The 121896-nt window shown below is 45.2% G+C and overlaps 1 protein-coding gene across 1 annotated transcript; it reads left to right on the plus strand.

The window, feature by feature from the left end:
* Nucleotides 1-41375: 41375 nt before the first annotated feature.
* Nucleotides 41376-119945, plus strand: ASPSCR1 (ASPSCR1 tether for SLC2A4, UBX domain containing). Its single transcript, XM_044295902.1, has 16 exons — nt 41376-41527; nt 48994-49049; nt 51846-51960; nt 66299-66402; nt 68309-68369; nt 72288-72361; nt 72453-72945; nt 74710-74849; nt 75392-75473; nt 90358-90424; nt 90507-90569; nt 92141-92193; nt 116811-116862; nt 119324-119393; nt 119472-119644; nt 119718-119945. Exons 1-16 carry the CDS (start codon nt 41438-41440, stop codon nt 119726-119728), a joined length of 1704 nt encoding a protein of 567 aa, XP_044151837.1. The 5' UTR covers nt 41376-41437; the 3' UTR covers nt 119729-119945.
* Nucleotides 119946-121896: the final 1951 nt, after the last annotated feature.

The raw sequence follows: 121896 nt of genomic DNA on the forward strand, positions 1-121896 counted from the left end.
ACTAGACTATTATGCCCCTCAAAATGCCCAGGCACCGCATACAGATAATACTTATGCCTAGTGGGGGCGTGCAGCCAATAGCAGGCTGCGTCGGAAATGAGCCTCCCTAGCGTCACCCGTGATGCTAGGGAGGCTTGTTCCCATCGTGGACTGCTATTGGCTGCCCCCCCCACCCCCCGCCATGTCACTGGATGGTTTTAATCTGCGTGACGCGAGGGAGGCAGTGGCGGCAGTGCGGTCATTAGGAGCAATGTGGGTGCCGGGGAATGAGGTAAGTACGGTGCCCTGGCATTTTGGGGGCATTATAGGGGTTAGATAGCACTTTGTGCATGTAGCCACGAATCATATTCCCCCCCCCCCCCCTGCAAGGTGACTGATGTTCTGGGGAGGGGGGCCCTGTAGGCTCATAGAGGACTCAGGAGGACAGTGTGCTCCCCCCGGATGAAGGGGGAGAATTAGGAGGAAACCACACTGTCCTCCTGAGTCCTCTATGATCCTACAAGACCTTCCTTAATAAAAAAAAAAAAAAACACTGCTTGCTGCTGCCCTCCCCCCATCAAGAATACCCATCCAACCATACATGAACTTTTAAGTTTGACTGCTGTCTTCATACTGTGGCAGGCACACTATGGAGCAATCCTTCAGTCTAGGCCAGGGCCGGGGGGGGGGGGGGGGGGGGGGCTGCACTCACTGGCTGATGGGCAAATGGCAGGAACTACGAATGCACTCTGTGTGTGATTGCGCTGCTAAATGCTGATTGGCCAGTGTGAAATGCAGCAGACGCGGTGCCGGGAGCCTGCAGCTGGCACCTGTAGCCAGGTCAGATAGGGAGCGGGCGGGTGAACCAAGGGAAGGGGGGAGGGCGGCAATAACACAAGTGGGCGGGCCACGGCCGCCTGAGCGCCTCAATTAACTATGAATAAAAATTGTCTTGTGCAGAGTAGACTTAGGGGTGGGGCCTTCCATGCCCCCCGGTGCCGCGGACCCCATAGCAACGGCGTGGTCTGCCTATATTGGCAGCACTCCACTGGCGTGTTTATAACCGGGGGAGCAATTCCTGCACATGTGATCCGTTGCTAACGGCAATCCCCAGCAAAAATGCATACAATGGAGGATGTCAGCAGCGGACCACATGCACCACTAGTTGTAGTCTAGTGGTTGTAACCCAGATGGGGAGCTAGGCTGGAATAATCCATTCCAGCCTAGATACACTAAACTGGGACTTGTAATTTGCCAATGTGATGCCACACTGAGATACATTGACGGTGGTGCACAGGGGCTCCGATGTGTTCCTGACAGGAATACATTGGCTAAAGTCTCAGTTCTTAACATCAGCTTGAGGGATTAGCCGGTGTTGTCAGTTGCATATCATTGTGGTGCACCCTTCGCAGTGATCTATGTTTTTTTTTTTATATTCACATCCACACATTATCCCATCTTGTGTAGGATGCTTTTGTGGTGCATGTGGTCCACTGCCGACATCCTCCATTGTATGCATTTTTGCTGGGGATTGCAATGTATCACATGTGGAGGAATTGCTCCCCCGGTTATAAGCACGCTACAGTGTTTGGTGTTTTTGAGCATTTCCTCCCATTTAGGCCACTTTATTTCAGTTTTTTTTTTTTTCACTTCACTGCACAACTGCAAAAAAGCACCTTTTTTTCCACTAATACAACACAAACAAGGATTTAAAACATAACTGCACCGTTGAACGGCTAATAAGACTTTTTTTTCCCGACTAATACACCCCAATAAAGGCTGTCATTTTGTCACCTAACCGCACAATGTCACCAGATCTTTGAGAAGTTCTGTTAGACGTTCTTCAGTACCTTCGGCATGATCTTCTTTTGTTTTGCTTTCGTTTTGACATCTCTCCTCCCTCTCCCAGCTGTCATATATTAGCAGTGATTGCCTCTCTATATATCTCCTCCCCATACTGCCTTACCTTGCGGTTTATACAACTTCTTGTGCTGATGCTAGAAGCTGATACTGCTGCATCCACAAGATAAGTCTGTTTCTTTATTTCTGTTTTCCTGTGGGCTTGATCCTAAGTGACCCTGACTCCCTCCGTATTAAGTGTAGGGAGCCGGTGGTCATGTCCCCTCACTATTATAGGGTGTTCAGGTGTCATACAGTCGAGGAACGAGGGTATGCAATTTTCTACCATTGAGATTTTTGCATAGGCTGAGCAGTAAGGGAGAGAGCTAGGGCTGTTACAGGGCTCACCCTTTTGTTCCTTAGTTTTGGATCAAGTCAGTCGGATCTTCATTTGTGTATTCTAGTTTTCTGTAACACCATCCGTGACATACAGCGGCAAAAAAGCCCTTGTTTTCCCATTAGTACACCACAAAAAAGGCTTTAAAACATATAACTGCACCGCTGTGCGGGTAATAAGACATTTTTCCATTAATACACCCCAAAAAGGCTGTAATTTTGTCACTTCACCGCACATTGGCTAACAAGACTTTTTCCCCACTAATACACCATAAAAAAGGCTTTAAAACATATTACTGCACGGCTGAACAGCTAATAAGACTTTTTTCCCACTAATACACCATAAAAAGGCTTTAACCCCTTAAGGACTTAGGGCGTACCGGTACGCCCTATTTCCCGAGTCCTTAAGGACTCAGGGCGTACCGGTACGTCCTAAGTTTAAATAGTGATTGCGGCGCCCCGGGGGTTAATCCGAACAGGATGCCGGCCGAAATCATTCAGCCGGCATCCTGTCACAACGCCAGGGGGGTCATGTGACCCCCCCCCCCGTGTCGGCGATCGCAGCAAACCGCAGGTCAATTCAAACCTGCGGTTTTCTGCGCTTTCTGCAGTTTCTGATCAGAAACTTTAGTGTGCTAAAATAAAGATTTTGCACTCCCCCTGCACCCCTGCATAATTTTATGCCGGCGGGTGGTGCAGGGGGGGGGGGGGGTTGTGGGCGGTGGGGGAGTTGCGGGAGGCGGGCGGTGCGGCAAGCGGGATCGCCTCCTCTTGAAAATTCGTTGGTGGTTAGATGGTATACCAGAGTGTCAGCACATTGCTGACACTCTGGTATAAATGGCTGACATCTGTGCAGATGTCAGCCTTTTAACCCTTTCCATACCGCGGTCCGTGCAGACCGCGGTATGGAAAAGGTTGACTGTCAGGGTCAGGGGGCTCCCTCCCTCTCCCATCGGGGGGCTGCTGTGCCTTTGCAGCCCCCAGACAGGATGGGGTCACAGAGGTAGGGAGCCCCCCTCCTTACCCTTCCCCGTCTGCGAAGTTGTGGCCACAACTGAGCAGACGGGGAAGGTTCCCATGGCAACAGGACGCCTTCTCAGGCATCCTGCTGTCCATGGTGCTGAACAGATCTATGCTAAAGGCATAGATCTGTTCAGACAAAATGTAAGTAAAATACAGTACAGTACATTATATTGTGTACTGTACTGTATTATACAGACATCAGACCCACTGGATCTTCAAGAACCAAGTGGGTCTGGGTCAAAAAAAAAGGGAAAAAAGTGAAAAAAGTTAAGATTAAAAAAAACATTTATCACTGAATAAAAAAATAATAATAATAAATACACTACACATATTAGGTATCGCCGCGTCCGTAATGACCTGATCTATAAAATGGTCATGTCCCTTTCCCCGCACGGTGATATAAAAATAAAAAAATAAAAACTATGAGAAAATTAAAAATTTTCCCCCCTTACTTCCCCAAAAAGGTAATAAAAGTGATCAAAAAAGTCGCATGTACGCCAAAATAGTACCAATCAAACCGTCATCTCATCCCGCAACAATCATACCCTACCCAAGATAATTGCCCAAAAACTGAAAAAACTATGGCTCTTAGACTATGGAAACACTAAAACATGATTTTTTTTGTTTCAAAAATGAAATCATTGTGTAAAACTTACATAAATAAAAATAAAGTATACATATTAGGTATCGCCGCGTCCGTATCGACTGGCTCTATTAAAATATCACATGACCTAACCCCTCTGGTGACCACCGTAAAAAAAAGTAAAAACTATAAAATAAGCCATTTTTTGTCATATTACGTCACAAATAGCAAGCGATCAAAAAGTCATATGCACCCCAAAATAGTGCCAATAAAACCATCATCTCATCCCGCAAAAAATGAGACCCTACTTAAGATAATCGCCCAAAAACTGAAATAAACTATGGCTCTTAGACTATGGAGACACTAAAATGTTTTTTTGGTTTTAAAAATAAAGTCATTGTATTAAACTTACATAAATAAAAAGAATTGTATACATATTAGGTATCGCCGCGTCCGTGACAACCTGCTCTATAAAATTACCACATGATCTAACCTGTTAGATGAATGTTGTAAATAACAAAAAAAAAAAACAATGTGCCAAAAAAGCTATTTCTTGTTACCTTGCCGCAGAAAAAGTGTAATATAGAGCAACCAAAAATCATATGTACCCTAAACTAGTACCAACAATACTGCCACCCTATCCCGTAGTTTCTAAAATGGGGTCACCTTTTTTGAGTTTCTACTCTAGGGGTGCATCAGGGGGGCTTCAAATGGGACATGGTGTCAAAAAAACCAGTCCAGCAAAATCTGCCTTCCAAAAACCGTATGGCATTCCTTTCCTTCTGCGCCCTACCGTGTGACTACAGCAGTTTACGACCACATATGGGGTGTTTCTGTAAACTACAGAATCAGGGCCATAAATAATGAGTTTTGTTTGGCTGTTAACCCTTGCTTTGTAACTGGAATAAAAATATTAAAATGGAAAATCTGCCAAAAAAGTGAAATTTTAAAATTGTATCTCTATTTTCCATTAAATCTTGTGCAACACCTAAACGGTTAAAAAAGTTTGTAAAATCAGTTTTGAATACCTTGAGGGGTGTAGTTTCTTAGATGGGGTCACTTTTATGGAGTTTCTACTCTAGGGGTGCATCAGGGCTTCAAATGGGACATGGTGTCAAAAAAACAGTCCAGCAAAATCTGGCTTCCAAAAACCATACGGCGCACCTTTCCCTCTACGCCCTACTGTGTGCCCGTACAGTAGTTTACGGCCACATATGGGGTGTTTCTGTAAACGACAGAGTCAGGGCAATAAAGATACAGTCTTGTTTGGCTGTTAACCCTTGCTTTGTTAATGGAAAAAATGGGTTCAAATTCTCAAATTACATCCCCATTTGCCAATAACTCTTGTGCAACACCTAAAGGGTTAACGAAGTTTGTAAAATCAGTTTTGAATACCTTGAGGGGTGTAGTTTATAGAATGGGGTCATTTTTGGGCGGTTTCTATTATGTAAGCCTCGCAAAGTGACTTCAGACCTGTAGTGGTCCCTAAAAATTGGGTTTTTGTAAATTTCTGAAAAATTTCAAGATTTGCTTCTAAACTTCTAAGCCTTGTAACATCCCCAAAAAATAAAATATCATTCCAAAAATAATTTAAACATGAAGTAGACATATGGGGAATGTTAAGTCATCACAATTTTGGGGGGTATTACTATGTATTACAGAAGTAGAGAAACTGAAACTTTGAAATTTGCAAATTTTTGGTAAATTAGGTATTTTATTATGCAAAACATTTTATTTTTTTTACTTAATTTTACCAGTGTCATGAAGTACAATATGTGACGAAAAAACAATCTCAGAATGGCTTGGATAAGTCAAAGTGTTTTAAAGTTATCAGCACTTAAAGTGACACTGGTCAGATTTGCAAAAAATGGCCAAGTCCTTAAGGTGAAATAGGGCTGAGTCCTTAAGGGGTTAAAGCGCTTCTGTCACCCCCAAAACACATATTTTTTGGGGGGGGGGCTTGTTAAAATCCTTATTTAACGACTATTCCCTATTTAGGGTTCTTACCTTTGTCTGTGGCTTCGTTTCCATAAATATCGATCTGTTAAAATATGCAAATCGCTTCACTACCAGCAAGTAGGGCGTCTACTTGCTGGTAGCCGCCGCAAAAAACGCCCCCTCTTCCTGTTGATTGACAGGGCCAGCGATCGCGCTCCTCCTCCGGCTGGCCCTGTCAGCATTTCAAATCCCGCGCCCGTCTTCATTCGGCGCAGGCACTCTAAGAGAAGGAGGCTCGCCTCCTCAGCACTCCCTCAGTGCGCCTGCGCCGATGACGTCACCGAAAGAGAAGACCAGTAATAAATAACAGAGGGATTGTAGAATAAACAGATAAAATATCATGGAATAAAAGAATTATAAAAATATGTATCGTGTTTTGGGTCGTTGTCATGTTAGAAGACCCAGCTACGACCCATCTTCAATGCTCTGAGGGAAAGAGGTTGTTACTCAAAATCTCACAATAAATGGCCCCATTCATCCTCTCCTGAATACAGTGCAGTCGCCCTGTCCCCTTCGCAGGAAAGCACCCCCAAAGCATGATGTTACCACCCCCATGCTTCACAGTAGGGATGGTGTTCTTGGAATGCAACTCATCCTTTTTCCTCCAAACACGACGAGTGAAGTTTAGACCAAAAAGTTCTACTTTGGTCTCATCTGACCACATGACTTTTTCCCATGCCTCCTCTGGATCATCCAGATGGTCACTGGCAAACTTCAGACAGGCCTGGACATATGATGACTTGAGCAGGGGAACCTTCCGTGCAATGCATGATTTGAAACCATGACGGTGTAGTGTTCTACCAACAGTGACCTTTGAAACTGTGGTCCCAGCTCTCTTCATGTCATTGACCAGCTCCTCTCTTGTAGTTCTGGGCTGATTCCTCACCTTTCTTATCATCAGTGATACCCCACGAGGTGAGATCTTGCATGGAGCCCCAGTCCGAGGGAGACTGACAGTCGTCTTTAGCCTCTTCCATTTTCTAATGATTGCTCCAAAAGTTGATCTATTTTCACCAAGCTGCTTGGCAATTGCCCCGTAGCCCTTTCCAGCTTTGTGGAGGTCCACAATTTTGTCTCTGGTGTCTTTTGACAGCTCTTTGGTCTTGCCCATGGCAGTAGTTGGCGTTTGACTGACTGTGGAGTGGACAGGGGTCTTTAAAGAGTTCAAACAGGTGCTACTAAGTTAGATTAATGAGTGGAGTAGAGGTGGACTTTTTAAAGGCACAGTAACAGGTCTTTGAGAGCCAGAATTCTTGCTGTTTCTCAGGTGTTCAAATACTTATGTTCAGCAGTGCAAGACAAATAAATTCTTTAAAAATCATACAATGTGATTTCCTTTTTTTTATTTTTTATTCGGTCTTTCAGAGTGGGAATGCACCTACAATGTGAATTTCAGACCGCTCCATGATTTCTAAGTGGGAGAACTTGCAAAATCGTAGGGTGTTCAAATACTTCTGTTCCTCACTGTAAGCCCTTTTTTTCCCACTAATACACCCCAAAAAATGCTTTACAACATATAACTGCACTGTACAACAGCTAATAAGACATACAAATATTTCCTAGTAATACACCCTGTTAATGGCTGTATCACACATCACTTGCACCCCAATAACAAGTAAGGTTTGCTGGAATTACAGAGGTATCATCTATTGCAAATCTGAAAGCAGAAGTATAATGGCAATTTAGATCCCCAGTCAGTGCAGCAAGGAGTAATAGGATTGCTCCTATTACCCAGGCTGTACACTCCCCTATTGGACCCTGTTCTCCTTTTATACTGTGGAATAATTCCTCCCTATCCTTTCCCTACACTTCTAATGATCTTTCCCTGAACTTCTATTCAGCCCCAAAAAAGGTTTAAAGTCTTTTCTACCACTTTCCCTAGCGCCTGGTAACGTCTTTCCCTGCACTAAGCACACTGGAAAATGTTTGAATCCAAGATGGCTGAGGCTATTTATAGGGCTGTGACATCACAGGGGCTGGCTGGCTACTGATTGGCTGCATGCATAGCATTGTGGGTGATCCCTCGTTCACAGAGTTCTTTGCTCCATGTCCTAACACGTGCAACAGCCGTGATTCGTTACTATGAAGCGTAAGGAAATTCGGAGCAAATCAAATTTTTCCTGAAATTCGGATTGAATTCCACTTTGTCAACTTCGATAACAACAATACCACACATGTATAGTTTTTCTTGCATTTTAATACAGAAAAAAATAACTTGCATAGCCATATTCTGACCCCCGTAACTTTTGTATTTTTATGTGTACAGAGTTGTAAGATGGCTCATTTTTTGCTAGGCGATCTGTAATTTTCATTGATACCATTTTGGGGTATGTATGACTTTTTGGTCACTTTATTCAATGAATGTGAAGCGACCAAAAAACTGCAAATCGCCCATTTTTAACTTTTTTCCCCGTTTCGCTGTATGGGATAAATATTTTTATGTTTTAATAATACGGGCATTTTTGCATGTGGCGATGCCCATGATGTGTATTTTTAATGATGTATTTTTATTTTCATTTTGGGGAAAGGGGGGGGGGGTGATTTGACTTTTAATAAGGCCCCTTGCAGATGAGCGTGTCCGGATTAGGTCATTCAGTTTTGCCTGCGATTGCGTTCAGTTTTTAACTCGCGGGTGCAATGCGTTTTGCACGTGCGTGATAAAAAATGAAAAACGCATCGCATCCATACATGCTTGCGGAGGCGATTTTCACGCAGCTCCATTCACTTCTATGGGGCCAGAATATAGAAATCGCAGAATATAGAACATATGTACACAACCCCATTGAAATAAATGGGTCCGGATTCCATGCGGGCGCAATGCGTTTGCATCACGCAGAATACTCGCTCGTGTGAAAGGGGTATAACTTTTTTTTATACATTCTTTAAGTTTCCATAGGAAACTATAACAAGCAGTCATTACAAAGAGATTACGCAGGGGCTCCATAGGAACTAATGTGAGGCAGCCCTGTACTACTCCTGAGTACAGAGGCTGCCACACACACAATATCCAGCTCCTCCGATCCTTGCTGGGGAGAGCTGGTACATGGCCGGGAGCATGCGCTACTAATCGTTAATCTCCCAGATGCCGTGGTCACATTTGACCACGGCATCTGAGGGATTAAAAGTATGCGAGCGATGTTATTGTCGATCACATACATTAGTCCCGGGTGCCTTTTGTTTAAAACAGCAGCAGACACCCAGCGGCTATGGCGCCTGCTCAGCTTGCGAGCGCCATTTTTAAATGCCCGACCGCCAATGTAAATTTACGTTGGGCAATCAGGAAAGAGTTAAAACAAAGAAAAACGCACTAAGCTTTAGAAAGCACATCCATTTCAGCACCAAGGGTCCTGCTGCTACCGTTCACTTCAATGTGTGCAGTACTGCAGCACGCAACTACACAATGGATGGATGGGCGCCAGCAATACAAATGCCTATTCTTGTCCGCAAAGCGCGGGCAAGAATAGGACATGTTGTATTTTTTTAGCGGGGCCGCGGAACGGAGCCACGGATGCGGACAGCACACGGAGTGCTGTCCGCATCTTTTGCAGCCCCATTGAAGTGATGCGGACCCAAACAACGGCCATGTGCATGAGGCCTTAGAGAGCTGGTGCAGGTTGAGACATGTCGGGACATGCAAAACACACAGTAGCTGTTCAGTCTGATGAAAGCACTGGAGGTGACAAGATGGCAAATGCAGTACAGTGTGGGTCTACAAAGAAATTGAGGGATTGGAAGCTTTGTTAGGTGATTAAATTCATTACGAAGAAATCCATGAAAGGATAATTGCTGTATATTGTGGTGATGCACCTTCCTACTACCAAGTAAAGTTTTTGGCCAAGCAATTTAACCCTTTCAGGATCAAGCCATTTTTCACCTTTCTGCCCAGGCCATTTTTAGCAAATCTGACATTTGTCACTATGTCGTAATAACTTAAAAAAAACAAAAAACTAATTTATCAAAAATTTTGAAAAATCTCTACTTTTATAATAGATAGTTATAACTCAAAAAATAGTTACTACAAACCGGATTCCCAAAAAGTTGGGACACTATACAAATCGTGAATAAAAACTGAATGCAATGATGTGGAGGTGCCAACTTCTAATATTTTATTCAGAATAGAACATAAATCACGGAACAAAAGTTTAAACTGAGAAAATGTACCATTTTAAGGAAAAAATATGTTGAGTCAGAATTTCATGGTGTCAACAAATCCCCAAAAAGTTGGGACAAGGCCATTTTCACCACTGTGTGGCATCTCCCCTTCTTCCTACAACACTCAACAGACGTCTGGAGACCAGTTTCTCAAGTTTAGAAATATGAATGCTCTCCCATTCTTGTCTAATACAGGCCTCTAACTGTTCAATTGTCTCGGGCCTTCTTTGTTGCACCTTCCTCTTTATGATGCGCCAAATGTTCTCTATAGGTGAAAGATCTGGACTGCAGACTGGCCATTTCAGTACCCGGATCCTTCTCCTACACAGCCATGATGTTGTGATTGATGCAGAATGTGGTCTGGCATTATCTTGTTGAAAAATGCAGGGTCTTCCCTGAAAGAGATGACGTCTGGATGGGAGCATATGTTGTTCTAGAACTTGAATATATTTTTCTGCATTGATGGTGCCTTTCCAGACATGCAAGCTGCCCATGCCACACACACTCATGCCACCCCATACCATCAGAGATGCAGGCTTCTGAACTGAGCGTTGATAACAACTTGGGTTGTCCTTGTCCTCTTTGGTCCGGATGACATGGCGTCCCAGATTTCCAAAAAGAACTTCGAATCGTGACTCGTCTGACCACAGAACAGTCTTCCATTTTGCCACACTCATTTTTAAATGATCCCTGGCCCAGTGAAAACGCATTGTGTTCACTGACAATGGTTTCTGGAAGTATTCCTGAGTCCATTCTGTGATTTCCTTTACAGTAGCATTCCTGTTTGTGGTGCAGTGTCGTTTAAGGGCCCGGAGATCACGGGCATCCAGTATGGTTTTACGGCCTTGACCCTTACGCACAGAGATTGTTCCAGATTCTCTGAATCTTCGGATGATGTTATGCACAGTTGATGATGATAGATGCAAAGTCTTCGCAATTTTTCGCTGGGTAACACCTTTCTGATATTGCTCCACTATCTTTCTGCGCAACACTGTAGGAATTGGTGATCCTCTACCCATCTTGGCTTCTGAGAGACACTGCCACTCTGAGAAGCTCTTTTTATACCCAATCATGTTGCCAATTGACCTAATTAGTGTTAATTGGTCTTCCAGCTCTTCGTTATGCTCAAATTTACTTTTTCCAGCCTCTTATTGCTACTTGTCCCAACTTTTGAGGATTTTTTGACACCGTGAAAATTTGAATCAACGTATTTTTCCTTTAAAATTATACATTTACTTGGATTAAACGTTTGATCTGTCATCTACGTTCTATTACAAATAAAATATTGACATTTGCCATCTCCACATCATTGCATTCAGTTTTTATTCACAATTTGTTTGTGTCCCAACTTTTTTGGAATCCGGTTTGTACTTTACATTCCCCATATGTCTACTTCATGTTTGGATCATTTTGTGAATGCCATTTTATTTTTTGGGGACGTTAGAAGGCTTAGAAGCAAATCTTGAAATTTTTCTGAAAATTTCCAAAACCCACATTTTGAGGACCAGTTCAGATCTGAAGTCACCCAAAAATGACCCCATTTTAGAAACTACACCCCTCAAGGTATTCAAAACTGATTTTACAAACTTTGTTAACCCTTTAGGTGTTCCACAAGAATTTATGAAAAATGGAGATGAAATTTCAGAATTTCACTTTTTTGGCAGATTTTCCATTTCAATAAAAAATTTTCCACTAACAAAGCAAGGGTTAACAGCCAAACAAAACTCAATATTTATGGCCCTGATTCTGTAGTTTACAGAAACACCCCATATGTGATCGTAAACTGCTGTACGGGGCACACGGCATTGCGCAGAAGGAAAGGAACGCCATATGGTTTTTGGAAAGCACATTTCAATGGGATAATTTATTTTGAAAACTAAATTTTTTTAAACATTTTTTTAACTTCATTTTTTTGTCCCACTCTGGGACTTCAACTTTTGAACCCTCTTGATCAGCGTGCCGTACATGTAAAGTCACGTCCAGTTGCGCAATACAATACAACGCTGGGCGTTAAGGGGTAAGGGAATCCATTGAAGATAACCCCCGTTCAGGGCGACCTGTCGAAGCATGTTCAGAGGTAATGTGCCGTGAAGTGGAGGCTATGATTTTGGAAGATCGTCAGGTCAAACTCAGCTCATAAATTTTAGTTGGCACAGTAGCCAATATTGTTCATGATGTTTTGATTATGTCAAAGTAGGGTTTGGGCGATATCAAAAATATTCCCACGATAATGATATTAAGAAATTTATTGTGAGAACGATATATATCGCGATAAATGCCAGTTTAGAAAAAAAACACTCAAAACATGTACTCGTGTTTCCTTGTTGCCCCCATACATTATAATGTCTATTTGATGCCCCCATGTAGTAATCTCTCTTAGTTGCCCACCAAGAACGGGGTCACCGTTCCCCCCAAATCTTATGGAACTGCCCGTGCCCCCTGCTGCTCTATTCATTCTCTATGGGAGTGCTGGAGATAGCAGCGATCAACCATCTTCACCGCTCCCACAGAAAATGGGACATCCTAGTGCAGTGATGGCGAACCTTTTAGAGACCGAGTGCCCAAACTGCAACCCAAAACCCACTTATTTATCACAAGGTGCCAACTCGGCAATTTACCCTGAATACTACAGTCCAATATAGTGTATCTTCCATGTACATTATCACTTAGCTATAATAGCTACATTCAGTGCGCTGCTTGTGCTGTTCATAGTGCGCCCTGCGCTGATGAATGGCAAGAAAAGTCTAAGGCATATTGGACTTTTTCCAGGGCGTGGGTGCCCACAGGGAGGGCTCTGAGTGCCACCTCTGGCACCCATGACATAGGTTTGCCACCACTGTCCTAGTGGAAAACCCTGATAAGTGGGTTGTTTAGAATGTGCCCATCATACGTGCACATTGTCAGGAAGGACACCTTGGCATCATAAAGAGGCCTTTCAGTTAAATAAAACATTGGGGGTCATTTACTAAAGACTGGCGCTTCCCATATGGGTCTTAGTCCCTACACACTACAGCCATATTACCACAGCCCCCAGAGCGCAGTCACTGTTCTCAGCCCCGGTCTCTCTGTGCAGCAGCCCCCAGAGGGCTTAATTAAATGCCAAAAAATAGTGAACAGAACAGTCCTATCCAATTTTTTAGGGGAGAAAGAGACTATGAAAATGGAGAATCGTGTTTTTTTTCTGTTACGGCGTTCACCACATAAGAAATATTTTTCAATACTTTAAGGGATAACTGTCACACTTAGACCCTTATTTCAATTTTCATATATGTAGTTACTAATAACATGATATTCCAGAATCAGTTACTATTAGACTGACTTACCCCATATTTAATAAAATTCAGCTCTTAGCAACCAGTCTGCATAAAACTACAATCTCTCTATTCAGTTAAGATAGCCACCACTGCCCTCACCCTGAGGCTAATCCCGCCTGCCCTCACTAGCCAGGAACAATAGCTTCCCAAAAGTGTCGGTAACCAGAGCCCTCCCCCTAAAGGGTTAATCTCCTGCAGCACAAAGGGGTCCTCTTACCACATGTTGCTTTCATTTATACACTGAGCAGACGGCAGATCTCCCTTCCCTGCTCTGCTTCGACTCTGCATTGTCACAGTCTGCTGAGTGAGGGAGCGTCTGCCAAGCGCAGGGACAGGGAGAAGTGCACACAGCCCAGGCACTGTTATCAGCTGCTGGGGAGGACCTGGCTTTAATCATTTACTTACAGTCCCTGGCTGTCTGTAATCTGACCTTGCAGGCTGCACGTGCTTCTACGTCCTCCGTTCTTTAACACATAGACGGACCCTGCATAGCAACCAGATTTTAAGCACAGGTAAAAGTAGGCAGTACAGGGAACTAAACTGTGGAATTAAGGGGTAATTGAGTACACAGTGAAAAGTTGAAATAGGGCCACCAAGGAGATATTAATCACCACAATCCAATACAAAAAAAAAAAAAAAAACATGACAGTTATACTTTAACCACCTCCGGACCGCCTAACGCACATGTGCGTTCCGGAGGTGGCAGGCTGGCACACAGTCACGCATATACGCGTCATCTCGCGAGACGCGAGATGACGCGAGTATGCGCCCGTGCGTGCGCAGTTCGCGCCGGCATTTCATCGAGAGGTATTTCGTCAGCAACCTGCCAGCCAATGATCGTGGCTGGCAGGTTGCTGATTTTTAAAAAATCCAATCAAAGTGCCAGATAGCAGATCATATTTGTAAATATGATCTGTTATATGGCTGCCTGCTCCTCTGCTGGTTCTTTTCGTCGGTTGGATCCAGCAGAGGAGCAGGCTTCACAGTGAGTACACCAAACACCACACACTAGCCCCTGATCACCCCCCTGAACCCCTATTAACCCTTTGATCACCTCTTTGATCACCCCTGTCAATCACAAGTGAAAAGAAAAAAGTGATCAGTGCAAACTGTCACTTTTTTTTTTCACTGTTATTGACCGTTAGGTTTTAGGTACAGTTTAGGTCCCTTGGTTAGGTAGTTAGCGATCAGTTAGCGCCCAGCCCACCGCACCGCAGTCCGTTATTCGCTGATTAGCGTATCGCTAATCAGCATTTGTACTTTTATAGTATCTGGAAGTGATCAAAACTGATCACGGTCAGATCTATAATAGTACTAGTGTCACTTTAGTTCGCCCTCCACCCAAAACGCAGTGTTTGCCCGATCAGGCCTGATCGGTCGCCCACACGTGCGTTCGCCCACACCCGCCCCACCGCAGTGACAAAAAAAAATTTTTTTTTGATCACTGCACATTCACTTTACACGCACTGCGGCGATAAAAAAATCAGTTTTGATATTTTTTATCAACCGCAGCGGCCTCCGGTACTTCGCTAGCCTCCCCTTTGTAAGACAGGCTTGCTTTTTTTTTCTTGGGTAGTCTCAGGGAATACCCCTAAATTTAGTTGCCCACATGTCAAACAGGGGGTATTCCTCTGAAGAGGCCTACAGGCTTCTGACCCAGTCGGATGAGGAGTGGGAACCCTCATCTGATGAATCCAGCGGGTCAGAATACGAACCTGTAGAAAGCAGTGGCTCTCTGACCCAAAGTTCGGACGAGGAGGCTGAGGTCCCTGATACCACCAGGCGTACCCGGCCCCGTGTCGCTAGACCGCAGGTTGCGCAGGATCCGCTTCAAGAGCAGCAGAGTGGGGCTGGTGCTGTCGGATTACGTGGTGAGGCATACACCAGCAGCCCAGCCCTCCCTGGACCTAGTACCAGCACTGCCGTACAACCTGGTGAAGTAGCGAGCACCAGAAGGGCAGTTGAAGCTGGTACGGTGGCACGTGCAGTAGTGACCCCGTCGCAGCCACCGCAAAGACGTGCCCGTAGAGCCCCTAGAATCCCAGAGGGAGTTCGGGTTGAGACGGCTCAGATCGGTTCGGCCCTGGGATTTTTTGAGCTGTTCTTGACTGCGGAGCTTTTAGACATAGTTGTGGCCGAAACAAACAGGTATGCCACACAATTTATCACCGCTAACCCGGGAAGCATTTATGCCCAGCCTTTCCGGTGGAAACCAGTCCAAGTTTCCGAACTTAAAACTTTTCTGGGCCTCCTCCTCAACATGGGCCTGACAAAAAAGCATGAATTGAGGTCATATTGGTCCACGAACCCGATTCATCACATGCCCATGTTCTCTGCTGCCATGTCCAGGGCACGTTTTGAGGCCATCCTGCGGTTCCTGCACTTTAGTGACAACACCGCCTCCCGTCCCAGGGGCCACCCTGCTTTTGACCGGCTCCACAAAATTCGGCCCCTCATAGACCATTTCAACCAGAAATTTGCAGATATTTATACCCCAGAGCAAAACATCTGCATAGACGAGTCCCTGATACATTTTACCGGGCGCCTTGGCTTCAAACAATACATCCCAAGCAAGCGCGCCCGGTATGGGGTCAAATTGTATAAGCTCTGTGAAAGGGCCACAGGCTATACCCACAAATTTCGGGTCTATGAGGGAAAAGATCAGACCCTGGAGCCGGTCGGTTGCCCTGACTACCTGGGGAGCAGTGGGAAGACAGTTTGGGACTTGGTGTCACCCTTATTCGGCAAGGGGTACCATCTTTATGTGGACAATTTTTACACAAGTGTGGCCCTCTTTAGGCATTTGTTTCTAGAACGGATTGGCGCCTGTGGTACCGCGCGAACTAGTCGCGCGGGCTTCCCCCAACGGCTCGTTACCACCCGTCTTGCAAGGGGGCAGAGGGCCGCACTGTGTAACGAAGAACTGCTCGCGGTGAAATGGAGAGACAAGCGTGACGTTTACATGCTCTCCTCCATTCACGCAGACACGACAATACAAATTGAGCGAGCAACCCGTGTCATTGAAAAGCCCCTCTCAGTCCACGACTATAACCTCCACATGGGAGGGGTCGACTTCAATGACCAGATGTTGTCTCCGTATTTAGTTTCCCGACGCACCAGACGCTGGTATAAGAAGGTGTCTGTATATTTAATTCAATTGGCTCTGTACAATAGTTTTGTTCTCTACAGTAAGGCTGGGAGAACTGGATCCTTCCTCAAATTTCAGGAAGAGATCATCGAGAACCTCCTGTATCCAGGAGGTTCCGTGGCCCCAACCACCAGTGTAGTTAGCCGTCTACACGAGCGACATTTCCCCAATGTCGTTCCTGGTACCTCAACCCAACCGTCACCCCGAAAAAGATGTCGTGTCTGTAGCAGGAGTGGAATAAGGCGTGACACCCGCTATTTCTGTCCTGACTGTCCGGACCACCCTGCCCTATGCTTTGGAGAGTGTTTCCGGAAGTACCACTCACAGGTACACTATTAGCATAGGGATCATCTCACCAGGACAGGCACACAGGGCTATTAGGGCCCATTCACTCACTGCTGCTGCAAACGTCTCCTTTCACATGGGACAAAGTGCATAACGCACTTCGCCACATCTTTGGGCGATTTGCGCTTTGCACATTGACCCATGGGGAAGGAGAGGTTTGTTCTATAAAGGTAAAAAAACAAAAAAAAAAACAAAAAAAAAACAGGTAAGCAAACAGGTTAATGTTTAGTTCCAAAAGTTAAAGTTACATGTTCTGTTCCAAAGTTAATAAAATTATTGCGTTGTGGCCTGTTTTTTTCTTTTTTTTTTTTTTTGTCTTTTTACCTTCCAGGTGGACCAACCGATCTACTAGCTGCAGCACCGATGTGCATTCTGACAGAAGCATTGCGCTGCTGTCAGATTACACGCAAGTCAGTGTATGCGGCGCTGCAAGACGGGATTTTCTCCTCTGCAGTGACAGATACGTTTGCCAAGGCATACGAGCTGAGGAGGAGGCGGCGTTCCTATGCTTTGGCAAACACTTTGTATATATATATATATATATATATATATATATAAAAAAAAATCACGGCAATGATTTATTCATCCACATCGATTGATGCGAATGGAGAAATCTGGTTTGCCAGGGCATACGAGCTAAGTGGGTATGGATGTAGGGCGGAGCTCCTATGTCCTGGCAGACGCCTTTCCCCTCCATTTTTTTTTTTTGGCAGAGATTTTTTCATCCACATTGATCGATGCGAATGAAGAAATCTGTGCCGTTCATTTTTTTCTTTCAGCCCAGAGGCTGAACGGAAAAAAAAATCTCATTACCTGTATGCTCAATATAAGGAGAATAGCAGAAACTCCTAATGCTGGCCATACATGTAATGATTGCGGAGACCCTCAAATGCCAGGGCAGTACAAACACCCCACAACTGACCCCATTTTGGAAAGAAGACACCCCAAGGTATTTGCTGAGGGGCATATTGAGTCCATGAAAGATTGAAATTTTTGTCCTAAGTTAGCGGAAAGTGAGACTTTGTGAGAAAAAACAAAAAAAAATCAATTTCCGCTAACTTATGCGAAAAAAAAAAAATTTCTTTGAACTTGCCAGGCCCCTCATTGGATACCTTGGGGTGTCTTCTTTCCAAAGTGGGGTCACATGTGGGGTATTTATACTGCCCTGGCTTTTTAGGGGCCCTAAAGCGTGAGAAGAAGTCTGGGATCCAAATGTCTAAAAATGCCCTCCTAAAAGGAATTTGGGCCCCTTTGCGCATCTAGGCTGCAAAAAAGTGTGACACATCTGGTATCGCCGTACTCAGAAGAAGTTGGGGAATGTGTTTTGGGGTGTCATTTTACATATACCCATGCTGGGTGAGATAAATATCTTGGTCAAATGCCAACTTTGTATAAAAAAATGGGAAAAGTTGTCTTTTGCCAACATATTTCTCTCACCCAGCATGGGTATATGTAAAATGACACCCCAAAACACATTCCCCAACTTCTCCTGAGTACGGCGATACCAGATGTGTCACACTTTTTTGATGCCAAGGTGGGCAAAGGGGCGCATATTCCAAAGTGCACCTTTCGGATTTCACCGGTCATTTTTTACAGATTTTGATTGCAAAGTACTTCTCACACATATGGGCCCCTAAATTGCCAGGGCAGTATAACTACGCCACAAGTGACCCCATTTTGGAAAGAAGACACCCCAAGGTATTCCGTGAGGGGCATGGCGAGTTCCTAGAATTTTTTATTTTTTGTCGCAAGTTAGTGGAATATGAGACTTTGTAAGGAAAAAAGAGAAAAAAAAAAAAAATCATCATTTTCTGCTAACTTGTGACAAAAAATAAAAAATTCTAGGAACTCGCAGTGCCCCTCACGGAATACCTTAGGGTGTCTTCTTTCCAAAATGGGGTCACTTGTGGCGTAGTTATACTGCCCTGGCAATTTAGGGGCCCAAATGTGTGAGATGTACCTTGCAATCAAAATGTGTAAAAAATGCCCTGCAAAATCCGAAAGGTGCACTTTGGAATATGTGCCCCTTTGCCCACCTTGGCAGCAAAAAAGTGTGACACATCTGGTATCGCCGTACTCAGGAGAAGTTGGGGAATGTGTTTTGGGGTGTCATTTTACATATACCCATGCTGGGTGAGATAAATATCTTGGCAAACTACAACTTTTCCCATTTTTTTATACAAAGTTGGCATTTGACCAAGATATTTTTCTCACCCAGCATGGGTATATGTAAAATGACACCCCAAAACACATTCCCCAACTTCTCCTGAGTACGGCGATACCAGATGTGTGACACTTTTTTGATGCCAAGGTGGGCAAAGGGGCGCATATGCCAAAGTGCACCTTTCGGATTTCACCGGTCATTTTTTACAGATTTTGATTGCAAAGTACTTCTCACACATATGGGCCCCTAAATTGCCAGGGCAGTATAACTACGCCACAAGTGACCCCATTTTGGAAAGAAGACACCCCAAGGTATTCCGTGAGGGGCATGGCGAGTTCCTAGAATTTTTTATTTTTTGTCGCAAGTTAGTGGAATATGAGACTTTGTAAGGAAAAAAGAGAAAAAAAAAAAAATCATCATTTTCTGCTAACTTGTGACAAAAAATAAAAGATTCTAGGAACTCGCAGTGCCCCTCACGGAATACCTTAGGGTGTCTTCTTTCCAAAATGGGGTCACTTGTGGGGTAGTTATACTGCCCTGGCAATTTAGGGGCCCAAATGTGTGAGAAGTACCTTGCAATCAAAATGTGTAAAAAATGCCCTGCAAAATCCGAAAGGTGCACTTTGGAATATGTGCCCCTTTGCCCACCTTGGCAGCAAAAAATTGTCACACATCTGGTATCGTCGTACTCAGGAGAAGTTGGGGAATGTGTTTTGGGGTGTCATTTTACATATACCCATGCTGGGTGAGAAAAATATCTTGGTCAAATGCCAACTTTGTATAAAAAAATGGGAAAAGTTGTCGTTTGCCAAGATATTTCTCTCACCCAGCATGGGTATATGTAAAATGACACCCCAAAACACATTCCCCAACTTCTCCTGAGTACGGCGATACCACATGTGTGACACTTTTTTGCTGCCAAGGTGGGCAAAGGGGCGCATATTCCAAAGTGCACCTTTCGGATTTCACCGGTCATTTCTTACACATTTTGATTGCAAAGTACTTCTCACACATATGGGCCCCTAAATTGCCAGGGCAGTATAACTACCCCACAAGTGACCCCATTTTGGAAAGAAGACACCCCAAGGTATTCTGTGAGGGGCATGGTGAGTTCCTAGAATTTTTTATTTTTTGTCGCAAGTTAGTGGAATATGAGACTTTGTAAGAAAAAAATAAAAATAAAAAAATCATCATCATTTTCCGCTAACTTGTGACAAAAAATAAAAAGTTCTATGAACTCACTATGCCCATCAGCGAATACCTTAGGGTGTCTACTTTCCGAAATGGGGTCATTTGTGGGGTAGTTATACTGTTTGGGCATTGTAGAACCTCAGGAAACATGACAGGTGCTCAGAAAATCAGAGCCGTTTCAAAAAGCGGAAATTCACATTTTTGTACCATAGTTTGTAAATGCTATAACTTTTACCCAAACCATTTTTTTTTTTTGCCCAAACATTTTTTTTTTATCAAAGACATGTAGAACTATAAATTTAGCGAAAAATTTATATATGGATGTCGTTTTTTTTTCAAAATTTCACAGCTGAAAGTGAAAAATGTCATTTTTTTGCAAAAAAATCGTTACATTTTGATTAATAACAAAAAAAGTAAAAATATCAGCAGCAATAAAATACCACCAAATGAAAGCTCCATTAGTGAGAAGAAAAGGAGGTAAAATTCATTGGGTGGTAAGTTGCATGACCGAGCGATAAACGGTGAAAGGAGTGTAGTGCCGAAGTGTAAAAAGTGGCCTGGTCATGAAGGGGGTTTCACCTAGCGGGGCTGAAGTGGTTAATAGTTTGGACTTTTTCAGACGTGGCAATTCCCAATTTTTTTTCCTTCTTTTTCTTTTTTGGGTTTATATATTTTTTTTATGTAACATGGGAAAGGGGTTGATTTAAAATGTTAATGTTTTGTGGTTTTTTTTTTAACTTTTTAATTTAATAACTATTAGCCCCCTTATGGGGCTAGAACCTGGGATCTTTTCATCCCTTGTCCTGTGCACCCTAATAGAGATCTATTAGGGTGCATAGGATCTCACATTGTCCCTGCTGCCCTGTGCTTTGTGCACACGGCAGCAGGGAGATTACAATGGCAGCATGAATGGCTTCAGTAGCGTCCTGGCTGCCATGGTAACCGATCGGAGCCCTGAGATTTCACTGCTGATCAGAAGCTGCCACTGCACCACCAATGAAGAGGGGAGGGGACCCTGTGGCCACTGCCACCAATGATTATAATACCGGGGTGCTTGGGTGCACTACGCCATCAATGAATGTAATTAACCCCATAATACAAATACGGATCAAGGGTGCCAGCCCTATCACACAGCCGACACTCGGCCTCAATGACAGGGATCCCACTGAACCATGCCAACTAACCCCTCAGGTGCCGCATTTGAGAGGTAAATTGCCTTGTTTCGCTGCTTCCTGTCATTGAGACCGATGCCGGGGACGGTGGGCACCCGCAGACTATATTTGTATTGAGGGTAATTCTCATTTGTGGTGCAGCGGCCACAGCCGCTCCCCTCCTCCTATTTCCTTCTTATTGGTGGAGCAGCGGCAGCCGGATCATAGTGGGGAGGGACTCTCTCCTTCTCAACTGTGCCGACTGTAATGTGCGCCGGACGTTTTAGAGGCATTCAGCACTGACGTGTGTCTGCCCCTATGGCGTCATTAAAATACAGCGGTAATTAAGAAATGGCGATATCGTCATATCGCCGTTTCTTAATACCGTGGCATATCGTTAATACCGGTTTATTGCCCAACCCCATGTCAAAGGTCAGTTCCCGGTGGGTGCCACAAATCTTGACGCCTGAGCAAAAAGCTTTTTCGCCAGCAATTTAGACATGCTTAGAGAAAATCCAGGAGACTTCTATTCTCGAATTATTACGGGTGATGAAGAATGTGTCCACCACCATAAACCAGATACCAAACAAGAGTACGTGCAATGGAAGCACAAAGGGTCACTAACTCCAAAGAAATTTGGTGTGCAGCAGTCAGCTGGAAAATTCATGGCAACAGTTACAGAAGGCATTTTATTACTAGAATTCATGCCAGACACGACAAGATTTACTGGAGACACCTATTCTTCAACAATGAAGGCATTACGTGAGGCAATCAAAGAGAACCACTGTGGGAAGTTGTCAGCAGGTGTGTTGCTGCTTCACGACAATGCGCCAGCTCACAAGTCTCTCAAACCACAAGCTGCTATCAGGGAATGTGGCTTCATGGAGCTTAACCATCCACCCTATAGACCAGAGCTGTCTCCCAGTGATTACTTTCTCTTTCGAAACCTAAAGTAATTTCTGCATGGGTAACAATTTCCTGATGATAATGCAGTCAAAGAAGCGGTAACAGGGTTCCTGCAGCAGAAATAATTCTATTCTGAGGGCATCTAATCACTTGAGGCAGCGTGGAGTAAGTGTGTTGAAGTCAAGGGGGATAACATTGAAAAGTAGTAAGTTAAAGGGGTTCTCCAGGCTTTTAATATTGATGACCTATCCTCATCAATAAAGCCATACTATTAAGATCTAAAAATATTTATCCCACACGGTAAACAGTGAAATGGAAAAAAAGTCAAAATGGCCGATTTGAAGTTTTTTGGTCATCACCTCCCACAAAAATTTAAAAAAGTTATAGGGGTCAGAATATGGTGACAAAAAGAATAAAATTGTTTTCCAAACCCCCCCCCCCCCCCCCAGCGGCACGACAGGAGGATACCCCGCCTCCCCAGGGACAGGAAACAATGGGAGCCCTTTGTCCTACAGAAGACCGCCAGCAGTTCGGAGAGTATTGGGGGAGCAGGATCGTGGGGTATCGGTGCGGCCCTCCCTGTCTCTCAGGTGCAAGTCCTCTGGTGGAGGCAGCCCCGGGCAGCGCTTCCTGAGTACAACTCTCGCGAGAGGAGGCGCGGGGTCACGTGAGCGCAAGCTCACAGGCGCAGAATAGTGACGTCTTTCCCCTAGACAATGAGCATTAAAAAATTGCGGGAATGGGCAGCATCCTGAGATGCAGCCTACAACATGTCGGCATCAGGAGAGGACGCAATGCGCAGACCCGTGGATCCATCCAAGACCGGCAGCCCGGTAAGCTAGGGAGATGAAAAATGTTTGAGGTAGCCTGTGTCACTGAGGGGTCAGATTCTTACCTTTCTTTACTGCAGTGGATAAGGGACTGTACCTCTCCCTTTTTAATAAACTAGGCAGCCCCCTTTATTAAACAAGCACTCTGACTTATATCTATAGGTCAGGGAAGCTCAGAAGTCCACGGAATCTCAGCGAGTCAAAAAATGCTCCATTTGTAAAAAAGCCTTACCGTCAGGTTATAAGAAGCCCCTCTGTTCAGAGTGTATGGAGAAAATTGTTTCGGAAGAGTCCCCTTCCTTATTGGACAACATTAGAAATATAATAAAGGAGGACGTAAGCAGCGTTGTGGATCAAAAACTAGCCACCACATCCCAAAAACCTTCTACTTCCATGACTGAGATGTCCGCTACTTTAGAGTCTGAATGTCAGGAAGAGAATTTAGATGAAGGGGAGCTCCTCTCGGGGTCTGAGTCACTTTCCTCTGAGGACGAATCAGGGAGGCCACTCTGCTCCATAGAGGACACCGAAGCCTTGTTGAAAACTATTAGAGCAACCCTAAACTTGGAGAAGTCTAAACAATCCAAAACTATACAGGATTTGATGTTTAAAGGCTTAGGAGAAAAGAGGAAAAGGGTGTTTCCCCTCCACTCTAATATTACAAAATTAATTAGTAAGGAATGGGCCAATCTGGAAAAAAGACTGAGCGTCTCTAGGGTCCTGAAAAGGAAATATCCCTTTTCAGAGGAAGATACATCCTTTTGGGACAAATGTCCTAGAGTGGATGCCCCAAGGGCAAAAATTACAAAGAAATCGGCGTTACCCTTTGAGGATTTGGGTCTCCTAAAAGACCCTATGGATAAGAGAAGCTAGGCCCTACTAAAAAAATCCTGGGAGGCTTCCATGTCCATCCTTAGACCTAGCGTAGCCTCAACCTATACATGTCATGCCCCACTCTGACCATGTGCGGAGGTCAGCCAGGATAGCAGCACGAGTTTAGTGATTGCTTTGGAGCCGTGCTGGATCCGCCTCTCTCAGGTGCACTGGGTGGGGTCTTTAGGTTAAATAGCACACTGCCCAGTGCCCTGAGCGGATTATACTGTTCATTCTGTCTGGGAAGTTTAGAGAGAAGGCTGGCTGTCTGTTCATGCTCTCAGAGATAAGTGTCATTGCTTGTTCGGTTGTTTGTGTCTTCTTGTCCATCCAGGTTCTGTGCGAGCAGACTGCTCCTATCTCCCCACTTCACCATCTTAGGGAATTCAGGGTTTTGTTAGCCCAGGCTGGAGGACACTAGTACACCTACCTTCAAGATCTACTGTGGGCTGAGCAGTGCAGGGAAAGAGGTCAGGGATAAGCTAGGAGGTGACCCTTCCCCTGTCTCTCGTACAGAGCCTGATTGGTGTGTTGTCTTTGATACTGGGTGTACGTCCGCCGTGACATTATAATCCGCCAGACTGTGACGGCCATTGCTCAGCGCTTTTGTGATGGCGTCAATTGATGCACTGGTTGACCGCATGCAGGGTTTATCCCTAGAGGTTGCGGATCTGCGTAGTTCGGTCACACAGTGTCAGAAGGTGCTGGCAACAGGTACAGGTCAAATTGTTGGGGAGCCTAAAGTCGCTCTTCCTGAGAAATTTGCAGGGGGTACTGATGATTTTTTTCGCTTCAAAGAATCATGTAAGTTGTACTTTAGATTGTGCCCATTTTCTTCAGGTAATGAAGATCAGAGGGTGGGTATCATCATGTCTTTGCTTAAAAGGGACGCGCAATCCTGGGCTTTTTCTCTGCCGCCCGGTTCTCTGGCCCTCCGGTCGGTGGAGGAATTTTTTAAAGCCCTGGGATTGATTTACGAGTCTATACAGACCATAAGAATTTGGCCTACCTGCAATCTGCCAAGCGTCTGAACCCTAGACAGGCCAGATGGTCATTGTTTTTTACCAGGTTCAATTTCGTGGTTACCTTTCGCCCAGGGGTCAAGAACGTCAAGGCAGATGCCTTGTCTCGCAGCTTCCCTGGGGGAGGTGATTCAGAAGATCCGGCGCCGATTTTGGCGGATGGGGTGGTGGTCTCCGCTCTGTACCCTGAATTGGAGATGGAGGTATTGGGAGCTCAGGAGGGGGCTCCTGGTTCGTGTCCTCCAGGGATGTTGTTTGTTCCTGAGGGCCTACGATACAAGGTGTTCAAGGAACATCACGATACTGTTCTCGCTGGACATCCTGGTGGTAAGTCCACCTGTGATCTGGTGTCCCGGAGGTTCTGGTGGCCAGGGTTACGTAAGAGTATTGAGAATTACGTGACAGCTTGTGAAACCTGCGCTCGGTCAAAGGTTGCTCATACTCGACCGTCTGGTTCACTTCTTCCATTGTCTATTCCATCTCGTCCTTGGACGCATTTGTCCATGGACTCTATTACGGACCTGCCGAGTTCCTCCGGGAAAACAGTGATTTTGGTGGTAGTCGACTGTTTCAGTAAAATGGCTCACTTTATACCACTAACGGGTCTGCCTAACGCTAAGACTCTTGCGCAGATCTTTGTGGATAATATTGTGAAATTGCACGGTGTTCCTTCAGATGTGGTCTCTGATAGGGGCACGCAGTTTGTCTCCAGGTTTTGGAGGGCGTTCTGCTCTTGGCTTGGTATTCAACTTTCTTTCTCGTCGGCTTTTCATCCACAGTCGAATGGTCAGACGGAGCGTACCAATCAAAACCTGGAGACCTACTTGAGGTGCTTTGTGGCTGAGAATCAGGAGGACTGGTCCTCATTCTTGTCCTTAGCAGAATTTGCATTGAATAACCGTAGACAGGAGTTCACGGGTAAGTCGCCATTTTTTGGCGCATACGGTTTCCATCCTCAGTTTGGAACCTTTTCTGGGATTGGTTCCTCTAGGGATGCCAGATGAGGAGAGATTCTCTTCAGCCTTATCCTCCATCTGGCAGAGGATTCAAGGGAATTTGGAGAAGATGGGTGAGAGGTATAAACGAATGGCTGACAAGAGACGTGTGACTGGTCCGGACCTGTGTGTGGGTGATCTGGTGTGGTTGTCCACTAAGAATATCAAATTGAGAGTGCCATCTTGGAAACTGGGTCCAAGATTTATTGGTCCGTATAAGATTTCTGCGGCGATCAATCCGGTGGCGTTTCGGCTGGATCTTCCGCAGACTTGGAGGATCCATGATGTCTTCCAAAGGTCTTTGCTAAAAAAATATGTTAAACCAGTGGTACCATCGCCATTGCCTCCTCCTCCTGTTCTAGTCGAGGGAAACTTGGAGTTCGAGATCTCCAGGATTCTCGATCGAGAGTTCTTCAGGGCTCCCTCCAGTACCTGGTGCACTGGAGGGGATACGGTCCTGAAGAGAGGATGTGGGTTCCGGCGTCTGATGTCAACGTCAGCCGACTGGTGAGGGCCTTTCATAGGTCCCATCCGGATAAGGTTGGTCCGGGGTGTCCAGAGGTCACCCGTAGAAGGGGGGGCACTGTCATGCCCCACTCTGACCATGTGCGGAGGTCAGCCAGGATAGCAGCACGAGTTTAGTGATTGCTTTGGAGCCGTGCTGGATCCGCCTCTCTCAGGTGCACTGGGTGGGGTCTTTAGGTTAAATAGAACACTGCCCAGTGCCCTGAGCGGATTATACTGTTCATTCTGTCTGGGAAGTTTGGAGAGAAGGTTGGCTGTCTGTTCCTGCTCTCAGAGATAAGTGTCATTGCTTGTTCGGTTGTTTGTGTCTTCTTGTCCATCCAGGTTCTGTGCGAGCAGACTGCTCCTATCTCCCCACTTCACCATCTTAGGGAATTCATGGTTTTGTTAGCCCAGGCTGGAGGACACTAGTACACCTACCTTCAAGGTCTACTGTGGGCTGAGAAGTGCAGGGAAAGAGGTCAGGGATAAGCTAGGAGGTGACCCTTCCCCTGTTTCTCGTACAGAGCCTGGTTGGTGTGTTGTCTTTAATACAGGGTGTATGTCCGCCGTGACAATACAGCTAGATCCATGTCCATCTGGTTAAATCAGCTAGAAGAACACCTAGTAACAGGAACCCCTAGAGAGGATATTTTAGCATCTCTGCCAGTACTTAAGCAGACGGCAAATTTTTGGGCGGATGCTTCGGTCGACTCTATAAAACAAGCAGCCAGATCAGCGGCCCTCTCAAATTCCACCAGAAGGGCGGTGTGGCTTAGGTCTTGGTCAGGTGATGCGGCATCTAAAAGCAAGCTTTGCGGCATCCCCTGCGAAGGCGATAGGGTGTTCGGGTCAGTTCTGGACGACATCCTAGAAAAAGCCACAGACAAAAAGAAGGGATTTCCCTCTGAACAAAGGAATTTTCATCAAAGACGATTTTTTCCTACATCTAGGGGCAGACAAGACCAGAAAAGAAAAGATTTTTCTTCCCGGTAGCATTCGGGAAGAGGAAGAGGGCGAGGTTTTTTGTTCAACCCCTCAGACTCCTCCCAAAATTAATCAAAACAATGACGCCAGAAGCAAGGTAGGAGGAAGGCTAAAATATTTCCTCCCAGCCTGGGAGAATATTTCCAACTCCCCTTGGGTGTTGGACATAGTCTCATCAGGCCTAAAACTTGAATTCTCCTCTCTTCCCCAGGATGTGTTCCACATTACCAAAAAAGCCAATCCAGTTCAATCGTTAATCCTAGATCAGATAAAGATCCTTTTACAAAAGGAAGCTATAGTGTTAGTTCCCCCAGAAGAGCAAGGAACAGGTTATTATTCTCCTATATTTCTAGTCAGAAAACCAAACGGCTCGTACAGAGCCATTATAAACTTAAAAGGACTGAACCAACATCTACTTTAACTACGCTTCAAGATGGAGAGCATAAAATCCACGATATTCCAACCCTAGATCTCACCGACGCGTACTACCATATTCCAATCTGCAGAGAACACCAGAGATTCCTCAGATTTGCAGTACAACAAAACTCGGTAGTACACCATTTTAAATTCCAAGTCCTTCCTTTCGGCATTACGTCAGCACCAAGGGTCTTCTCCAAAGTGATGGCAGAGGTGATAGCAATACTTCATCTAAAAGGTATATTAGTTGTCCCTTACTTAGACGACTTCCTGATAGCAGCAGGATCAGAGAGTCTTCTGTTAGAACACATAGAGTTAGTGAAACACAACCTAACGGATCTGGGATGGCTAATAAATATGGAAAAAATCAAACCTCCGTCCAGGAAAAAGAAAGATCTTTTTAGGAATGCTGCTGGACTCAGGACTCATGAGGAACTTCCTCCCACAAGAGAAAATTCAAACTATCAAGCAGGAATTTACTCTGTTCCACAGCAGATCGAGAGTGACAATCAGGTCAATAATGAAAATCTTGGGTCTGATGTCCTCAACTATCCCAGCAGTGAAGTGGGCCCAGGCTCACTCGCAAACTCTTCAGTCTTTCATGCTCAGAAGGTGGAACAAGAGCATAGCTTCACTAGAGCTGAAGTTAAAAGTCCCTCAGTATGTAGGAGATTCCATAAATTGGTAGTTGATCAACAAGAATCTAAAACGCAGGCGTCCCGTGGCAACAAACAAATGTAGTCACTATTACTACAGATGCCAGCAAAAATGGCTGGGGAGCCTTTACAGACAAATCCGTAGTACAGGGTGGCTGGCAAGGACATCTAAACCTAGCCTCTTCCAACCTGAAGAAGTTAACCGCAGTCTGGGAAGCCTTGAAGGCCCTTCACTCAGAGATCTGCGGAAAAGAAATAAGAATACTCTCAGACAATACCACAGCTGTGGCCTATCTGAACAGGCAGGGAGGCACAAGAAGCTCATCCTTAGAGAAGGTCACAAGAGAAATTTTCCAGTGGGCAGAAAGGAGCATACTGTCAATATATGCGGTTCACATAAGGGGAGAAGACACAGTTGCGGACTTTCTCAGCAGGGATGTCTTAAAGGAAGGGGAATGGTCCTTAAACCCAAGAAAATTCCATCAGATAACACAAAGATTGTTCCTTCCAGAAGTAGATCTGTTTGCCACACGTCAAAACAGACAAACAGAAAGGTTTGGCTCTCTAGCCTATACAGATCACCCCCTGATAGTGAACTCTCTCTCCCACCCATGGCCAAAAGTGAACTTGTATGCCTTCCCTCCTTTTGCGTTAATCCCCAGAGTGCTGCAAAAGGTGCTACAGGAGAACCACAGGCTGATCCTAATTGCACCTTACTGGCCCAAGAGATCGTGGTTCCCTCTCCTAGTGAGGATGTCAGCAGAAGACGTGTGGCTACTACCAGACATCCCGGATCTCCTTCATCAAGGCCCAGTATGGCATCCCAGGACAATGCAACTTCAATTAGCAGCATGGAGACTGAGCGGGAGATATTAAAGGAAAAGGGCCTCTCGGAAGCGGTAATTTCCACAATTCTTTATAGCCGCAAAAAGGTGACATCTAAGATTTATGACAGAATCTGGCAGTCTTTCAGAAAATTAACAGGTGGTGATACCAGATGTCCCCTTGTAATCACTAAGGTCCTAGATTTTCTCCAGTCAGGACTACAGAAGTGGCTAAGAGGCAGCACTAGAAAGGTCCACATATCGGCTTGGAGTGCCTTACTTGATATAAAATTGGCAGAGGTAGACCTTGTTAAGAGATTTGTGAAAGGGGATCGAAGAAAACAACCAATAGTGAGGCCCACTGTCCCCCCCTTGGGACTTGAATCTAGCATTGGCTGCCTTATCAGACAGTCCTTTTGAGCCCTTATCTGAAATATCACTAAAGTTACTTACCTTTAAGACGGTTTTCTTAATAGCCATCACCAAGGCTAGAAGGCCTTTTCGTGCAGACCTCCCTACCTATCCATCAGGGATGATAGGATAGTACTGAAACATTCTACCTCTTTTTTTGCGGTGGTCTCTAAGTTCCACTGTCTACAGGAAGTGTCCCTCCCTTCCTTTGGCTCCCCCATCAGGCAGTCAAGAGTAAAGACGGTTCCATAACCTGGATGTGAGAAGAGCGGTACTTGCCTACCTAAAGGCTACAGAAGATCTCAGAAAAACGGACAGACTGTTTATTCAATTTGCAGGTCCAAATAAGGGGAACGCGGCAAGCAAAACATCTGTTAGTCGATGGATCAGATCTGCAATCTTGACTTGTTATGACTTAAAGGGCTTCTGTCACCCCACTAAACCTTTTTTTTTTTTGCTTACTTATAATCCCTACACTGCGATTTATGGCTACATGATCAAATTAATCATTTTGGTCCTGTAGATTTAGTTTAAAACAAGCTTTTAAAATATGCTAATTACCTTGCTACCAGCAAGTAGGGCGGCTACTTGCTGGTAGCAGCCGCATCCTCCGATCGTAAAGACATTGTGATTGACAGGGCCAGAGAACGGGATCGTTCTCTGCTGGCCCTGCCTGTTTCCATTTAAAATCTTGCGCCTGCGCCGCGGCCGCTCTATCCTCAATGCGCCTGCGCCGATGACGTCACATCTACACCCGGCGCAGGCGCATTGAGGATGGAGCGGCCGCCTCTCAGTGCGCCTGCGCCAATTGAAGACAGGTAGGGCCGCGACGACAGGCACAAGATTTTAAATGCAAACAGGCAGGGCCAGCAGAGAACGATCCCGTTCCCTGGCCCTGTCAATCACAATGTGGAGGGGGCATCTTTACGATCGGAGGATGCGGCTGCTACCAGCAAGTAGCCGCCCTACTTGCTGGTAGCAAGGTAATTAGCATATTTTAAAAGCTTGTTTTAAACTAAATCTACAGGACAAAAATGATTAATTTGATCATGTAGCCATAAATCGCAGTGTAGGGATTATAAGTAAGCAAAAAAAAAAAAAAAGGTTTAGTGGGGTGACAGAAGCCCTTTAACCACCTCCGGACCGCCTAACGCACATGTGCGTTCCGGAGGTGGCAGCGCTGCGCACAGTCACGCATATACGCGTCATCTCGCGAGATGCAAGATGACGCGAATATGCGCGCGCGCATGCGCAGTTCGCGCCGGCATTTCGCACAGCAGTATTTCGTCAGCAACCTGCCAGCCAATGATCGTGGCTGGCAGGTTGCTGATTTTTAAAAAATCCAATCAAAGTGCCAGATAGCAGATCATATTTGTAAATATGATCTGTTATATGGCTGCCTGCTCCTCTGCTGGTTCTTTTCGTCGGTTGGATCCAGCAGAGGAGCAGGCTTCACAGTGAGTACACCAACACTACACTATAGCCCCTGATCACCCCCCTGAACCCCAATTAACCCTTTGATCACCCCTGTCAATCACAAGTGAAAAGAAAAAAGTGATCAGTGCAAACTGTCACTTTTTTTTTTCACTGTTATTGACCGTTAGGTTTTAGGTATAGTTTAGGTCCCTTGGTTAGGTAGTTAGCGATCAGTTAGCGCCCAGCCCACCGCACCGCAGTCCGTTATTCGCTGATTAGCGTATCGCTAATCAGCATTTGTACTTTTATAGTATCTGGAAGTGATCAAAACTGATCACGGTCAGATCTATAATTGTATTAGTGTCACTTTAGTTCGCCCTCCACCCAAAACGCAGTGTTTGCCCGATCAGGCCTGATCGGTCGCCCACACGTGCGTTCGCCCACACCCGCCCCACCGCAGTGACAAAAAAAAAATTTTTTTTTGATCACTGCACATTCACTTTACACGCACTGCGGCGATAAAAAAATCAGTTTTGATATTTTTTATCAACCGCAGCGGCCTCCGGTACTTCGCTAGCCTCCCCTTTGTAAGACAGGCTTGCTTTTTTTTTCTTGGGTAGTCTCAGGGAATACCCCTAAATTTAGTTGCCCACATGTCTAACAGGGGGTATTCCTCTGAAGAGGCCTACAGGCTTCTGACCCAGTCGGATGAGGAGTGGGAACCCTCATCTGATGAATCCAGCGGGTCAGAATACGAACCTGTAGAAAGCAGTGGCTCTCTGACCCAAAGTTCGGACGAGGAGGCTGAGGTCCCTGATACCACCAGGCGTACCCGGCCCCGTGTCGCTAGACCGCAGGTTGCGCAGGATCCGCTTCAAGAGCAGCAGAGTGGGGCTGGTGCTGTCGGATTACGTGGTGAGGCATACACCAGCAGCCCAGCCCTCCCTGGACCTAGTACCAGCACTGCCGTACAACCTGGTGAAGTAGCGAGCACCAGAAGGGCAGTTGAAGCTGGTACGGTGGCACGTGCAGTAGTGACCCCGTCGCAGCCACCGCAAAGACGTGCCCGTAGAGCCCCTAGAATCCCAGAGGTGCTGGCAAACCCTGATTGGCAGTCCCCAACTTCAGCCGCACCTGTAGTTTTCCCTTTCACTGCCCAGTCTGGAGTTCGGGTTGAGACGGCTCAGATCGGTTCGGCCCTGGGATTTTTTGAGCTGTTCTTGACTGCGGAGCTTTTAGACATAGTTGTGGCCGAAACAAACAGGTATGCCACACAATTTATCACCGCTAACCCGGGAAGCTTTTATGCCCAGCCTTTCCGGTGGAAACCAGTCCAAGTTTCCGAACTTAAAACTTTTCTGGGCCTCCTCCTCAACATGGGCCTGACAAAAAAGCATGAATTGCGGTCATATTGGTCCACGAACCCGATTCATCACATGCCCATGTTCTCTGCTGCCATGTCCAGGGCACGTTTTGAGGCCATCCTGCGGTTCCTGCACTTTAGTGACAACACCGCCTCCCGTCCCAGGGGCCACCCTGCTTTTGACCGGCTCCACAAAATTCGGCCCCTCATAGACCATTTCAACCAGAAATTTGCAGATATTTATACCCCAGAGCAAAACATCTGCATAGACGAGTCCCTGATACATTTTACCGGGCGCCTTGGCTTCAAACAATACATCCCAAGCAAGCGCGCCCGGTATGGGGTCAAATTGTATAAGCTCTGTGAAAGGGCCACAGGCTATACCCACAAATTTCGGGTCTATGAGGGAAAAGATCAGACCCTGGAGCCGGTCGGTTGCCCTGACTACCTGGGGAGCAGTGGGAAGACAGTTTGGGACTTGGTGTCACCCTTATTCGGCAAGGGGTACCATCTTTATGTGGACAATTTTTACACAAGTGTGGCCCTCTTTAGGCATTTGTTTCTAGAACGGATTGGCGCCTGTGGTACCGCGCGAACTAGTCGCGCGGGCTTCCCCCAACGGCTCGTTACCACCCGTCTTGCAAGGGGGCAGAGGGCCGCACTGTGTAACGAAGAACTGCTCGCGGTGAAATGGAGAGACAAGCGTGACGTTTACATGCTCTCCTCCATTCACGCAGACACGACAATACAAATTGAGCGAGCAACCCGTGTCATTGAAAAGCCCCTCTCAGTCCACGACTATAACCTCCACATGGGAGGGGTCGACTTCAATGACCAGATGTTGTCTCCGTATTTAGTTTCCCGACGCACCAGACGCTGGTATAAGAAGGTGTCTGTATATTTAATTCAATTGGCTCTGTACAATAGTTTTGTTCTCTACAGTAAGGCTGGGAGAACTGGATCCTTCCTCAAATTTCAGGAAGAGATCATCGAGAACCTCCTGTATCCAGGAGGTTCCGTGGCCCCAACCACCAGTGTAGTTAGCCGTCTACACGAGCGACATTTCCCCAATGTCGTTCCTGGTACCTCAACCCAACAGTCACCCCGAAAAAGATGTCGTGTCTGTAGCAGGAGTGGAATAAGGCGTGACACCCGCTATTTCTGTCCTGACTGTCCGGACCACCCTGCCCTATGCTTTGGAGAGTGTTTCCGGAAGTACCACTCACAGGTACACTATTAGCATAGGGATCATCTCACCAGGACAGGCACACAGGGCTATTAGGGCCCATTCACTCACTGCTGCTGCAAACGTCTCCTTTCACATGGGACAAAGTGCATAACGCACTTCGCCACATCTTTGGGCGATTTGCGCTTTGCACATTGACCCATGGGGAAGGAGAGGTTTGTTCTATAAAGGTAAAAAAACAAAAACAAAAACAGGTAAGCAAACAGGTTAATGTTTAGTTCCAAAAGTTAAAGTTACATGTTCTGTTCCAAAGTTAATAAAATTATTGCGTTGTGGCCTGTTTTTTTTTTTTTTTTTTTTTTTTACCTTCCAGGTGGACCAACCGATCTACTAGCTGCAGCACCGATGTGCATTCTGACAGAAGCATTGCGCTGCTGTCAGATTACACGCAAGTCGGTGTATGCGGCGCTGCAAGACGGGATTTTCTCCTCTGCAGTGACAGATACGTTTGCCGAGGCATACGAGCTGAGGAGGAGGCGGCGTTCCTATGCTTTGGCAAACACTTTGTATATATATATATATATATATATATATATATATATAAAAAAAAAATCCCGGCAATGATTTATTCATCCACATCGATTGATGCGAATGGAGAAATCTGGTTTGCCAGGGCATACGAGCTAAGTGGGTATGGATGTAGGGCGGAGCTCCTATGTCCTGGCAGACGCCTTTCCCCTCCATTTTTTTTTTTGGCAGAGATTTTTTCATCCACATTGATCGATGCGAATGAAGAAATCTGTGCCGTTCATTTTTTTCTTTCAGCCCAGAGGCTGAACGGAAAAAAAAATCTCATTACCTGTATGCTCAATATAAGGAGAATAGCAGAAACTCCTAATGCTGGCCATACATGTAATGATTGCGGAGACCCTCAAATGCCAGGGCAGTACAAACACCCCACAACTGACCCCATTTTGGAAAGAAGACACCCCAAGGTATTTGCTGAGGGGCATATTGAGTCCATGAAAGATTGAAATTTTTGTCCTAAGTTAGCGGAAAGTGAGACTTTGTGAGAAAAAACAAAAAAAAATCAATTTCCGCTAACTTATGCGAAAAAAAAAAAATTCTATGAACTTGCCAGGCCCCTCATTGGATACCTTGGGGTGTCTTCTTTCCAAAGTGGGGTCACATGTGGGGTATTTATACTGCCCTGGCTTTTTAGGGGCCCTAAAGCGTGAGAAGAAGTCTGGGATCCAAATGTCTAAAAATGCCCTCCTAAAAGGAATTTGGGCACCTTTGCGCATCTAGGCTGCAAAAAAGTGTGACACATCTGGTATCGCCGTACTCAGAAGAAGTTGGGGAATGTGTTTTGGGGTGTCATTTTACATATACCCATGCTGGGTGAGATAAATATCTTGGTCAAATGCCAACTTTGTATAAAAAAATGGGAAAAGTTGTCTTTTGCCAACATATTTCTCTCACCCAGCATGGGTATATGTAAAATGGCACCCCAAAACACATTCCCCAACTTCTCCTGAGTACGGCGATACCAGATGTGTGACACTTTTTTGATGCCAAGGTGGGCAAAGGGGCACATATTCCAAAGTGCACCTTTCGGATTTTGCAGGCCATTTTTTACACATTTTGATTGCAAAGTACTTCTCACACATATGGGCCCCTAAATTGCCAGGGCAGTATAACTACCCCACAAGTGACCCCATTTTGGAAAGAAGACACCCCAAGGTATTCTGTGAGGGGCATGGTGAGTTCCTAGAATTTTTTATTTTTTGTCGCAAGTTAGTGGAATATGAGACTTTGTAAGAAAAAAAAAAAAAAAAAAAACATCATCATTTTCCGCTAACTTGTGACAAAAAAATAAAAATTCTAGGAACTCGCAGTGCCCCTCACGGAATACCTTAGGGTGTCTTCTTTCCAAAATGGGGTCACTTGTGGCGTAGTTATACTGCCCTGGCAATTTAGGGGCCCATATGTGTGAGAAGAACTTTGCAATCAAAATGTGTAAAAAATGGCCTGCAAAATCCGAAAGGTGCACTTTGGAATATGTGCCCCTTTGCCCACCTTGGCAGCAAAAAAGTGTGACACATCTGGTATCGCCGTACTCAGGAGAAGTTGGGGAATGTGTTTTGGGGTGTCATTTTACATATACCCATGCTGGGTGAGATAAATATCTTGGTCAAATGCCAACTTTGTATAAAAAAATGGGAAAAGTTGTCTTTTGCCAACATATTTCTCTCACCCAGCATGGGTATATGTAAAATGGCACCCCAAAACACATTCCCCAACTTCTCCTGAGTACGGCGATACCAGATGTGTGACACTTTTTTGATGCCAAGGTGGGCAAAGGGGCACATATTCCAAAGTGCACCTTTCGGATTTTGCAGGCCATTTTTTACACATTTTGATTGCAAAGTACTTCTCACACATATGGGCCCCTAAATTGCCAGGGCAGTATAACTACCCCACAAGTGACCCCATTTTGGAAAGAAGACACCCCAAGGTATTCTGTGAGGGGCATGGTGAGTTCCTAGAATTTTTTATTTTTTGTCGCAAGTTAGTGGAATATGAGACTTTGTAAGGGAAAAAAGAGAAAAAAAAAAAATCATAATTTTCCGCTAACTTGTGACAAAAAATAAAAAGTTCGATGAACTCACTATGCCCATCAGCGAATACCTTAGGGTGTCTACTTTCCGAAATGGGGTCATTTGTGGGGGTTTTCTACTGTTTGGGCATTGTAGAACCTCAGGAAACATGACAGGTGCTCAGAAAGTCAGAGCTGTTTCAAAAAGCGGAAATTCACATTTTTGTACCATAGTTTGTAAATGCTATAACTTTTACCCAAACCATTTTTTTTTTTGCCCAAACATTTTTTTTTTATCAAAGACATGTAGAACTATAAATTTAGCGAAAAATTTATATATGGATGTCGTTTTTTTTGCAAAATTTCACAGCTGAAAGTGAAAAATGTCATTTTTTTGCAAAAAAAATCGTTACATTTTGATTAATAACAAAAAAAGTAAAAATGTCAGCAGCAATAAAATACCACCAAATGAAAGCTCCATTAGTGAGAAGAAAAGGAGGTAAAATTCATTTGGGTGGTAAGTTGCATGACCGAGCGATAAACGGTGAAAGGAGTGTAGTGCCGAAGTGTAAAAAGTGGCCTGGTCATGAAGGGGGTTTCACCTAGCGGGGCTGAAGTGGTTAAAAGAGGTTCCTCCTCAAGGAAGGCCCACTCAACCTGGGAAGTTATTCAAACATTTTTTTTTTTTTTTAAACAAAAGTTTTTTTGTCATTTCTTGGAAAGTATCCTTGTCCAATTTCAATAACACATAAAGATTAATATTGTTGCATCCATTCCAGAGTTTCTCGGTTATTTACTGGAGCAGGTAAGGGGAGGGGAGTATTTAAAGATCTCCACGTTGTTTCCTGTCCCTGGGGAGTTGGGGTATCCTCCTGTCGTGCCGCTGTGGGGGCTAGAGGAAAAACCAATTACCGGTAAGTAACTGAAATCTTTTTTCATGGTTTTTATTTTTTTACCAGCATTAAAACGCAAGTAAAACTAAACATATGTGGTTTTGCCATAATCGTCCTACCCTAGAGAATGAAAGTAACAGGTAATTTTTACCACATAGTGAACGTCGTTAAAAAAAAAAAAATATATACAGACGTGGACAAAATTGTTGGTACCCTTTGGTCAATGAAAGAAAAAGTCACAATGGTCACAGAAATAACTTTAATCTGACAAAAGTAATAATAAATTAAAATTCTATAAATGTTAACCAATGAAAGTCAGACATTGTTTTTCAACCATGCTTCAACAGAATTATGTAAAAAAATAAACTCATGAAACAGGCATGGACAAAAATGATGGTACCCCTAACTTAATATTTTGTTGCGCAACCTTTTGAGGCAATCACTGCAATCAAACGCTTCCTGTAACTGTCAATGAGACATCTGCACCTCTCAGCAGGTATTTTGGCCCACTCCTCATGAGCAAACTGCTCCAGTTGTGTCCGGTTTGAAGGGTGCCTTTTCCAGACTGCATGTTTCAGCTCCTTCCAAAGATGCTCAATAGGATTGAGGTCAGGGCTCATAGAAGGCCACTTTAGAATAGTCCAATTTTTTCCTCTTAGCCATTCTTGGGTGTTTTTAGCGGTGTGTTTTGGGTCATTGTCCTGTTGCAAGACCCATGACCTGCGACTGAGACCAAGCTTTCTGACACTGGCTAGTACATTTCTCTCTAGAATTCCTTGATAGTCTTGAGATTTCATTGTACCCTGCACAGATTCAAGACACCCTGTGCCAGACGCAGCAAAGCAGCCCCAGAACATAACAGAGCCTCCTCCATGTTTCACAGTAGGGACAGTGTTCTTTTCTTGATATGCTTCATTTTTTCGTCTGTGAACATACAGCTGATGTGCCTTGGCAAAAACTTCGATTTTTGTCTCATCTGTCCACAGGACATTCTCCCAGAAGCTTTGTGGCTTGTCAACATGTAGTTTGGCATATTCCAGTCTTGCTTTTTTATGATTCGTTTTCAACAATGGTGTCCTCCTTGGTCGTCTCCCATGTAGTCCACTTTGGCTCAAACAACGACGGATGGTGCGATCTGACACTGATGTTCCTTGAGCATGAAGTTCACCTTGAATCTCTTTAGAAGTCTTTCTAGGCTCTTTTGTTACCATTCGGATTATCCGTCTCTTAGATTTGTCATCAATTTTCCTCCTGCGGCCACGTCCAGGGAGGTTGGCTACAGTCCCATGGATCTTAAACTTATGAATAATATGTGCAACTGTACTCACAGGAACATCTAGTTGCTTGGAGATGGTCTTATAGCCTTTACCTTTAACATGCTTGTCTATAATTTTCTTTCTGATCTCTTGAGACAGCTCTTTCCTTTGCTTCCTCTGGTCCATGTCGAGTGTGGTACACACCATATCACCAAACAACACAGTGATTACCTGGAGCCATATATAGGCCCAATGGCTGATTACAAGGTTGTAGACACCTGTGATGCTAATTAGTGGACACACCTTGAATTAACATGTCCCTTTGGTCACATTATGTTCTGTGTTTTCTAGGGGTACCATCATTTTTGTCCATGCCTGTTTCATGAGTTTATTTTTTTACATAATTCTGTTGAAGCATGGTTGAAAAACAATGTCTGACTTTCATTGGTTAACATTTATAGAATTTTAATTTATTATTACTTTTGTCAGATTAAAGTTATTTCTGTGACCATTGTGACTTTTTCTTTCATTGACCAAAGGGTACCAACAATTTTGTCCACGTCTGTATATAATTGTGGAATTGCGTTTTTTTCCCCAATTCAACCCATTTGTAATTTTTCCCAGCTTCCCACTACATTGTATGCAACATTAAATGTTCGCTTTACAAAATGCAACCTGCCCTGCAAAAAACAAGCCCCCATATGGCTATGTGAACAGAAAAATAAAAAAGTGAATACTCCGGAAAGCCAGAGAGTGAAAAACCAAAACATCTCCAGGGCTCAAACTGGGTTTCCGAGATTATTTTTTTTTTTTTACTCTTTTCCTGGTAAGCACGGAGAAGACTGATTTCTTCTTAAAATGCTGATCGGTGGGGGTCCTGGGTGTTGGAGCATAGGTGATCAGTATTAAAAATCACGGAAAACCGCTTTAACAGCTATTTAGACAAGAGTGCAGCGTCTAATGGAGTTAAAAATAGGTGCAAAAGGGCCTTTCAGGAGTTTGGAAAAAAAATAAAAATAACACACACGAGGGAATACCTGCGCCACACTGGAAGCAGCAGGACCTGAGGCACGGTGTGCGGTGATGTCACATGATCATACGGAGAGCATCAGGCCCTGCTCAGAAAATGGCAACACAAAAACAAGATTTTATGCTTTTACCGTGTAAAATCTAACAATTTTTTTTTTTTTAAATACACATATTAGGTTTTACTGCATTCGGGTTAACAACAAAATAAACCTCAATATGCATTACTTTGATTCTGCAGTTTACTGAAATACCCCATATGTGGTAGTAAATTACTGTAGGGGGACATGGCAGTGGTCAGAAAGGAGTGCCATATGGTTTTTGGACAAAAAATTGCCGTTTTGGCACATTTTTTTACAGCACTCACCTGAGGGGGCATATCATGTGATATTTTTATAGAGCAGATTGTTACGGACGCGGTAATACCTAGTATGTGTGGACATTAGGTATCGCTGTGTCCGTAACAACCATCTCTATAAAAATATCACATGATCTACCCTGTCAAATAAATAAAAACTGTGCCAGAACAGTCATTTTTCGTCACCTTGCCTTAAAAAATGCGTAATAGTGATCAAAAAATCTTATGTACCAATGAAAAAGTCACTTATCCCGCAAAAATGAACCCCCACATAAGACAATCGCTCAAAAAATAAAAACCAATGGCACTTGTAAATCAATCTAGCAAAATCTGCCTCCGAAAACCATATGGCGCTCCTTCCTTTCAGTGTCCTGCCATGTGCCCCTACAGCAGTTTACTATCAAATATGGGGGTATTCCTGTAAACTGCAGAATCTAAGTAATGCATATTGAAGTTAATTTTTTTAACCCTTGCTGAGTTGCAAAAAACAATAAAAATATTCTGCCACAAAAATTTAAATTTTACCTCCATTTTCCTTTAATTCTTGTGGAATATCTAAAGGGTTAACAAAGTTTTTAACATCAGTTTTGAATAATTTGAGGGGTGTAGTTTCTAAAATGGAGTAATTTATGGGTGGTTTCCATTACGTAAGCCCCTCAAAATCACTTTATACCTGAACCGATGCTTAAAAAATGGTTTGGGAAATTTTCTTCTAAAATTCTAAGCCTTCTGACATCCTAAAAAAATAAAATGACATTTACAAAATGATGCCAACATAAAGTAGACATATGGGGAATGTTGACATAACTATTTTATGAGGCATTACTCAATGTCATGAACTACAACGTGTCACGAGAAAAAAAATTCTGAATGGCTTGGATAAGTAAAGGTGTTCCAAAAATATTACCACATAAGAGTCTGCAAAATGGGTCCACATCCGTTCCGCAATTTTGCGGAACGTGTGCGGACCCATTTATTTTCAATGGGGCCGCAAAAGATGCGGACTTCTGTTCCGCGGCCCCTCAAAAAAAAGAATATGTCCTATTTTTGTCCGCAGCCATGGACAAGAAAAGGCATTCTATTATAGTGCTGGCCATGTGCGGTGCACAAAATGCACAGCGCACATGGCCGGTGTCCATGTTTTGCCGATCCGCAATTTGCGGGCCGCAAAACAGTTGCGGACGTATGAACGGACTCTAAAGTGACACGAGTCAGATTTGCAAAAAAAATGGTCTGGGCAGGAAGTTTAACGCTTGGCTGGGGTTGAAGGGGTTAAAATGGGGGCCACTATACATACTGAGAGCACCGAAGGGGTTGGGATGTAAACAAAAAAAGCCAATGAAATTCTTCAGTTTTTAACTATCAGAAAATGGAGGCCACATATTTTTCCCGCCAAAAGGGAAACTTTCCGTATAGGAGAGCAGTGATAAGACTATAAAACGTTTTCTAGCCTCAAGGCGGGAATTATGTGAGAAATGTCACAACACACAGCACACGTCAGGTGATAAGTGACTTCAGTCACTTCACAACAACAACGCTCCGGGTAAACCGCTCTCCACAGAGCAGACGTTTTGTCCGTCAGACGTTTGTTTCAATAAAGTTGGTTGAAAGCTTTCTCCGACGTCAGCCAAAATGGCAGCCAGTGGAGCTGCGGTGTCGGTTTTGGCTCCCAACGGGCGGCGGCAGACAGTGAAAGTGACAGCGGGGACCGCACTTCTTCAGGTAACACCCCACAACGGGCGCAGAACGGAGAGGCCATTACGTATAAACACCCACCCCCGGTAATCCCGCCCCCTTATCTGCAGCCCCTGACAGAAGGGTGATCACGTGATGTGTGCTGCTGCTCGTCACGTGACCCGTCTCTACTACTTTCTCGCTTTATGTCGTGCGACATGTGTCACATTTAGCTGCGTCATGTCCCAGTGTCACCCATATTCAGTGTAGCTTGCCATAGTAAAATACATGACTTTCCTGTTGAACCTTCTTATTATTAGTGTACATTTTGAGACCTCCACAGTAGGACCAGAGCTGGTTGTACGCGCTATTGAGAAAGCTGCAGCGCCACATACGGTGTGGAACGGGGCGTTCGCTTCACGAGGGGGGTGCCGTGTACGGAAGCCTGACATTGTGGGTTGTGTGTGGTTGTAGGTCTCTTAGGGTACTCTCACACTAGCGTTATTCTTTTCTGGCGTTGAGTTCCGTCCTAGGGGCTCAATACCGGCAAATAACTGATCAGTTTTATCCTAACGCATTCTGAATGGAGAGCAATCCATTCAGGATGTATCAGTTCAGTCCCTCTTACGTTTTTTGGCCGAAGAAAGGCTACTTTTACACTTGCGGCAAAGGATTCCGGCAGGCAGATCCAGCAATCCAGACGCAAACGGATGGCATTTGTCAGACGGATCCATCTTACAAATGCATTGAAATACCAGATCCGTCTCTCCGGTGTCATCCGGAAAAACGGATCCGGTATTTATATATTTTTTTTCCTTTTTTAAAGGTCTGCTCATGCAAGGACTGGAAATCCGGATCCGGCATTAATGCGGCATTCCGGCAAGTGGAGAGAAAACTCCAGCATGCTGCGATATTTTCTCCAGCCAAAAAACGTAAGAGGGACTGAAGTGATGCATCCTGAACGGATTACTCTCCATTCAGAATGCATTAGGATAAAACCGATCAGTTCTTTTCCGGTATTGAGCCCCTAGGACGGAACTCAATGCCAGAAAAGAATAACGCTAGTGTGAAAGTACCCAAAATACCGCAGCGTGCTGCATTTTTCTCTCCGGCCAAAAATCCTGAACACTTGTTGGAATGCATTAATGCCAGATCCGGCCCCAAGTGTTCTGGCAAAACGGATCCGGTTTTGTGGTCTGCGCATACGCAGACCTTTAAAAATGAGAAAAAGTAAATACAGGATCCGTTTTTTCGGATGACAACCGAAAAGATGGATCCGGTATTGCAATGCATTTGTGAGACGGATCCGGATCCATCTCACAAATGCGTCCGGATTGCCAGATCCGGCAGGCAGTTCTGGCGACGGACCTGCCTGCCGGAATCCTCTGCCTCAAGTGTGAAAGTACCCTTAGGCTGGATTCCTATGAAACTCGTCGGAAACAAGGACAGGATTTTAAAAGGGTCCCCACACGGATGAATGGAGTCCGTGTGCGATCTGTTTTTCATACAGATCATTTCACTGGAATTTCAACCAAAATACAGCATGCTGCGATTTCCTGCCTGGAAAATTGTGGATGTAAATTAGCCCCAGGGGTGCACCTAGCCTTTCTGATGCCTGAGACGAAAACTGAAACGGTGCCCCCCCCCCCCCCCCCCCACCCCATGGCAAGTCAGCTTTAATCAGACATCTATGGCATTGCCCACGACTGGGTTCACATCACGTTTTACTGCACCTTTTTTAATTTTTTATGTCATAGAAGTGTTGATCGGCGGGGGTCACAGCTCTGAGACCGCCACCGGTCGCTAGAAGTCGGAGGCGCTCAACCTTCTCAGAAGCACAGCTTCTCCTTGCTGCTGAGCGCGAGACTGTTGACGAGCTCATAGACTTTCTATTGAAACCGCCTACAGTCTCGCGCTTAGCAGCAAGGAGAAGCTGCACTCGGCTGAGCGCTTTTGACTAGGGGTGCACCGAAATTTCGGCCACCGAAAATATCGGCCGAAAATGCACCTAATCCATTTCTGCCAATATTTGTACATATCGGCCGAAAATAGCGGGGAGGGACTGGGAGGAGGAGCTGGGGGCCGGTGCGTTCACTGTGCTCCGGCCCCCAGCTCCAGTAGTTATAAAATGTGTACAATTAATAAGCATTCTATTCATGAGGCCCCCTCTGCAGTAGAACATTCAATATAGCCACATCCTACTCACAGGGCTGTTATCTTAATGCTGGCCGGCCGGGCAGACGAGCGGCAGCGTCACGACTGACGTCACATGGCTGCGCCGCCTCCTTCATTCAGAAAGTAGGCCGGACACATGACGTCAGTCGTGACGCTCCCGCTCGTCTGCCCGGCCGGCCAGCATTAAGATAACAGCCCTGTGAGTAGGATGTGGCTATATTGAATGTTCTACTGCAGAGGGGTCCTCATGAATAGAATCCTTATAAAATGTGTACAATTAATAACTACTGGAGCTGGGGGCCGGAGCACAGTGAACGCACCGGCCCCCAGCTCCTCCTCCCAGTCCCTCCCCGCTATTTTCTATTAATTGTACACATTTTATAATAACTAGTCTGTACTGGAGCGGCAATGGGGGGGGGGGGGGGGGTTCTGTGGATGGCACTATTATGGGGTGGGTGGGGGTCTGTGGATGGCACTGTTATGGGGTGGGTGGGGGTCTGTGGATGGCACTGTTATGGGGTGGGTGGGTAATATGATTTATTAAATTCATGAAAAAGAATTATTAATAAAATCATTTAAAAAAAAGTATTTTAAAAGTATTTGGGCAAAAAGGCAGTTTCGGTTTCGGTCAAGGGGTATCCTGAAGTTTCATTTCGGTGCACCCCTACTTTTGACTCCTCGTTCTAGCGATTGGTGGGGGTCTCAGAGCTGGGACCCCCACCTATGAACACTTATGATTTGTCTCTGTGACATATATAAAAAAAAAAAAAAAAAAAAAAAAGGTAGTTAATCTTTAAGGGATGCAACAGACAAATGCCATACAGTGGCATTCACCACCATTATAGAGTTACATGGTAAAAAAAACTTTAAAGAGGTTGTCCGGGTTCAGCGCTGAACACGGACATACAGTCAGGTCCATAAATATTCTGACACCAACACAATTCTAACATTTTTGGCTCTATACACCACCACAATGGATTTGAAATGAAACGAACAAAGATGTGCTTTACCTGCAGACTGTCAGCTTTAATTTGAGGGTATTTACATCCAAATCAGGTGAACGGTGTAGGAATTACAACAGTTTGCATATGTGCCTCCCACTTGTTAAGAAACCAAAAGTAATGGGACAGAATAATCATAAATCAAACTTTCACTTTTTAATACTTGGTTGCAAATCCTTTGCCGTCAATTACGCCTGAAGTCTGGAACGCATAGACATCACCAGACGCTGGGTTTCATCCCTGGTGATGCTCTGCCAGGCCTCTACTGCAACGGTCTACAGTTCCTGCTTGTTCTTGGGACATTTTCCCTTCAGTTTTGTCTTCAGCAAGTGAAATGCATGCTCAATCGGATTCAGGTCAGGTGATTGACTTGGCCATTGCATAACATTACACTTCTTTCCCTTAAAAAACTCTTTGGTTGCTTTTGCAGTATGCTTTGGGTCATTGTCCATCTGCAGTGTGAAGCGCCGTCCAATGAGTTCTGAAGCATTTGGCTGAATGTGAGCAGATAATATTGCCCAAAACACTTCAGAATTCATCCTGCTGCTTTTGTCAGCAGTTACATCATCAATAAATACAAGAGAACCAGTTCCATTGGCAGCAATACATACCCACGCCATGACACTACCACCACCATGCTTCACTGATGAGGTGGTATGCTTAGGATCATGAGCAGTTCCTTTCCTCCTCCATAGTCTTCTCTTCCCATCACTCTGGTACAAGTTGATCTTGGTCTCATCTGTCCATAGGATGTTGTTTTTGAGGCTCACCAATTGTTTACATCTTGTGGTGAACCGTCTGTATTCACTCTGGTGAAGTCTCCTCCATACACCTACCTCCTGGAGAGTGTTCTTGATCTGGCCAACTGTTGTGAAGGGTGTTTTCTTCACCAGGGAAATAATTCTGTCAATCCACCACAGTTGTTTTCCGTGGTCTTCCGGGTCTTTTGGCGTTGCTGAGCTCACCGGTTCTTCTTTTTAAGAATGTTCCAAACAGCAAAAACATTAGGCGTGGCCAAAAAAACTATCTCTCTGATGGGTTTGTTTTCTCAGCCTAATGATGGCTTGCTTCACTGATAGTGACAGCTCTTTGGATCTCATCTTGAGAGTTGACAGCAACAGATTCCAAATGCAAATAGCACACGTGAAATGAACTCTGGACCTTTTATCTGCTCATTGTAATTGGGATAATGAGGGAATAACACACACCGGCCATGGAACAGCTGATAAGCCAATTGCCCCATTACTTTTGGTTCCTTAACAAGTTGGAGGCACATATACAAACTGTTGTAATTCCTACACCGTTCACCTGATTTGGATGTAAATACCCTCAAATTAAAGCTGACAGTCTGCAGGTAAAGCACATCTTTGTTCGTTTCATTTCAAATCCATTGTGGTGGTGTATAGAGTCAAAAATGTTAGACTTGTGTCGCTGTCCCAATATTTATGGACCTGACTGTATCCCCATTTTCACCCAGGCAGCCCCCCTGACTTGAGCATCGGAGCAGTTCATGCTCCGATGCTCTTCTTTTCCCTGTGCTAAATCGCAAAGGCATTTTCTGGAGTTCCAGTGATGAAGCGGGCTATCCTTAGGGCTGCAAGGCGGAGGCTTCCCCCGCAGCAGTGAGCCCGGTGATGTCACTGGCACTGATGGGCAGGTTTTAACGCTGCCCTAACCTGTCGGCTAGGGCAGCGCTAAAGCCCGCCCATCAGAGCCGGTGATATCACGAACACATTGCTGGGCGGAAGCCTCTGGCCGGCAGTGTGTTATAGTAAATAAAAGAGTCCTTGCCCTGCGCAGGGCAAGGGAGAGCATCGGAGCATTTCATGCTAACATCAGGGGGGCTGCCTGGGTGAAATTATGGGTATGTCTGGGTTCAGCTCTGAACCCGGAGAACTTCTTTAACATATATTTTTATTTACCGCATTTCTACCGGATAGAAATGAGTGGTGTGCTGCGCTTTTTTCCCAACGCATACGTTAAACTGATGTGAACCTAGCCTAAGATGGGAATAACCCTCTTTTATTAATTAAATTTTTGATGTACATGTAAGGCTGGGTTCACGCCATGTTTTTGCCCTCCGTTTAACGTATACGTTGGGGGGGGTGGGGATACAAAAGCGCAGCACACCATGCTTTTCCGTCCTGCAAGAGTAAAAAAAAAAAAAGGATACGTTAACATATGCGTATTGTACAATGGATCTCGATGGTGAACGGATGTCACTGCATGGTATCCGTTTAACGTATACATTTTTGTGTACGTTAAACGGGTGGCAAAAACGGGAAAGCGCACAACATCTGCTAAACCAGTCCCTAGGGCTACATTATCCAGACAGAGGCCAAGAGAGTGTATGGAATAGTATCTGATTAGAAAAACATGGCTGCTTGCTTCCGGGAACAGTGCCTCAGCTGTCTGCAGGTTGTGTTCCATATCACGGACCTACCCCAAACCTTTCAGGTTAGAGTCACACAGAGGTTTGAGGTAGATCTTCCGTCAGGTTTTTTGGCGAAAACCAGAATTGGATCAAGCAGGAATATAGGGCGTTTAAGATGCCGATCTTTATAACCCCTGCGTTGCAGGTGGATCCGCCAGAGTTATGTAGAGGCGCCGATTCTAAATGTAAGACGACTTCCTTGCTTACAGTTAGATCATTTTCTACGCCTAAAACAGGTGTAGAAAATGGTAAATGAGAAGTCCCCTTCCCCGCCACGCCAACTTTTTTAGACCTGGCATGAGTGGGGAATAGTATATGTATATCTGGTCATAAATGACCCCCAAAGTCTTTCCTTTATATTTCTGATTCCTTTCAAATCCACTTCTGGCTTTGGCTGAAAAAGCTGAAGAGAAATCTGCCTCAAACCATCCTCCAAAACCCCCCGTGTGAACCTACCCTCAACCTGCGGACAGGCATGGCGCTGTTCTGTGGTCTTATGTAACCTATTTATTAACCCTGCTGTTTCCATCCAGAGTAATTTAGTCATAATTAGGGTTGTTTCGATACCAAAATTTTGATTCGGTGCCATAAAAAAGTATTGCGATACTTGATACCATTTGATACCACGCGAAAAAAACTCCAAAAAAGCCACGTGCATTACGCATTTTATGGAACGTCCAGCCCATAATTGAACAGTATTATCCTATTTTTTGGGGTAGCAAGGTTAAAAAAATTGCGAATCGTGTGGTTTTTATTTATTAATTTTTTTCTGTTATGGCGTTCACCGCATAGGATTTTTTAAAATATTTTAATAGTTTGGACTGGCGATATGTAATATGTTTATTTATTGTTTATATATTTTATATATAAAATTGGGAAAGGGGGTGATTTATACTTAATAATTTGTTGCTTTTTTTATTTTATTTATTATTATTTATTTAATAACTATTGCCCTTATGGGCTAGATCTTTTAATCCCTTGTCCTATTCACCCTGATAGAGATCTATTAGGGTGAATAGGACTTCACCCTCTGCCTTGTGCATAGTACACACAGCAGCAGGGAGCCGACTATGGCAGCCAAGGCTTCAGTAGCGTCCTGGCTGCCATGGTAACCAATCGGAGCCCCAGGATTACACTGCTGGGGCGCCGATCACAAGTTGTCACTGCAACAATCTAGAGGGGACCCTGTTGCCACTGCCACCAATGATTTTAATACTGAGGGGGTTGAGGTGGGCGCACTGCGCCACTAATGATTTTAATACTGGGGGGGGGGGCGCACTGCGTCACCAATGATAATTAACCTTTAATAGAGATACAGGAGGTGGGTACCTGTACTTAAAGGTTAATTATCATTGGTGGCACAGTGGCCAGGCACCTGCTATGCTGGCTGCTTGACTCTGGGGAGGACAGTCAGGAGGAGGCTGCTGCCGTTTGCCGAGCTCACTAGCTCAGACGGCGCAGCAGTGTATTCCCTCCCCGTCCCGCCTACTGCTTTAATTAATAGCGGCACATTCATTGGTGGCAGTGGTGCGGGCAGCTCACTCACTTCATTGGGCTCAGCACGACCACGTCATAGGAGGGAGGGACTCCCCCCCCCCCCCCCTACTTCTCAACTGTCTACTTGCGTGCTGAGCGCCTTAAGAGGAGAGTCTAGTTAGTATCGAAAAAATCATCATCCTGATACCGAATTGATACTGGCATAAAAGTATCGATTGGGTATTGAAAATTCAATACCCGAAACAACCCTAGTCATAATGGTAAATGTTCACCTGAGGAGAACCTTACCGCAAATTATTTTTCATACCAAAAAAAGGGTGTATAGATGTGATTTTATATTACATTGTTAGTAAATTATCATGTTGTGTATTGTGTGGATTTTTTTTTCAGTCTTTATGTATTTGCAGGTGCTGGAAGAAGTCTGCAAGAAACAGAACTTTAATCCCAGAGAATATAATCTCAAGTGAGTGTGTAATAACATTTTTAGTTTTTTTTAAAGGGGTTGGCCCATCTCGCACATTGGTGGCATGTCGCTAGGATATGCCACCAATGTCAGATAGGTGCAAGTCTCAGAGGTGGGTCCTGCACCTATCTCTAGAACGAGGCCCCAAAGCGAAGGAGAGCGCACCACGCATGTCTGTGGGAGTTCTGAAAAGAGCCGTGCAAGCGTGGCCACGTCTCCATTTGCCTATGGGAGTTCCGGAAATAGTCAGTCTGGTGCTCAGCTATTTTCGGCACACCCATATAGGTGAATGGAGAGTGGTCACGCTTGCACAGTTTACCCTCCTTCCCTTTAGGGGCCCCATTCTAGAGATAGCTGTGGGTCCCAGAGGTAGGACCCGCACCTATCTGACATTGGTGGCGTATCCTAGCGATGTATGAAAAGGGCCAACCCCTTTATATAAGCTTATACTGTATAGTGGATGCTCTACTAAGATTAAAGGCCAATACTTAGATATTGATGGTCTATCCTCAGGATAGGTCATCAATATCAAATCAGCAGGAGTCTGACACTCTGCACCAATCAGCTGTTTCAGACCATGTGGTTTAGTCACTGGTGGTTGCCCAAAGCAGCTGATTGTGCTGGTACTGGACCCCGACTAATCTTATATTGATGACCTTTCCTGATGAGAGGTCATCAATATCTAAACACTGCTAAACACAGGCTCCATTCACTTGTTCGTAATAATGGGTCCGCATCCTTTCCACAAATTGCGGAACGGGTTGCGGACCCATTCATTCTCTATGGGGACGAAATTGATGCGGACAGCACACTATGTGCTCTCCGCATCCACATTTCCGGAGCGCGCGGCCGATCTTCTGGCCCGCTGCTCCGGAAAAAAATAGAACATGTCCTATTCTTGTCCGTAATTGCCGACAAGAACAGGCATTTCTATGGGGGTGCCGGCCGGGTGTATTGCGGATCCGCAATACACTACGGACGTGTGAATGGACCCTAAGGGTGTATGTTGTTGCAGAAAGTCACATGTGGATTTGATGCACATTTTGCTGTGGATTTGATGCTGCATTCTCATTTTGAAAAAGGGTAAAAATCCACGCAGAAATTCGCAGCATACATTGACATAGTTACAATCCCCACCACAGGTCACTTTAGGTGCGGATTCTGTTGTGGAAATAGGGGTCCAGAGCCTTCTTGTTGCATGGCCGCAGTGTGAGGAAGTTTTACTGGAACGGTGGTTGGACATATACAGCATTGCTTCACTCAGAGGGGGAGATTTATCATCCATTGTGACAAAATATTCTCAAGTGGCGTTTCCAGGGGTCCTGGCAAAATTGCCAGATTTCTGGCGCAAAAGAAGACTAAAATCTACGGCAGCTTGGAGCTGCCATAGAATTTTAGTTTGGTCACACAGACTGCCGGAGCGGCGCCTAATTTATGACGAGGTCTACGTCTTGTCATAAATTGGGCACATCCTGTGGCAGAGCAGGGGATATCATCGACCGGTGTAAAACGCCGGTGTATCATGAACCTCCCCCAGAGTCTATGGGACTGATGGAGACAACACAGTACAGAGCTCTGCTGCTTCAGTGGTGGTGCAGTGAGGAGGAATGAGGACCTCTGTTCTGCTGTGGTGACTCCAGCGAACAGACGATCACCTGTCATGTGGGTAGGTCCATTGTTTAATAACCCCTTTAACGTGAACCTGTCAGGTGATTCATGTTACGCTGAGAGCAGGATGTGATAGTCTGTTAAGTTGCACCTCTAACCCTGCCCAGTTACCATTATCCCTGGCCAGTCCCACCAGATCCCCTTTGTGCACAGTATATTGTCCCTTTAGTGCCCCACTCCCCATAGTATAATGCCCTTTTAGTTCCACCCATACAGTATAATGCCACCTTAGTTCCCCAACACAGTATGATGCTACCCCTTAGTGCCCCTATCAAATAATTATTTCCACCCAAAATTCTAAAAAAGGTAATACTGATCTAGTTCCGTTCCCACAACCAGAAGAACAGGTCACCCTGCAGATCCCCACAGGTCTATGCTGCCTGGAGTTTGGCGCAGGAGGCACAACGTGGTAACTGCATCGCCCTTGGCTGTGCCAAGCCACAGACGGCAGGGTTCCCAGGGAAAATGATGGAGCAGAGAGCTGACATCTCCCTGCTCCACCATTCTATCCTAAGGACACAGATACAGATCAAACCAGGACAGGTCACCACCCTCCCAAAACGGTGCCCAAAATCCAGGACATTCCTGCCAGATCCAGGACAGTTGGGAGGTATAGTTTATATGATTTGGAGCAGGATTCAGAGTAACAAGCAGAGTAATTCATGACAGGAGTCCTGGGAGAGACAGTGAGAGTCCTGCAGGACTGTATGGAGTGTGGGTTTGTTCCTGAGCCTTAAGCTACGTGGATGTTGAATGCGCCCATTCGATTTCTAAGTTATCTGAGATGCTGGATTTGTTATGGGGCATCTATGAATGGCGCTGCTGAATATTTTCCATGATAAATATGAAGGATGAAGTGTAGTAGTTGTATGTATGTGAATAAAAAGGCAAGTACTACTTTTCATCATGTACATGGATTATTGGACGGTATTCAGTGTCTACACTCCTGATATCAGCAGGTCACTGTGATCACTTTATTATCGGCAGTCCCTTCTAAGACGTTGTGTAGATTATATAACCTTACAAGGTGCCCATAGCACGCAGCATGTAAGGAATTCTTCTACCTTCACCATGTGTTCCCTGTATATGTCCTTGGTGTTTGGATCATCTGATTTCTTTCTTTTCCAGATTTCAGAGGACGGTGCTGGATCTTTCACTGCAGTGGCGATTTGCCAACCTTCCCAATAATGCCAAACTAGAGATGGTGAGCCGCTCTCAGCAGCGCGCTGGAGCAGAGAGCACGGTGAGACGCCTTCAGGAGTATTTCTGGTTAATGCACGTGTTGCATTTAGGAAGACACTGACTTCACTGGATAGAGTAAAACAGCGAAATCATCAGAATAATGTACTCAATGGTGAATTCCATGTATAAAATAGTTATAGTATTAAAACATAACCTTTAATGAAACCACTAAGATATATGAGAGATGATAAACACAGAATCAAAAATGGAAGAGATAATTCCCTAAAAGAACAACCGTTGGTACGCAGTGGCCATTCCCTACATGTATGTTTCACAGTAGTTCATCAGGGTAAGGGTCCATTCATACGTCCACAAATCGTGGATCCGCAAAACACGTACACCGGCCTTGTGCGTTCTGCATTTTGAGGACTGCATATGGCTGGCACTGTGATAGAAATGCCAATTCTTGTCTATGGATGTGGACCAGAATAGGACATGCTCTATTTTTTTGCGGGGCCGTGGAACGGAAGTTTATCATTTGCGGCCCCCGCACACATTCAGAAGACATATATATATACTCCATCTTTCAATATTGCATTTAGGGAACTCAGGAAACTATATAAAAACCACACCTGGTGGGAGGTGCAAAGTTTATATATATATCAAATACAATAGTACGGAGAGGTGTGAGAATCCCTCTCACCCCTGCCAACAGCCAGAGAAGCCCAGGATTTACAAATTAATGGGAGCAAACAGCAACATCCAGCTCCCTTTAATTTATGAGGTTGCTACTTGAGTAAGAAAAACTTAATTTGGAGAACCTTGACATTAACCCTTAGGCTACCGGAGGTTTTTCCATTTTTGCATTTTCATTTTTCTTCCCTATTTTCCTTGAGCCATAACTTTTTTATATTTCATATCACATAGTTGTATGATGGCTTATTGTTTGCAGGACAGGTTGTAATTTCTAATGCCACCATTAATTATGGCAAAAATGTAGTGGGAAGCGGTAAAAAGAATTCAAAAGGGGGTGGAATTGGAAAAAAAAAACCGCAATCTCTCCACCGTTTTACAGGTTTTGTTCCCACTGCGTTTCGTTTACAGCAAAACTGACCCATGCCCTTCATTCTCTGGGTCAGTACAATTACAATGATAATGATATGTGTATTTAATAAAAAAAAATTTACATCACCATATTCTGACCCTCATATCTTTTTTTATATTTATGCCTACTGAGCTGTTTAGGGGATCATTTTTTGCGGAACAATCTGTAGTTTTTATTGATACCATTTTTGCATGACTTTTTAATCACATTTTATTTAAAAAATTTGGGTAAGAGAAGCAATGAAAAAATTGCAAATTGGCCATTTTTACACTTTTTATTGTTACGCCATTCGCCGTATTGGAAATTGTTTCAAATATTTTAATAGTATGCTTGTTTTCGGTCACGGTGATACCCATGATGTTTATATTTATTGTTATTTAGGTATTTATTTTTAATTATACGGAAAGGGGGGTGATTTAAACTTTTTATATATTTTTTCTATATTTAAAACATTTATTTTTTATTTTTTGTGTGATTTATTTTGAAGCTCATATATGAACCTATAAATAATGTTTTTTAATTTTTGATTTTGTTCTATCAGGGATTTTTAAAATGACATTTTAAACTAGAAGTTTCTAATTTCTTATCCTAGCTTGCCATCTGGTGGCCAAAATAACATTTTGCAGCATGAACACTTAAAGCCTCGTCAACGAGGCTTACAGTGTTCAGTGCAACTACCGATGCCTACATTGACCGGGATTTTGAACATTTAAATGCTATGATCTCGCATGATCACGGCATCCAAAGCCTTTAATTGCCGCAATCGGCATTATTGCCGGTCACTGTAATTAGCCGCAGGTCCCTGCTGTATGAAACAGCAGAGATCTGCCGGCCATGGCGCCCGATGCACGTGCAAGCGGGCGCCATGTTTACACATCGATCCAGCGAATGGGTTAAAGGCTATGTACACCTTCAGAGGCAATTTTTGTTTGATTGCATTTTTAAATTTTTTGGCCTGAAAATCATTTTTTCAGTTGGCCTTTATAAAAAATAATGAGCCGTTCTGTCACAAAGGGTTAACAGTTTTTCTAACTGTGTGACTGGTACTTTTAATTTGTGGGGGTTATCTAATAACCCTTATCTCTAAACTACTGAGAGGTCTTAAAGACTTATTTAAGCAACATTCTTATCAAGTAGATAAGAACTGAGCTATAAGTGGTGTTTATAATGTCAGAGAGCAGATATAAAGAGTCGGTCTGCTCCCCAACTGACGGAAAAGAGAGAAAATCCAAAGGGGGCTACTAGAGCATCTCAGCTCTGTACAGAAAAAAGGGTTCCAGATTTTTAATAAAGACCAGTTTAAAAAAAAAAAATTGTTAAGAAAATAAGTACAATGCAATAATAAAAAAAAAATGAGCGTACAAAGGTGTACATAGCCTTTAAATGAAAAGCCCGAATAGAGGTTAAACAGATGTTTTCCCAAGAGGCAGAGTAAATTAATAAAGAAAAACAATTACAGATCAGTGGAGAAGTGTCAGTACTTCCTCAGGGAATGCAAACACAGACAGTTTAATAGAGACCTGGCTGAGTTTAAGGAGAACAAAGCTTATTTAGTGATCAGGGAGAACCCCCCCCCCCCCCCCCCCCCCCACACACACCAAAAGAACTAGATACTGATTTAGGCTACATTCACACGGCCATAAGTGTTTTGAGGATCCGCAAAACACGGATACCGGCCTTGTGCATTCCGCATTTTTCGGACCGCATATGGCCATCGCTATTTAGAGAATGCCTATTCTTGTCTTGGCTTGTGGACAAGAATAGGACATGCTCTATACTTTTTGAGGGGATTCGGAACGGAACAACGGATGCGGACAGCACACAGTGTGCTGTCTGCATCTTTTGCGGCCCCATTGAAATGAATGGGTCTGCACCCATTCCGCAATGCGGATCCATTTATATGGTCGTGTGAATGCACCCTTATCCTGAGACGTAACCTTCTGATTCATAAAAGGAACATAACACTAGTTCAGGACTGGTACTTTTAACAGAGGACGAGAAGGAGTAGGATCGTGTTTTTTGGATCAAGGGACAAGCTACCCTCTGAGGAACAGGTCACAGGTTACAGAGCAATACGTTCAGAGATGATCAATCTCTCCGACGAGTTGCTTTCACCCCTGGAAATGACGGTCCTCAGCAAGGGCCTTTCCTTTGTTCCTACACGCCATTTTGATTTCTTTATTTGGGTAAAAGATTTTAATCTCTTTGCCCGTAAACATAGGTGGTGCAAACCTTTTCAGAATGTAGAAAAAAGGGATGATGGCAGTAGAATGGTAGGAGAGGGCCCTTTTACTACACTGCGCAATAAAAGCAAGAAAATGCCCCCTCAAGGTGATGTGTCATGTATCCAATGACCTCACGCACCTTTCCCAATCCGAGGTGCACTATAACTGCACCAAAGAAGAAATTAAAGCCATTACTGCCCTTCAAAAAGATGCCACTATAGCCATTAAGCCTTCCGATAAAGGGGGAGACATAGTATTCTTAAACTCAGAACACTATGAAAAGATCTGTGAAAACCTTTTACGTGATAAGGACGGCTATGCTGTTTTGCCTTCTGACCCAAGTAATACCTTTCCTAATGAACTGAGGTATATACTCTCAGAAGCTAAACCTCAGAAACTCATCACGGAAGAGGAGTCTGAACTGTTGTAACCACGACATCCTATAGCCACATTTTACTACCTCCCCAAGGTACACAAGGGGTTAAACCCCCTTAAAGGTAGACCCTTAGAGTCAGGGATAGGCAGAATTTGTCAAAATCTAGGGGTTATATACTGGTCAGATCCTGGCACCATTTGTGACTTCACTCCCCTCCTACACCAGTAACACCATGGACCTGCTGAGGAGATTGGAGGGAGTTAATGTGGATGGGAACGCATTACTGGGCAGTATGGACGTCGAGGCCCTCTATTCGTCAATTCCACACGAACATGGCCTACATGTGGCCAACAATATATATATGTGGCCCATCTCAGATATATTTTAGTGGTTTGATTAAAGGTTATATTTTAATATGATAACTATTTCATACATGGAATCCACCTCTCGGTAATGAGCACATGTTGCATTTCCCAGCATTTTCATGGTTTTACAGAATACTGTGCGGCAGCCTGCATGCCCCCTTTCCCTGTCTGGTATCACGCATGGACATTCATTATAATGGGTGTCCATACGAATGGGCAGCTGCTAGCTTCTGTCCAAGGGCTTTGTAATATGCATACCGTTACTGGGGTTTTCTCACAACACTGATTTGCTATCCACAGGAAGTTGACTGCTGGGACTGCAATCATGATGACGGAGGTCCCCGAGTCCCCATGAAAATGGAACAGTAGTGTGCTTATATAACCACTGCTCAGTTCTGGCTCCAACAGTCCCCCAGATGTGAGTTGAGCGGCGGTCACACATGTGCACTACTGCTCCATTGAGATAGCTTCTTGGTGACCTTGGTCTAAGGATTGCTTTGCTGGAAGTGCCATCAGTCGGAGCCTGAGTGATCAGACACTTGTCCTGTATCGTGTGAATGGCGATAAGTGCTCTTTGGAGAAAAATTCCTTTAATTGCTTATTTTCCCTTTCATCCTCCATGACGGCATACCATGAGAGATGACCCGCCTCCAACCAGGTAGGGACAGGAAGTATAAGTTTGACTCTCCTCCGGCTCCTCCTCAGTGTCTTCCTGTCCCTCCAGGTAGGAGATGGGTTTTCTCTTATGGTCGCCGACCATGAAGAAAGAAGTAGAAGAAGGAAAGATGCCATGTGAGGAGGCAGCAGGGTCCGGTCCCCATTGGGGAAGCCGGGCTCTGGAAGACCTGTCTCTTACCTGCTGCTGGTGCGGGCAGACAGGTCCATGTGGGGCCGGACACTCAGGGAGTCCCTCCGGTCGGTGCGATACTCCACACTGCGATCCGGCATGGCCGGCGCTCACAGTGTCGTCACCGGAAGTGGACGCGCGTCATGCGTTCCACGAAGCGTTCCACAGCTCACTTCCAGATTGGGGCCTGAGAGCACTTCCGGGCGGTGGAGCGCATGCCGGCGGCGGGAAAATTCAAAAAACGCACAGGATTATGGCGGAAGTCGTCCTCTGATCTGAGGTCTGGAGGTAAAAACTATTTAAAGAGGGGGAACAGTGACTTTTGATTCCCTAAAAAAAGATGCTGGACCCAGGTGAAATTATGGAGAACACTCAGGGATCCGTACTAGTGAGTAATTTACCAGGACAAGGGTAAAAGGCAGTATATTCTGTTAGATTAACCCTTATGTATTTTCTTTCTTTCTGTATGTGTGCAGAGCGAGAAAGAGAGTGCTCAGAAAGCAAAATCTAGTCAGAGGGCAAAAAAGTGCAGTCTCTGTTCTATTAAACTTTCTGATTCTTCTGATAGGAAAGTGTGTAAAAAATGCACTGACAACATTTCTAAGGATTTAGTTCCGTCCCTAAAAGAAGAACTTAAAAACACAATTAGGGAAGAAATCAGGGCTGCTATGTCAGATACCTCATTAATTCCTTCCTGCTCCAAACAAGCGCAGGGACCAGCGACTAAAGCATCTGATTCAGAATTTGAGGAGGACTCAGAGTCAGGTGAACTCGGGTCTGAAGATTCTGGTTCAGATTCCGAATTTAAAAACTATCTTTTTTCATCGGAAGATACCAGAGAATTAATTAAGGCAGTTAGAGCCACTATGGATCTTTCTGATGAAAAAATCTGTAGATCAGTCCATGACGAGATGTTCAGTGGTTTTGAACAGAGATCTAACCGAGGTTTTCCGGTGCATAAAAACATGCACGATCTGATTAAAAGAGAATGGAGGTCCCCGGATAGGAAACTATTCATTCCTAGGACAATAAGGCGACGTCTCCCCTTTTCTAGCGAAGACGAAGCCTTGTTAACCACCTGCCCTAAGATAGATGTTTCTCTGTCTAAATTAGTGAAGGGTCCTAACGCCTTACCATTTGAAGACATGGGGTCATTAAGGGACCCCATGGATAAAAAGACAGATCAGACTCTTAAAAAAACATGGGAAGCTTGTGCTGCCCTGTTCAAACCAAACCTAGCGGCAACCTCAGTATCCAGATCATTAAAAAAATGGCTCACACAGTTAGAATCCCTATTGAAAGGCGGTAGTACATACGGTGATCTTAAAGATTCCTTTCCGCTCCTAATCAAAGCGGTGGATTTCCTATCTGATGCCACTGCGGAATCTGTCAGGATAGCTGCTAAGGCATCTGGGTTAGCGGTCGTGGCAAGAAGGTCCCTCTGGTTAAAATCCTGGTCAGGTGAGGTCAGTTCAAAATTAAAATTATGTACCTTACCTTTTCATGGTAATCTATTGTTTGGGGAGGATTTAGAGTCCATCCTAGAAAAGGCTTCCGATTCTAAGAAGACTTTTCCCAGAGATTCCGGGAAGAGGAAATTTCCCTTTCGGAGAGTTAAAAAAGGGACCCCCTTTCAAGCAAAGAAAACTAACAGGGACTCAGGCTGGTCAAGGGGAAGAAACCAGAAGAGTAGAGGGTACCTGTTTTCTTCAAAGAATACGGAACCGTCAAAGCAATGACGCCAGTGCTCAGGTAGGAGGGAGACTAAGTTGTTTTTTAGACTACTGGGAAAAAATTACAACAAACCCTTGGGTCTTAAATACGATCTCGGAAGGCTACAAAATAGTTTTCCGTCTTCCTCCTCCCTCAAATATTTTCAGGGTAACTCCTATTCAAAAGACAACTGTTCTCCAAACAAATCTGGAGGAAGGGATTCGGAAGCTTCTGGCTCAAAGGGCCATAATTCCGGTTCCCTATTCTCAAAAAGGTCAGGGATATTATTCAACCGTTTTTCTAGTAAAAAAACCAGATGGGAAATTTCGGTTAATAATAAACCTAAAAAACTTAAACAGATTCATACAGTACAACAAATTCAAAATGGAGACAATAAGATCAACCGTGAATCTGCTGAAAAAGGGGGACTTTTTAGCCTCCCTAGACTTAAGAGACGCATACTACCACATTCCGGTATGCAAACAGTCCCAAAAGTTCCTGCGGATAGCGGTTTATTTGGGGAAAGTTCTGTTCCATTTTCAATTCCAGGTATTACCTTTTGGGATAACATCGGCCCCCAGGGTCTTCACAAAGGTGATGCTGGAACTAGTGGCCCACCTGAGAAGGAGGAATATCTTGATTATTCCGTATTTAGACGACCTACTGATAGTAGGCGAGTCAAAACAGTCACTAGAGAACAATCTCTTTGTGACCTGCCAGACGCTGTATCTGGCGGGATGGCTAATAAATTGGGAAAAATCAAAGCCAATCCCGTCCCAGGAAATAGTTTTCCTGGGTCTCTCCCTGGACACCACTCGTCAAAAAACGTCTCTTACAGAACAAAAAGTCTCTGGAGTGGTAGAAAAGGTCTCACGGTTTCAGAGTCATCCATCCTGTTCGATACGAGAAGCCATGAGACTACAAGGGACCCTGACTTCTTGCATCCCTGCAGTAAAGTGGGCTCAGTTCCACTCTCGAATTCTACAGCAGTGGACGCTGGCCTGCTGGGACAGAAGCCAGAGCTCTCTGGAACAGACAGTTCTGGTTCCTGTTTCGGTGAATCAGAGTCTTCAGTGGTGGAAGCAAGTAAGCCACCTACGCCAGGGAATTCCGTGGAATACGGAGGAGCAGGTTTTCATCACTACAGATGCAAGTCCTTGGGGGTGGGGAGCGCATTACTCTCATCACTATTTCCAGGGGGCCTGGGTAAAACCACCAGAAAACTTGGTCCTCAAACCAAAAAGAATTGATGGCAGTCTGGGAGGCCATAATAGTGGCGAGTCAAGACATAGAGGGAAAGGATGTCCAAATAAGATCAGACAACACCACAGTGGTAGCGTATTTAAACCATCAAGGCGGAACAAGAAGCCTATGTCTGAGTCAAATAACAGAAAAGATTTTTTCCTGGGCAGAAGGAAATATAAGATCCCTTTCAGCGGTCCATTTAAAAGGAAGCTTAAATGTGAAAGCAGACTTCCTAAGCAGGGTCAAGATATATCAAACAGAGTGGAGTCTGAAGGAAGAAGTTTTTCTCCAAATAACCCAAAAGTGGGGAGTTCCCCAAATAGACCTCTTTGCTTCAGCCACAAACGCAAAAGTAGACCGTTTCTTCTCCCTCAATCCAAGAGACAAAAGCGAAGGCATAGATGCCTTTTCAATAAAATGGAGGTTCCATCTAGCTTATGCCTTCCCCCCCCTACAACTAATGTCTCATGTGATAAAGAAGATAAGGCAAGACAAAGCCCATGTTATTTTGATAGCTCCCTTATGGCCCAAAAAATCATGGTTTCCTCTTTTGAAGGTCATGTCAATCCAAAGTCCATGGATCCTTCCTTGGGATCAGGATTTGTTGTCGCAGGGTCCCCTTCTCCATCCCGAGGTGGAAAAGCTACATTTGGCAGCTTGGAACCTGAAAGGTTGATCTTAAAAGCTAAAGGCTTGACAGATCCCGTCATCAATACTATGTCGGCCAGTAGAAAGGAGACAACCTCTAAGATCTATAATAAGGTTTGGAGAACCTTTAATACATGGTGTGTAAAAGAGAAAGTATCCCCTGAAAAATTTTCGGTCCTTTCAATTCTAGGTTTCTTACAGTCTGGGCTGGAGAAAGGTCTTCGTCCCAATACTTTGAGGGTTCACGTATCAGCCCTTAGTGCAGTTTTTGATGAAAAAATTGCAAATCATTCTTGGGTTGTCAGATTCCTTAAAGGGGCAGATAGACTGAGACCTTCATTGAAAGCTATGACTCCACCATGGGATCTTAATTTAGTTCTATCAGGTTTAACAGAAAGCCCCTTTGAACCTTTATCATCTGTCTCTATAAAATATATAACACTTAAAACCCTGTTCTTAGTAGCAATTACATCAGCCCGCAGGGTTAGTGAAATCCAGGCCCTGAAAATTAATGAACCTTTCTGTGTTATCTCTGCAGATAGAATTACGTTTAAGTTAGACAACTCCTTCCTTCCCAAAGTTGTGTCTAATTTTCACAGGCAAGAAGAGATATTGGTTCCCTCGTTTTGCGACGACCCGAAAACAGAAGGGGAGGAGAGGTTTCATAAATTGGACGTGCGGAGAGCAGTGCTTATATATTTAGAGGCCACGAAGGTTTTCAGAAAGACGGATTCCTTGTTTGTTCAGTTTCTTGGCTTAAACAAAGGGCAGAGAGCAACAAAAAATACCATTTCAAGATGGATTAAGACGGCGATCTCAGATTCGTATAAAGCGCTAGGGAAATCACCTCCTGAAGCCTTTACAGCTCATTCTACGAGATCGGTTTCGGCCTCTTGGGCAGAGAGGGCAAACGCTTCATTAGAGCAAATTTGTAGGGCAGCCACCTGGTCTAGCCCTAATACTTTTATTAAACATTATAGAATCAATGTTAAGGCAGGTCAGGATCTAGCCTTTGGGAGGAAAGTCCTTCAAGCTATAATCCCCCCCTAAAATTGTTAATATGTTATATCTCATGGTATGCCGTCATGGAGGATGAAAGGGAAAAACCAAATTACGTACCGGTAATTCCCTTTTCATGAATCCTCCATGACGGCATAGGGGTTTCCCACCCTAAAAAAAAAAAAAAAAAAAAAAAAGGGATATATGTAAATATAGACGTTCATAAGATTATGATAGGCCTACACATAGGTGATGGTGTGCAAAAAAAAAAAAAAAAAAAAGATTCGAAAGAACACTCTCTAGGCTGTCGATCCAGAAAGACACTGAGGAGGAGCCGGAGGAGAGTCAAACTTATACTTCCTGTCCCTACCTGGTTGGAGGCGGGTCATCTCTCATGGTATGCCGTCATGGAGGATTCATGAAAAGGGAATTACCGGTACGTAATTTGGTTTTTCTGTCTCACAACCCCTTTAATTTGGGAGACTGTCCATCAAAAAGCTGAGGAAAATCACCTTATGTAATTATTTCCCATGCAGTGACTGCAATGTAGAATTTCGTGGCAACCATTCCGGTATATGGGCATCTCCACCCTGGCTCCAAGGGGGGGGTCTGTTCAGGAGACATAAAACAAATTAAAGGGGTTGTACACTTTTTTTTACATTGTTGACCTTTCCTCAGGATAGGTCATCGATATCAGATCAGTTGGGGAGCGACTCCCGGCACCCCTCTGATCAGCTGTTTGAAGAGAATGCAGCTCTCGTACGAGCCCATTGACATCACAGCGGTGAGCAGGTGTAATTACAACTACGCCATCGTAGTCACTTCAATGGGACGGCTCCATCCTATTCACTTGAACAGGAAGGAACCGTCCCATTGAAGTGAATGGAGACGGCGGAGCTGTAATTACACCTGCTCACAAAAGGAGGAACACAAAAATGGCGATCATTCCCTATGAATAATTTTTTTTTCTCTGAGACTAGCAATTAACTCTTTCAGGACAAACCAATTTTTTCAACAGCATTTTCAATTTTTCCTTCTCGCCTTGTAAGACTACTTGCACACGACCATGCTGTGTTTTGGGGCCGCCCATAATAGAAATGCCTGTTTTTATCCGCAAAACGGACAAGAATAGGACCTGTTCTATTTTTTTGGTGCAGCCACGGAACAGTGCAACCCCATTGAAGTGAATGTGTCCACATCCGAGCCGACCAAACAATGGTCGTGTGGATGAGGCCTAAGAGCCATAGCTTTGTACTTTTCTATGGACATGGATAGGGGAATAGTGTAAGTGAACAGCCACTTCAGCAAATGGCATTTATCATGTAGAGAAGTTTAATACAAGGCACTGGACTAAAGAGCGCTGGACTAGCCAGCAAAGGAGGCAATATAGACAATCACAATACATTAGTAAGTGCCTTGTATTAAAGAGGTTTTCCGAGACATTCACTGACAGCCTATCTTCTGAGTAGGTCATCAGTTACTTACCGGTGAGGGTCCAACAACTAGGATCAGCTGTTTGAGAAGGCGCCGTCACTCACAGTGACGCCGCTGCCTTCTCGCAGCTTTTCCTAGGCCATGTGACATCTCATTCATCAGTCACATGGCCTAGTTACCACTGAACCCCATTGAAGTAAATAGGGCTGAGCTGAGATACCAAGCACAACCGCTATGCAATGTGCGGGGCTGTGCTTGGTGAGTTGCAAAAAGGCAGCGGCGTTACTGCAAGTGCCAGTGCGTCCTCAAACAGAGAATAGGTCAGCAGCTAAAACCCCTTTAACTGTGTCTGCATAATAAATGCCATTTGCTGAAGTGAGACAACCCGTTTAATGTAAAATCTAATGTGTTGCAGCAAAAAAAAATTAATAGGGAAAAACTATTTTGCTATTTGTTTTTTGTTTTTTAATGATATTCACTATGCAGTAAAAATTACATGGTCATGGACACCCATAACTATTATTTTTCTACGGATGGAGCTGTGTGAGGTCTTGTTTTTTGTGGAACAAAGTGAAGTAAGTTTTTATTGGTGTATATTTCTCTGTTCAGTTTTATTTAGAAGGTGAAGTGACCCCCAAAAAAAGCGTTTCACTTCAAATATGTATGTGTATATAAATATATATACTGTATATATTATGTGTGTGTGTGTGTGTATATATATATATATATATATATATATATATATATATATATATATAATATACACTGTGTGTGTGTGTGTGTGTGTATATATATATATATATATATATATATATATATATATATATATATAATATTTTAGCTGAACGACCCAGCTTCGCATTGGTATTTTTAATATATTTAATTTCATGTTTGTGTGTTGTTAAAAGATATCAACACTATCCACTATATCATTGACATCTACAGCACCCCTCCCCTTTAACAGTGACCTCCACAGTGCCCCATCTTCTTAAAATGGTACCTCCACAGCAGCCCACCCCCTTAACTTTGACATTTAAAGCAGCCTTCCCCTTTAACAGTGAGTTCCACAGCACCCCACCCCCTTGACAGTGACCTCCACAGGGAACCGCCCCTTAACAGTGACCTCTACAGCACCTGCCCCTTAACACTGACCATAGGTTACAGTCCCCTTAACTGACCTCCCTTAGCCGAGACCTCCAGAGCGACTGCCCCTTTAATAGTGACCTCCACTGTACCCCTCTCCCTTAACAGTGACCCCACAGTACCTCGCTGCCCCTTTTAATAGTTGTCTCCACAGTCACCTCCTCCCTTAACAGTGACCTTCACAGCGGCCTGCCCCTTAACACTGATAGTGGGCCGTCCTCTTAACTGTGACCTCATCAGCAGCCTGCCCCTAGGGTGGCCGGAGGTCCGGTTTTAGGCCAGACAGTCCGGCCTTCAGACTCCCTGTCCTCCGTCTGGCGCAGGGCCTGGATGGACACAGGGATGTCTTTTTGAACAGCTGCCTAAGCGTGAGCTACAGGGAGAAAGTCACCCTCCCACGCCTGCAGCTGACAGGTTGATTCTTACTAGAGGTGCACCGAAATTCCGGCGGCCGAAAATGGGCCTAATCCATTTTGGTCGATATTGGTACACATCGGCAGAAAATATGGTCGGCAGCGTGCCCTGTCTATCCCTGCAGAGCTAAACATATGGGGATCCCTCAGCTCTGCACCCCCATTTCCCAGTATACCAGACATAGGGGCTCTGCGCCCTGCAGCTCAGTGTAGATGCCAGATCCTTCTAAGCTACAGGACCTTTGATGATGTCATGACCATGTGACCGGTCATGTGGGTGGGAGGAGCCAGGCTGTGGACTGGTAGCGCCTTTATGATCCTCATCTGCTCCTGACTTTGGCTTGAACTGTTGAACATATGAGGTTAGCACCCTAGCACTTACAATTCCGGGTACTTAGGGGTTAATGCAGGGATGATGTGTATGGCCTCATTCACACATTGCAGATTTAGTCAAATCTGCAAACAAGATGTACAGCGAGCTTGTAGCATAGCTGTGTGTTTCTGCCTACCCAGAGCAGCTGTGTGTGGGGTGCATGTAGCAGAGCTGAGGGTGCTTCATGTGTATAATGCAGCAAAGATAGGTTTATAGTGTGAATCCAGAACAGTAGTGTGTGTGGTGTATGTAGCAGAGCTGTGTGTGTCTGCCTACCCAGAGCAGCTGTGTGTGGGGTGCATGTGAAAGAATTATTAATAAAATCATTAAAAAAAAGTGTTTTAAAAGTATTTGGGCAAAAAGGCAGTTTCGGTTTTCGGTCAAGGGCATCCTGAATTTTCGGTTTCGGTTTCGGACCAGAATTTTCATTTCGGTGCACCCCTAATTCTTACCTTCACTCTGTTTGCCCCCTGAACTGTGACCTCAGCGCCCTGCCCCTTTTAAAGCTGACTTACAGCAGTGAAAAATGTCTGGGTTGTTATGGAAACTTGGTGTAAAACTGTGTGTATGTGGAGACTAAGGACCTGCGAGCTTCTATTGGCTGATAAGGGACATGTGTCCGTGTGTATGGCCGTTGGGATATGAGGCGAAAGACCTGCACGCTTCTATTGGCTAATGTAGGTCATGTGATGTGCCATATTTGCATTTTTGGGTAATATCTCAGGAACGGTACGTGACCCGGTCTAAAACTAGATCCACACCCAGTCTAAAATCTTCCCTGACACCTGACATACCTGTGTGCCAAATTTCGTGATTGTAAATGCGACGGTGTGGATTCCTTTAGCAGACGTACATACATACATACATACACACACTCAGCTTTATATATTATATAATATATATAATATTTTAACCGTGTTTCCAAGTCGTGGCAATACTACTTATATTTTTTCCACTTTTTGCTCCATTTAGGGAATGTGAACATGCAATCACTTGTACAATACACTGCAATACTTCTATATTGCAAAGCTTTGTGATTTTATCCTATTATAACCTGTCACAAGGTCCCTGGCTGCCATGACTGCCGCTTGTTATGCATTTGATTGGAGGACAGAGAGCCCCTCCCTTTATGTGACCACTCATTTGTCGTGACCGCTGCTGACCGCCGCATCTGAAGGATTAAAAGGCTGGAGTCGAAGTTATCTCTTATCATGGCCACTGCAAAAAGGGTGTCAACTGAAATCACAGCTAGGACCATACATTACATGGTCGTCCATTTATTTGGATGGGCGACATTTAATTTCCCCTGCAGAAGAAATGGATGGGCAGACGCGATTTACCCCACCGACAATAGCTGAGAGAAGCCAGAGCTGCTGTTGCCATGCGCATAAGATCATCCGCCATCTGCTTATTGTTCGTCTGTGACTGCACTTCCAATAGATTGTATTGTCTTTTTATTACTCCTAGATCTTAAATGAATGTCTGACATCCATGTTCTGTAATCCTTTCCTAGAAAGTTCGAGTAGCATTGCAGTTGGAGGAAGGGGCAAGGTTACAGGACGAGTTCCTCTGCAGCCAAAGTCTATGGGAAGTCCTGAGCCATTTTTCACGGACTAGGTAACTGTTATAATGTAGGACTGCAGTACTATTGCACCATTTACTTTTATGGCTCTGTGTGCTGTGTGGGTGCAGTCTGGATAGCACATGGGTGGAGAATACTGTTGTGTGAATCAGGCCTGAAGCTCGGGCTCCATGCAGTCTTTTGGTCAGTGTTAAATCATCAAGACAGGCAAGCAGCCGGAATATTTCTCTACGGGAACTATCGTCTACATTTGGGGGTCAGCAACCTATGGTGCTTCAGCTGTTGTAAAAACTACATCTCCCAACATGCACACTTGCTTGGCTGTTCAAGAAACTCCCATAGAAGTGAATAGAGCATGCAGAGAACATACTCAAACCATGTGATTTCTCCCACCACAAAAACTGAGAAAGTCGCTGTGGAGTCCACCAGGAAAAGAGACAATTTTTTAGAGCCTCTGTCAGCATGATCAGCTCTAATAAACCAGATGTACTGCCTGGTACAGTTGACTATCCTCTGTTTTTCATTCATATGCTAATGAGCACATTGGTGCACCAGGGGGTGGGGCTGAATTTTTGGAGTACTGCTTTTGTAACCATCCCGTGCTCTGCACACTTCCCCTTCCCCTTGATTGACAGGGGCCTCATTTACCCAAAATAAAAGGCTATAGACATACTATATTAAGAATATTGAGGTTTTCTCTGCTTAGGAAGCTAATACATATTACTGGTGTCTTTACATCAATAGTGCCTGTGAATAAACCAACTGGCAAATAGAAAAAAATCGAGAAATCCCTCCTGGGCATTGAACCTGGGGATATCTACATGCAAAGCTGACCACTTTCCTCCAGGCTACAGCCTTATATTCAGAATAGTGGTGTTCTATACTTAGAAAGCTAATACCTATTAATGGTTTGCTTATAATGATACATCGTGCATGTGAATAAGGCTACTTTCACACTGGCGTTTTGGCTTTTCGTTTGCAAGATCCGTCATGGGCTCTCACAAGCGGTCCAAAATGGATCAGTTTTGCCCTAATGCATTCTGAATGGAAAAAGATCCTCTCAGAACGCATCAGTTTGCCTCCGTTCCATCTCCATTCCACTTTGGAGGCGGACACCAAAATGCTGCTTGTCTGATGAAACTGAGCCAAACAGATCCGTTCTGACACACAACGTAAGTCAATGGGGACGGATCCGTTTTCTATGACCCAATCTGGCACAATAGAAAACGGATCCTTCCTCCATTGACTTTCAGTGGTGTTCAAGACGGATCCGTCTTTGCTATGTTAAAGATAATACAAATGGATCCGTTCTGAACGGATGCAGATGGTTGTGTTATCTGAACAGATCCGTCTGTGCAGATCCATGACGGATCCGCACCTAACGCGAGTGTGAAAGTAGCCTAAACCAGTAATATGTGTTAGCTTTCTAAGCACAGAAAACCCTTATTCTTAATATGGTAAGGCTATAGTAAGTAGTGTATGTTGTATGAAAAATGCTAGTACACAGCTCTGCCCTTAGCATGCTGATATCTAACCCTGTAAATTAAGGAGTGGGGGGAATGTGCAGAGCACAGGGTTGTTACAAATGCAGTGCTCCAAGGATTCGGCCCTGCCCCCCTGGTGCTCCAACATGCTCATTTGCACATGGATACATTTGACATATCTCTGTAGCTGTTTATCATACAGACAAAAGAAAGGTGTCATTTTAATAAGCATGATGAGCCCTACTAGTCAGTATGCCTGGTTTAATAGGGTTGATGCAGCTGGCAGAGGCTCTTTAACTAAGAAAGGACTGACAGAAAGAAATGACTGAAGAATTTATGTTTTCGCCAGATCCTGCTCTTTCTGGGAGGTATGGTTATCTGGCTCTCAGCTCTCTAGATGAGATGATTCTGTCTACTTTTTGGGTTCATTTTTACCGATGTTGTTTCTGTTTTTCAGGGCGTGTGTGGAAGAGATTGCTCCTGGGAGCGTTGCCGTATGCATTTATATGCGCGATGAGGTAAGGTAATGCGCAAGCAGCTGAGTACAGAGCCAGACAGCTCGTTAATGAGTTATTACTGCTGGGTTTCCAGCTCGCACCTCTCTCTGTCCTCCACACTCAAGAACTGATGTACGACAGTGGCCAGAGAGCATCCCATCAACAGGCTTTGAAGTTCTAATAAAAGAGCATCATTAAAATAGGCTTAAAAGGAACTCGGATGACTTCATTATATAGTTGGCATTGCGCTGTGTGTGCCCAACATCTCTTAAAAGGGCACAGCTCAAGTTGGACCAAAGGACAGGGCAGCTTTTATCTCTGGACATTATTATTTTCCGTGTTCCTACATTTACCTTCTCATCATCAATTCTTCAGAGAAACTAGCTGCAGAGTCGTGGATTGCATTGGGACTAGCTATGTAATATTTTATATTAAAGGGGCTTCCAGGATTAGAAAACATAGCTGCTTTCTCTCAGAAGTAACACCACACCATTCTGAAAGTTGTGTATGGTATTTCAGCTGGGTCCCATTCACTTCAGTGGAGCTGAACTGCAACACCAGACATTACCAATAATCAGGTGCGGTGATGTGTCTGAAAGAAAGCTATTCTTTTAAATCTGGAAAATCCTTTTAATGCAGTGTAGGGATGCAAAAGAAAAACCTTACTTTCCATAATCACTGTGTTATTGCATTGCGTTCGGTCCATATCCTAAATAGGGAACTTGATACTAAAGTCCTGTACAGGTAATGATGCCATTGTTCAGATGAGGTGGAAAAATCAGCCATAGATTTTACAAATGCACAGCAAATCCACAATGAAATGGTAGCGAAATACACGTGTGAACTCTGGGTTTTGCCATAGAGTTGCTAAGAATTTCACCCTTTGCATTGCGAATGGCAAGTCAATCCACAGCATGCCCCCAGATCATGTAAATGGGGTTCTGAAAACCTTGTTCTCGTGTAATGTATTGTACTAATGCGCAAGAAATCTTGCACGTGAACGTGGCCTTAAGCTGGCCATACATATTAGATGTATGATGGCAGATCATGGGGAGAAGAAGGATCAGGGTGCTGGATTTCAACATCCCCTGTAGAGAACACATGCACGCTCTGCTGACCCGAACATGCATGGCTTTAGAAGTGCTAGCTGTTGGCTGAAAGAGCTATCTAACGTTGGGGGACCTTTATCAAATCATATACGTCTTTTTGTGGCTTAAAAATGTCACATGTGATGCAGTTTTTGGCGTTTTCTGCAACATTTAGTCAAATTTTGTGACATTTGTTGTTGCTCACCACAAGTGGTCTATAGTTTAAAGCTAAAAGTGAGACACCCCCTGGTGTATGTTTACATATATAGGTGTAAGGGTCCATTCACACGTCCATAATGTATTGCGGATCCGCAATACACCCGGCCGGCACCCCCCATAGAACTGCCTATTCTTTTCCGCAATTGCGGACAAGAATAGGACATGTTTTTTTGTTTTGTTTTTTGGCGGAGACGCGTTCCGGAAGTTCAGGGCCGCGCTCCGGAAATGCGGATGCGGAGAGCACATAGTGTGCTCTCTGCATCCCGTTCTGCCCCACTGAGAATAAATGGGTCCACACCCGTTCCCGATATTGCGGAACGGATGCGGACCCATTTGCGGACGTCTGAATAGACCCTTAACCACGTGGCACTCCCGACAAATGTATTATAAAGGTGCACCAGTTCATAAATTTGGCAGATGCACACAAAGCGAAGACAGGCTGAAATGGGTTTTCCGAGACATGAATAATGACATGTCCTCTGGAGAAGTCATCAGTATCAGATCGGTGAGGGTCCAACACCTGAGACCCCCGCCAATTAGCTGTTCGAGAAGGTAGTGGCAGCGTTCCGTAGGCCAGTGATATCACATACAGTACAGACCAAAAGTTTGGACACACCTTCTCATTCAAAGAGTTTTCTTTATTTTCATGACTATTGTAGATTCACACTGAAGGCATCAAAACTATGAATTAACACATGTGGAATTATATACATAACAAAAAAGTGTGAAACAACTGAAAAGATGTCATATTCTAGGTTCTTCAAAGTAGCCACCTTTTGCTTTGATTACTGCTTTGCACACTCTTGGCATTCTCTTGATGAGCTTCAAGAGGTAGTCACCTGAAATGGTGTTCCAACAGTCTTGAAGGAGTTCCCAGAGATGCTTAGCACTTGTTGGCCCTTTTGCCTTCACTCTGTGGTCCAGCTCACCCCAAACCATCTCGATTGGGTTCAGGTCCGGTGACTGTGGAGGCCAGGTCATCATCTGGCGCAGCACCCCATCACTCTCCTTCATGGTCAAATAGCCCTTACACAGCCTGGAGGTGTGTTTGGGGTCATTGTCCTGTTGAAAAATAAATGATGGTCCAACTAAACGCAAACCGGATGGAATAGGATGCCGCTGCAGGATGCTGTGGTAGCCATGCTGGTTCAGTATGCCTTCAATTTTGAATAAATCCCCAACCGTGTCACCAGCAAAGCACCCCCACACCATCACACCTCCTCCTCCATGCTTCACGGTGGGAACCAGGCATGTAGAGTCCATCCGTTCACCTTTTCTGCGTCGCACAAAGACACGTGGTTTGAGCCAAAGATCTCAAATTTGGACTCATCAGACCAAAGCACAGATTTCCACTGGTCTAATGTCCATTCCTTGTGTTCTTTAGCCCAAACAAGTCTCTTCTGCTTGTTGCCTGTCCTTAGCAGTGGTTTCCTAGCAGATATTCTACCATGAAGGCCTGATTCACAAAGTCTCCTCTTAACAGTTGTTTTAGAGATGTGTCTGCTGCTAGAACTCTGTGTGGCATTGACCTGGTCTCTAATCTGAGCTGCTGTTAACCTGCGATTTCTGAGGCTGGTGACTCGGATGAACTTATCCTCCGCAGCAGAGGTGACTCTTGGTCTTCCTTTCCAGGGGCGGTCCGCATGTTAGCCATTTTCTTTGTAGCGCTTGATGGTTTTTGTGACTGCACTTGGGGACACTTTCAAAGTTTTCCCAATTTTTCGGACTGACTGACCATTTCTTAAAGTAATGATGGCCACTCGTTGTTTTTCTTTACTTAGCTACTTTTTTCTTGCCGTAATACAAATTCTAACAGTCTATTCAGTAGGACTATCGGCTGTGTATCCACCTGTCTTCTCCACAACGCAACTGATGGTCCCAACCCCATTTAAAAGGCAAGAAATCCCACTTATTAAACCTGACAGGGCACACCTGTGAAGTGAAAACCATTTCAGATGACTACCTCTTGAAGCTCATCAAGAGAATGCCAAGAGTGTGCAAAGCAGTAATCAAAGCAAAAGGTGGCTACTTTGAAGAACCTAGAATATGACATATTTTCAGTTGTTTCACACTTTTTTGTTATGTATATAATTCCACATGTGTTAATTCATAGTTTTGATGCCTTTAGTGTGAATCTACAATTTTCATAGTCATGAAAATAAAGAAAACTCTTTGAATGAGAAGGTGTGTCCAAACTTTTGGTCTGTACTGTACATTGATCACATAGCCTAGGCACAGCTCAATGGGGCTGATCTGTGATACCAAGCACAGCTGCTATACAATGTACGGCGCTGTACTTGGTGAGCTAAGAGAAGGTCGCTGTACTCAGAGGAGCGCTGGTGCCTTCTCAGACAGCTGATCGGTGAGGGTCCCAGGTGTCAGACCTTCACCGATTAGCTACTGATGACCTATGCAGAGGATAGGTCATCAGTATTTAAATCTTGGAAAACTGACACAAAAACAACCAGAAAGGATAAATGTCCCCATTATCTTTATGTTGGGAGAGCCATAGAAATTACCCGTTTTGCCTGACTAATGGTCCCATGATGAACTGAAGGATTCATTGTGTGAACAGGATTTGGCCACTGTTGTAGACTGTGAATTCTAGTCCTGATCATATACCATCTCTTAGGTCTCAGGTGAGCAGTCCTTGAAACAAACAACTCTCCAGTCTTTGGGTCTTACAAGTGGAAGTGCCATAATTAGGTATTTATGCACAGGCCTATCTAATACCTGATTAACGTTCAGACTGGGCATCATCTATATAAAATATAATAATCACCTATGTCTCTACAAGGTTTGTAGTGCGGAAGAATGAGCCGCCTGGGAACAGGCAGCCTGCCACACTTCAAGAGGAAACAAAAAAGAAGACTTCTGTCCAGAAGAGTGCGCGAAAAAGTCCTCCAGTAACTGAGAAAGCAGTAGAGAAACCTTCAGCTCCAAGTCAGAAAGAGCAACAATGCGGTGTTGAACCCAGTGGAGCTCCTGTGGAGGCAGCGGATGCCAGGCTACCATCAGCAGAGCCTACTAACCAATGTCATGTGACCGATGTACCACCAGATCTGGAGTGTGAAAAGCCTGGACCTTCCTCTGTAGGCTTCAGTGAAGCTTCTGCTCAGCCTCAGGTGACTTTGTTTATGCCTTTCCAAGGAGGAGGCTATCGTCTAGGAGGTGCCAATGTCCCTACAGAAGCCAACATGCTAACTGCCACAGCCCGAGAACCTTTTCAGAGTCCAGGCCCTTCTAAGCCAAAGAAATCCAAGACTGATGGCAAGCATAGTGCTACAGGGGTGAGCATGAGTGAATGATTGCTGGGGTTGCCTCATGGGCTAAAACGTTTTACATTAAATGGATTTTCTGAGACTATAATAATGACTGTGATTAGGATAGGCCAATAATGTCACATGGGTGTGAGTCTGACTGCGAGTACCCCTGTTCAGATCATTAAAATGGTTGCAGCAAGCGCTACATCTCCTTCATTATTTACCAGGCACAATACAATACCCTTGTAGTGACTGCACCAGCTACTGTAAGCTCAGCCTCTTTCAAGTGTATATCATTTTACAGCAATACCAGTTATGGTCGTTACTAAATACTTGGCGCAGTACCTGGTGACCAGTGAAGGGCAACCGTAAGGGCCTCTTCAATCAGCTAATATTAAAGAGTGCTTCTTCTTACACCTCCCTCCAATCTATCACTGCTGCCTTGCCAGGCTACAGCCGGGACATATTGTTTTGGCCGTTGTTAAGTTCTTTCCTCCAGGCTGCAGTGCTGACATATTGTTTTGGCCTCCACTCGGTCCCCTCCACCAGTCTACAGTCGTGACATATTGTTTTGGCCTCCACTCGGTCCCCTCCACCAGGCTGCAGTGCTGACATTGTTTTGGCCTCCACTCGGTCCCCTTCACCAGGCTGCAGCAGTAACGTGTTGATGAAGGGGAACTTGTATCCCGATGAAAGGGAACAAGCAGTCCTCTAATATTTTTGTAATCCTAGAAAAAAAGGGATGAATCGTCTGTAAATTTTAGTAATGAGACCCAGAAACATTCTTTTTTTCTAATTAGTTTTTATTTTCTGAGTGTAGATTTTTAAAATTATCTTGCCAAACATTTCGCTATGAATAAGGACACGGTTTGTGTCCGAAACGCATAAGGTCTTTTGCTGCCTGCAACAGCATTTTTTATTGTACTTTAAAAGGGTTTTACCATCACATACAATGGAAGCATATCGGTAGGATATGCCCCCATTGTCTGTTAGGTGCGGGCCCCACCTCTGGGACCCGCACCTACAACGAGAATGGAGAGGGGAAATGAGTGGAGGGCGCACTGTGCATGCGCAGCCGCCCTCTATTCATTCCAATGGGGCCACCGAAAATAGCCGAGCACTGGCTCAGCTATTTCTGTCTGCCCCATAGAAATGAATGGGAGCAGGGACCGCACGTGTGTGGTGTGCTCCCATTCACTTGTATTGGAGCAGCGGTTGGTGGTGGACGGACCCTGGAAAACCCAGGGTCCTCCAGCCACAGCTCTTCCCGCTCTGTTCTCTGGGGCCCACACCTATCAGACAATGGGGGGCATATCCTAGCGATATGCCCCCATTGTATGTGATGGGAATACCCCTTTAAGTCTGAATAAAGCTCAGACGCGAAGACATCTAGATGCTGGACATAGACACAATATGCTGGAGATTGACTTCTGTGGGAGTGTGTTGTGGGGATGTTCGCTGACCTATGTAGAGGTCATTGTGCAGTGAAGGGGAGTAGATAAGCTGTGACATCACCTACTATGAATGGTTTATCCTGTTACACAAAAGTGTTACCTGTCATTATAATCCTGTCTTATGATAATGAGATGCCTGCTGAGCAGCGATCTCAACAGAACAAAAAGGATCATTCTATTATTAGGCTTAGTGGTCAGTACAAAAGCTGCAAAACTTAGGATTTAAAAGAAAGTAAAAATAACATCACCAAAAAAAACTTAACAATATATCATTTTCTGATGGCACATGCCCTTTAAAGGTCTAAAATGTGGTCTTTGTGGTGTTATTTCTTTCCAGCCATTAGACAGAGAGACCCTTGTTTGCCACTTGGATTTGGAGGAAAGTTCAAGTACCAGTTCCCAAGAGCTTCCAGATGACTTTTTTGAGGTCACAGTGGATGATGTAAGGAGAAGATTTGCTGAACTCAGAAGTGAAAGGTGAACAATCTGTGTGTTTTTTACCTAAATGGAATCAACATTGTCTTATTTTTAAAGACACTGCGCCTAGTGTGCGCCTGAAAGGATAAGTGGTGGTAGTGTGCTGTAATATGATTACCAGCAGGAGCGACAACCTCCAGAAATACAGCATATGAGAATGGTATTCGCAGCTACAGACTTCGGTTTCAGCAGTCCTATAACGGGAATGGTAAATGTTATAAATAATTGTCTGATGATGGCACGGCCACTACACAGATGATAGAGCCTGCTGCGTCTGTGCCTGTCCACTGTTTTGTATCTGGTGCCTGCGGCTGCTGAAATCGGCTTCTCTGTGGGCATTCCAAGTGGCGGACGCCCACCAATCTGATACTGAACTCCTATCCGGAGAAAAGTTCATCAATTCCTATAACCAAGAAGACCTCAGGACTTAAGTGGTGCTGTGTGGATATGGGGGTGCTGTGTGAATGGGGCCCAGTGATATGACGTCACTTGCTATGCGTGGAGTCGCTAGAATACTCCTTTAATATAATTTCTCTCCATAGGAAGCGGCATGAAGAAGCTCCTCTAATGACGAAAGCTCTGAGGGAGGCACAGCTAAAGGAGAGACTGGAGAGGTATCCGAAGGTAGGATCAGCCTTGTCCTTATCTAAAACTTCCAGCGTGTCTTGGGGCATTAAAAACATGTCTGTGACAGGTATTATTATTGTCTGTGACAATTCACAAACATCAGTCTGCAGCATATTGACCGTGGGGTTGTAGGGAGGGGGGACATAGCTGCCGTAGGCCTTTACAGGAAGGGCAGCACTTTTGAGATGGCTAAATAGTAGTTGTCCTATGCTACAATGGGGCTTGTATCGGTAATAGAATGAACTTGTCTCCTTTAAATCCCTCTGCTAATCTTACAGTCCTACCAAGAGCAGTTGGTAAACTCGATGCCGGGTACAGAAAACAGCCTGCCAGATTTCATGACGTTACTGTGAATGTAGCCTTATAGGACATGTCCTATTCTGGTCCAGACAAGGATAGCCATTTCTGATGGGAGTGAGAAAAAGGTGGAATGCACATGGAAGGCCTTTGTATCTTGCAGATCCTTGGCTTACGGAATGAAAACAAGACACGGCTGTGTGCACGAAGTCTTAAAGCTACCCTCACTGCCTCCCTCCTAGGGATAGTTATCTATATACTGTAGAACTGCTTCTCCCTGCCTTCTATATGTACTGTCAGTGGTGAGTGCTAAGTGCCCGCTCTCCTATTTATTCCCGGCGGCTAGTTGGTGAGTGTGCCGGGGATATAGAGCGCTCACCGCAGACAGTGTAGATGACGGGAGAGAAGTAGTTTTATAGTATGTAAGGTCAGGGATATCGGTGTGTAGGAGGGAGGCAGTGAGGGTAGCCGCAGGACGGTTTTGAATGAGCCCCAGCATCTTCACTGTACAGTACTGCCCTGACAGGTTTGCCTTAGCAACTCCTTGCTAAAGGACAACTTCCGAGTCGGGCGAACAAAATCTCCAAATAAAGTACTGGTATATTGCAAAAGTACCCGTAATCGCTTCCCGTACACACAGTTACACTCTTAAAGCTAAGCACAGAGAAGGGGCTGAACCATATAAGTCCATACACAAGGTTACATGTGGAAGGGGTTGATTGCAATGTAGAAAGGAAATCCATCAGTGTACAGTATTTCGTATGGTTTGTGTATATTTGTGACCTGCAGCGGTCTGTATAGACTGCTGCAATGATATACACAGGGATCTCGTAGCCCCGTCCCCGAGATTAACATTTTAGGAGAATATTTTTTTAACAGAATGTATTACTCAAAAAGAGGTCACTGCATTTAATCCAGTGTGTGTTTCATCCGTAGACCTCCTTTAATCTCAGCTTCTCATGTTGGCATTAGAGTGTTTATACGGACACAGCTGGCATTTCCCTTCATACACAATGAAGCACGCGGCGGATCACCTTCTCAGTCTCAGGGATTACTGACCCCCTGGGGTGATAAAAATCTGCTGAGTGTAAACCGGGTGGGGAGTCTTCTGTGAATTGCTCCACTTCTTCATCCATTCTTGGATTTCTAGAACAATGGCCATTGTTCACATAGGGATTCAACAGAGGGGTTTGTGCCCAAGCAGAATAAAGCCTGTATTAAGAGCCCTTTACAGGGGCCGACAATTGAACAGATCATCGCTAACCAGTTTTACTAGTAACGCTAATAAGCCATGATCTGGCGGTGTAAATTCACGGCCGATTGCCCAATGAACGAGCAAAACGCTCATTCGTTGGGTAATTGTATCTTTTGTGCAGCACAAAAACTAATTTCCCAGTGGCAGACGGTGCTGTGTAAACAAGATTTGCTGCTGGGAAATAACAGGACCGTATGGGGAAGAGCGATGGCATTAGTGATCACTCCTCACCATACTCTGGAGGAGATCGCTGTATGTAAATGCTCTAGCGATCTGCAGATTGTTGGGAACGAATGCGTGTTCCGTGTAAAGGGACCTTTACGCTGGCAGATTTTATGCCAGTTCTTAGTAACGCTCGTTCCGCAGTCCGTAGTAACGCAGTGTAAACCTGATGAACGAGGCAATCGTGATCTTTCAGCGTGCTGTATAATCACGATCTGCTGCATGGGGACGAGTGATGGCATAATGATCGCACCTCCCTGTGCTGTGGAGGAGATCGCTGCATGTAATAACAGCGGTCTCCTCCGCTAGCGAGCAGGCGATTGCTAAGAAGGAACGCTTTCCTCCTGATGATTGCGCGCTAGGTCTAATACAGGCTCAAAGGGGTTATCCAACCCCTGAAATGCCCCCCCCCCCCTTCCCATATGCCCAGGCCTTTCACACAGTGTACTTACCTCGCTCCCCGACACCAGCGTCGTTTCTGATGCCCGCCGCTGGATCTCCCTGTCGCATCCCAACGGTGACGGGGACCAGCCTCCCTAGCATTGCAGGTGACGCTACAGAGCCTCATCCCTGTCACTGTCGTCTGCTATTGGCCTATGCCTCCCATCCCCCCCGGGCGCCAGATGTTTTCATCTGTTTCCATAAACAGCGCCACTCCTGTCCATGGGTTGTGTCTGGTATTGCAGCTCAGCCTCACATGGCCATTTGGCAATTCTCAATTCAATAAGGGTGGATATCTGTTTACCAGGGAAGCTCTAGTACATGTTGCAGAGGTGACCGTGCCATGACAGCACCAAGTCACTACTGCCGGTTTCCAATGGAGACTGCATCGCGTAGGCTCCGGTTTTGTTTGCATATGTGGGGTGTCTTCCCGCTCTTTACCATCCATGCTAGTGTGAAGGATGAGAAAATTGAGACGGTTGAGATCATTGCAAAGAGATTTCCCATCCTCTTTTCTCCATACTTGGCTTAATTTCCAGCCAAATCATTGCTTGGGATCAAAAATAGCTTCTTATACGGCGTTCTTAAAGGGTAGGTCTGTATTTTCCCCGGCGCCTCCACAACGGCATTCACAGGAGGGTGTCCCCGCCTCCAGGACAGGAAACAACGAGGAAGCACAGGATTTAAGGAGCCTCCTCCCCTTACCTTACCAGTCGTTGTTTCCTGTCCTCGGACGTGCGTGGAAGCCGCTCCTGGGGTCATCCAGGAAATTGAATACCGCACCGGCCTGGTCCCTTCCCTGTTGTTCAGGAGGGTCGGTGCAGGGATTGAGAGACTCCGGGGACGCATTGCCTCCCCTCCTCGATCCTGCGGAGTAAGCCCTGTCTTCAGGCATCCCCGGGCTTGCGAGTCCGTCGGAACTCGCGCGGGATCTGGCGTGGTGACGTCAGCGGAGCGAGATCTCCTTGGGCAAGAGGTTCTCGCGGGACGCTCCTGCGCGCGGCGGGAGATTTAAAAAGCAATCATATCCTCCTGCGCCGGTGATTTGCAGAGATGCCTTCCAGCGACAGAGAGTCGTCCAAACGCTCCGGAGATCCCGCTGTCTCGGCCCTCAGCCCGGTAAGCCTCCTCCCAGGGGGGAGTAATCCCTATTTCCTTTTGTCCTTCCTAGCAGTAGGTTTATACAGGTTATGGGATCCCGAACCCCCCCCTCCCCCCCCTCTACACGCTGGGTGTCCGTAGTTCACTATACTGACCCCTCACCACCATTACTCCGGGTCCCTCTTTGGCCTATACAAAGTTTGTTTTATTCCCTTAGGACAGTGAGTCCAGGAAGCTTAAAGCCAAAGGGGATTCGGGGCGCCGGAAGTGTGGTGGTTGCCGTAAGGGCCTGGTGTCGGACCCAAAAAAGTCCCTCTGCCCTAGATGTATTGAAAAGGTTATCGCTGAAGAATCCCCTTCCTTCGTGGAGTCCATGCGAACCCTCATTAGAGAAGAGATTAAGGCTGCAGCTGACTCTAGACAACTGGCACCTTCCCCTGGGCCTTCCCGTTCCCTAAATCTGGAAATATCAGAGCAGGTGGATCTGGATGAAGGGGAGTTGCAGGATGATCAGGTCTCCTTATCCTCTGAGGAGGCCGCAGGGAGGCCTATGTGCTTTCCCGAGGAAACACAGTCCCTACTGAAGGATATTAAATCTACGCTGGGATTAGAAGATGTCAAAGAGACTCAGTCCCTTCACGATCAAATCTTTCAGGGCTTGGGGGAGAAAAAGAAGAGATCCTTCCCCATCCACAATAACCTCAAAGCCCTTATTTCCAGGGAATGGAGGGATCCTGATAAAAGGTGGACTGTCTCGGCCGCCTTTAAACGCAAGTACCCCTTTTCGGAATCTGACTCTGATTTGTGGGACAAAACTCCCAGAATAGATGCGCCAGTGGCCCGTATTTCTAAAAAATCCTCGCTGCCCTTTGAGGATATGGGTCTCCTGAAAGACCCAATGGACAAAAAATGTGAAAACCTACTAAAGAAATCCTGGGAGACAAATACAGCAATGTTGCGCCCCAGCATAGCGTCCACTTGTACGGCCAGAACCCTCTCGGTTTGGCTAGACCAGCTTGAGAGCAATCTGTCGGGGGGTACGTCCAGAGAGGAGATCTTAAACTCTCTTCCCTCCCTGAAAAGAGCATCCAATTTTTTAGCAGACGCCTCGGCCGACTTGGTTAGACTCTCTGCAAGGAGCAGTGCTCTGGCCAATGCGACCCGTAGGGCGGTATGGCTCCGTTCATGGACTGGGGACGCAGGTTCTAAAAACCGCCTGTGCTCCATCCCATGTGAGGGGGATAGATTGTTCGGCTCCGCCCTGGACGATATTCTGGAGAAGGCCTCCGATAGGAAAAAAGGTTTCCCCTCTGATAACCGTTTTTACCAACAGAGACGCTCCTTTCAAAGTCAAAAAAGGGCAAGATCTGATCAGAGTAAAAGGGATGGCTCAAAAAGATGGCAACCTTCTAGGGGTAGAGGAAGAGGATACCTTCCTAAGCCAGAAACCTCTACCCGCCCTACCCAGTGACACGCCAACCCAGGTAGGAGGCAGGCTAAAGCAATTCTCCTCCGCCTGGCAAGAAATTCACGCCTCCCCTTGGGTCACTCGTACCGTAAAGGAGGGCCTAAAGCTAGAGTTTGTTTCCCCACCCCCAAGTCTTTTTTGTATCAACCAAAGGCAACAGCCCGACAAACAGGCATCCCTAGAGTCAGAAATAACTACCTTAATCCTCAAAGGAGTGCTCATCCCTGTTCCGGAAGAACAACACGGCAAAGGCTTCTATTCCCCTATATTTTTGATAAAAAAACCAAATGGCTCCTTTCGCCTGATAATAAATTTGAAGTCCTTAAACAAATCCATCGTTTACAAAAGATTCAAAATGGAGACCATAAAATCTACCACTCAGATCCTTCCGCAGGACTGCTTTATGGCTACCGTCGACCTTCAGGACGCTTACTACCACGTCCCAATATACCACAGGCACCAGCGTTTCCTGAGGATCGCAATTTATTATCAGGGAAGATTGTCCCATTTTCAGTTCACAGCCCTTCCTTTCGGCCTATCCTCTGCCCCCAGAGTTTTTTCAAAAATAATGTCAGACGTCATGAAGTTCCTTCACCTTCAGGGGGTACAGATCGTCCCGTACCTGGACGACTTTCTGGTGTTTGCGGAGTCGCGCCAACTTCTACATTCACGCCTCAAACAAATCCAGGACTGTCTTACAACTCTAGGGTGGATAATAAATCCCAAAAAATCAGACCTTATCCCCAGTCAGGAAAAAGTGTTTTTAGGGGTGCTGTTGGACTCAAGGCGTCTAATGTCCTTTCTTCCTCAAGACAAACAGTCTCACTTAATCCAGACTGTGTCTCTTTTTTCCAGCAAAGATCGGTCCTCGATAAGAGACATCATGGCGGTACTGGGACTGCTAACAGCCGCAATCTCGTCAGTAAGGTGGGCCCAGAGTCACACAAGAGTCCTTCAGACCTTTCTCCTATCTTCATGGGACGGAAAGAACTCGTCTCTAGACAGAAAGGTTCACGTTCCCAGACAGGTAAAACAGTCACTAACCTGGTGGAGAGTAAAAGGGAACCTGAGCATAGGAGTTCACTGGCGCCCAAGAGATGTCATGGTCATTACAACAGACGCCAGCAACTCAGGGTGGGGAGGTCACTCTTCAGGAGCGGTAGTTCAAGGATCCTGGGGAAGAGACATGCAGGACGCCTCCTCAAATCTAAGAGAGCTGTCAGCTGTCCACAGAGTTCTCCTTTCCCTTTACAAAATTCCCTCTCCAAGACACGTAAGAATATTAACAGACAACACTACAGTCGTGGCGTACATAAACAAACAGGGGGGAACCAGAAGTCGCTCACTGGCGGAAGTGTCAAAGGGCATTTTTTGTTGGGCAGAAAGAAACCTTCTGTCCCTTTCGGCGGTGCATATCAAGGGGGAAAAAAATGTGGTGGCCGATTATCTCAGTCGACACCTCTTAAGGGAGGCCGAATGGTCTTTAAATCACCGCGTCTTCAGCCAGATCTGCCGAATGTGGGGGACCCCAGTGTTAGATCTGTTCGCCACCAAAAGCAACAAGCAGGTCAGAAAGTTCTGTTCCCTCTCGCAAATGGATCACCCGGTATGGCTAGACGCCCTCTCCAGGCCGTGGCCAAGACAGCTCCTTTATGCCTTCCCTCCATTCAGCCTCATTTCAAGGGTCCTGGTAAAGGCTCAGGAAGAAGGGGTCCACGTAATTATGGTGGCCCCCTTCTGGCCAAGAAGGGCTTGGTTTCCACTCCTGCTCAGACTGTCAGCCGGTGTTTATTGGACACTGCCATCAATCCCGGACCTACTCCACCAGGGACCAATAAATCACCCCAGTGTAAATCAACTCAGTTTGACGGCCTGGAATCTGAACGCCTCCTGCTAAAACAGAAGGGTCTGTCGGACGCAGTCATCTCCACGATGCTCAAAAGCCGGAAACCGGTAACTTCCCGGATCTACCTGAGAACCTGGAATGCTTTTTTGTCCTTCTTGGGAAGTGTAGATTCTCCTGATGTTCCTCAGGTCCTCCAGTTCCTGCAAGCGGGGCTAGAAAAAGGCCTCCGTCCATCAACTCTGAAGGTTCAGATTTCCGCGCTCAGCGCCTTCCTGGACGTAAAACTAGCAGATTCCCCTCTGATCAAACGGTTTTTGAGGGGGGCAGGAAGAACTTCGATCCTCCCTCGTCCAGTGGTTCCTCCCTGGGATTTGGGCCTGGTTCTTTCTGCTCTCACTACTCCTCCGTTTGAGCCAATTGATGAGATCCCTCTAAGGCTCCTCACCATGAAGACGGTTTTTTTAGTTGCCATAACCTCTGCCAGAAGAGTGGGGGAAATTCAAGCTTTCTCTTGCAAGCCTCCCTATCTTACAATTCTGGATGATCGTGTAATCCTCAGGCACTGTCCAGCCTTTCTCCCAAAGGTGGTATCCAGATTTCATCGTGAGCAGGAAGTCTCCCTACCCTCTTTTTTCCAGTCTCCTTCTAATGATTCGGAAGATACTCTCCATAATCTGGACGTCAGGAGATCAGTCCTTTCTTACCTTCAGGCCACTAAACCGCTTAGAAAATCGGACCATCTCTTTTTACAATTCCAGGGCCCTAATAAGGGGCAAGCGGCTAGCAAGTCAACCATAGCTAGGTGGATTAGGAACATAATATCCTCTGCCTATGTTACCAAGAACTGTCAGCCGCCGGAGGTACTAAAAGCTCATTCTACAAGGGCAGTAGCCTCATCCTGGGCAGAAACGAAGGCAGTCCCTCTGGAACAGATCTGCAGGGCCGCCACATGGGCCAACCCTATGACTTTTTTTCGGCACTATAAGCTAGATGTAGTAAGGGATCAGGACTTGTCCTTTGGTCGTGAGGTCCTATCTAGTGTGGCCCCCCCCTAATATTGATTACTCTGTTAATCCTCCTGTGAATGCCGTTGTGGAGGCGCCGGGGAAAAGGGTAAATTACTCTTACCGGTAATTGGATTTTCCAATAGCCTCCACAACGGCATTGGGTTCCCTCCCAAGCTTTAAATGTAAATGAATGATGTAATTTGTTTACTATAATATATAATTTGTTATGCATCACTTCTGTGTCCTCTCTTATTGACTGGTAAGGTAAGGGGAGGAGGCTCCTTAAATCCTGTGCTTCCTCGTTGTTTCCTGTCCTGGAGGCGGGGACACCCTCCTGTGAATGCCGTTGTGGAGGCTATTGGAAAATCCAATTACCGGTAAGAGTAATTTACCCTTTCTGTTGGGCAGGGTTTATAGCATTGCCCGATGTGTTGCAATCAAATCAAATGTGAGCTACAGATGTTTCCTCTATAAAGTGCTGAAAGAGAGGCCTGCGGATATTGAGCAGCATATTATACATGCTTAGGAACGCTGGAAGGTCCCATTGTAATGAGCACAAGTCACCTGCTGAGAAGTACATGAGGCTCGCTGCAGAGCTGCTACTGTCTACACACAGGTCTCCTATTGTCTGGTGCTCCTGTGTACACAGTAATCATATTGAGTGGGGGGAATTTGATTTTAGTTTTTTTTGGATGGCGGTCACTAACCCCATTGGGGAAGCATTTTTTTCTGTACATTTAAAAGGTATGTATCACCTGTCATTTTTTTTTGCCAGCTAAAACCAGATATTGAGATTTACCTTATTTTACAAGTCAATTTTTATTTTCTGATTGGTAATTTCTTTATTCTACTGCCTGAAGATGATTAGGAGAGAAGACATCTTGCCTGAGCTGCTGTTCACAGCATTTAGAGATATGGTTTATAGCAGCTCCAAGGTCCATAGACACAATGGTCAGGAGGGGACCTCATCTAGGCTCTGTGACCTGTGCAGAGGACATTGTACAAGGAGAGAATAGATAAGCTCTGACAATCACCTACTGTGAATGGTGGATCCTCTATCTATCTATCTATCTATCTATCTATCTATCTATCTATCTCATAACTATGGGGAAGATATATCAAATCTAGTGTAAAGGCAACCTGGCTTAGGCTGCTTTCACACTTGCGTTTTGGGCGGATCCGTCATGGTTCTGCAAAAACGGATCCGTTACAACAATACAACCGCATGCATCCGTCATGAACTGATCCGTTTGTATTATCTGTAACATAGCCAAGACGGATCCATTGAAAGTCAGTGGGAGACGGATCAGTTTTCTATTGTGTCAGAGAAAACTGATCCGTCCCCATTGACTTACATTGTGTGCCAGGACAGATCCGTTTGGCTCAGTTTTGTCAGATGGACACCAAAACGCTGCAAGCAGTATTTTGGTGTCCGTCTCCAAAGCGGAATGGAGACTGAACTGATGCAAACTGATGCATTCTGAGCGGATCCTTTTCCATTCAGAATGCATTAGAGCAAAACCGCTTGTGAGAGCCCTGAACAGATCTCACAAACAGAAAACCAAAACGCCAGTGTGAAAGTAGCCTAACTTGCCCAAAGCAACCAATCGGATTCCACCTTTCACTTTTCATAGCCCCTTTGGAAAGTGGAAGCTGGAGTCTGATTAGTTGCTGTGGGGAACTAAGCTATCTATCTATCATCTATCTGTATGTCTATCTCATATCAATCTGTCATTGTAATGCTGCCTATGATGATAATGATGACTGCTGAAAAGCAATCTGTACAGACCAAAAAGTGGCGCCTATTATTAGACTTAGCGACCAGTGCCAAAACTGCAGGATTCTATTTTTTTTAACATAGATAATGACATGGGAAGTTAAAAATAACAGATCAGCAAAAACAGTTTAAATGTTTAACATAAAATTACCATTTGCCTTCCGCATTTTGCAGACCGCACATGGCCGGCACTATTATAGAAATGCCTTTTCTTGTCCGCGGCTGCTGACAAGAATAGGACATGTTCTATTTTTTTTGCGGGGCCGCGGAACGGAAGTTTTAATGAGTCCGCATCCGTTCCGCAAAATTGCGGAACATAGTACATAAGGCCTAAAAAAGACATTTGTCCATCCAGTTCTGCCTGTCATCCTGCAAGTTGATCCAGAGGAAGGCAAAAAAAAACTGTGAGGTAGAAGCCAATTTTCCTCACTTTAGGGGAATAAAAAATTCCTTCCCGACTCCAGTCGGGCAATCAGAATAACGGATGTGGACCCAATTTGCCTACGTGTGAATGGACCCTTAAGGAGCTGCCAGCTTATTTGCCCTAAGAACAGAATTGGGCATGCTGAGCTCCAGTCTCCTTCCTCCCATGCTGTAATGCAGTGGTTACTATTGGGATTCCTGTATGTGCCATATTGATACAAACCTAATTTTTCCTCCCTGGAGCTGTCTTTTCTTTCTTCTCTTCTCTTCTCTCCTCTTTTTTCTTTTCCTTTAATACCCTAATTTGTGTGTTATTTGTCCGTAACGTGATCCAAATTCCAAAATTGTGAGACTGGTTGTATCAGTCAGCCCGAGAGTGCGACTGTAATCGTCGGAGAGCGCACAAGTATGCTTTGATCTGGGTTTAGTGGAGAGTTAGTATTTACCTACTAAGCACTTCCCGTAATTGAGGCAGATACTGATTATTCCTTGATGGATAACGAGCGAATCTTCAGAAGAAAGAGGTTATTCTAGGAAACAGAGCGGGGGTTCACTTCTCCAGGGAAGGAGAGCTGAGGGTTAGTGAAAAACCATGGGCGTCCTGCGCTGCCTGTGATCTCTCCCTGATCCTGTCATTGGTGGCGGAGGTGAGGACATACACATTGGCCCTCCATTACTGTGCTATTGTGAGCGCTAGAATTCTGCCACGTCTTATATTAGACACATTTATTATTCAGATGTGCCAAAAATGACTTTGTCTGACATTGTCAACCTTTCCCATAAACCCTCATTCTGGCGCTAAAAAGTGGCACCGTTTAAACCAAGTTGGATAAGACTAGGGCGACACAATATTTTTTATGATGACAGTCAATGGTGTCATGCTGTGACTGCACAAACAAGTTGGATTTCTGTGTGACTGTAATCATATAAAATGTTGCGCGGTCCACTGGTTGTGGATGCATTGCTCTACCCACTTTCCCTAAAATCAACACCATTATGAGTGTAGATGCCTTGAAGGTCTTGCTTACGTTTTTTAATGATTTTATTTTTTCACTGATCCAATTCAGTTAAAATGTCAAGTAAGGAAACGTTGCAAATAGTCTGGATCAAATGTATCCTACTGTTTTCTGTCTACATCGATTGTCTCCAACCTGTGGCTCTCCAGCTGTTGCAGAACTACAACTCCCCGCATGTGACTGTTGGGGCATGCTGAGAGTTATAGTTTTGCAACAGCTGGAAAGCTGTAGGTTGGAGACCACTGGTCTGTAGCATGCTTACAGACTACAAACAAACCTTGTGTAGTGTAACCCAGCAGCAGTATGACAGAGATTTGACTGCAGGATCTGACTACGCACATGGATTTATTGTAGTCGGTAACCATGACTTAAGGCCCAGCGCCATACATGTACGGCGCAAGGTCCGTGGGGCTCTGGGTAACGATCGGGGGGGGGGGGGGCACAGTAGTTGCGGCACCATGCCTGCTCTTACTGGCTGGGTAAGGGCAGCATTGTGCTGCACCGCCCCCTGCAGCTCCAAGCGCTGCGATTGGCCGATCAATGAGAAGGGCACATCGCAGCACAGGAAGCTGTCAGAGGGATCGGGGAGGTTCGGGAGGAGGTCAGGGAAGGTGGCAGGTGCTGAACAAGTCCAGTCACCTCCGAGGTGAGGCAGGGGACACCAGTGTTTTGGGTCCCCTGCCAGCGTTGCCATTGGCTGGAACAACGCTCCAGCCAATGGCAGCGCTACGGCTGCACAGGAAGAGGCAGAACTTCCCATTCTAGCTGGTGACTGCATGCAGAGAGGTTCTGTGCTGCTTGATGATACTTGTGGTGCACACCACAGCGATTTAACCCCTTTCCTGCTGAAAAGAACGAAGAAGAAAGAAGAACATCTGGAATAGCAGCACCGATTCCCCAACCCCCCCCCCCAGATCTCTAAACCACACTCCATCCCTGTCCCCTAAGCAAAAAATTGGGGTCTGCTAGTAATTTTTCATTTTTACAAATGTGTGCTTTGAAATCCTTTCTCTAGTATTTCTGCCTTCTGTGGGACACTTGTTTGCTGAAAAGTACCCTTTCCACCACTTAAAATGTTTGTACGGGGGTGCTCTTTCAGAAATGGGGTCGCTTCTTGGGGTTTTTCATTTCTGGGGACCTCAGGAATTTATTTAATGTGACATGGCACCTAAAATCCATGTCTGCCAATTCAGGCCTGTCAGCAAAATTCATATATTGCCGTTTGCCTGCTGTGCGCCCATACAGCAGACTACAAGCACATATGGGGTATTTTCTGAATGGGTAGAAAATGGGGAACACAACCTGGGGTGCATTTTCTCTTTTAACCCCTTGTGGGAAAAAAAATTGGGGTCTGCTAGTAATTATTATTTTTTCCACAAATATGTGCTTTGAGATGCTTTCATAAGTATTTCTGTCTTCTGTGATTCACCTGTTTTCTGAAAAGTACCCTTTCCACCAGTTAAAATGTTCGTACGGGGGTGCTCTTTCTGAAATGGGGTCACTTGTTGGGGTTTTAGATTTTTGGGGGGCCTCAGGAATTTGATGTGGCAATGATCTGATACCACCCATTGGACACAGCACCGTTCACTTCTGATATAACCTGTCAGGAACATTTCTCCAGGCACTGTGAAACCGGTATCAATTATTATGGTGCCTAATAGAGCGATTTGTTCTCCGCTGATTACTCCCATCGTGTTCCTGCCCACATCGTCCTTTCATGTAAGATTTGTAAAGATGTTGTTTTTTTGCTTGTGTGAATGGTTTCCGTCTAGACAGGTTCACAATCACAAAGACATAAGAAGATAATGACGTATACCATCATATCAGTATCATACCCATCAAATAGGAAGGATTAATCCCCGTACAGGCATGCCAGGGTCATGTAATCTGCTGGATTATCCCTTCTGTGGATTTTTGGCCTCCGGCAACACAGTCCACCCCTTTACGATTTGGACCTGAAACCTTTTTGACGATTGGCCCCATCCTGACATTACACAGGGAGGCTGGCAGGAGGATATGTGTGTGAATTCACGGTGACAACCAGCAAGGCGGCTGTTCACTCCCACAGGGATTGTCTTTTCCGGACTCCTGGATAGCAGGTCTACCTAATCATAAATTACTACATAAACCCATTTTAGGGTAGCAGGGTGACACCCCCATGTAGAATCTGCATCCCTCTGCTTCTAGAAACATGATTATAACTAGTACCCAAATGGACTACTTAACAGGGAATGCACCTGATGCACCAAATTTTGATTTATTATATGAGAATATTGTTTTTGTTTTTTCTTGTTTATTTGTGACGCCTTTACCTAAAAAGCTGGCCCTGCACATATAGGTTAACTGTAAAAACAGCTGTCTTCTCCACATCCTACACAAACACGTTTGTCTCTCCAGTAAGTGTGCATGTTATTTTAGTAGGGAATAAGCGGCTTCCAGACAGCTCCGATGCCGCTTATCTCTTATTTAAAGGGGCTATAAAGAAAATGAAAATACTAAATATTTATTTATTAAAAATATATTCCCAAATACCTTTTAATTAGTTATAATGGCTTGTTTTGTCTGGGGAACAATCATCAGGAGATATGAAATGGCCGCCGTCCTATTAGTACACACAAAACCTGTCCTAGTCACACAGGAGGACAGATTACTTCAGAACACTGAGCTAAAGATCTGCCTCATCCTCCTCTCTGCTCTGACATGAAGTACAGAGAGGAGGTGGGGATGTGGATCATGAGCAGCACCACTTGTATGCAGTTTCCATTACCACAGCCCGACATTACCACAGTCTGTCCATCCTCATGTCACCTCATGAACTCCATTCCTACAGAGATTCAGCTGAAGATCTTATCACCTGTATTCATGATCATAATCCCTGACAAGTAGAGCAGAGAGGAGGATGAGCCAGCTCTGTAGCTCAGTGTTGTGAAGTAACTTGTTCTCCTGTGTGATTAGGCCAGATTTTGTGTGCACTAATAGGACGGCAGCCATTTTATTTCTCCTAATGATTGCTCCCCAAAGAAAACGAGCCATTATTACTAATGAAAGGTATTTGGGAATATATTTATAATAAAGTAATGTGTATTTTCATTTTCTTAAAGGGAACCTGTCATCATCTTTATGCTGCCCGTACTAACGGCAGCATAAAGTAAAGACAGGTGAGTTGATTTCAGAGGTCTGACATTTATAAGTTAAAAGTAAGTGATTGCTGAGAACCAACATCACAATAATTGCAGACCGGGCCTGGAAAAGAGTCCCGGCCACCTGAGAAGAGTCCTGGTTATTCATAGATTCCTGCCCCCCTGCAGATGACTGACAGGCTTCTACCTAGTTTTCTCTCTAGAAGAGAACTGCCAATCATCAGCAGATGAACGGGGAGAGCAGAAGATTAGGAATAACCAGGACTCCTTTCAGGTAGATTTGACTCTTTTCCAGGCCTGGGCTGCAATGATTATGAGGCTGGTTCTCAGCAATCACTTACATTTAGCTCATGAGTGACACACCGCTGACATCAGCATTTCTGTCACTAATTTATGCTGCCCTCAGTACGGTCAGCATAAAGTTGATGACAGGTTCCCTTTGATCCCCAGAGAACCCCTTTAAAAAAAAAAAAAAAAGTTTCTTCAACCTTCCTGACCCTGTCTTTCTCTGTTAGGAGAACAGGCAGGATTTCAGCATACATACTCGATTGTCAGCGGATTAACACCACACGCAGAAGGACTTGCCAAGAAATGTCTAATGTGTACTGTATGGCCATCTTATAGAGCCGCTGCCGCTATTGTATGTAATGTAGAAGAGCCACAGAGTCACAGAAATCACCAGTCCAAAGACAGCTCTGTATGTAGGATTAACTCACTAGTTGCTGGATTTTATAACTGAAATGACACCTCTTGTAAAACCATTGCTGGGATTCCTGTACCATGTATGATGTTTTCCCCCCTATTTATCTGCTCTAGAGGCCGAATTGTGGCTACTAATCTAGCAGGGCAGACCATCCTCTTATGACTGTTCTGTGATCACTTCCACAGGTCGTCCTCCGTGTCCTCTTCCCAGACCGCTATATCCTGCAGGGCTTTTTCCGTATATCAGAAACAAGTATGTGATGAGCTTTCTGATCATTCTTCCTCCGCACACAGTTCACACTACTGAAATGCTGATTCCTTCTTTTCTTATGCAGTTGGTGCTGTGCGAGAGTTTGTGTCAAACCACCTGGAAGAAGCTGGGACCCCGTTCTACCTATGTATGTCATTACCATAACATGTGCTCCTAACACAGTCTGCTCCTGTACTGATATAGTGCTGTCATTGTGCTGTGACAGAAACCGCGACTGTCAGACTTCCACCTCGCTCTTGAAGGATCAAGATCGTCAGAAAGACTGTGATAATAGATGGTCATGGAATTAAAGGCTGTATCACATCAGCCAGTTGTCGGGCAGATCATCGCTGACAAGCGTTCGTAGGAATGATCGTTAGCGATGATCTGCCTGTGTAATTCTACTGCCGAGTGTTTACTCGTTCATTGGGCAATCGCAGTCTTTTAGCAGGTTTATCTCGCTTACTGGCGGCAGTCAAATCACGGTCTTACCCCTGGCAGGTAGAGCTGTTTAATCATGGTCTGCTGCCGGCAAACAATGATTCAGTATGTGGAGAAGATCGCATGTAATATCAGCGATCTCCTGCACTAATGAGCAGGCGATTGCTGGGAAGGAACGCTTTGTTCCCGACAATCGCCTACAAAATCTCTAGGTCTAATACAGCCTTTAGGTTTATTAGTGACAGGCATGGGGCAGTAGAATAGTTGTGCACTCATATAACAAGAGTGTGGGGGGGACTACCATAGGAAACATAACATGTCTAGAAAATATAAGGAAAAATAACACTGAAAATCTAATCTGGAAAGATTTTTTAGATGGTATTTTGCTCTGGTGTAGTGACCAGCTGATCCTCATGGGCAGGGACGCTGCTCTTACCCCTGGCAATCAGCAGATACCATCATGTCTGACAATAAATACACCAGCTTCTGCAGGGGAGATGTGTTACCTGTGTTCATGAATGGCCAGTCACATAATACGGGTGTGACTCTGACAGAGCACCCCTCCGCTATGGTCCATATAGGAGGGTCCTGAGTGGGGAACCCAATTTATGATGTCAGTATAGTGTAAAAGGGCATATGGACAGGGGTCATCTTTGTGAGACAGCCCTTCAGTATAGTTCCTCATGACTGTGACGAGAAGTGCATGAGTTGGAATTCCATAATTTTATTATCAGTTCTTGAAAGGGGTATGAACCAGTTGTTCCCTATCTACTGGATACAGTAGAACTGTTAGATTTGTAGAGGTCCGACTGCCGGCACCCCCACAGATTATGAGAACAGGAGACCTGAGTCCCCCATTTAAGCATGTGCAACACCGTACCATTCATAGTCTATGGGAGATGGCAATACGCTGCACTCCACTAACCACTGGTAGTCCCATAGAGATGAATGGAGCGGTGGTGGGCGTACTTGGCTAGCGCTTAATTTAAACGCAGTACACAGGTCCTCCATTCTAGTGATGGGTGGTTGTCCCAACGGGCAGACCCTCCCCCCCAACAATGTCACATTTATCCCCTATTCAGTAGGTAGGGGATAACTTGTTCTAACTGGAATACCCCTTTAAGCCACATAAGCGTCCATGCAGTCCATCTACTGGGTTACAGAGAATTTCTTGTTCCCTTTCTTGCTCAGCAGTAACCCCTGTTGGAGCAGCAATTTTTGCGTCTAAGGATCTATCATTTTCTTGTAGTAATGTGAGGCTGTTAATGTTTTTTCCAGTTATTACTCCTCCAAGAACTGAGCTGAGTGATGACACCCTTACCCTATTCCAGGTGAGTGAGACTTCAGATGTTACTGTCTCCGCTTTATAAAATGTTGAGTAGGCACACATGGTTTATCTCTTCACTCGGCCATACCTTGGATGAGCAAACCAGAGGAGACCTATTCTGCCGAGAGGCCAGATAAATGCACCCTCACATTATACAGCCGCACTATAGCTCTGCACTAATCTTATAATAGTGTATTCTGGAAATTGCAAGAAGGATTCTCTAAAATATTTGCGCCAGGATTGGGTGAGGGAGATATGTGACAGCATAAATTGTATGAAAAGTATGAACAAACCTGTAACCAAGATGTATGGAGCGTGGAGGGGCACAATTAACACTGCGTTAGAAAAACTCCCAGTGTATATGCCAAAATTATCTGTACACCCAAGTCGCCCAATGGAATGTCCTTTTAGCTTCTGTTGGACCCGTATGTGTTGGTATAATTTGTTACTGATGTATGGAATACGCAGTCTGCTGTGCTATACTATAGAGAGAGTCATGCAGTAATAACATGTGTCTGTGGGCAACATGTGCCGCCATACTTTGTCATATATTGGAAGTAAATGTTAGGAAATCCTCCCAATCGAAACCTCCATCATCCACCCACACAAGACTATAAGGCCTCTTTCACACGAGCGTGGCGTTTGAGGGCCCGATAAGATGCGGGTGCGTTGCGGTAAAATGCACGCGAGTGCAAAGCGTTTTAATGCGTTTTGCACGTGCGTGAGAAAAATCGCCATGTTTGGTACCCAGACCCAAACCATCACTGAAGTTCAGGTTTGGGTTTGGTGTTGTTTAGATTTTATTATTTTCCCTTATAACATGGTTATAAGAGAAAATAATAGCATTCTTAATACAGAATTCAAAGTAAATTTGGGATGGAGGGGTTAAAAAAATAAAATAAAAAGAGTTAACTTACCTGCTCCATAGCTGCCGGTCTCTGTTCTATCTTCAGGACCTGGCAAAATCCTGTGGTGACGTCACTGTGCTGATCACATGGTTCATCACCAGGGTGAGGGACCATGTAATTGGACCATGTGATGTGACGTCACCACAGGTCCTTAGCCAGCAGCTCAACATTACAGAAGAAGACAGAGATCCGCAACTACGAAGTAGACTCGGTGAGTTAATTTGTTTTATTTTTAACCCCTCCATCACTATTTCACTTTGCATTCTGTATTCAGAATGCTATTATTTTCCCTTATAACCATGTTATAAGGGAAAATAATACAGATCGGGTCCCCAGCCCGATCATTACCTAGCAACCATGCATGAAAATCGCACCGCATCCGCACTTGCCTGCGGATGCTTGTGATTTTCACGCGGCCCCATTCACTTCTATGGTGCCTGCGTTGCGTGAAAAATGCAGAATATAGAGCATTCTGCGATTTTCACGCAACGCACACGTGATGTGCACAGCCCCATAGAAATGAATGGGTCCGGATTCAGTGCGGGTGCAATGCGTTCACATCACGCCTTGCACCTGCGCGATATACTCGCCTGTGTGAAAGGGGCCTAAATCATAAGTATGTAAATCAATCTGACAAACCATGAGCGGCTAAGTGATACGTCAGCGCAATCACTAGATAAGCAACTGGTAGATCTCTTACAGGTCCTGAGGAGATAACGTTCACAGGGCCAGTGATCGGGCAGACACGTGCTTATACGAACACTCGTTCCTGCTTGTTTGATGGCTGATCTGGTCTTTTACATGGGCATAAAATATGCTTAATCATCAGCACCACTGCCAGCGTGATGTAAAGTGCATGGGGGACAAATGATCGTAGTAATGATTGTTCATCCCCATTCATTCAGTTTCCATCAACCTTTCCCCGCTGCACCTGTGGAGTGAAGCATACTTTCCTGCTCCCTGCCTCTGTTCTGGCTTTTACCATTCCTGGCGCTCGAGTCCCTGCTTGTCAGCTTCTGGAATGGACAAGGGTCATGTGTTCCACTGCAGCCAATGACATGTACCCCAAATGGCATGTCACTGGGTCACGTGACCCCTGTCCATGCCAGGAAATGACAAACGGAGACTGGATCACCGGGAAGGGAAGCAGTTGGAGCTGAGCGGTGCGGAGCAGGCAAGTAAGCTTCCCTTCACAAGTCCAGCAAAGGAGGGGGGACCTAAAAATTTTTAAAAGGTGAACAATCCCTTTAAGTGATTGACAGTCAACTTGCTTTTTTGTTGAATGGTAGTCAATATGGCCACGCATCAGACTGTGTAAAAGGACCCTTATGCTCGTCGTACACTAGAGGTTTTCAGTCTTTCTCGGTAGGTTTGTGAAGGTTCTGATTCTGGATGACAGTGTTAAAAAGACAACTTGACATCCCAGGCTTACGACTCTATCTTACAATGACCAAAAGAACCTGAGGTCTCGCACCGTACATATGTAATATAATGAGGGAGACTGACAGGCGCAAGCCATGCTGGATGACAACAATCACTAATATACGGCCGAGGAATCACTTTTTTTGCTTCCTTGAGTGCAAAAAATACAGAGAAATTTTCACGTGAAAGCCAAAAAATGTTCAAAATGGCGAGCACCTTGTACAAGTGCAGGTTGTGACCTAAGACTCTGTTCATATTACCTTTGTGATGTACGTTTAGCATGTATGCTGGGAAAGCTCTTGACATACAGTACATGGACAGCATGTCCATAGGGTTACCTGAGCCTAACAGAGGGAAAGCCGCTTGGACTCGGCATGGCTGGTATAGGTTGGACACTCCAGCTGTGGATGCAGGGTCTTCCCCGTGTGTCCCTGCCGGTCATCCTCTATATGACCAGTGTGCAGTGCGGGTCTTCCCATCCTCCTCTACAGTAGTAACCTGAGCCCCCTGCTTGTGTGCTCAGAGTAGGTTCCTGGGAGGAGAGGGGGCTCTGAGCTCTTGGCAGCTTGTGAAGGGGTCTTTCTTCTCTGTAACGTCCCGGCAGCGAAGCCTCTCCTGCCTCAGACTTTCATCTTGCTGGCAGCCCTGTTATTCTTGGCTGGCTTTCCATGACTGCTGTTCCTAATAGAGGCGCTTCCACTGAACCTTAAACCACTCAATAAAAGTGTCACCGGTGGAGGGACGTCCATCCCCGGGGCTCGGAGGGCAATAAGACACATCCTGTCGTGAGGAGGATTGTGTATGTTGGGGGAAGAGGGTACTTAGATCTGAAGGAGGGCCGCTGATCTGTATACTGACACATGACTGCAGCCCCCTGGTGCTGGCTGCTTATTTTACATGTGGAAAAGTTATCAGCCTTTTAAGCAGGGTTTAATCAGAAGGAAGTGAGTCGTATAGATGCCCTCCTCTATAACCCTAAGCGGAACGAGTCCATATGTTTTATTGCATCTGTCAGATACTTGCATTGTGTAGATTAGAGCTTCTGAAATAGTCTCTACTTGGGATTCCCTTTTGAATACATGGTGATGCCAGGTCCTCACCAGTGGACAAAGACTAAAGCACAGTGCCCCTATCGTATCGTAACCGTATCAGCGACAAATAAATACTACAGTGCAGTTCCCATATTACCTCTATATCGCCTGCAGATACCACAGTGCAACACCCATATTACCTCTATGTCACCTGCAGATACCACAGTACAGGGCCCATATTGCCACTGTATTATCTCCAGATACCACAGTGCAGTGCCCATATTACGACTGTATCATCTCCACATACCACAGTGCAGCGCCCATATTACCACTGTATCATCTCCACATACCACAGTGCAGCGCCCATATTACCACTGTATCATCTCCACATACCACAGTGCAATGCCCATATTACCACTGTATCATCTCCAGATACCACAGTGCAGTGCCCATATTACCAGTGTATCATCTCCACATACCACAGTGCAGCGCCCATATTACCACTGTATCATCTCCAGATACCACAGTGCAGCGCCCATATTACCACTGTATCATCTCCACATACCACAGTGCAGCGCCCATATTACCACTGTATCATCTCCACATACCACAGTGCAGCGCCCATATTACCACTGTATCATCTCCACATACCACAGTGCAATGCCCATATTACCACTGTATCATCTCCAGATACCACAGTGCAGTGCCCATATTACCAGTGTATCATCTCCACATACCACAGTGCAATGCCCATATTACCTCTGTATCATCTCCAGATACCACAGTACAGGGCCCATATTACCACTGTATCATCTCCACATACCACAGTACAGGGTCAATATTACCACTGTATCATCTCCAGATACCACAGTGCAGCGCCCATATTACCACTGTATTATCTCCGAATACCACAGTGCAACGCCCATATTACCACTGTATCATCTCTAGATACCACAGTGCAGCGCCCATATTACCACTGTATCATCTCCACATACCACAGTACAATGCCCATATTACCACTGTATCATCTCCAGATACCACAGTACAATGCCCATATTACCACTGTATCATCTCCAGACACCACAGTGTGGCTCCCATATTACCAGCGTATCATCTACAGATACCACAGTACAATGCCCATATTACCACTGTATCATCTCCACATACCACAGTGCAATGCCCATATTACCACTGTATCATCTCCACATACCACAGTGCAATGCCCATATTACCACTGTATCATCTCCAGATACCACAGTGCAATGCCCATATTACCTCTGTATCATCTCCACATACCACAGTACAATGCCCATATTACCACTGTATCATCTCCAGATACCACAGTACAATGCCCATATTACCACTGTATCATCTCCACATACCACAGTACAGCGCCCATATTACCTCTGTATCACCTCCAGATACCACAGTACAGGGCCCATATTACCACTGTATCTTCTTCACATACCACAGTGTGGCTCCCATATTACCAGCGTATCACCTCCAGATACCACAGTACAGGGCCCATATGACCACTGTATCATCTCCAGACACCACAGTGCAGCGCCCATATTACCACTGTATCATCTCCACATACCACAGTACAATGCCCATATTACCACTGTATCATCTCCAGATACCACAGTGCAATGCCCATATTACCACTGTATCATCTCCAGATACCACAGTGCAATGCCCATATTACCTCTGTATCATCTCTAGATACCACAGTGCAGCGCCCATATTACCACTGTATCATCTCCAGATACCACAGTGCAGCGCCCATATTACCACTGTATCATCTCCAGATACCACAGTGCAGCGCCCATATTACCACTGTATCATCTCCACATACCACAGTACAATGCCCATATTACCACTGTATCATCTCCAGATACCACAGTGCAATGCCCATATTACCACTGTATCATCTCCAGATACCACAGTGCAATGCCCATATTACCACTGTATCATCTCTAGATACCACAGTGCAGCGCCCATATTACCACTGTATCATCTCCAGATACCACAGTGCAGCGCCCATATTACCACTGTATCATCTCCAGATACCACAGTGCAGCGCCCATATTACCACTGTATCATCTCCAGACACCACAGTGTGGCTCCCATATTACCAGCGTATCATCTACAGATACCACAGTACAATGCCCATATTACCACTGTATCATCTCCACATACCACAGTGCAGCGCCCATATTACCACTGTATCATCTCCAGATACCACAGTGCAATGCCCATATTACCTCTGTATCATCTCCACATACCACAGTACAATGCCCATATTACCACTGTATCATCTCCAGATACCACAGTACAATGCCCATATTACCACTGTATCATCTCCAGATACCACAGTGCAATGCCCATATTACCTCTGTATCTTCTCCACATACCACAGTGCAGCGCCCATATTACCACTGTATCTTCTTCACATACCACAGTGTGGCTCCCATATTACCAGCGTATCACCTCCAGATACCACAGTACAGGGCCCATATGACCACTGTACCACTGTATCATCTCCAGACACCACAGTGCAGCGCCCATATTACCACTGTATCATCTCCACATACCACAGTACAATGCCCATATTACCACTGTATCATCTCCAGATACCACAGTGCAATGCCCATATTACCACTGTATCATCTCCAGATACCACAGTGCAATGCCCATATTACCTCTGTATCATCTCTAGATACCACAGTGCAGCGCCCATATTACCACTGTATCATCTCCAGATACCACAGTGCAGCGCCCATATTACCACTGTATCATCTCCAGATACCACAGTGCAGCGCCCATATTACCACTGTATCATCTCCACATACCACAGTACAATGCCCATATTACCACTGTATCATCTCCAGATACCACAGTGCAATGCCCATATTACCACTGTATCATCTCCAGATACCACAGTGCAATGCCCATATTACCACTGTATCATCTCTAGATACCACAGTGCAGCGCCCATATTACCACTGTATCATCTCCAGATACCACAGTGCAGCGCCCATATTACCACTGTATCATCTCCAGATACCACAGTGCAGCGCCCATATTACCACTGTATCATCTCCAGACACCACAGTGTGGCTCCCATATTACCAGCGTATCATCTACAGATACCACAGTACAATGCCCATATTACCACTGTATCATCTCCACATACCACAGTGCAGCGCCCATATTACCACTGTATCATCTCCAGATACCACAGTGCAATGCCCATATTACCTCTGTATCATCTCCACATACCACAGTACAATGCCCATATTACCACTGTATCATATCCAGATACCACAGTACAATGCCCATATTACCACTGTATCATCTCCAGATACCACAGTGCAATGCCCATATTACCTCTGTATCTTCTCCACATACCACAGTGCAGCGCCCATATTACCTCTGTATCACCTCCAGATACCACAGTACAGGGCCCATATTACCACTGTATCTTCTTCACATACCACAGTGTGGCTCCCATATTACCAGCGTATCATCTACAGATACCACAGTACAATGCCCATATTACCACTGTATCATCTCCACATACCACAGTGCAATGCCCATATTACCACTGTATCATCTCCAGATACCACAGTGCAATGCCCATATTACCTCTGTATCATCTCCAGATACCACAGTGCAATGCCCATAATACCACTGTATCATCTCCAGATACCACAGTGCAATGCCCATAATACCACTGTATCATCTCCAGATACCACAGTGCAATGCCCATATTACCTCTGTATCATCTCCAGATACCACAGTACAGGGCCCATATTACCTCTGTATCTTCTCCACATACCACAGTGCAATGCCCATATTACCTCTGTATCTTCTCCACATACCACAGTGTGGCTCCCATATTACCAGCGTATCACCTCCAGATACCACAGTACAGGGCCCATATGACCACTGTATCATCTCCAGATACCACAGTGTGGCTCCCATATTACCAGCGTATCATCTACAGATACCACAGTGCAGCGCCCATATTACCTCTGTATTCATTTATTATTTTTATTTATTATACGCACTTATATAGCACTTTACAGACCTTTCCCCAATGGGGCTCACAAGCTAAGTTCCCCATTAGTATGTCTTTGGAGTGTGGAAGGAAACCGGAGTAGGGAGATATATACACTACTCACAAAATGTTAGGGATATTTGGCTTGTGGGTGAAATTTCAGGATGAACCTAAATGCACTCTAACCTTTACAGGTGAACTTGATGTGATCTTCTCTAAACTTCTGAATGCACATGTCCAACTGTTCAATGTTTCCGTACTTTTTGCACAACTTGCTGTTCTCTAACAAGGATCTTAACGGCAAATTTCACAACAGGTGTTTGATCCATGAATCAAAGTGGCTTCCACTTTCTCCAGACCTAAATCCCATTGAAAACCTTTGGGGTCAGCTGAGTCGCAGTGTAGAGGCTTGTAACTCTGTAGCCAGAACCTCAATGTTTTGAGGGCCGCTCTTCAAGAAGAGTGGGATGCCATGCCTCAACTCCGTATTTTAAAATTCATAAATATGGTTTATTATACTCGCATTCAAATGAGATAAAATGCGCAATGATAAAATCAACACAGATCAATAGCCATTTGGAGCGAAACCCGGGTCGATTTATCATTGCGCATTTTATCTCATTTGAATGTGAGTATAATAAACCATATTTATGAATTTTAAAATACGGATTTTCACTATGGGAGCAATATTTAATCATCTGTAGGAGGTACAACGTGCAGAGGACCTACTTGTCGACTTTCTTTTGAGGCGCATATTCTACTTATACGCTTGTAAGTATAACATCGAGAGGAGGAACGGCTGGTTGTTTCAGTGCTTCACTATGTGCGTGTCTTCTTTATAATCTCACAGGATGTTAATTGAAAGAAACGCCTAACGAAGCTAGTGTGTGCTTGCAGAGAGTTGGTGGAAGACGCACATCAGTTCTATTGGTTTGGAGTTTTACGCGGCCCCTTTTTATATATGTACTGTTTTTGTGAATAAGGATCCACTTCACTTTGGGACTCGCTGCAATTAGAACCATCCAGGCAGCGTATTGGGAAATTTACATTGAACTCTTATAGTGCTTTTATTTAAATGCCCGACACATGATGTAATATTACGGTACTTTTTACTTTTTCCATGAATTTCACCGAAAGCCAAATATCCCAAACTTTTTGTGAGTAGTGTATACATAGATGCCACCAGCCAGTATTGGGTGGTTGTGGTGGATACCTTTTGGTTGGAGGTACCAGGTTCTGTTGAATAATGTTGGGGAAGGGGTTTGAAGTTGAGTTAGATTAGGGAATGTCATAGGCCACCCTTAAAAGATGTGTTTTTATGGGTTGTGCCATAAGGTGGTTGTTGGCAGTGGTGGGGTAATGCATTTCAGAGAACTGGTGCACCTCAAGAGAGACAGGAATGAGAGGTTCGGATTATGGACGGTTAGATGTAAATCATTAGTAGAGCGAGGAGCAGGGGTAGGGTGGTAGATGAAGGAGGAGGTGTATAGGGGGGTGCAGTGCAGCACCGAGGAGAGCTTTGTGGGTGAAAGTGTAAATTGTACAGGTAATCTTTGTGGAAAGCAATGCTGGAAATGGAGTCTGTCGCCAGGAAACTCACTGATAAACCACTGTAGGGCTAGCTCAGCTGAATTAAATGATACCTTTCAGTTAGGGTTGTTTCACACCTCCATTTACCTGAGGGTCACACCTCCGTTTACGGCATTATGTCCTTATAATATAATTCAGTAGATTCAAGGTCGGGCAGAGACACACAACATTATAAATCACTATAGTGCAGTGCGGTAAACAGAGTAGTATCTAGAATGGAAAATCACGCTCCCACACGCTTGTCTGAAATTAGCCTTAGCGATATGTTTCTTCATTCTGGAACAAAAAGTACTTTAAATCAATATGGAAATGAGCAGTTATGTGCACTGAGGGTGGGCCCAAGCCATTCTGTGCACACTTGCACCTCCTACTTCCTCTGCCTGCCTCTCCCACTTTTTCTTGATTGGGCGGGCTTGCTTCCTGTCATCCCGCCTTACCCCTACACCGCCTGGCACTGTCGGCACCAACTGGACACTATGAGCATGTAGGGGCCACCCTCAACTGAAAACACCCTGTTGTCAGTTTATTTATAAATCTCCAGGAGGAATAACAGAGGAACAGCACAACGTACAGGTCTAAGATTATAATAGTTACATAGTTAATACAGTTGAAAAAAGACAAGTCCATCAAGTTAATAGTAATAGTTACTGTATATTATGGGCAATACAGGTATTTCCTGAAACCAATGTGTCAGGAGAGGTGAAAAGGCTTCTTTAACTAAAAATCCAGATCTGTATGCTTTACAAACAATTTGGAGTTCCCCTTTAATTAGCACTCAGCAGGTTTCCCCCTCCCTAGTGTATCGTTGGCTGTGTCCTTCCCGCATCCCAAGCCACAGGATGTTTTTGCCAAACACTAGTAGTCTTTTTAATAATTAAAATAGTTTGGGTTTTGTCAAGGTCGCAGTCGGATTCCCCCGGCTGGCTGCAGACCCCGTAATTACAGCGCCCTTGCCGTGGATGCTCTGGTTCCTCTCCTCCAGTTGTTCGCTGGTGGTTCCTTCCTGTCTGAAGCTTTTGATCTGCTTCCCTGTGAAGACATCGCTCAAGCCCCAAGACGTCATTTGTGAAAGCTCTCAGATCGTCCTATGTGTCTGTAAATGTTTGCATTCTGGATCCTGCCCGTCATCCCCGCTCACCCCCTTTGAAGTGCCCCGGGTCCCATTGATCTTCCAACATCAAACTAAACAGACCTGTGGCACTTTAATCAGCGACCGTCCCGGGATGGAAGGAATGCTTCACATGCCACCAGCTTTCCCAGCTCGGGGGACACTGGAAGAACAGTGGAGCAAACATAGATTTGGTGACAGATGTACAGATTACCTCCGCTCCCCCCCACCACCACTACCTCCGCTATTTATCTTTATGCTTTTTTTTTTGTTTTGTATGACTTTATTCTTTGCGGCTCAGTGTCGCCGAGCCCTGTTGTGTTTGTGTTCCTATTGCCGGGTGTATGTGCGGCCTGTTCCTCCCTGCAATGAATTCTGTGTGACCCTCGGGGCCTTTTTCCTCACGAGGCTTTGAAGTGTTTGCCCAGAGATTGACTGACAAGGAAGTTTTAGTGGCGGCACCAGGGGGAATGGACAGAAAAAAAAAAGGGACGCTCTTTGAACTAAAGATCTTTCAGTTGGGAGATGCTGGCTTTAGTTATCTCCATCACTATGTTAATTATTCACCACGATAATTGGGGGGGAAGAGTAAAGAGAGAGAGGAGGTTATTAAAAAATTCCAGCACTAACACGCTACACAAACCTCATTTTTCCAGCCTCCAGAGTGCATAAAAGAAATGTTGTGTTTAAAGGGGGCTAGTGTGTTTGGAGGGGGAGCGAGGGGCCCTTTCTAAGCTGTCCTTTCTCTAAATAGTGAAATCCCTACAGATGAAACATCAAAGCGCTGGCGAGTGTTCTCGCTCTGCCTTTCGACCACGTCTGGTACTCTGTAATTAAAGTTTACGGAAAGCTGTCTTTGTTTTCCCGATGGCATGCAACCTTACACAATGCAGATTGGAAAGGAAATGTTAAAAAAAAAAAAAAAAAAAGGCCCATGCCGCGTCCTGCCGCCATCTAGTTTCATGTCCCGTCCGACCTGATAACGCGGGCAGCACCCAGCGTCGCTACACAGCATCACCCGTAGCGGCATAGGCTTGACCCCATCCGTGAGATGTACAGACGCGTTCTTGTATGTACATGCACACGGTTTCCCATTTTAATCCTTTTAGATATTGGGGTCGGGTCACATTGGTCATGGTTGAATGAAGTGATATCACCTGCTACAAAGAGGAGATGAAACTTTCACGCCCCCTACCAAAACCCCCCCATTATAGGCAAACGTTGGCATTAACCCCAGCCAGGGGTGCACCACTAATGAGGCCAGGTGAGGCCTCAGGCAGCACCAGGCAGGGGCAAGAGGGGGGCAGCAGAAGGGCCATGAGTGATAGCTTTCATTGTAGCAATGGGGTTAGGTTAAGAAATTGGCATTGGGGGGGAGTGCAGCCATTTCAGTTTTCGCCTCAGTCAGCACAAAGGCTAGTTGCACCCCTGACCCCAGCTCATTGTCTGCAGGCCTTGAACTAGTTCCCCCATCCTTGTACGGCAATGCTGTGGTGGTTCTGAAAATTGAGAGCTCTGCACATGTTCACACTGCCTATTAAAAATTTTACATAGCCATCAAGTTATTCAATAAAATGTATCTGTATAGCGCCACCTGCTCTTTTTTTCTATTCCTTAATTCTTGTCCACCTCATCGAGGTGGTCACACACACTCAGTTTAAATCTTCAACTGCCACCAGCCAAGTGTTCCGTTAAAAGCTATGGCAGTTACAGGGAAAGAGCTACAGCAGAAAGGACACACCCTCTGAGCTGCCAGGCTGAAGATAATCTAGCAGAGCAATTGGAGCAGTAAATGTGGAGATCTCTGGACCCATGTGAGGTACAGGGCTGGTTCTGGCTTTATTAGAAAGAGATTGTCATGAACTACAGGTAAACATTTGAATATCGTGCAAAAGTTCATTTATTTCAGTAATGCAACTTAAAATTAGAAAATTGTGAAAAGGTTCAATATTCTAGGCTCAAAGTGTCACCCTCTAGTCAGCTAATTACTCCATACCCCCTGAGCAAAGGGGACCTGAGATTGTGACTTTGGGGTTTCATAAGCTGTAAGCCATATTCAAATTATAACAAATAAAGGCTTGGAATATCTCGCTTTGCCTGTAATGAGTCTATCTCATGTTAGTTTCACCTTTTAAGTTGCATTACTGAAATAAATGAACTTTGCACAATATTCTAATTTTTCGAGTTTCATCTGTATGATGTCCGATTTTCATTTTTACATTAATCATGGGATAACCCCTTTAAGGGAGAGAAGCCCTTAAGGTGTCTGGCGGATGCTTATTCCACTCTCCCCATTTTGAGACCACATGCACTCTCAGCCAAGTTGAGTATGACTCTGTATGAGAAAAGAAGAGAGGGGAAGGGGAGACTGGAAGGGATAGCTGTGAGGCACTTTTAAAGGGAATCTGTCACTAGCGATTTACCAATTTTTCCCCCCATGAATCCATGTTTAACAGAGTACCTGTTATCCATCTCTGTTCTTCTTTTGATTGTGAGCGCCGCGCTCTGCAGCAAACACCCCGATCCTCCTCTCGCCGGCATCCCAAATCCCGCGCAGGCGCAGTGCCAGCGATTGCCTGCGCTATAAGCTGACTGACGGCACTGCGCCTGCGCGGGATTTGGGATGCCTGCGAGAGGGGGATCGGGGTGTTTGCTGCAGAGCGCGGCGCTGGGGGGGGGGGGGTGGCGGGTGTTGAGCACTTAGCCTCGCCTCTGGGAGGCGATTTAGAGGAACTGGGAGGCGTAATTAGAGGGGCGTTCCTGGGCACCGTGGAGTAAGAATAACGCCCCTCTGGGCTCCTTACAACGTCATTTACATATCAGAAGAATCGCTTTTTTGAAAAAATTACAAGACTCACAATCAAAAGAAGAACAGAGATGGATAACAGGTACTCTATTAAACATGGATTCATGGGGAAAAAAAATTGGTAAATCGCTAGTGACAGATTCCCTTTAAGGCCCCTTTCACACGAGCGAGTTTTCCACGCGGGTGCAATGCATGACGTGAACGCATAGCACCCGCACTGAATCCTGACCTATTCATTTCAATGGGTCTGTGTACATGAGTGTTTATTTTTTTTTTTTTTTCACGCATCAGTTCTGCATTGCGCGAAAAACACAGCATGTTCTATATTCTGCGTTTTTCACGGCAGCCCTGGCCCCACAGAAGTGAATGGGGCTTCAGTGAAAAATGGATTGCAGGCGCGGATGCAATGCATTTTTCACTGATGGTCGCTAAAAGATGTTGTTTGTAAAACTTCAGTTTTTTTATCACGCGTGTGGAAAAACGCATCAAAATGTATTGCACCCGCGCGGAAAAAACTGAATGCAATCGCAGACAAAACTGATTGGACTTGCTTGCAAAATAGTGCGAGTTTCACTGAACACATCCAGACCTAATCCGTATCGTTCGTGTGAAAGAGGCCTAAATGGTTATTCTCATGTAAAGATGGCACCCAGGGCCAAGTGCTGGATAGAGTACTGCCTTTATTCCCCTGCCGGAGTTTCTCTTTCAAGTGGTATTGCCATCTTACAAAGTGCTGGAATATCACTAGGATATGATTGGCAGGACCTCTGTGACCCTCACAGTCCTGAGGACGAGGAGGCTGCAGCGCTGGTTTAGCTATGCTTCCTTTGGGAAAAACAGTAAAGGGGGCTTGATGCTTAACCAGCACAGCAGCCCCTTCTTCTCAGGACTGTGGGGGTCCCTGAGGTCAGATCCCCGCCGATCATATCCTAGCAGTGTGCCTGGGCTTTATAAGATCGGACTGATTCTTTAGGCTAGGGCTACACGTTGGCATGTGTCGCGTTACAAAAAGACTACAACTACATCGTGACATGTGTTGCACCAATGTCGCGCACATTTTTTGCAAGGATAGTCAATAGTGGCGCACTGCGACATGTGGTATGCTGCTTAAATTGATTTTTTGTGTTTTATCAAAAAATGTTGCACGACTTTACTGTCACAAGAAGTCCTAGCTGTCACTGCATGCCCTCAGAGATCTGAGAAGATTGGATAGACTTGCAGCACGTGAGTCTATCTGACAGGTCTTTTTGTGTTTTCTTGCTGTTTGTTGTTGTGGGCCGGATCCCACCTCTCTACAGTTTCTGCTCGGACCTTTCAATGATTATGACACTGTGAACTAAGAATACAGACATGTAGAGCGGCGCCCGGGGATCTCACTGCACTTATTATCCCTGGGCGCTGCTCCGTTCTCCTGCTATGCCCTCCGGTATCTAAGTTATGGTAGGCGGAGTCTGCCCTTGTTCTGCTCTAGTGCTGGCCAATCGCATTGCAGAGCTCACAGCCTGGGAGCTCTAGCGTTTGGACAGCGCTAGAGCAGAACAAGGGCAGACTCCGCCTACCATAACTTAGTGACCGAAATCTCTGCCTACTATAACTTAGTGGCCGGAGATACCGGAGGGCATAGCGGGAGAACGAAGCGGCGCCCGGGGATAATAGTAAATGCTGTGAGATCCCCGGGCACCGCTCTCCATGTCTGTATACTTAGTTCACAGTGTAATAATCAGTGAAAGGTCCTCTTTAAAGGGGTTGTCCAGGATCAAATATATATACATCTTGTTTACATCTAGGTTTATCTTTGCCTAACTTCCTGCTGCACTGCCCTGTGGATCCCAGTGCAGCGCGGCATCACGTGGTTACAGCTGACTATCATCTCTGCCGTAACTCCGCCTCCTCATTAATATTCTGCCTCCTTCATTCATTAGAAAGTGCCATGGCCGGTGACGTCACCGAAGGGGCGTGGCTTATCACAATGTCTTCCAGCCAAGTCACCGCCCCTCCCTGCGATCTGCATAATTACTGAGGCTGGTGGTGAGTCACCGGGTCAGAGGGGGCGTGGCTTAGCGCAAGGTCTTCCAGCCTAGTTACTGCCCCTCCCTGCGATCTAAATAATTACTGAGGCTGTTGGTGACGTCACCGGGCTCCCTGCGAAGCGGAAGAAGATGCTTCCGGTACATCACTGAAAATAGGCACTTCCGGCTGAGAATTTGCGATATGAAAACGGGGCATCAGACACGTGTGTAATATTTGTGTCACTGTTGTACACTTAGAACAATGTCCCCAATCCCGGACAACCCCTTTAAGAGGCTTTATTTAAGTCTCTTACTGCTGACTTTGTGGTTGATATTTTCCCTCTGGAGTTCTGTACTGGTTGGTTGTGGATCCTCTACTTCCCTCTTGTCTCAAGCTAAGTCTTCCTGTTTTCTCCTTTGTGCGTGTGTTGCTGCTAGGTCTCAGGGAGACGCTGGTCCCTTCACAGTGGAAGGTACCGTCTGTCTCATTCCCCTCTCCCTAAGTTCGGGTTTACTACAGTGTCAGCAGGGCGTAGGTTCCAGCTTATGAGTTCGTTCACCATCAGGCCTTGCTCATACTGTCAGCAGTCAGAGAGAGGCTCGGGTTGTTAGGATGTTACCAATCCCTCCTCCCTAACTTTGGGGCCTAGTCTGTTTACCTGTTGCTGTTTGTTTTCTTGGTTTTCCTCTTATCCCCACTTGCCGTGACACTAGCCTTATGGTCCGGTCAGTGGAAATCTCCAACTTCCCAGCCTTTGTTTCAGGTGCACATTTTGCACTCAGGTGGCGGCAGCAGCATCCGGAGCGTCTCAGTTTACAGCCGTCGTCTTGACTTGAGAAAAGCTTTACCTGTAAGGAGAATTTTACTGTCGACCTGCATGTGGCAATAAACATGACCCACATTTCACTTCAAAGGCCTTCATTACACTGACTTTGTCTGTTCAGTTCCACTTTCAGTAGGTTATTTCCTGGTCACTTTCTGTCACTGTGTATGCACAGAGTATTTCAGGAGCAGATATGGCATCGGCATGAGATCGCGCAAACGCGATCAAATGTTCACGAACCGCAAGTTCGCAGCAGGCCCTATTCACTTTAATGGCAGACGAACTTGAAAAACCTTCAGGTCATATTTGCAGCCACCAAATACTTACTAGAAATGCGCAAATAGTCCCACAACATGGACAATGACATACTAGAGGGGGATCAATGACAAAAATTCCCACAAAAAATTGTATTTTAATCATGGGCCATTTTTATGCGTCTTAAAGGGAAATTCTCAAAAATGTGCCCTGCTGTAGCCTAGAAACCATTTTATTTTAGGCCACGGGAGTATGAGCCCTAAAAATTAGGCATTCACCTGACAAAAGAAATTGTGATTATGTGGCTGGAGGTACATTATGCGGTCACTGAATAACAATTTTACTGTAGCGCACTAGAGTACTGGCCCCAAACATTATGCATTCACCGTACAGAAAAGATCAAGTGATTATGTGGCTGGAGGTATATTAGACTGTCACTGTATAACAATTTTACTGCAGGCCAGTACAAATACATATGTTTAAAATAACTAAAAATATAAAATTGGATTAAAAACATGGCTAACGAAATCCCCCCTCTTGAATAAACTCCAAATGATAATAGCTGAAATTCGATAACACGTGGTCATCACAGGTGTTGAATTCCTCTGAGGCCCCAACAATTAGCCATTCACCGTACTGAAAAGATCAAGTGATTATGTGGCTGGAGGTATATTAGACGGTCATTGGATAACAATTTAATGTAGGCCAGTGGAGTACAGGGCCCAAACATTAGGCATTCACCGTACAGAAAAAAACAAGTGATTATGTGGCTGGAGGTACATTAGGCGGTCACCATATAACAATTTTACTGTTGGCCAGTTAGATTACAGGCCCCCAAAATTATGCATTCACCGTACAGAAAACATCAAGTGATTATGTGGCTGGAGGTATATTAGACGGTCATTGGATATCAATTTTATATTGATAGGGCCAAACATTAGGCATTCACCAGACAGAAAAGAACAAGTGATTATGTGGCTGGAGGTACAGTGAGGAACAGAAGTATTTGAGCACCCTGAGATTTTGCAAGTTCTCCCACTTAGGAATCATGGAGGGGTCTGAAATTTACATTGTAGGTGCATTCCCACTCTGAGAGACAGAATAAAAAAATTATTTCAGGAAATCACATTATATGATTTTTAAAGAATTTATTTGTCTTGCACTGCTGAACATAAGTATTTGAACACCTGAGAAACGGCAAGAATTCTGGCTCTGTCAGTCTCCCTCGGACTGGGGCTCCATGCAAGATCTCACCTCGTGGGGTATCACTGATGATAAGAAAGGTGAGGAATCAGCCCAGAACTACATGGAAAGAGCTGGTCAATGAAATGAAGAGAGCTGGGACCACAGTTTCAAAGGTCACTATCGGTAAAACACTACGCCGCCATGGTTTCAAATTGTGCATTGCATGAAAAGGTTCCCCTGCTCAAGTCATCACATGTCCAGGCCCATCTGAAGTTTGCCAATGACCATCTGGATGATCCAGATGAGGCATGGGAGAAAGTCATGTGGTTAGATGAGACCAAAGTAGAACTTTTTGGTCTAAACTTAACTCGTCATGTTTGGAGGAAAAGGGATGAGTTGCATTCCAAGAACACCATCCCTACTGTGAAGCATGGGGTGGTAACATCATGCTTTGGGTGTGCTTCTCTGTGAAGTGGACAGGACGACTGCACTGTATTAAGGAGAGGATGAATGGGGCCATTTATTGTGAGATGGGTCGTGGCTGGGTCTTCCAACATAACAATGACCCGAAGCACACAGCCAGGATAACCAAGGAGTGGCTCCATAAGAAGCATAACAAGGTTCTGGAGTGGCCTAGCCAGTCTCCAGACCTAAATCCAATAGAACATCTTTGGAGGGAGCTGAAACTCTGTGTTGCTCAGCTACAGCCCCGAAACCTGACAGATCTAGAGGAGATCTGTGTGGAGGAGTGGGCCAAAATCCCTGTTGCAGTGTATGTAAACCTGGTCAAAAACTACAGGAAACGTTTGACCTCTGTAATTGCAAACAAAGGCCAAATATTAACACTGATTTTCTTAGGTGTTCAAATACTTATGTTCAGCAGTGCAAGACAAATAAATTCTTTAAAAATCATACAATGGGATTTCCTGATATATTTTTTTTTATTCTGTCTCTTAGAGTGGGAATGCACCTACAATGTGAATTTCAGACCCCTACATGATTTCTAAGTGGGAGAACTTGCAAAGTCGCAGGGTGTCCAAAATAGAATGAGGAAGGTGCAGAAGCAGAAGGCTGAGTGAGCCACTCAACCAACTCTGGTGCGTCCTTCGACGTAATCGCACGCACCTTCTCCATCTTCCAACTTAGGCTTCGGCCTGGTGCACCTGCCCGACTCCTACCATGCCTGCGGAATGACCTGCTTCTTCCTCTTCCTGTCATTTTCTAAATGACCCTTTGAGAAAGTCCCTATAGAAGAGCAGTATTTGGCCTCATGCACACGACAGTTTTTTTTTTCACGGTCCGCAAAAACGGGGTCCGTGGGTCCGTGATCCGTGACCGTTTTTTCGTCCGTGGGTCTTCCTTGATTTTTGGAGGATCCACGGACATGAAAAAAAAGTCGTTTTGGTGTCCGCCTGGCCGTGCGGAGCCAAACGGATCCGTCCTGAATTACAATGCAAGTCAATGGGGAGGATCCGTTTGATGTTGACACAATATGGTGCCATTTCAAACGGATCCGTCCCCATTGACTTTCAATGTAAAGTCTGGAGTTCTTTTATACCATCGGATTGGAGTTTTCTCCAATCCGATGGTATATTTTAACTTGAAGCGTCCCCATCACCATGGAAACGCCTCTATGTTAGAATATACTGTCGGATATGAGCTACTTCGTGAACCTCAGATCCGACAGTATATTCTAACACAGAGCCGTTCCCATGGTGATGGGGACGCTTCTAGTTAGAATACACTACAAACTTTGTACAAGACTGCCCCCTGCTGCCTGGCAGCACCCGATCTCTTATTACAGGTGGATATGATAGCACAATTAACCCCTTCAGGTGCGGCACCTAAAGGGGTTAATTGTACTATCATATTCCCCTGTAAGAGATCAGGGCTGCCAGGCAGCAGGGGGCAGACCCCCCCCCCCCTCCCCAGTTTGAATATCGTTGGTGGCCCCCCTTCCTCCCTCTAATGTTAGAAATCGTTGGTGGCACAGTGTGCGCCCACCATCGCCCCCCCTCCCCAGTTTGAATATCGTTGGTGGCCCCCCCTTCCTCCCTCTAATGTTAGAAATCGTTGGTGGCACAGTGTGCGCCCACCATCGTCCCCCCCTCCCTCTATAGCAGTAACAACGTTGGTGGCAGTGTGCGGCCTCCCATTCCCCCCCCCCCCATCATTGGTGGCAGCGGAGTTCCAATCGGAGTCCCAGTTTAATCGCTGGGGCTCCGATCGGTAACCATGGCAACCAGGACGCTACTGCAGTCCTGGTTGCCATGGTTACTTAGCAATAGTACAATAGTAGAAGACTCATAGTTACCTGCTTGCTGCTGCGATGTCTGTGTCCGGCCGGGAGCTCCACCTACTGGTAAGTGAAAGGTCTGTGCGGCGCATTGCTAAAGAACTGTCACTTACCAGTAGGTGGAGCTCCCGGCCGGTCACAGACATCGCAGCAGCCAGCAGGTAAGTATGAATCTTCTACAATTGTACTATTGCTAAGTAACCATGGCAACCAGGGCTGCAGTAGCTTCCTGGTTGCCATGGTTACCGATCGGAGCCCCAGCAATTAAACTGGGACTCCGATCGGAACTCCGCTGCCACCAATGATCGGGGGGGGGGGGGGGGAATGGAGGCCGCACACTGCCACCAACGATTTATTACAATAGAGGGAGGGGGGGGGGCGATGGTGGGCGCACACTGTGCCACCAACGATTTATTACAATAGAGGGAGGGAGGGGGGGGCGATGGTGGGCGCACACTGTGCCACCAACGATTTCTAACATTAGAGGGAGGGGGGGGCGATGGTGGGCGCACACTGTGCCACCAACGATTTCTTACATTAGAGGGAGGAAGGGGGGGCCCGATGGGGGGCGCACACTGTGCCACCAACGATATTCAAACTGGGGAGGGGGGGGGGGTCTGCCCCCTGCTGCCTGGCAGCCCTGATCTCTTACAGGGGAATATGATAGTACAATTAACCCCTTTAGGTGCCGCACCTGAAGGGGTTAATTGTGCTATCATATCCCCCTGTAAGAGATCGGGTGCTGCCAGGCAGCAGGGGGCAGTCTTGTACAAAGTTTGTAGTGTATTCTAACTAGAAGCGTCCCCATCACCATGGGAACGCTTCTGTGTTAGAATATACTGTCTGATATGAGTTTTCACTAAGTGAAAACTTAGATCAGAAAAAGCTTTTATGCAGACGGATCTTCGGATCCGTCTGTATAAAAGCAACCTACGGCCACGGATCACGGACACGGATGCCAATCTTGTGTGCATCCGTGTTCTTTCACGGACCCATTGACTTGAATGGGTCCGTGAACCGTTGTCCGTCAAAAAAATAGGACAGGTCATATTTTTTTGACGGACAGGATACACGGATCACGGCCTCGGCTGCAAAACGGTGCATTTTCCGATTTTTCCACGGACCCATTGAAAGTCAATGGGTCCGCGAAAAAAAAACGGAAAACGGCACAACGGCCACGGATGCACACAACGGTCGTGTGCATGAGGTCTAAGTGGAAGTAGGTATATTGCAAGCCGGTATATCAATCCTCTCTATCAGTATTTTGTGGAAACAGGTATATAGAACCCCTTAATGAATATTTGCTGGAAGTCGGTAAATCAAACCCCTTAATCAAGATTTGGTGGAAGCTGGTGTATCACACCCCTCAATCAGTATTTTGTGGAAGCAGGTATATCGCACCCCTTAATCAGTTTTTTGGGGGGCAACCGGTATATCACAACAGTTGCAATTAGTTATTCCAATAGCGTTTGTCCCTCTGTATAGCTGCGGTATCTCAGCAGAACCGCACACAACTGCTGCACAATACATATGCACTGTAACATACATTCTATGTTAGAAGGTATATTATAGGTATATTACACCCCTGCCTCAATCTGTTTTTTTTTTTGGGGGGGGGGGGGGGGCAACAGGTATATCACACCAGTTTCAATTCATTATTCCAATAGCGTTTGTCCGTCTATCTAGCTCCAGCAGAACCACACACAACTGCTGCACAATTTAAATCCACTATAATATACTGTTAGAAAGTATATTATAAGTATATTACACCCCTCTGTAAGTCACATCTATCCATAGCACACCTATACCAGTCCTTAAAAGAACTTTTTGTTGGCCATATCAGCTAGCGTTTGGTGTCCCTAACAGTCTGTCCCTGCACCACACAGCAACCTCTACCTACACTGGCAAAAGACTGAATGTAAAATGGCGGCCAGATCAGGTTTATTTATAAGGTAGGGGGTATCTCCATGTGCTGAAACGTCTCAATTGGCTGTCCTGTCCTACCTGATGGATGTGTCATGGGTCAAAGTTAGGGACAATGCAAAAGAATATGGCGCCAGCGGACATCGCCATTTGTTCGCTTGTTCCGCGAACTAGCAAAGTTCGCCGCAAAACGACAGCAGGGCGAACCGAAAGGCCATCTCTCTTCATATAACGGGGCTCCACTGACTATATTTTTTCTTACATCTTTTTTTTTCTCTCTCATTTACTGGCATTTATGTACTTTGCATAAGTTTTATGACCTTCATCAGCGAGTAAATGTTATTTTGGGGATAATAAAAAGATGAATAATTTCCCAATCCATTTTCTAGATTTCCTCACAGTCGTTAAGAACTCTGCTTGCTGACATTACGCAGGGGTAGGTAACCTGCACCACTCCAGCTGTTGTGAAACTACAATTCCCAGCATGCTCTATTTATTTTTATGAGAGTTCCGAGAAGAGCAGAGCAAGTATGCATGTTGGAAGTTGTAGTTTCACAACTGATGGAGTGATGCAGGTTTCCCATCCACAAATAGGATTCAACCGTTATTTTTCACCTTCCGTGGAAAGTCTGGTGCTGGTCGTGTGATGACACGTGGGAGCACGGCCGGTGATGACTGCTCGGATAATTGAGCTATGCATGTGTGTGTCTGTCACATGACCTAGACAGATTTTTGTCCCACTAGGAGTAAACAGTAAAGGCTTCTATTGACTGACTGCAAGCAGAGATCTTGTGCCAGACTGCATAGGGACACACCCCTGTGACAAGGGGATCGGTAGCGCTCAGTTAACATTTTATTTCCAGTAGGAATAAAAGAAGAATTGTACAATGCAGAGGTATAGGTAAAGTTCCACTAAAATTATTATTTCATGGAAATTCATGAAATACAAGTAGATGCTATCCTATTCAGGGTGCTTCGTTTCTGTTTGGGGCAGTTTGTTTTAAGACCTTGTGCATACAACTCAATTTTTTTGTGGATTGCACACTGACCCATTCATTTCTATGGGTTTGCAAAAAAATGCACACAGCACAAGGATATAATTTGTGTGCTGTCTAGGGTTGCACTGGGTATCGAATTATCGATACCTTTGTACCTGTATCGATTCGATACCGGGATTTGCCTTTTACCAATACTAGGCTGTGATACTGCGCAGCTTAGTATCAGAGAACATGAGTGCGCTGCTCACAGTGTGCGCCATGTTCCCTCAGCAGCACAGGGGAGAAGGAAGCAGTCTCTCCCTCCCCCTGTACTGCACCTTAGGGGTTAACTGCCGCTGATCACAGCTCCCTGTTATAGAGGTCGGGTGCCTGCTATGTGATTCTGCTGCCGGCACCCGCCTCCTGTATCTGTATTAAACGTTAATTGTCTTCATTGGTGGCGCAGTGGTCACAGGGTCCCCTCCGCCCTCTTCATTGGTGGTGCAGTAGCAGTTCTGATCGGAGCCCCAGTCGCGGGGCTCCGATTGGTTACCATGGCAGCCAGGACGCTACTGAAGCCCTGGCTGCCATGGTAAGCTCTCTGCTGCTGTGTGTACTATGCCCAGGGCAGCAGGGAGAGTGTGAAGACATCTGAAAATTCCAAACTATTAAAATGTTAAAAAAAAAATAATCTATGCGGTGAACGCTGTAACAGTAAATTTAAAAATCAAAAACTGCGTGATGCACCATTTTTTTTTGTAACCTTGTTCCCCCCCAAAAAAAGGATTGGACTTTTCGATTATGGGCCGGACATTCCATAAAATGCGGAATGCACGCAGCTTTTTTGGGGTTTTATTTTTTTCGCATGGTCTCGAGTATCGCAATACTTTTTTATGGTGTCGAAATCGAATCAAAATTTTGGTATCCTGACAACCCTAGTGCTGTCCACATCCATGCGGCCACCCTGCATGTCCTGTTCTAGTGAAGGGAGAGAGGAAAATCAGGTACGCACATGGACGGTATCCAGATTTTGCAGATCCGTGGTTTGTGGACCGCAAAACAGATATGGCGGTTTATATTAATAAATTATCCTCAGGATAGGTCATCAATATCAGAGACCGTTTCCAGGCGTTTTTTGCGCCCTTGGCATTTTTTAACAATCACAGCATGTGTTGAATGTGGCTTTTTTTCAGGTGTTTTACCATAGACTTTTCTATAGAAAAAAAAACCTGAAAAATAATTAAAATGTGTAGCAAAAAAAAGCCACCTCAATAAACCTTGTAAAAAAAATCATAAATCTCATTTCATTAAAGGGTTTGTGCAGGCCATATATATTAATGACCTATCCTTAAGTCATCACTATCAGATCGGCGGAGGTCCGACACCTGTGACCCCACCGATCACCTGTTTGTAGGGTAAGCGACGCTCCATGCTTGCGCTGCTTCTTCTTCTTCTTAATTACACTGCCGGTCGTCTCGGAAGCGCAGTGTAATTACCAGTACTTGCTTCATTCACCTGAGTGAAGTAAGTACTTGTAATTACACTACGCCGCCGCTGCTGCAAGGAAAAATTTTCATGAAATGAAATTGATGCATTTTATACAAGATTTTTTGAGGTGGCTTTTTTTAGCCACACATTTTACTTATTTTTTTAAATGCTTGAAACAAAAACCCCATAGCCAATGCATGCTGTGATTAGTAAAAACCCAAAGGGAGCAAAAAAAAAACACCTGGAAATTGTCTTGAAGCACTACTAAGAAAAAGTAGAATCCAGCAGCATCATCGACTGGGAGGGTTTTCCTCATATACTTGATCTCCCTCCACACACTTACATAGGAAGATCATGGCTTCATAGTCGTGTTCTGTATCGGATCCACGTCTATAGATCCGTCGCCTAGTGGGGTCAAGGTTTCCCTTCTGATTGGGTGATGCTTCATCTTATCATATGTTATTCTTTTACTTTGCATATATGTATGAGTAATTTGGGGGCTGCAACCACATAAAGCCCCAATGAGTTGCTCCAGTATAACCAGTTCAGGGTCTCACCTGATTCAGTGGGCAAATTGGATATTAATCCTGATGATGACCCACTGAGTGTGCATGCCTGCGGCTGTATAACATGGCAGGATGTCTTTTTCTGTATATTTAGATTTATTAGATTTGCAGGCTATATACTGTATTTTATGTATATACTGGTGTAAGTTCTTTTGTATTCTGCACCCCAGGCCCAGCTTTTTCCTGCTGCTGTCATACATTTTGGCTCAACGGAACAAAGAGGTAAGGTCTGACGGAATATCAGTCTTAGCCATCATGATGTAGGGGTTGTGGTAGTGCACCCCTTATCACAAGACATGTCCTCAGTAACGTAATCAGAGGACTCCATCCCACAAGACTGCTATGCTGTGGGATGATGACCTCCTCCTCACATCTTAACACACACGAGTGAACGACTCACTGCTTACCCAAAATCCCCCCCTGAATAAATGTAAATTGCATCACTGCTATACTTACGGTATGAAGGTTAGAAGCTCTCTGTGCACATTTTTGATCAAAACTGTGTCAGGCCCATCCACCAGCGACTAGGTGACTTCCAGTTGACGGGACCTACACCATCAGCCTTCCAACTCCTGGGCTGTTGGCCTATAAAATTCAGGGCAACGTAGCCTCCAGCTATGCGATACTCTGATTAGAAGCCCTGGGAAGGTAGACTGGAGTGCACAATATGTACAGATAGCTGCCTCCCATAAGATGGTACAGGATATTTCCTGCAATTAGTACTATCTTTTGACTGCAAGGTACCTTTAGATGAAGGAAGATGGCCCTCAGGATCCAGTTTGGTGTGCGTTGTTTGCTAATGATCAGGGCCCCCTCCGCTGATTGGTGAGTGCAGTCATGGGGCCACATGCACAGCAGCTTAGTATGAAAGTTTACATGATGTTTGATCTCTAGAGCAAAAGGGCCACGCTCCTCATCATTCAGGGGGTGTACCTGCTGGCCTGCTTCAGTTTGGGCATATGTATCTGCAGGACAGCTGACATTGTGGCTGAATACAACCTAAGGCCTCATGCACACGGCCGTACCGTTTTTTTGCGGTCTGCAAACCGCAGATCGGCAAAAAATGGAAGCCGCCCGTGTTGCAATTTGCGGAACGGAACGGGCGCTGGCAATGTAAATGCCTATTCTTGTCCGCAAAGCGCGGACAAGAATAGGACGTTATATTTTTTTAACGGGGCCACGGAACGGAGCCACGGATGACGACAGCATAGGGAGTGCTGTTCGCATCTTTTGCGGCCCCATTGAAGTGAAACGGCGGCTCGGATGCGGACCCAAACAACGGCCATGTGCATGAGGCCTAAATGAGAATACAGAAGGAATGTGCAAGACCATGGATGGCCAGGCAGGACATTGCTTACTTCTAATGAATGCCTAAACGAGAATTTTCATTCTTAGACATTTATGGTATATCTGCAGGATATGCTGTGAATGTCTGATAGGTGCTGGTCCCAGCAGTGGGACCCATGTTTATCTCCAAAATGGGGATCACACACCTCCCTCCTGCCTAGTGAGGCATCCAATGGCTGCCACATCTAGGCCAAGCATGAATTGATAGGTGGCCGCACATGAGCCTGGTTCTCTCCGTTAACTTCTATGGGAATTAGTGTGCTCGGCTGTTTTCGAGAGCCACAGACATGCATGGCCACCTATCCATTCATTCTTGGCCGAGAAATGGCAACCACCGGACACCTCACCAGGCAAGGCGAGTACCCCTGTTCTGGAGATAGATAGGACCTACATCCATCAGACATTTTTGGTATATCCTATTGATATGCCATAAATGACTAACTTCGGAAAATCCCAGTAAGTGTATTTAGTCTTAGTAGTTCCTATGTGACTAAAGTGAAGCAACTTTACAGATAGTCTTGATTACAAAGTCCTCATTTGTGTCTGCGGCTCATTTTAGTGTGCCAGGTGTCCACTTTTAGAAAATGTATAGCAATCAATTATAACATTAAAACCATAGGCCTAATATGGTTGCTTACCCATCAATGCACAGACCCTACAAAAACTATGAAGGTGTTTTGCATTATCTGGCATCACGATACTGGCAGTATTGTAAGTTGTCAGGTACAGTCTCCGTGGTTTGGACTTAATCGGATTGAGATGTAAGGAATTTAGAGGCAGTGTTCGTGTCTTTTTACGTGCATCAGTAACCTTCAGTTCTCAAGGCTCTGGTTCACCACTTGGACCACCTAAGGCAGGTACTAACCACTGCTGTGGAACAACCTATAAGATCTACTGTTTCGTATATGCTCTGACATCACAATTTGACCCTGGCCATTTTTCCAGCTACCAGTGCATTGATTTCAATAAGTGAATGTTCACTCATATATCCCACCCCATGACAGGAGCCAATGTCACGAGATATCAGTAAACTTCAGTGCACCTATCAGTGGTTTTAATGCTGTGGCCGATGGTTGTATGGGTATGCGGGTATAATATGATTTTTTTATTTTATAACTCAAGTTTTATTTATGTCAAACGTATGAAAATTGTCCCAGCAGTGAAGGGGTTAAATAGGATGTCGGGGCAAGTGATGAGTCTACAGAGACCCAGTAAGATGTGAATTGTCACCGACTCCTGAGAATAACGCTTCATATAAATTCGCATCACAAGATAGCGCTGCCCATAAATAACGGTATATTTTAACCTGTACGCACTTTCCTCCCCATTTCTACAGAACATTTCCTGCGGCATGCCTTGGTGAATAAACCAACATCTCCTTCCCAAGCAGATCTCATAGTCGCCAGGTAACAGAGGCCCTAAATTAAATAGTAAAGCACGACGTGCTGCTGACCACATGTGCTCAGAGATTATACCTCCCGCAGGGCCATGCCACGTGTCCCGGCTGTGTCTGCAGCACCTGTGATGGAGGAGCATCCGGAGGTCAGCGCAGCGCATAGAGCACCAGAGAATTATGAGGAGCAGTGTGGGATCCCCGATTCTCATCAGCAAGTTCAAAAGGATGAGGGCAAAGTACCCAAGTGGCTGAAGCTACCAGGTAATGAGCGCACGTGGTTGAGCCAGCCTCTACACACGTCCATGTGCTAATCACTGACTTCTTGTTTCCTTAGGAAAGAAGTGAGAGATGTTCCTCTTTAAGGGAGCCTGTTGGAGGCACTAAGATGTCTGGTTACCAGTTATGTGGTGTTCTTTCTGGATTGATTGATGATAGAACTTTGCAAGTTGAACTTCTACTGATGTGAATTGAAATCCCACGCGTTTCACGCATTACTTCAGTGGTGCTCAAGTAGCTACGCACAGGGAAAGTTGTTTGCATCATTAAACCGATTCCATTAAAACGTCTTTTATTTTTTCTTTCTTGCTGCGCCTTTTTTCCCTTATTTTTATGTTCCACACAACCTTAACCTAACGCGTGGCGTGAATCCGGCAAGTTTGACATTGAGTAAAGCGTGACGAGCCTCCTGTAGATTGATGGTAATGTTCCCTAAGTGGAAAAAAAAATGTTTAATGGATGAACATGTACCTTTTGGAAGAAGCTGTTTTCTAACTGCCTCGGATAATGATCCAAAATGATGCCTCCGACAGCACAACATGGCCTTGTGCTAACGATGCAGGAGACTACTTAATATGTCCAAAGGCCTTTGAAGTCAGCTCCTTGGCTCTGATCTCTTTCCACTTCACCATATTGACTTTGCTAATTACTCATCCTCCGACAACAAGGAACCCGAGCTGAAAAGGTCCTTTTTACCTAGAGTTTGTCTGCACTCCCCGTTTCCTCCACCCTGTGCTTTCCTTGGCTGGTGCTTTTCCTGGGTTGAAATTGTCCTTTGTTGGCACAGCTTCCCCAGTGAGGTTGCGTCTGAGCCACACATGAAGATGCCAGAGCTGATAAAAGGGACAATCCTTGGCATTTATAACCAGCAGGGAATAAAATGCCCTCAGTGTTTTCCTCATAATCTTTTGCGTCACCCCCTTTCTACAACTACACAATTTTCTTTCCTCTGACGCAGCATGGAAAAACACACCGGCGTCCATAACAACCCTCCCCTGGTTTTTGTGTTAATTGTGACTGCTCCAACACCCCAAGTGCATGTGGAAAGTTCGTTAAAGGCCTGCACCTTTCCATTGGTGCCTGTCACTACTCCCCTCCCTACGCACACAGCTTAATATCAATTGACCAAGCTTCAAAGCAACACCTGTCTTTGTCTTCAGTTAGGGAATGTTTTCCTTCATGCCTAATGACTTCCAAATGCTCGGAGCAGAGGGGGTGGGCTGACTGGTGGAGTTAAAGAGGAGCTATAGTTTTAGCAGACGCAAAGGGGACAGTTTGGCGTTTGGAGACGGATTGAGTTTAAAGAGAATATAGGGGATGTTTTAGAAAACTTTCTGGGGGCGCGCTGGACAGAGAGGAGTCACACTGTCTGAAGGACTCGGTCTGTTTTCGGAAGTGTTTCTCAAGATGCTGATGAAAAAGGTTTTTGTTTTTTTTTTCCCCTCCCGGTTTCCCAATTTGCTCCATAAAATTCTTTGAAGAGTAGCCAAAATTGCAAAATGACGAGCCGTACATCCTAGGAGATGAGATAAGCGACTTGTGATCCGGCTGCAGATTCATCAGAGGAGAATGAATCCATGTGGTTAGATTGTGTCTTTCTGTGCTCCTTGTGGAAGTGTGAGCTGCGGGGACAGCCAACGCAGAGCTGAAAAATAAGACAGTCATCCTCTCCTATCGAGTTAAGATCTGGGAAAAGCCTGGGACATTCTGTACGGCCACCATTAGGCTTCACATTGAAGTAAATGTACTACATACATAGCCTTACACCTCCAATAAGGCTTCATGCACACGCCCGTATGTATTTTGCGGTCTGCAAAAAACATGGATGACGTCCGTGTGTCTTCCGTATTTTACTGAACAGCTGGCCCCTAATAGAACAGTACTTCCCTTGTCCGCAATGCGGACAATAATAGGACTTTTTTTGCGGAACGGATATACAGACATACGGAAACTGAATGCACACGGAGTAACTTCTGTTTTTTTCTGTGGACCCATTGAAATGAATGGTTCTGCAAAAAAACGTAACGGACACTGAAAGAAAATAGGTTTGTGTGCATGAGGCCTAAGGGTTCTCGCTCCTAAAACTGATCTAGCCAGGCAGCACCGTGAGAAAGCTGGTTTATCATCTTTTGTCAGAGCTATGTGAAATGCATGGGGTGAATGGCCTTTTGTAAAATTGGTATTCTATACTGCAAATTTTCATTGCAGAATCTGCCGGACAAAGGGGTTATCCAGGA

This window comes from Bufo gargarizans, chromosome 6 (genome assembly GCF_014858855.1).
Source record: "Bufo gargarizans isolate SCDJY-AF-19 chromosome 6, ASM1485885v1, whole genome shotgun sequence".
NCBI lineage: Eukaryota > Metazoa > Chordata > Amphibia > Anura > Bufonidae > Bufo > Bufo gargarizans.

What these genes read in the sequence shown, in the direction of transcription:
- ASPSCR1 (XM_044295902.1), top strand. Translation starts at nt 41,438, where the DNA reads ATGGCAGCCAGTGGAGCTGCGGTGTCGGTTTTGGCTCCCAACGGGCGG. An exon ending in GCGCTGGAGCAGAGAGCACG is followed by an intron (nt 51,961 to 66,298) that starts GTGAGACGCCTT and finishes ATCCTTTCCTAG; the next exon opens with AAAGTTCGAGTAGCATTGCA. An exon ending in GCTGAACTCAGAAGTGAAAG is followed by an intron (nt 74,850 to 75,391) that starts GTGAACAATCTG and finishes TTCTCTCCATAG; the next exon opens with GAAGCGGCATGAAGAAGCTC.